The sequence below is a fragment of the Crinia signifera genome, chromosome 2, assembly GCF_055691185.1.
Source record: "Crinia signifera chromosome 2, ASM5569118v1, whole genome shotgun sequence".
Taxonomy (NCBI): Eukaryota; Metazoa; Chordata; class Amphibia; order Anura; family Myobatrachidae; genus Crinia; species Crinia signifera.
Window position 1 is genome coordinate 327,942,649 of NC_139218.1, and position 144,179 is coordinate 328,086,827.

The 144,179-nt window shown below is 47.4% G+C and overlaps 1 protein-coding gene across 11 annotated transcripts; it reads left to right on the forward strand.

Annotated features, from left to right (window-relative positions):
* The first annotated feature begins 11,731 nt into the window (after positions 1-11,731).
* LOC146057739 (inhibin beta C chain-like) lies at positions 11,732-82,206 on the forward strand. Of its 11 annotated transcripts, none has more exons than XM_083169370.1 (8): positions 11,732-11,750; positions 15,467-15,811; positions 52,061-52,105; positions 55,637-55,681; positions 64,484-64,528; positions 69,497-69,541; positions 73,262-73,590; positions 81,718-82,206. In XM_083169370.1, exons 2-8 carry the CDS (start codon positions 15,475-15,477, stop codon positions 82,036-82,038), a joined length of 1,167 nt encoding a protein of 388 aa, XP_083025496.1. In that variant the 5' UTR covers positions 11,732-11,750; positions 15,467-15,474; the 3' UTR covers positions 82,039-82,206. The 11 variants fall into 11 exon arrangements, with proteins under 11 accessions (XP_083025496.1, XP_083025497.1, XP_083025488.1 ...); XM_083169362.1 differs by lacking the exon at positions 11,732-11,750 and adding an exon at positions 15,146-15,263; XM_083169365.1 differs by lacking the exons at positions 11,732-11,750; positions 69,497-69,541 and adding an exon at positions 15,146-15,263.
* The last annotated feature ends 61,973 nt before the right edge of the window (positions 82,207-144,179 follow it).

The window sequence follows — 144,179 nt, forward strand, 5'->3', positions numbered from 1 at the left end:
CAGTAGCCACGGCAGATAAAGTCTCACGTAAAGGTTCGCCATCATGATGCCCTGTATCATCCTCCACTGGTTCACCAACAGCGATCAGCCCTCTGAGCCTCACCAGTTCCAACTGGTACTTACGCTCGGCTTGACGCTCTGCAGCCTCTCGTACGGCTTTGCGCTCCTCAGCCTCTCGTACGGCTTTGCGCGCCGCAGCCTCTCTGTCGACAATGGCTTTGCGCTCCGCAGCCTCTCTGTCGACAATGCCTTGGCAGAACTGCACCAGCTGCAAAGCGAATACGGGGTTCACATCCTTCAATTGCCTGCTAGCAGCTAGAAGGTCGCTCTGCAGTGTAGACTTGCTGGGTCCAGCAGAAGTGTTTGACCCTGGCGCGGAATCGTTTGTACTGTCCAGTGCTGACTGAGCCCCTGGGGTAGGATTGTCCATGGACTGGTTTCCTCCAGCAGCTAGAGTCCGATCGGCATCCACTAGTGCCTGAATCATACGTTTTCTACTCTGGCCAGACCAAGGGATATTCCTCTGCACACACACGACCGCCAGGTCATCTCTCCTCATCTGCTGGTAATCAGCCATCCTGAGTCTCACACTTGTCAAATAAAATGATAGGAAAGAAAAACAAGAGAAGGGAGGGAACAGAAATTGCATCCACTGTGTGACTTTTAAAACTATAGTAAAGCTCTGAGTTCTGATTCTGGTGATGTGGGTATTTCTCACAAAATTCTACCCACACTCACTTAAGTTCTTAAAGAGAAAAATGAATTCTCCACCCCACCGCTTGCCACCAAATGTCACGGACCCACCGGTCGCCTGCTCCGATACGTCAATCTGAGCAGCGCCGGCCGTGACTGGGGTTCACTCAGGACACTCGGGTCCTTTCCTTGAGGTACACTGCCACCAGCCAAAACCTGATTTTAGCGCCTGAAACTGCGCAAGGGGCGGCTTGGCTCGCCCCTGACCACACAATACAAGATAACAATGGTAACGTTTTCCAGCCTTTCTCTCCTGAGGCTAATGAGTCTTAAGAACACAGAACCAGAACTGGGAATATGTATTATTTATTCCTAGAAATACTACAGAGCTTTAGAAAATAGTTACAAGATTTTACAGTGATTTTAAAAGTACACACAAGTTTTAAAAATGCAATTTCAGAAATAAAATAAAAAGGTAAAAAAGACAGAACCGTATCTTACAATCCTGAAGTGGGGGGGTTCTCCACAAGAAATCTCTCGTCGCCTACAGCCTGATTGCTAGACCCCCAGGTAGTGACACTGACTATAGGGAGAAAGGTCTTAGTTATACCTTGCAGACTCCCTCATCCCTCCCACCCTTGGGATTCCACTCTTTCCATGCTGAAGGAGTGTGGAAGGTCCCTGGCAATATATCTTCACAGTCTGCTGTTTTCAAAGTGATTGATCCTCCTTCCTTGCATAGCAGACCCACTGATAAGAGATGTGAAGGAAGGGGACACTCTCTAACCTCTTCTTCTGGACCATGGTTTATGAGGGGCTCAGATCTTATCTTACATCCTAACTCCGGAGGAGTCCACAGGATGTCACACTGAGGGAATACAGGCCTCAAACTCAAACCAGGGTCACCTACAGTTTACATACAAGACATGTCCTGATTCCAATACTCACAGGAGACATAACTATTACACCAATATCAGACATACATTCACCGGACAGATAATCATAACAGGAGGCATACGTTAATTTGATCGATCACCTGATCTGATCGTTACACCGAGACTAAAGGGCATGAGAGGTCAGGACCCGATGAGGCCAACAGGAGTGGACAGGGAACTGACCAGAGTGGATAGGTCAGTGGGGAAAGGGAGAGTCTGTCTCAGCCGCTGACTCTGTTGCCGCCCTATAGGTCCACCGGAGGGTGCAGGAGCCCTAGATCTTCTCGCACGGCAGCCACGTTTGAAGCACGGGTTAAGCCTGTGCAACTCCGGTGCCCTCCAAAGCGTTTTAGGTGGTGGCGACAACCAACCGGTGGAGGTAACATAAGAAAAAAATGAGCGCTAATTGGAGAGGGTAGATTGTAAATAAGAAAAGAATATTTTGAGATAGGCAATGAAATTGTAAGAGTATGGTTATGAAATAAATGAAAAGCAGGAGATTTTGAGACAAGCGGTAATAAGTATTGTAACAAGCGGTAGTTAGGTAGAAAGAATAGGAGAAAGTAAAAATAAATGGAAAGGCACCTGTAAAGAAAAAGCGGTTAATAGATAATGTTTACACTCCTTTATGGAAGTGTTTTTAAGTCCGTGGTGAGACCTGTATCTTTCCCTACCTCTGACCAGACGCTCGCGTTCAAGCTGCAGCGTGTGTGGAGCGGGCGGCGGTGATGTGAAAAGCCGCGTCTGTCTGTGCTCCGTTACAGCGTGTCAGCCTGTCAGCGTGTCCGACTTTGCTGGATGTTGTTCTTCGCCGGACTTAGGCTGGGAGACGGGGTGAAGGCAGTCAGGTCTTCTCTTTTTCTTCACGGTGTTTTGCAGGGATCAACGCGTTTCATGCGCCAAGCGCACTTTTTCAAGAAAAAGTGCGCTTGCCGCATGAAACGCGTTGATCCCTGCAAAACACCGTGAAGAAAAAGAGAAGACCTGACTGCCTTCACCCCGTCTCCCAGCCTAAGTCCGGCGAAGTACAACATCCAGCAAAGTCGGACACGCTGACAGGCTGACACGCTGTAACGGAGCACAGACAGACGCGGCTTTTCACATCACCGCCGCCCGCTCCACACACGCTGCAGCTTGAACGCGAGCGTCTGGTCAGAGGTAGGGAAAGATACAGGTCTCACCACGGACTTAAAAACACTTCCATAAAGGAGTGTAAACATTATCTATTAACCGCTTTTTCTTTACAGGTGCCTTTCCATTTATTTTTACTTTCTCCTATTCTTTCTACCTAACTACCGCTTGTTACAATACTTATTACCGCTTGTCTCAAAATCTCCTGCTTTTCATTTATTTCATAACCATACTCTTACAATTTCATTGCCTATCTCAAAATATTCTTTTCTTATTTACAATCTACCCTCTCCAATTAGCGCTCATTTTTTTCTTATTTTACCAGTATTTCTATTGAGCAGCTTTTTTCCCATTAGCGCAGGTGAATTCCAAACTCTCCGGTGGAGGTAACAGGTGGACAAGAGGAGAACTAACTAATACCCCGGTAGCTGAGACAGGGGGCCCCGGGAAGGGGGAACCCTAAAGGGGAAGGTGACCAGAATAACCCTAAGATATACTGAGCTAAATGTACACAACAAAATAAACTGAGATACAGCAAAAATAGGCACAAGCGAGGTATGGAACGATACCACAGGATTCTGACAGGAACAGCTCCTAAGTAACCAGGAGTCGGATGATGCAGGGAGGAAACTGCCGCAGGAAACGCAGGTCAGGAGCCGGAGAGTTGCCAGAGTGAGAAAGCTGCAAGGCGCCCACAAAGGATTATAGCCAGCGTCTGAATGGAGAAAGACGCCGGTATTTGAAGAGGGAAAGCGCGCGCAAGGCGCGTTCCGGGTCGCGCCGTGATGACGGCGCCTGCAGAGAGACCCGGACGGCTGCAGCGTGCGCTGCTAGGCAACCCCCTGACGCCCGGACACCGGGCAGGAAGTAGCCAGCGTAGACGTTGCCTGGCAACGAGAGTCAGAGAGCTGACCGCCGTGCGCCCCGGAGGACGGGGAAGGCTGTGCACGGCGGTGACCTCTGACAGTAACTGGAGTTATAAAGTTGGAAACAAAACAGCTCTGTAAAGAAAATGTTCAAATTCACTTGTACACAATTACAGCAATTTTGTAACAAACAAGCATTTAAACAATTATTTCTTACTTTAAAAACCACAAATATATTTTGATCTCTCAATATTGCTCATGTAATGTTCATATAATTTTTGCACTTTATTCCTGTAAAATGCAACTTATGTAAAAGCAGCTTCTGCTGATTAAAATTATTTGAGGCATAAATATATTCTGTATGTAGTTGCGATTTTATCTGCATAGTAAATGTTATGCTTCAGTGTTTTCCAGTCAAACACTGACATAATTTGGTATGCAGAAATTTACAATTAAACACAGAATATAGGCATTCCGCATATCATTGTATGTAACTATTAAGGCCCCCATACCACTATGTGATTTGGCCCCGGTTTCACCTAATTCCAGCGGCTCAGGCCAAGAAATCGGCCCAGATAGCATGTGACTAATGTCCGATCCGCAGTCCTGTGCGCTTTGGATTCGACCTGAAGATCATATGAGCTGCATGTATGTTCTCTGAGTCGGACCCCCTCCCGGCAGCAGGTAGTAGGGATCAGGCCGCATGCATGTGATTCTGCTACCTGGGTGGCTGGAGGGGAATTGTTTGTGACTTCTCCGAGGGGAAGTGCAAACAATTTGTGTATGTGCAAGGGCAAAAATTTACAGTACATGAGCTATTTTGGGAGATCAAAGTATATTTTTTTATTTTGAAGGTTACTAATAAATATAAAAATTGTTATTTGTTGTAAATGTGCTGTAATTGTGGGGTAGATTTATTAAGCTTGGTGAAGTGATAAGCTGTGTGGTTTTATCACCGTCCAATCAGCTGCTACTTGTGAAGTTACAGGCTTGAAAAATGAGAGGTAGGAGCTGATTGGCCGGTGATAAAAAAAAGACACTTTATCACTTCACCGAGCTTAATAAATCTACCCCTGTGTACCTGTTATCAATTTACATAATTGCCAAATACAATTATCCAAAAAAACAGCTCTATTTATGGCCGACTGTTTGTTTGAGACTTTCTACCTCGGTTACCATTACATCCTCCTTGCTTGAAACTGTTATACTATACCATGCATTCATGTTGGTCTGAAGTCAGACATTTCCTGCTCTAAAAATACAGCAAGAAGTCAGATCCGGAGAATTAAAGCTCACGCCAATACATTGGCCGACTTTGTCCAGCTTTTTCCCGTCCACTAAAATCAGCTCCCATTACATCCTGGTTATAGAATGAATTGCCTCCTATGATTGTGCCTTTGTCAGGACCCGGGGCTCCGTGGACGCACCTACCGGCAGTGGTGCGGTGGCCACATGGACGCCCCAGACCTCCGCTACATACAGGAGCCGTGGGATGGGTCGGGGGAACAGCCGCACGGCAGAGACATCCTCCGCAGCTTCCGGACGCCGGGCGTCGGGGGTTGCTAGGCAACCAGCCCGACGCGCTGCTTCCGGCGGTAGTGACAGAGCTCCCGGCGCGTTGCCAGGCAACGGCAGACGCCGGGCGATTCAAACCTGAGTCCTGACTGTTTCTAAGCAGTCAGGACACCGGACGCTTGGCGCCCTTTCTCCGTGCGCCTATCACTTCTTGAGAGGCTTGGCTCAGGTGCCTCTCTTTCCTTGGTCCCGCTCCCTTTATCAGCGATCTGAGAATGTTCTCAGACGCCGGTGATAGATTCCTGTTGCTTGCGGGTCAGCTGTCTCTGTTTCAGGCAGCCATCTCTGGTGAACACTCGGCAGTACCCACTCGGTCCGGACACCCACATCCCTTACACCCTCCTGGGTGCCGTGAGTTATCCTGGGCTACCGCCGAGTAGCATTATTACTCTTTTGTGTGCCCTGTTGGAGGTGGGCCTTGTTCCTCCTTATTGGTTGTTTATGTATCCCTGTATGTTAGTTGTGGGGTCACAACTCTCATTAGTGGTATATTAGTCTCACAGGTATTTTGGGACTTGGATCACTTGCGTTTTGCGACGGTGTCGCAATATTACGTTGCCTGGTTATTTGTGATTGGTATCTTTGCTTTATATTGTGGCTGCCCCGGTGTTGCGTCACCCCAATCCTGAATTGCCTTTTTTGGTGGAAGTGGATGCCTCAGAGGTAGGGGTTGGGGCCGTCTTATCTCAACAGGATCCTGATTCAGGAGACGTACACCCATGTGCTTTTATGTCCAGAAAGTTCTCACAGGCGGAGGCTAATTATGACATCGGTAACCGAGAATTACTGGCAGTCAAATGTGCACTGGAGGAGTGGAGACATTGGCTCGAGGGAGCTAAGCATATGATCTCCATCCTTACTGATCACAAAAATCTTCAGTACATCGAGTCTGCCAAACGGTTAAATTCCCGGCAAGCCCGATGGGCGTTGTTTTTTGCCCGCTTTAACTTCCTTATCACATACAGGCCAGGCGCAAAAAATGTCAAGGCCGATGCCCTGTCCCGATCTTTCATGGCCGCACAAGAGACTCGGCCCCCAGTAGTCTCTATCATTCCTGCCAGATGCATTCATGCGGGCGTTTTGCAAGACTGGCAGACCCAGTTAACACAGGTTCAGGGGCAAGCTCCGGAAGGAGTTCCGGTCGGTCGTCTTTTTGTGCCTTCTTCTTTAAGAAAAAATATACTTCTTGAGTTCCATAATAGTAAACTGGCGGGACACCCCGGGATTTGGAAAACACACAAACTTCTCTCTCGCTCGGTGTGGTGGCCGCAGATGTTGAAAGATGTTAAAGATTTTGTTTTGTCATGTCCGGTGTGTGCTCAACATAAGTTGCCCAGGTCTCTGCCAGTGGGCAAATTACTACCGTTGGGAACTCCCTGGAGGCCATGATCCCATGTTTCCATGGATTTTTTGGTAGAATTACCTTTGTCTGCAGGCCATCAGGTAGTATGGGTGGTTATGGACCGCTTCAGTAAGATGGCACATTTTGTGGCACTCCATAGGTTACCGTCTGCCCAAGAGTTAGTCAATTTATTTATCCGTCAGGTCTTCCCACGGATGTTGTATCTGATCGGGGGCCACAATTTGTTGCTAAATTTTGGCGGCTGTTCTGTAAGGCTATGGGTATTAATCTCAGTCTCACGTCAGGTTATCACCCTCAGTCCAATGGACAGACGGAAAGACTCAACCAATCCCTCAAGCAATATTTGCGTTGCTATGCCTCTAAACTGCAAGACAATTGGGTGGAACATCTTCCGCTAGCAGAATTTGCCTACAATAACGCCTGTCATTCTGCATCTAAAGTCTCTCCTTTTTTCGCGGTGTTAGGTTGTCATCCCAGGTCAAATGCCTTGGATCCCAATTCTTCTTTTTCTCCTTTTTCTACGGCCACGCATCTCAAAAAGGTCTGGCGAGAGGTTCGTATTGTCCTGGAGAAGACCATGCTCAAAGAGAAAAGTAGAGTAGATCTCAATAGACGACATTGCCCCTTTAAAGTCGGGGATAAAGTGTGGTTGTCAACACGCAATATTAGATTGAAACAACCGTCGGCCAAATTAGGTCCCAGGTTTATAGGACCCTTTAGGATTTTAAAGAGAATTAATCCTGTTGCCTTTCGCCTGTTGTTACCACGGTCATTGAAAATCAATAATACGTTCCACTGCTCTCTCCTGAAACCGTTTGTTACTTCCAAAAAGTTTTCCCGCAAAATTAGTCAAGGTTCTTCTCCAGTCATAATTGAGGGACAACAGGAGTTCCGGGTGGAGAAAGTTTTGGATTCCAAGGTGTCCCGCGGTCGACTCCAATTCTTAGTTCATTGGAAGGGCTTTGGTCCGGAGGATAGGTCTTGGGTCACTGACGAGGACTTGCATGCCCCTAGGCTTAAAAAATTGTTTTTTCAACAATTTCCCCATAAGCCCGGATTTAGGGGTACTGGGACCCCTGGTCGAGGGGGGGGGTACTGTCAGGACCCGGGGCTCCGTGGACGCACCTACCGGCAGTGGTGCGGTGGCCACATGGACGCCCCAGACCTCCGCTACATACAGGAGCCGTGGGATGGGTCGGGGGAACAGCCGCACGGCAGAGACATCCTCCGCAGCTTCCGGACGCCGGGCGTCGGGGGTTGCTAGGCAACCAGCCCGACGCGCTGCTTCCGGCGGTAGTGACAGAGCTCCCGGCGCGTTGCCAGGCAACGGCAGACGCCGGGCGATTCAAACCTGAGTCCTGACTGTTTCTAAGCAGTCAGGACACCGGACGCTTGGCGGTCTTTCTCCGTGCGCCTATCACTTCATGAGAGGCTTGGCTCAGGTGCCTCTCTTTCATTGGTCCCGCTCCCTTTATCAGCGATCTGAGAATGTTCTCAGACGCCGGTGATAGATTCCTGTTGCTTGCGGGTCAGCTGTCTCTGTTACAGGCAGCCATCTCTGGTGAACACTCGGCAGTACCCACTCGGTCCGGACACCCACATCCCTTACACCCTCCTGGGTGCCGTGAGTTATCCTGGGCTACCGCCGAGTAGCATTATTACTCTTTTGTGTGCCCTGTTGGAGGTGGGCCTTGTTCCTCCTTATTGGTTGTTTATGTATCCCTGTATGTTAGTTGTGGGGTCACAACTCTCATTAGTGGTATATTAGTCTCACAGGTATTTTGGGACTTGGATCACTTGCGTTTTGCGATGGTGTCGCAATATTACGTTGCCTGGTTATTTGTGATTGGTATCTTTGCTTTATATTGTTTTAGGATACCCCGAGGGACCCGGCCTTAGTTCTCAGATTAGTGCATCATCTCAGGTTCCTGGGGGCCTCTGCCTTAGGGCAAGTTAGGGTATTATCCCCTTGTTCTCTTTTAGCTTTGGTAGTCGCGTTGTCTCCTCTCAAGACCAGGTGGCATCGGGGTTGGAGCCTCACTAACGGGCTCCTTCGAATGCGGCTATTATTGGCGAAGCCTAGTACCGCACGCGTCCGCCAAAGCTATTCAGAAACAACGGAGGTAGGGGTGGCAGGAGGGGTCCCAGGAACCTAACAGCCTTACAAACTATGAAAATACCTATAATTCTTATGTAATAGTCTGCGAGATGCAGTTTGTGTGGGAATTCTAGTAAGTATGCATCTAGTATGCTATTACAGTACATAATTCCCCAAAAGCCAGCAAAGTAATGACACAGCCGGGAGGCACTTTTTACACAATATATACAAGACCCCAGACACCCCTGGGTTTTTGGTGTAAATAAATAGCATTGGGTTTGGCTGTGGAACTAATATCCCAGCAATACTCCTGTTGGGACTTGTAGTCCCACTGCTAAGACAATACTAAAATAAATACAAACACAGTTTACAGTATAGTTTTTTTTTATCATACATTCATCTTGTCTAGTAGAATTCAATATGGATTTGTGTGTGTGTGTGTGTGTGGGGGTGATACCCACCTAATCCTGGTGTAAATCAGTCCTCTTAGGTCCAAAGTAGGTATCCACGGACATTATAGTTAGCACCTTGTTTCTCTCACTGGGGAGGAGCCATCAGTGCAGCCAGGCAATCCTCTGGGGACAGCCCACCATCTCTGGGAATGCTGGGCATAACCTTGGAGTGATGAAGACAGGCCCAAACTGTAGTGCCATTCCCCTGGACTCCATACCCTCCAACATCTCAAGGGCAAAAACTGATACACACCCAGAAAGGGGGCGTGGCCATGGGTAAAGTCACTTGTAAATGGGGCATGGCTAACCCCTTTCCGAATTTGTACTCGGCATTTACAGTAAAATAAAAAGTGAGCGCTAATACTATATATATATATATATATATATATATACTACTATACTATATAAATATATATATATATACTATATATAGGCTTGCCTGGCATCATCTGAAGCAAGTCATCTAAAGCAAGCAATGAGTTAGAACTGGAATGAAGTTTTAAAACCATCTCTCATCTCCTCTGTACAGGTACATGAATGCCATTTTCCAAAACCTGATGCTTTTCATTTAAAAGAACAGTCTGCAATGGGAATGTGTTTTGTTACTGGGAGCCTACAACATCCCCCCACCTTTAATCAGATAAGGTGAGCAATGTGTGCAAACACCAACCCCTCCCCCTGTACCAGCTGACCCAAACTTTCCTTTAAAATGGGACATTTGGAGAAGCGTGGCCAAGGCTTGCCTGGCATCATTTGAAGCAAGTCATCTAAAGCAAGCAATGAGTTAGAACTTGAATGAAGTTTTAAAACCATCTCTCATCTCCTCTGTACAGGTACATGAATGCCATTTTCCAAAACCTGATGCTTTTTATTTAAAAGAACAGTCTGCAATGGGAATGTGTTTTGTTACTAGGAGCCTACAACATCCCCCACCTTTAATCAGATAAGCTGAGCAATGTGTGCAAACACCAACCCCTCCCCCTGTACCAGCTGACCCAAACTTTCCTTTAAAATGGGACATTTGGAGAAGCCTGGCCAAGGCTTGCCTGGCATCATCTGAAGCAAGTCATCTAAAGCAAGCAATGAGTTAGAACTGGAATGAAGTTTTAAAACCATCTCTCATCTCCTCTGTACAGGTACATGAATGCCATTTTCCAAAACATGATGCTTTTCATTTAAAAGAACAGTCTGCAATGGGAATGTGTTTTGTTACTGGGAGCCTACAACATCCCCCACCTTTAATCAGATAAGGTGAGCAATGTGTGCAAACACCAACCCCTCCCCCTGTACCAGCTGACCCAAACTTTCCTTTAAAATGGGACATTTGGAGAAGCCTGGCCAAGGCTTGCCTGGCATCATCTGAAGCAAGTCATCTAAAGCAAGCAATGATTTAGAACTGGAATGAAGTTTTAAAACCATCTCCTCTGTACAGGTACATGAATGCCATTTTCCAAAACCTGATGCTTTTCATTTAAAAGAACAGTCTGCAATGGGAATGTGTTTTGTTACTGGGAGCCTACAACATCCCCCACCTTTAATCAGATAAGCTGAGCAATGTGTGCAAACACCAACCCCTCCCCCTGTACCAGCTGACCCAAACTTTACTTTAAAATGGGACATTTGGAGAAGCCTGGCCAAGGCTTGCCTGGCATCATCTGAATCAAGTCATCTAAAGCAAGCAATGAGTTAGAACTGGAATGAAGTTTTAAAACCATCTCTCATCTCCTCTGTACAGGTACATGAATGCCATTTTCCAAAACCTGATGCTTTTCATTTAAAAGAACAGTCTGCAATGGGAATGTGTTTTGTTACTGGGAGCCTACAACATCCCCCACCTTTAATCAGATAAGCTGAGCAATGTGTGCAAACACCAACCCCTCCCCCTGTACCAGCTGACCCAAACTTTCCTTTAAAATGGGACATTTGGAGAAGCCTGGCCAAGGCTTGCCTGGCATCATCTGAAGCAAGTCATCTAAAGCAAGCAATGAGTTAGAACTGGAATGAAGTTTTAAAACCATCTCTCATCTCCTCTGTACAGGTACATGAATGCCATTTTCCAAAACCTGATGCTTTTCATTTAAAAGAACAGTCTGCAATGGGAATGTGTTTTGTTACTGGGAGCCTACAACATCCCCCACCTTTAATCAGATAAGGTGAGCAATGTGTGCAAACACCAACCCCTCCCCCTGTACCAGCTGACCCAAACTTTCCTTTAAAATGGGACATTTGGAGAAGCCTGGCCAAGGCTTGCCTGGCATCATCTGAAGCAAGTCATCTAAAGCAAGCAATGATTTAGAACTGGAATGAAGTTTTAAAACCATCTCCTCTGTACAGGTACATGAATGCCATTTTCCAAAACCTGATGCTTTTCATTTAAAAGAACAGTCTGCAATGGGAATGTGTTTTGTTACTGGGAGCCTACAACATCCCCCACCTTTAATCAGATAAGCTGAGCAATGTGTGCAAACACCAACCCCTCCCCCTGTACCAGCTGACCCAAACTTTACTTTAAAATGGGACATTTGGAGAAGCCTGGCCAAGGCTTGCCTGGCATCATCTGAATCAAGTCATCTAAAGCAAGCAATGAGTTAGAACTGGAATGAAGTTTTAAAACCATCTCTCATCTCCTCTGTACAGGTACATGAATGCCATTTTCCAAAACCTGATGCTTTTCATTTAAAAGAACAGTCTGCAATGGGAATGTGTTTTGTTACTGGGAGCCTACAACATCCCCCACCTTTAATCAGATAAGCTGAGCAATGTGTGCAAACACCAACCCCTCCCCCTGTACCAGCTGACCCAAACTTTCCTTTAAAATGGGACATTTGGAGAAGCCTGGCCAAGGCTTGCCTGGCATCATCTAAAGCAAGCAATGAGTTAGAACTGGAGTTTGGACTGGATTTGGACATAAACAGATATGACTTCCGGTGGGGGCCGGGGATGGTCGCATGCACGTGGAGCTCCGGTCCCCCATCCACGGAGCTCCACCATCCCCGGCCTCCGGAGTGGCGGGCAGCGTGACGGCGGAGAGGGGAGGCAGCGCTGTGCACCCCCGGCGGCAAGCGCTGTGCACACCCGGCGGCAAGCGCTGTGCACACCCGGCGGCAAGCGCTGCAAACGGCACCCCCAGCGGGACGGCAGGCGCAGCACCATCGGCCTGCGGGCGGACGACTTCCCCCAGTTGGGGACGCACACTGTGGAGCTCCCGCTCCATCCACGGAGCTCCCGGCCCCCCCACTGCTGGAAATTAATCGCGCCGTGTGAAGCGAGAAGGTCACCAGGACTCGGAGAGAGGGATCCCCCAGGCAGCGGCGGTCCGGCCTAGCGGAGGCCCCACCTGGATGTATGGAGGAGGCCACAAGCGCAATGGCTGATGAGGACCCCCGTCCACCAGGCTCCCGGCGACCATCGGAGGGTGAGGTGAGGGGAAGCTGCGTGAGGACACCAGCGGTAGCCCCCCCCCAGCTTGCAGTTTCATCCCCAGACCACAGGAGAGGAAGCCTCTGCCCCCAGGAGACCAGCGGTGGCTCCCTTTCCTGCAGGCCCAGTCTCCAGCCCCAGGCCCCACTCGACTTGACTCTGCCCTGGCCCCCAGTGACTCTCTCTCCCCCACCAACTCCAGCCCCAGGCCTCACTGACTCTGCCCAGGCCTCAGTGACTCTCTCTCCAACCCCCCTCACCGCCACCACCCACGCTGCCCGCGGCTCTCCCTACAGGAAGATTCAAGAGGGCGCCACAAATGGCTGCCTAGGAACTGTGCACTCAGCCATATGTATCCCTTGTCCCTATGTGATAACTGTACTGTCTTGCCCACACTGTTACCTCATACTGTGCTCATAATGTTACCCACCTGGCTGCTGCAACGACCACTGGCGCCGCTGATGGCTGCCTAGGCGCTGTGCAGCTCGGCGGGCATGTGTCCCCTGTGTGATAACTGTACTGTCCCTGCTTATATTGTTACCCACCGGCTGCTGCAACGACCAGTGGCGCCGCGGATGGCTGCCTAGGCGCTGTGCGACTCGGTGGGTATGTGTCCCCGGCATGTGTTCCAAGTGTGATAACTGTACTGTCCCTGCTTATTTTGTCACCTGCCTGGATGCTACGGCGACCAGTGGCGCCGCTGATGGCTGCCTGGGCGCTGAGCAAATCGGCGGATATGTGTTCCCGTGTGATAACTGTACTGTCCCTGCTTATATGTTACTCACCTGGCTTCTGCAACGACCAGTGGCGCCGCTGATGGCTGCCTAGGTGCTGCGCAGCTCAGCGGGTATGTGCCCCCCGCATGTAATGTCCAATGTAATGTATGTAATGCCCCCCCCCCCCTTCATCCCTGCTGATGCTGCACTGTAATCCGCAAAAAATTCCTACTGTGCGCAAGCACACATGGCCAATAAAGTTGATAAAGTTGATTCTGAAACACTGCCATGTTTTATTTTTGCTTTTCCCAAGATACCATCTATCTCAGCCTCTGAGGAAAGCTATGTATTACTCTTTGTTTTACTGTTTCTTTACCATGATCTTCATCATATACCTCTGCCCCCACTGTATGCAAAGCCTGTATGCTGTACATTCGCTGGTTGCACACCCCGCCAGCAACAAGCTGGCAGGGTGTGCCAGCTTTGGAAGAAAAGTGCTACATAAATACAAATATTATTACTGCTGCCTCTGAGCAGCATGATCAAGATGGCGCCGCTGATGGCTGCCTAGGAGCTGTGCAGCTCAGCCAAATATGTTCCCTGTGTGATAACTGTACTGTCTCTGCTTGTATTGTTACCTACCTGGCTGTTTCGGCGACCAGTGGCGCCGCTGATGGCTGCCTAGGCACTGTTCAGCTCAGTGGGTATGTGTTCCCTGTGTGATAACTGTACTGTCTCTGCTTAATGTTACCTACCTGGCTGTAGCAGTCACCAGTGGCGCTGCTGATGGCTGCCTAGGCGCTGTGCAACTCGGTGGGCATGTGTTCCCCACATGTAATGTCTTAATGTAATGTATGTAATGCCTTATCCCCCCCCTTCATCCCTGCTTGATGCTGCACTGTAAATCCACAAAAAATTCCTAGTGTGCGCAAGCATACATGGCCAATAAAGTTGATTCTATTATATATATATATATATATATATATATATATAAAACAGTTCCAGTCCAAAAACCAGAAAGGGCACTCACAACCCACTGCAGGTAAAAGTTGCTTTTTAATCACAGAGAGGCATTATTCCATGTCGACGTTTCAACCCCATAGGGCCGTTATCAAGACAGACAAAGGTAGTTCAGTGTGACACCAAAACAAGCCAGGCCTATACTGCAGTCCATATATACCTTAGCCAATCAGTAATAATCACATACAATTAATCTAATAAAGAACAGCTGTGTAGGGGCGGACTACCCCCAGCAAGACCCATCACAATGTAAACCACTATGCAAACACTATCATGCAGTGACCACACACATGCAGGAACGTAATAAGCACATAGATAATGTTAGGGATGGGACAGAAGCATAGATTACCTTGCCGTGTATAGCACAGAGCCTAATGTAGGAGCCAGCGTGTCCATGTGTCCCAAGATCGCCATAGTTTCACAGCGATACCCGGAACCAGACAAATGCGGCTCAACTGCGTTCCACTATCTACGGATACCCGCAGGAATCATAGCTGGTCACATGATCGTCGCACTATCATGTGCAATGGGACCTTGTATTTCTATAGCCGGAACCTACAGTGCATGTCATGTGCGTTCCAGCAGTGTAAATTTAAGGATTTGGATAAATGAAATAATGCACTATAGTACCAGATCAAACCATTGGAAATGGCGGTGTCCGGTAGTTATATTGGCAGCTCTGAATCGGGCCCTTAGTACAGTGATTGGAATAACTAAAGCATTACACTGAATGTAAATGACAGAACAGTGGAAAGTATGCAAAAGGTTATTTCCTTCCAGTCAGCCAAGGTCACAGTAGTCTGTGTGTATTTGCTGTTCCTGTGGCTTCTGTTTATTTTTATGTGGTAGGAAAGAAAACTAAGCTAAAATAATAGAAAACTTTGCACTTTTGGATTTGGGTTTCTCCCAATGTCAAATAACAGCACTATCAGAGCACAGAGCAGAGTACAGCAGCCATCATCTCCGGGGCTACAGATCCCAGAGCGGAATACTTGTAACGTTAAATTGTTAATAACGGAACTTTAGCGTAAAATGATGTAGAAATAGAACTATGGGGATTTAGCATTACATTGGGACTTCATCTTCGGGCACAATAGGTGTCTTGTATCTTGTGAGGGAATCACAGTATTGAGCTATTTATCTGAATTTGGGTTTTATGTTTAGGGACATGTGCTGACTTGATTTCTCTCTCTACAGATAACATCATGACAGTCCAAATCGCTTTGCCTCTTCTGCTAGTTGTCATGCAGATCTCCTTGGCAGAATTATCCTGTTCATCCTGCAGAGCTTTCAGCCAACCCGTGCAAGCTCAGGTTGAGAAAGAAATAGCTCTGGAAGTGGCCAAGCAGAATATTCTCAGCAAACTTCACTTACAGCAGCGTCCAAATATCTCCCACACGGTGCCCAGAGAGAGCCTGGCACTGGCTTTGCTGCGTTTGAATATCACGTTAGACGAGGACCACTCAGCACAGCTGCCAGCACACAATGATGAAAACTTGGATAATGATCAAAACCATGAAATCATTAGCTTTGCTGAAATAGGTATGTGAGTTGACTTTTGGGAACGCCCCCAATGAAATGTACAAATGGTGTCATTACAGTAAAATGTTAAATTCTTTATAATATAGTACACTCAGGGCTAAATTTACACAAATGTCTAAAAATAAAAAGAGATGACTGCCCAAAGTAACCAATCAGATCATTTTTCACAATTCACAATGCCCTTGCATCCTAGAAAACGATAGACAGATTCTGATTGGTTGCTATGGCAACATCATTTTTAGAAGGTATCCCTCAGAAGATGATACTGAGTTGTGCACGCTGCCGATGTCAGGTGCAATGGACTGAATTTTCTTATCCTGCGCATGCATCTATGTTGCACTGAGGAGGCATCCAATTAGTGTGCTCACTAATTGCCATACGGTGCACAGCTGACTCACCGTCTTAAGCCCCATACACACTAGAAGAGAAAGTAAAAGATATCGTTCAGAAGGGCCCTTATGAGCAATATTTAAAATACAGAAGATTTGAAATACAGATTTGTTGTGAAGAGGAGGCCAACATGGAAACTGCATTGCTTGTGCTTGTAGGTAGTGTTTTTTAGATTGATAACAATGGAAATCATGGCATTCAATGGCTACAAGAGGTTATGAGGAATTTAAATACAACATTCATATCATAGCAGTGATTTGCCAATGGCTGTAAAATCATTGAATAAACCCCTCGTCTTGCAAAGACAATCCAGATGACTAATAGTAATGGGATTGTTCAAGCCCCTATACAGTACTGTATATATTTATTTATTTAGCTAGTTAATAGTTGTTGATAGATCATATTGATGAGCTCTGATCTCAGTCTATCTCATGCCGTGTACACACGGGCTGACCTAGCAGCCGCCGATACCAATTTAATATTGATGGCTGCCGATACCCGGCATCGGTCAGGAGAGATGGTGCCGATGGAGGGGGGATGCTGCATTGAGCAGCGTTGCACTGTCATCAATCTAACAAATTGAAGAGGAAATAGACTTTCCTGCCAAGTCTATTTCTGCTTTCAAACCAGGTCCCGCAGGGATGCGCATCAGGATCGAATCAGCATCGAATGCAGCTAACACTGTTCGATTCAGTGTCATTTTCGATTCGATGAAAATGACACTGAATGGAACCATGTGTACACAGCATCAGTCTTGTCTCTCATCTACCCTGTAGCTGACATAGTGAGTAATAGAGTATGGCAGCATTGTGTTTAGTATGGTAGTGAGATGCGTTCGATTTTTCTCCAGACAATGTTACAAAGTATAATATTTTGTATTTATTGTTAAAAACTATTTCCTGCAGGTAAGGTATATAGGTAACATATAAATGTAATTTCCAAATTTTCTTCTGAAATACTCTATCCCAAGTATCAATACATTTCCCCTGGTGACTTAAGGTCACATAGGGCCCCAGACAAAGCAAACATTACAAATACACATACTGACCTGTTGTGTGTGCTTGCGTCTCTCTCTGTATGATGCAGGTGAAATGTACACAAAGATAGTAGGGATATATAGGAAGCAAGCCTGTGGTGTAACTTTTTTACAGTAAGCAATGATTGGGGACGCAATCAGCATCCTGCCAGGATCCTGCCAGTTGGGATGCCGGCGTTTACAATGTCAAAGCAAGGGTTTAGGTGGCCATACATCAGAAAGATATTGTACCCAATCATACAATCTCAATTGATTGTAAGATGGATTGTATGCAGATTGTGTGCACATCTTGTGTACACAATCATACAATCCATCATCAGATGGATTGTATGACTGATTGTATGATGGATTGTATGCAGATTGTGTGCACATCTTGTATACACAATCATGCAGCAGATGGATTGTATGACTGATTGTATGATGGATTGTGTGTCCAAAAACCACCAAGGACTGCCGGGGATTTCAAGGGAAATTGTACACAATCATGAGTGCAATCGATCTTAAGATCGATCTTTCTGATGTATGGCCAGCTTTAGGCTTCGGGGAGGGTTAGGGCAAGGCACTTAGAAGGGGGGCTTAAGGTCAGGCTACTCGGGGGAAGTTTAGGGTTAAGCAGTGTGGAGAGATGAGGGGGCAGGTGGAAGAGAAGTATACTTACCTGACACCTGTTGAGATTCTCTCCATCGGGATGTTGGCATCCCATTCGCTGGTCATCTGCATGTTGGCATCCCAATGGCTGGTCATCTACCTGATTGTACCAATCACTGATATATTGATCATACCTTGCCAGTCTAAAGTTTAAAAACACCCCCATTTTCCCACTTCTTATTGACAATTATCCAATTTTAGTCCAGTGAATAACCTGAAAAGGTGCAAATGTAAGAAGTAAACTGCTAGAGGTTCAAAGAAAGTTTTGGCTAGCACAACAGGGTTTCTGCTCTGCAGCAATGAAAGTAGAGGCTTTCCTGAGACATGACTCACCACCAGGGTCTACTAAAGATTGGAAGAAGGCAGTGGCGTCACTAGCAAAGTACTGCCACGGAAGACATCTCTGGGGATGCTGGACTTGTCCCCGGAGTGACGAGATGAGGTCCTGCAAGGCCGCACACCCTCCAATTAGGCCCCACCCACTTTTTGAAGGTTTGGAAGGGGGCCTATTTGGAGTGTGGCCAGGTGTCAAACACCCATTGACGCCTCTCTAAGGTCTTATGGATCAATTAATCAACATTTTTAATCATTAATCACACAGGGTTCAATATGCTGTCTAGTACAGACAGGGCTGCCACAGCATTTCACAGCACTATGCAATACCCTATAGTCTTTACCTAGTTGGTAAAGGGTTAAGCACCTTGGGGGAAAATTTACTAGGATCAAATATGTACGCATTCTATCCTATTTGCGGCCGGGACCTTTGGCACTTTGTTACGCACTTTGTTCGGCATTACAAATGACTAGACCATCCATAGAACTCAGTCGCATATGGACTGTTACGCCTGCGGTCAGATCCTAGCTGGAAATAACCACAGCTTAGGGGCTGGCTGGTACTGGAACCGAGGAGCCAGAGACATCCCGGACAGTAGCTTATGACGTGACCACAGGAGTAAAACAAATAAGTCTTTATTGAGACCATAGGATGACAATAAGGGGGAAATTTACCAATATGAAAAACCTAGTTTTTCGTATTGGTTTTTTCCCTACGGTTGCATACGACTGTTTAAGTCGTATGCAAACTCGTGTTCCGGAGGGGGATTTACAAAGCAGTCAGATACGACTGCTTTGTAACCCTCCGATGGTGTAGCCATCCGTATTAGCAGCCGTATATACGGCTGCTAATACGAATTATTTGTAGGCAGTCTGCACGGATCAGTCAGATCCGTGCAGGCTGCAGTGTGTAAAAAAAAATAGAAAAATAAATAAATAAAAAAAAAAACGGCGTGGGGTCCCCCCCACAGCCGAAACCAGCACCAGGCTGAAGGAGCCGGGGCCGGTAATTAAAAATCAGGGAACCCGACAAATAGGGGCTCCCCGATTTTTAACAACCAGCCCCAGGCTCCAGGTCCGGGGCTGGTTCCCAAAATACGGGGGACAAAATGACTAGGGGTCCCCCGTATTTCAAGAACCAGTCCCAGGCACAACCAGCCGGCAGGGTAATGCCACAGCCGGGGGGAGACTTTTTATGCAAGTCCCCCCGGCCAAAGCATTAACCCTACCGACCAGTCAGCCTGGCCAGGGGCCCTGGGGGAGTGGGGACCCCCCAAACTAAGGGGTCCTCCCCCTCCAGGACTTACCTGACCAGGCTGAAGCCTGGTACTGTCCCCGATGCCCCTGGGCGGTGGGCATCGGGCTGATTATGGTGTAAAAATAAGGTTAAACTATTGTTTTTTACTGTGGCACTACAAGTGCCAGCAAGCCTCCCCAGCAAGCTGGGACTTGGAGAACCACAAGTCCCAGCCTGCTGGGCATTAAAGGGCCCGCTGGCACTTGTAGTTCTACAGTTAAAAAAATAGTGCACAAAACACACTGATACACTTTTAAAATAAAACTTTATTACATACAAAGCCCACACATACTAATACTTACCTATCTTCTTTCCGTAGGTAGCCCTGATGTCCTGTGTCGGCGTCTTCTGGTCCTGTGTCGTCTTCTTCCTCCATGTCGACCGTCGCTGTCGCCGTCCGGATCCGACGAAATCCATTTGGGAAGCTGTGGAAGGAAACCATACTCACCTGTCCCAGCGCGACGTAGTCCAGGTAAGGGTCTTGGCAAAAAAACAAACCGACACCCCGAAACCAAGCGGACACGGAGACGCACGGTGTTTGTTTACATCGTGCGGCTCCGCCTCCCGAATGCCGCTATTGGCCGCCTTGCGGCCTAGCGGCCAATCAGGAGCCGCTAGGCCGCAAGGCGGCCAATAGCGGCATTCGGGAGGCGGAGCCGCACGATGTACACACAGTACCGTGCGTCTCCGTGTCCGGTCTGGATTCGGGTGTCGGTTTGTTTTTTTGCCAAGACCCTTACCTGGACTACGTCGCGCTGGGACAGGTGAGTATGGTTTCCTTCCACAGCTTCCCAAATGGATTTCGTCGGATCCGGACGGCGACAGCGACGGTCGACATGGAGGAAGAAGACGACACAGGACCAGAAGACGCCGACACAGGACATCAGGGCTACCTACGGAAAGAAGATAGGTAAGTATTAGTATGTGTGGGCTTTGTATGTAATAAAGTTTTATTTTAAAAGTGTATCAGTGTGTTTTGTGCACTATTTTTTTAACTGTAGAACTACAAGTGCCAGCGGGCCCTTTAATGCCCAGCAGGCTGGGACTTGTGGTTCTCCAAGTCCCAGCTTGCTGGGGAAGCTTGCTGGCACTTGTAGTGCCACAGTAAAAAACAATAGTTTAACCTTATTTTTACACCATAATCAGCCCGATGCCCACCGCCCAGGGGCATCGGGGACAGTACCAGGCTTCAGCCTGGTCAGGTAAGTCCTGGAGGGGGGGGACCCCTTCATTGGGGGGGTCCCCACTCCCCCAGGGCCCCTGGCCAGGCTGACTGGTCGGTAGGGTTAATGCTTTGGCCGGGGGGACTTGCATAAAAAGTCTCCCCCCGGCTGTGGCATTACCCTGCCGGCTGATTGTGCCTGGGACTGGTTCTTGAAATACGGGGGACCCCTAGTCATTTTGTCCCCCGTATTTTGGGAACCAGCCCCGGACCTGGAGCCTGGGGCTGGTTGTTAAAAATCGGGGAGCCCCTATTTGTCGGGTTCCCTGATTTTTAATTACCGGCCCCGGCTCCTTCAGCCTGGTGCTGGTTTCGGCTGTGGGGGGGACCCCACGCCGTTTTTTTTTTAATTTATTTATTTTTCTATTTTTTTACACTGCAGCCTGCACGGATCTGACTGATCCGTGCAGGCTAAAACGCAAATAGAACAGGAAAATGGTGTTCTATTTTCCTGTCGTATTTGCGTGGGTGTTTTACACCACTAAGCAGCCGTATTATCAGTACGGCTGCTTAGTAAATCAGAAACCACCATTCTTTTGAATGGTGATTTCTGTCGTATCCTATCGATGGTGTAGGGCATTCGTATTTGTAACTACAAATACGAATGTTCCATCTTTAGGACTACGAATTGTTGTATTTTTGGGATTGTAAATCCCGAAAATACAAATTCGTAAAAAAAAGGTGTATTTCTCCCTACGAATACACCTTTTTTCTACTAATCCATTTTGGTAAATGTCCCCCTAAATGGTAAATTAAGACTTGAAAAATGGTATTGGTAAATAGCAGGTATCACAGGCAATGAATTAAAAGCATTACTGCCAACAAGATGATATATTAGCTGCAGTGTTGAGACACTGATGGAGTTCGTCAATATATAGCATAGGTGTTGGGAGAAAGGCTGGTGCAGTTTGATAACACTGAAGAAGTACAGAGCAATATATATATATATATATATATATATATATATATATATATATAGATATATATATAGAGAGAGAGAGAGAGAGAGAGAGAGAGAGAGAGAGAGAGAGAGAGAGAGAGAGAGAGAGAGAGAGAGAGAGAGAGAGAGAGAGAGAGAGAGAGAGAGAGAGAGAGAGAGAGAGAGAGAGAGAGATTCCAATCCCCCCAGGTTTGGGAGAAATAAACGGCACTCAGAGACGGTCACAAATATCAACAGGTGTATTGAGGAATTATAGTAAACGTTTTCGGGGTATCAGCCCCGTCCTCAGACAATTTCTACAGCAAAGGTGCACCCCACAACCCCACACATTTATACATACCTGACCTCGCCGGCTCCCCGGGTCCAGTCACGCCGTCACTCCGTTCCCGGAAGTCACCGCCGCGTACATCCTGTTCGGGACGCAGCCAGCGTTGCAAAGCAACGTCTAGATTGCGTTCCACCGGACAGGAAGCCTACAGTCGGTGACACCCATAGGGCGGAGGAGACTGATCCTAGTCCCAGAGAGCTCCGGCGGCCACAGTATAATAATCCTCCCAGTCCCAGCAAAGTGTATCCCCAATAAAACCAGCCCTCAGCGATGTTACAGGCGATGAACCTGTCTACATTCTAAGACATTTACGTCCCATATACAGACCATCATCGCTGCATCTCACCACCGCGGCTGTCATCGGGGGTCACCTAATGCAGACAGATAGAGGAAAGATACATATTAATTATATACATACAATAAATACAAGAGACATATTAAAAAGCACACTTACATGAAAATACACAAAGATGAGACACATGAAGACAGGATTACTCATGGACAAAAAATGCTAGAATTTATACCAAACTGTTCCAGTTTAATTTTTCATTTAGGCCTCCAGGCCATATTGTGCCAAGACGGAAAATCCATCTTGACTCCAATGTAAGGAGCCTCTTGGCCCTATTACCCCCACGCATGGATTCAGGTATGTGATCGATCATAAAATATTTCAAAGAGCTCAAAGAGTGGCCTTTCATTTTAAAGTGGCGAGCCACCGGTTGATCCACCTCTCTGCCACCCAAAGACAAATTGATGGCAGATCGGTGTAGGCCCATTCTCTCACGAAATGACCTGGTGGTCTGTCCCACGTAATATAGGCCACATGGGCACACTATAATATAGATGACGTGGGTAGACCTACAATTTAAAACGTGTCTAATGTCAAATTGTTTATCCGAATGCGGATGTTTGAAGGTGCGACAGGTAAGGATGTGGCTACATGTAGTGCAATTAAAACAGCTATAACACCCAGGTGGCTTAAAGGTGACATTACTAGGTCTAATAGCACCCCTCCCGGTGATATCGGGTTGCATAAGTCTATCCTTTAAATTAGAGCCTCTTTTGAAGGCAGCCAGAGGTCTAAGTGGTCGTAGGCCGGGCAAATCACGGTCTGTCTTTATGATAGGCCATAATGCATTTGTGGCATGTCGTGTAACTGGACTAGCAGTAGAGAAAGTGCTAGTCCATGGTAAGATGGTATCGACTTCCCTACTTTTTGCTTTAAGTAACTGAGCCCTGGGCAAACTAAGTACATGCTGTTTTTGGGTATTCAGGGTCTGAAGATCATACCCACGTACACTAAATTTGTCAATTAATTGATCTAAACGAGACTCCAATCCTTACAGCAAGTTGAGAAAAGATCCTACTAAACAGTACCAACTTGAACTCAAAAATCTGTTATCTGGAGCAGTTAAAGATGGGAAGATGACTCTGAAATTATCCCAAGCTCTTTATACTGAATGGCCTAAAGTCCCGCTTCTGTATTCACTCCCGAAGGTCCATAAAAACCAAGAGAGACCACCTGGGAGGCCAATAATTGCGGCCTGTGACAGACCGTGATTTGCCCGGCCTACGACCACTTAGACCTCTGGCTGCCTTCAAAAGAGGCTCTAATTTGAAGGATAGACTTATGCAACCCGATATCACTGGGAGGGGTGCTATTAGACCTAGTAATGTCACCTTTAAGCCACCTGGGTGTTATAGCTGTTTTAATTGCACTACATGTAGCCACATCCTTACCTGTCGCACCTTCAAACATCCGCATTCGGATAAACAATTTGACATTAGACACGTTTTAAATTGTAGGTCTACCCACGTAATCTATATTATAGTGTGCCCATGTGGCCTATATTACGTGGGACAGACCACCAGGTCATTTCGTGAGAGAATGGGCCTACACCGATCTGCCATCAATTTGTCTCTGGGTGGCAGAGAGGTGGATCAACCGGTGGCTCGCCACTTTAAAATGAAAGGCCACTCTTTGAGCTCTTTGAAATATTTTATGATCGATCACATACCTGAATCCATGCGTGGGGGTAATAGGGCCAAGAGGCTCCTTACATTGGAGTCAAGATGGATTTTCCGTCTTGGCACAATATGGCCTGGAGGCCTAAATGAAAAATTAAACTGGAACAGTTTGATGTAACTTTGGTATAAATTCTAGCATTTTTTGTCCATGAGTAATCCTGTCTTCATGTGTCTCATCTTTGTGTATTTTCATGTAAGTGTGCTTTTTAATATGTCTCTTGTATTTATTGTATGTATATAATTAATATGTATCTTTCCTCTATCTGTCTGCATTAGGTGACCCCCGATGACGGCCGCGGTGGTGAGATGCAGCGATGATGGTCTGTATATGGGACGTAAATGTCTTAGAATGTAGACAGGTTCATCGCCTGTAACATCGCTGAGGGCTGGTTTTATTGGGGATACACTTTGCTGGGACTGGGAGGATTATTATACTGTGGCCGCCGGAGCTCTCTGTGGGACTAGGATCAGTCTCCTCCGCCCTATGGGTGTCACCGACTGTAGGCTTCCTGTCCGGTGGAACGCAATCTAGACGTTGCTTTGCAACGCTGGCTGCGTCCCGAACAGGATGTACGCGGCGGTGACTTCCGGGAACGGAGTGACGGCGTGACTGGACCCGGGGAGCCGGCGAGGTCAGGTATGTATAAATGTGTGGGGTTGTGGGGTGCACCTTTGCTGTAGGAATTGTCTGAGGACGGGGCTGATACCCCGAAAACGTTTACTATAATTCCTCAATACACCTGTTGATATTTGTGACCGTCTCTGAGTGCCGTTTATTTCTCCCAAACCTGGGGGGATTGGAATCTGTCTATATTTATCCTGGCACCAGGGCAAGCTGCTATTTGAAACCGAGTGCCGGCAAATTTGGACTGCTGTTATATATATATATATATATGAGTAACTGGTGCAGTGTAAGAACACTGGTGCAGTCCAGAACAATAAGCCAATAATGCAAGCAAGATGACAATATCAGTGATGGAATACTGACCACTGCAGACCAGATAAATACCACGGAAGCTGGGTCACGATATGGGAGTACCGATAGTGAGGAACATCAACCATAGGATCACTGATGGTGATCTGCTGAGCATAACCAGCACTGGGCTTCATCAGCCATCAGGGTAATGCCACAGCTGGGGGTCAATTAACTTTGCGGTCAGTCCGATTTGATGATTCCCACCATAGACGCCCATGTTAAACTCTTAACATGGTCGTCTATGGTGGGAACTGCCAAATGAGCCCATGTTAAACTCTTAACATGGGCGTCTTTGGAGACGCAAACAGCCTATCAGGTGTGGAGCTCCTATGAAGCTCAACCCCGCTAGGCTGAGGGAGGAGCTTTACTTTCAGGGAGGAGCAGCATGTGTCAACATGCTGCTCCTCGGTCCGCTGGGTCCAGGGTTTTATTAGATTGCCTACATGGACCCAATGGACTGATCTACACTGGAGTACACATGTACGTAATGGAGTTCTACTAGACAGGGGGACTGAACTATGTGTAAACATAGGTGAGTTTACTGTATGGGGGAAATTTACTAAGATGAATTCGCTGCGCTTAGTAAATTAGGAATCACCATTCTTTTGAATGGTGATTCCTGTCGTATTCGTATTGATGGGACATTCGTATTTGTATTTACAAATACGAATGAATACACCATCAATAGAATACGACAGGAATCACCATTCAAAAGAATGGTGATTCCTAATTTACTAAGCGCAGGGCCGGTGCTAGGCACCGGAGCGCCCCAGACGGGAGGGGTGCCCTGGCGCTCAACTGCTGGCGTGTCCGGCCGCCGGGGGGTGTTTCGCGTGGTGTCTCTGCCCGGCTGTGGGGGGGGGCTGTGGTGGTGTCCGCAGTGTGGCTACCCGGCTGTGCCGGGGGGGGGGGGGGGCAGGTGGGGTGCGCGCAGTGTGTCTGGCGGGCCGTGGGGGGGGGGGGGTGGTGGTGTCTGCGGTATGGCTACCCGGCCGCTGGGGGGGGGAGAAGGGGTGCACGATGTGGCCGCTGAGCTGCTGGGGGGGGAGAGGGAGTGTTTACTTACCGAACACCTGCTCCTGCTCCTTCCTCCGGCTCTTTGTCCTGCTCCTCTGCTGATGCGGTGGTAGAGCTTTCCAGCTCACTACCGCCCTCCAGTGGCCGGCGCCCTAGGCAAATGCCTAGACCTGCCTAGTGGTGGCGCCGACCCTGACTAAGCGGCCGTATTAAAAATACGGCTGCTAATTGGCGTAAAACGAGCGCGAATTGCTGGGCAAATACACCAGGAAAATACACTTTATTTTCCTGTCGTATTTGGCAGAAGCCTGCATGGAACAGTCAGATCCGTGCAGGCTTAAGTGTAAAAAAAATAGTAAAATAAATAAATTTAAAACACGGCGTGGGGTCCCCCCACAGCCGTAACCAATACACCAGGCTGAAAGAGCCGGGGCTGGTAATAAAAAAATCAGGAAACCTGGTAAATAGGGTTTCCCCGATTTTTTAAAACCAGCCCCAGGCTCCTGGGCCAGGGCTGGTTCCCAAAATACGGGGGACAAAATAACTAGGGGTCCCTGTGCCCCCCCCTCCAGAACTCGGCAGCTATGTAAATTTGCCAGGTTCTCACACTGGAAATATGACCAATCGTGGCTGATTCTTTTCGTAGCTATTCGTATGGTGGCTCGCCTGTTGTGGCCGAGCTTCGTATATTTCCACTCTTGGGTCCTGTTGGAGAAAGAGTGCTGTATCAATAAAATTATTATTATTATTATTATTATTATTATTATTTATAATACAGCATTATCATATGATTATAGACTTTATTCAGAGCTGTACCTACAGATGATGGAACTAAGATCACAGAGTCTAAAATACCTACAAGGATGCAGACATTGTATCCGACATGCCTATAAAAATGGTCACATCATCAGGGCCATAACTAGGGGGGGGGGGGGGGGGCTGGGGGGTCATGTGCACCTGGCGCTGGGGGGGGGGGTGCAATACTGTCACTGACCGTGCAGGGTACAAAAACGGTCACAGATTTTTTCTCATCTCCGCCGGGTTCCTCCTCCTTGTGATGCCGTGCGAGTGACGTCATCACGCATGCGCCGCCCACACGTACATCATAATAGGAGGCCAAGCGCAGACTGTGTGGAGGAGCAGCGGCAGCCCCTGGGCAGAGAGACAGCAGTAACAGCAGCCGGGAATACAGCGCGCGCCGCAGGACTAGCCAGCACGCCATCAGGCCTCTCCCTGTCACCACTCCCCAGCCACATTCGAGCAGGGCGCATTGATTGACTGCGCAGAGACTGTCTGAAGGGGCAGCCCTGGCTGAGCCAGCAAGTGACAGCGGGTGCCAAAAGTTATTTCTCTAAAAACTAAGGTAATATACACAGACAGCTGCATAGTATTGGGGACCAGGGGGATAAATTGGGGGTCCAGGTTATATTCTGAAATGAAATATATATTTATAAATTATCCCTCTAATTTTGTCTCATCTCCTCTGCCTCCAGTGTTGGGAGGTATGTTTGTGACATATTGGACATTGCAGTATGGCATATTGTGTATCATTCAGGGACAGTGTTCTATACAGTGGCAGCAGCAATTACTATTGCTTATAATGTGTGCTGGGGGGGCATAACGGTGTGTGGTATAATGTGTACTGGGCATTACGGTTTGTGGTGTAATGTGCTCTGAGCATTACAGTGTGTGCTGGAATGTGTACTGGGCATAACGGTGTGTGCTGTAATGTGTACTGGGCATTACGGTGTGTGCTATAATGTGAATTGATACTACTATGTGACCACACCACTTCTCCCCCCCCCCCCCGTGGCGAGCGCAGCGGTACGCATCCTACGACCTTTTCATACCCCCACTATCCACGTCGGCGTGGAGTTGAGAATAGAAAGTGTGGCGAGCGCAGCGAGCCACCGAGCCCGAAGCGTGGCAAGCGCAGTGAGCCCCGCGTGGGGACGCGGACACCTTCACAGGTATACGCGTCCCCTCGCGGGCTTCACAGCTGTCCGCGTCCCCTCGCGGGGCTCGCTGCGCTCGCCACACTTTCTATTCTCAACTCCACGCCGACGTGGATAGTGGGGGTATGAAAAGGTCGTAGGACGCGTACCGCTGCGCTCGCCACGCTTCGGGTTGACGTTGATCGTGGGGTGGCGATAACAATTGGGGGGGGGCCATTTCACACTTCAGGGTGCCTATTTGGCCTCTGTGGGCCATTTAACATTGTTCCCAATGGAAAATCGGGTCAATTGGGCCATTTAACATTGTTCCCTATGGAAAATCGGGTCAATTGGGACATTTAACATTGTTCCCTATTAGAAATCGCGGTCATCGCGTCGGTCGCATCGCATGCGATTTTTTGGTCGCATGCGATGCGACCGACGCGATTTTTTTTCCCCTTACGATGCCCACGATCAAAATCGTGGCCGCCCTTCTAGGTAAAGAGTACCAAAGAACCTGCTTTGATTCAAGTTCATTATTAGTAAGCAGAATACCTATGGTACAGAGTCCCATTTGTTCATCTGTTTCTTCACTTTTTTGGTGTCTAGAAAGAGCCTACTACAGTATGGGGGGGATTCTGGTTTGCGAATTCTCTCGTACGTTTGTACGGGGAGTTCAATGTTGAAAATGTTATGTGCATGGCTTCAATGCAGGTGCCTTCGGAGACTTGCATAGTCTCCAAGGCGCTCACAATGAGGCGGACAGGGAGCATTTGGACGCCCGGTGAGCAACGTTACATGATGAACTAACGCTGCTTTGCTAGCCAACCAGAATCAGGGCCTATATGTATTGAGCAAGGTAGCATGAAGTAAGCCTAGTTCTTAAAGGGACAGTGTGCAGATTTATTAAGCTCAGTGAAATGTTAGTGTCTGGTTTTTATCACCGGCCAATCAGCTCTTAACTGTGACAGGCTTGGTTTGAAAAATGACAGGTAGGAGCTGATTGACCGGTGATAAAAACCAGACACTTTGGGGGAAATTTACCAATATGAAAAACCTAGTTTTTCGTATTGGTATTTTCCCTACGACTGCATACGACTGTTTAAGTCGTATGCAAAGTCGTGTTCCGGAGGATCAGTTACAAAGCAGTCATATACGACTGCTTTGTAACCCTCCGATGTCGTAGAAATTCGTATTAGCGGCCGTATATACGGCCGCTAATACGAATTATTTCTAGCAGTCTGCACGGATCAGTCAGATCCGTGCAGGCTGCAATGTGTAAAAAAAAATAGAAAAATAAATAAATAAAAAAAAAAAACGGCGTGGGGTCCCCCCCACAGCCGAAACCAGCACCAGGCTGACAGAGCCTGGAGCCGGTAATTAAAAATCAGGGAACCCGACAAATAGGGTTTCCCCGATTTTTAACAACCAGCCCCAGGCTCCTGCTCTGGGGCTGGTTCCCAAAATACGGGGGACAAAATGACTAGGGGTCCCCCGTATTTTAAGAACCAGCCCCAGGCAAAACCAGCCAGCAGGGTAATGCCACAGCCGGGGGGAGACTTTTTATGCAAGTCCCCCCGGCCAAAGCATTAACCCTACCGACCAGTCAGCCTGGCCAGGGGCCCTGGGGGAGTGGGGACCCCCCCAATAAAGGGGTCCCCCCCCTCCAGGACTTACCTGACCAGGCTGAAGCCTGGTGCTGTCCTCGATGCCCCTGGGCGGTGGGCATCGAGCTGATGGTTTGGTGTAAAAAATAGAATAAAAACCATTGTCTTTTACTGGTGAACTATGAGTCCCAGCAAGCCTCCCCCGCAAGCTGGGACTTGGAGAACCACAAGTCCCAGCCTGCGGGGCATTAAAGGGCCCGCTGGGTCTTGTAGTTCCACAGTAAAAGAAAGAGTTAAATAAACACACTGACACACGTGAAAAATAAAAGTTTAATACATAAATAACACATACATACTGATACTTACCTTTCTTGATCCCGTAGGTAGCCCTGGTCCTGATGTCCTGTGTCGTCCATGTCGGCTGTCTGCGTCGTCCTCCAGGTCCATGTCGACGGTCCGTGTCGTCCTCCAGGTCCATGGCGGTGTCCGGGTCCGAAGAAATCCATGTTGGAGCTGTGGAAGGAAATCCTACTCACCTGTTCCTGCGCTGAAGAAGTCTTCTCTTGATCCGACGTAGTCCAGGTAATCTTCACAGCTGTCGCCGGTCCCCGCTGTCTGCGCTGTCTCTGCATCGCGCTGAGGAGAGATGCTGAAGTTTCATATTCGGCGCCTCTCCTCAGACTAAATTCTATTGGCCGCCTAGCAGGCCAATCAGGAGCCGACTTTCTCGGCTTCTGATTGGCCTGCTAGGCGGCCAATAGAATTTAGTCTGAGGAGAGGCGCCGAATATGAAACTTCAGCATCTCTCCTCAGCGCGATGCAGAGACAGCGCAGACAGCGGGGACCGGCGACAGCTGTGAAGATTACCTGGACTACGTCGGATCAAGAGAAGACTTCTTCAGCGCAGGAACAGGTGAGTAGGATTTCCTTCCACAGCTCCAACATGGATTTCTTCGGACCTGGACACCGCCATGGACCTGGAGGACGACACGGACCGTCGACATGGACCTGGAGGACGACGCAGACAGCCGACATGGACGACACAGGACATCAGGACCAGGGCTACCTACGGGATCAAGAAAGGTAAGTATCAGTATGTATGTGTTATTTATGTATTAAACTTTTATTTTTCACGTGTGTCAGTGTGTTTATTTAACTCTTTCTTTTACTGTGGAACTACAAGACCCAGCGGGCCCTTTAATGCCCCGCAGGCTGGGACTTGTGGTTCTCCAAGTCCCAGCTTGCGGGGGAGGCTTGCTGGGACTCATAGTTCACCAGTAAAAGACAATGGTTTTTATTCTATTTTTTACACCAAACCATCAGCTCGATGCCCACCGCCCAGGGGCATCGAGGACAGCACCAGGCTTCAGCCTGGTCAGGTAAGTCCTGGAGGGGGGGGACCCCTTTATTGGGGGGGTCCCCACTCCCCCAGGGCCCCTGGCCAGGCTGACTGGTCGGTAGGGTTAATGCTTTGGCCGGGGGGACTTGCATAAAAAGTCTCCTCCCGGCTGTGGCATTACCCTGCTGGCTGGTTTTGCCTGGGGCTGGTTCTTAAAATACGGGGGACCCCTAGTCATTTTGTCCCCCGTATTTTGGGAACCAGCCCCAGAGCAGGAGCCTGGGGCTGGTTGTTAAAAATCGGGGAAACCCTATTTGTCGGGTTCCCTGATTTTTAATTACCGGCTCCAGCCTCTGTCAGCCTGGTGCTGGTTTCGGCTGTGGGGGGGACCCCACGCCGTTTTTTTTTTTATTTATTTAATTTTTCTATTTTTTTACACCGAAGCCTGCACGGATCTGACTGATCCGTGCAGGCAAAAACGCAAATACGACATGAAAATGGTGTTCTATTTTCCTGTCGTATTTGCGTGGGTGTTTTACACCACTAAGCAGCCGTATTATCCATACGGCTGCTTAGTAAATCAGAAACCACCATTCTTTTGAATGGTGATTTCTGTCGTATTCTATCGATGGTGTAGACATTCGTATTTGTAAATACAAATACGAATGTTCCATCTTTAGGACTACGAATTGTTGTATTTTTGGGATTGTAAATCCCGAAAATACAAATTCGTAAAAAAAAGGTGTATTTCTCCCTACGAATACACCTTTTTTCTACGAATCCATTTTGGTAAATGTCCCCCTTTATCAATTCACCGAGCTTAATAAATCTACCCCACAGTCACAAACATCACTCATCGTACATGGTACCCTTTCACCCTATTCAGAGCCGGCCCTAGCTTAAATGACGCCCTAGGCAAGATTTTGGCTGGTGCCCCCTAGCACCGCCACTAGTTCCGCCTCTGACCCTGCTCCCCTTTCCCATCACCATCAACCCTCATCATAGCAGTCATCATTTTGGTGCTCCTACCCGCAATATTTTAAATAGAAACAGTGCACACATTCGGTGCGCAGGCCCAAACAGGGGTGTGTTCTTGCTGGGAAGGGGCATGGCCACACAATAGTACCCCCAATTCAAATTATGCCACACAGTAGTGCAACTTTATTCACATTATATCATGCGATGGTGTCCCTTATTCACGTTACATCACACAGTAGTACCACTTTACCTTATGTACATTACTCCTCACATTATTCACATTATACCCTTAGAAAAAAATCCTGAGAAAATATTGTATTTTAGGCACCTCCATTGCCATACTGCAACCCAGCACAAAGCAGTGTGTGCCGGGCAGAGGAGAAGAGCTGCAGCTGCTGCTGTCATTTAAGGGGAGGGGGCACCCCTGATAATACCACACAGTAATGCCCCTTACACAAGACACACATTATAAATGTCCTTATAACCATAATGCCCCTTACACATTATGCCAACCTTTATTAATGCCCTTCATACACATAATGACACACATAATGCCCCTTACACATATGTTGCACATTATTAATGCCCTTATACATATGACACACATAATGCCCCTTACACATATGTTGCACATTATTAATGCCCTTATACACATGACACACATAATGCCTGTTACACATATGTCGCACATTAATAATGCATTTATACATGACACACATAATGCCCCTTACACATATGCCGAACACTATTGCACAACCAACCCACCCGCAGACAGCACTCGCACAGCCGCTAACACTGTGACCTCTGCCTCTGCTTGGATACAGATGTTTCCTCATACATCTTGCCTCAATAGGCCATGCAGCTCCTGGCCAGTTTTGCTAAAGTTGGGTGCCTTTTTTTGCTGAAGATTCGTCTTATTTGCATTATTATGTGACCAGGACACACAAGGAGCTTCCAATAATTAAAATGATATGTGGCATGAATATATTCTGTGTGCGACTGTGGCTGTACCCGCATATGGAATGCTATGTTACAGTGATTTCCAAGAATACACTATTTCATATGCAGATACAGCCTCACTCACACACAGAATATAGGCATGCTGCATATCATTTTAATCAGCAGAAGCTGCTGATGCCCCTAGGCATTCCAAATGCCCTAGGCAATTGCCTAGTTTGCCTATGCCTAAGGCCGGCTCTGACCTATTTTTCAGTGCACTCTAGGATTATTGTTAAATATGTAATTTTGTACTGCATTTATTATTCTTTTTCTATTTATGTGAGTTTTAGTATTTTGCCATCATCATCTAACGTGGAGAAAAAACTGATTATATTTCATCACTATACCATAGGATTTGGGGCATTATTTTCTAACCAATTTTGTCATCCAATTACTCTGGAACCCTACTGAGCACCTGTAGCTTGAGTTTGTTTGCATATTTGTATTCTTTTATGTTATATATTCAGTGGACCCCAGTTTATGCATGGGTTGCAGGCGCATAGCAGTCTTTATGCTCCTACAGTAACAGTGCACCCTGGACAATCCATACTGCTAGGGGTGCAAATACATATTTGTATGCATACAGGGTATACTGACACATAGGTGCATCTAGCCACTGTCTCCATTTGTTTCTTCAGTTGAGTGCAGCTATCTTTGCCATTGTATGTATAGATATATTGAAAAGTACACCAGCAGTGCTCTTCAGTATAAGGATAATAGCATTCAAAGTGAAACAGCCCCTTGAAATTATTACACATGTTCATCCTATTTGATATCCCAAACTCCTGTGAGAGACTGGGAATCTCAGTGAAGCGGTTAGCACAACCCAGTAGGATCACAATATTCGTGGCATATCATTTTTCTCTACCACGGCATGAGGACACAATTTAGTGTATCACCCTGGTGCTGTGGGAAGGCGTAATGAAGCAAGTCATGTGGTTATATAGAGAGAGAGGCGGCACTCGTAAGACTTAAGTAAACAGCCCTTTATTTCAACAGTTTTGGGGTCACCCCCTGTTGTCAGGGACAAACAGCACACACAATTGACAAATACACAAGGACTCCCATATATACCCACATATACAATATGCCCCTCCCCCCAATTAAAAGCCAATAATACTCACCTGCCACATATCCCCCCCCAAGTCCGGCAGCCAGGGAGCATAGACTCCAGTCCGCAACCAGTCACTGGCCGGGGGAGGGGGGGGTTGGTCTTAAGTCTGTCAAGTGCCGTCTCCTCTCTCTCTTCAATGTAAGCTCATTGAACCATCCAGGAAGGCACCCCGGCCCATTTTTTTTTTTTTTTTTATCAAGTAAGCCATTACCTTATTTGTTTGAGTGCCAGATTTTGCAACTTGATATATATAAATGTTAGTAAATATGTTTATCCTTTATGTGCAGATAACTCCCAGGGTGCTCTTCACTTCCATCTGTCTACTGAGAAAGAGAAGCGTGAGGAGATACACCAAGCACACGTGTGGATCTACCTAAAGACAACAACTCAGAGCAAAATAACCATGTCGGTGACCTGTAAATTCCTGCCCAAGGACCAGTCCATAAAAGGCACAGTGCAGGCAAAAACTTTGAGTGGTAGCTGGTATATTTTCCCTCTACCAATGCTCAGTGGAAAAGTTCTTGGCCAGGGTGAAGAATATATATACATAACATTCAGCTGTTTGGATTGCCAGAATCCACCTAAAATGGATAATATTAGTCAGGTTCATCGTCCATTCCTGGCATTGAAAGTGCGCAACAAGCAGGAGGACTCTCGAATTCGGAGGCACATCACAGAATGCACCGGTGACATGGATATTTGTTGTCTGAAGAAGTTTTACATTGATTTTAAAGATATTGGCTGGAGTGACTGGATAATTAGTCCAAAGGGCTATTACATGAATCTCTGTGAAGGAAGGTGTCCTGTACACCTGGCCAGAGCTCCAGGTATATCAGCATCGAGTTATACTGCAATCTTTAGCCTCATAAAGGCAAACAATGCATATTCTAATCTAAGCCTTTGTTGTGTGCCAACCAAGAGAAGGCCTCTCTCTTTTCTCTACTTCGATAGACACAATTCCATTGTGAAGACAGACATACCTGATATGATAGTGGAAAGCTGTGGATGTTCCTAATAAACTGTATATTCTCATACTTTCATGTTTCTTGCTTTAATTTGTCCCTCTTACTTTATTAATCAGGTTAAATACTCACTTAGGGCCAGATGCATGGAGCTTCAAAAGTGATAAAATGGAGAGTGATAAATAGTCAGCCAACCAGCTCCTACCTGCCATGTCACAGACTGTGTTTGAAATATGTCAAACAGGAGCTGATTGGCTGGCTGTTTATCACTGTTCATTTTATCACTTTTGAAGCTTAGTGCATCTGGCCCTTACTCTCGCTCCCCTTTTTGTTTTAAAGGAGGTCACATTCATTACAGGGGGTTACCAAAGAGAACAGGTGTAGGGATAAACAAAAAAGTCAACTGCTAAAATAATATTTACATATAATAAAACTGTAAGGTTGTATCTGTACATGGGCATTTTGTGGCACCTGATCAATAGGGTGATTGTATTTAATGGGAAAGGAATGTGTAAAATAGGATTAAGCAAAATTTTCTACAAATTTGAAGCAAATGTGTTACAAAGACTTCTATAAATATGGGGATTTCCTAGTAGTTTTCTATAATGTGTGCAGTGGCGTAACTTTAAATTTTGCTCCCCCCTGCCAAAAAATTGATTGCGCCCCCCCCCCAAGTAATTTTGTCAATATAAAACAATAAATTACATCCAAGTCTGTTTGTTACCCAGTTTGTGTACCTGTAACAGAATCTGCTGCGCTATATAAGACACTGTAACGGAATCTGCTGCGCTATATAAGACGCTGTAACGGAATCTGCTGCGCTATATAACACACTGTAACGGAATCTGCTGCGCTATATAAGACACTGTAACGGAATCTGCTGCTATATAAAGACACTGTAACGGAATCTGCTGCGCTATATAAGGCACTGTGACGGAATCTGCTGCTATATAAGACACTGTAATGGAATCTGCTGCGCTATATAAGACGCTGTAACGGAATCTGCTGTGCTATATAACACACTGTAACGGAATCTGCTGCGCTATATAAGACACTGTAACGGAATCTGCTGCTATATAAAGACACTGTAACGGAATCTGCTGCGCTATATAAGACACTGTGACGGAATCTGCAGCGCTATATAAGACGCTGTAACGGAATCTGCTGTGCTATATAACACACTGTAACGGAATCTGCTGCGCTATATAAGACACTGTAACGGAATCTGCTGCTATATAAAGACACTGTAACGGAATCTGCTGCGCTATATAAGACACTGTGACGGAATCTGCAGCGCTATATAAGACACTGTAACGGAATCTGCTGCGCTATATAAGACGCTGTAACGGAATCTGCTGTGCTATATAACACACTGTAACGGAATCTGCTGCGCTATATAAGACACTGTAACGGAATCTGCTGCTATATAAAGACACTGTAACGGAATCTGCTGCGCTATATAAGACACTGTGACGGAATCTGCAGCGCTATATAAGACACTGTAATGGAATCTGCTGCGCTATATAAGACGCTGTAACGGAATCTGCTGCGCTATATAACACACTGTAACGGAATCTGCTGCGCTATATAAGACACTGTAACGGAATCTGCTGCTATATAAAGACACTGTAACGGAATCTGCTGCGCTATATAAGACACTGTGACGGAATCTGCAGCGCTATATAAGACACTGTAATGGAATCTGCTGCGCTATATAAGACACTAACGGAATCTGCAGCGCTATATAAGACACTGTAACGGAATCTGCAGCGCTATATAAGACACTGTAATGGAATCTGCTGCGCTATATAAGACACTGTAACGGAATCTGCAGCGCTATATAAGACACTGTAATGGAATCTGCTGCACTATATGACACTGTAACGGATTCTGCTGCGCTATATAAGACACTGCAACGGAATCTGCTGCACTATAAAAGACACTATAACTGAATTTGCTGCTATATAAGACGCTGTAACGGAATCTGCTGCACTATGTAAGACACTAACGGAATCTGCTGCACTATATAAGATGCTATAACGGAATCTGCTGCGCTATATAAGACGCTGTAACGGAATCTGCTGCACTATGTAAGACACTAACGGAATCTGCTGCACTATATAAGATGCTATAACAGAATCTGCTGCGCTATATAATACACTGTAACGGAATCTGCTGCGCTATATAATACACTGTAACGGAATCTGCTGCGCTATATAAGACACTGTAACGGAATCTGCTGCGCTATATAAGATGCTGTAACGGAATCTGCTGCGCTATATAAGACGCTGTAACGGAATCTGCTGCGCTATATAAGACCCTGTAACAGAATCTGCTGCGCTGTATAAGAACCTGTAACAGAATCTGCGCAGAGACTGACCGGACGCCACAAGTCTAAGTCAGCAGAGACGACCAGAGATTATACCTTGTGGGGGCCACAGGGCAACTAAGTAGGGCCCCCACCAATAAAATGAATGCAGCCTCACTATGGGGTATATTCTAGTTCACTCTTTCTGCCAAAATCCTTCTTAGATGGACAAAACCATGTGCACTGCAGGGGGGCAGATGTAACATGTGCAGAGAGAATTAGATTTGGGTGAGTTATTTTGTTTCTGTGCAGGGAAAATACTGACTGCATGATTTTACACTTCAATATAGATCTCACTTTGAAGAAAAACCCCACCCAAATCTAATCCTCTCTGCACAAGTTACATCTGCCCCACCTGCAGTGCACATGGTTTTGTCCATCTAAGAAGGATTTTGTCAGAAAGAATGGATTAGAATAACCCCCTATGATAGAAATAATGATACAAAGACAAACATGACACACATCATTTATGGGGTACATTGGGGCAGTGGGACCAGGGATGGTAGTCTCTAAGCAGCTAGGTGCTATTGTGCAGTCAGGGTTCTGGATGAAGCTCCCCATTACAGCTGCTGTCATTGAAATGGGCAGGAGAGGGCAAAGTAACATACACAAGGTGACAAATAGTGCAAGACAAGTGTATTACCTGTCAGCTCAGTACCCATATGTACTATCATGCCCTCAGCCACCACCGTTATACAGTACTGGAGCTGCCTTCTGACTCACAGGAAGTTCAGCAGCATGCAGCAGCCTGGGCAGGGAGAGAGTGTAGAGTGGAGCCCCCAGGCATACAAATCAAGTGAGGAACACATCCATCCTGACCCTGCCTGCTCTGCTTGTCATCCGGCTCCTCTGGCATGCTGCTGATCCCCTGAGCCCGGCACTTGATGACCGCTGCTTCTGATCCCCAGCCTCACCATCGGGGCACTCAAGGCAGCAATGAAAGGATACACTGCTGTGGACATTACCATACCCTCCAACTGTACCGATTTTGCCGGTACAGTACCATTTTTTAACGGTCTGTACCGGCAAAAATCAAAGTGTACCGATGTACCAATTTCCAGCAATCGGCCCCGGCAGGTATTACCATCGGTGCAGCGCGTGCGTCGCGCTGACGTCAGGCGGCTTCGGCATGGACCAGTCCCAGTCCGCCCTCCTCCTTGTCTGCCCGGATCAAACTTCATGCCACCCCGTGCGGCACTGTGGGAAATGTAGTCTTTGGTCACTGATGTCACTGAGCAAGCGGCTGTGCTTGAGTGAGTGACGGGACTACATCTCCCAGGCACCAATGCAGTCACACTGTAAAACGCTCCTTCCTGTGTCTGTGGGGACTGGGGAGCGGGTAGACGGCGATGTTGTTGCTGTGTGACTGTGCTGGCTGTTAAGCAAGTGGCTCCCATACACTGCCCCATGCCTGTAACATGGCAGGACTTGGCTGGTACTTTATCTGCAGCTGGCGGGGAGCGCGGTTCAGTGGCACACAGTGAGTGGGCACACCACACACATATATATATATATCTCCACATGATCCGGCACTGCCCACCAGTGTACCATATATAACTTGCCCGGGTGCTCGTCCGGTAGTCAGGGGATCCCTGACCACATACAGCAATCCCAAAATAACACGTCACTCCAGGGGCGAAATGTAATAGGGTGCGATTTTTGGACGAGTTCCAAACTCGCCAGAAATCGCACCTTTAAAAATCGCATTTTTAGACGCTAATTCGCATATGTAATGAGATGCGAATTAGCGGCAAAAAATGCGATTTGCCGCGATTTAGGTCGATTTTTAGTCATGAAAATGTGCGCATTTTCAGTCCTGAAAATGTGCGCATTTTCATATATGCGATTTTGGTTGTAAAAAAAAAGAAGAAAAAAAACGGCGTGCGGTCCCCCCCCCTAAGCATAACCAGCCCCGGGCTCAAAAAGCCGGTGCTGGTATAATAAAATCAAAGGAACAATCAAGTTGGGGTTCCCTGGATTTTATAAAACCAGCACCAGGCTCAAGGTCCGGCGCTGGTTCCCAAAATACGGGGGACAAAATGACTAGGGGTCCCCCGTATTTTAAGAACCAGCACCGGACACAACCAGCCAGCAGGATAATGCCACAGCCGGGGGGAGACTTTTTATACAAGTCCCCCCGGCCAAAGCATTAACCCTCTGGCTGGTCAGCATGGGCAGGGGTCCTGGGGAAGTGGGGACCCCCCCAATGAAGGGGTCCCCCCCCTCCAGGACTTACCAGCCCATGCTGATAGTCCGGGGCTGTCCCCGATGCCCCTGGGCGGTGGGCATCGGGCTGATGACTTGTGTAAAAAAAAGGATAAAAACTATTGTTCTTTACTGGCGAACTATGAGTCCCAGCAAGCCTACCCTGCATGCTGGGACTTGGGGAACCACAAGTCCCAGCATGCGGGGCATTAAAGGGTCCGCTGGCACTTGTAGTTCTGCAGTGAAAAAAATAGTGCACAAAATCACACTGACACCCTGTAAAATAAAACTTTAATACACACAAAACACACACACACTGATACTTACCTACCTTGAGCCCGTAGGTCGGTCCCTGGATCCTGGGTCCGGGCTCCGGGGCTCCAGGGCAGAAGAGTCCGGTTCCGGGGCCTTGGTCCTGGTTCCGGGGCTGGTCCTGGGGTTCCGGGGCTCCTGGCGTGAAGAATCCGGGGTCCGGGATCCGTGGTAGTCCAGAGGGGTACCTAAGGAGGCAAATCCTACTCACCTGCTCCCCGGCGGTGACCTCCGGTGACAGCGCTGCTCCCGACTGGTACCCGGCTTCAAGGACTTTGCCCGGCGCTGAGATGTTTCCTCTTCGCCGTCTGTGAACAGAATGATTTCTCGGCCAATCAGGAGCCGAGAAACTCGGCTCCTGATTGGCCAGAAATCATTCTGAATATAGACGCCGACGGAGTAACATCTCTGCTCTGGATGCGCTGAGATGTTACTCCGTCGGCGTCTGTATTCAGAATGATTTCTGGCCAATCAGGAGCCGAGTTTCTCGGCTCCTGATTGGCCGAGAAATCATTCTGTTCACAGACGGCGAAGAGGAAACATCTCAGCGCCGGGCAAAGTCCTTGAAGCCGGGTACCAGTCGGGAGCAGCGCTGTCACCGGAGGTCGCCGCCGGGGAGCAGGTGAGTAGGATTTGCCTCCTTAGGTACCCCTCTGGACTACCACGGATCCCGGACCCCGGATTCTTCACGCCAGGAGCCCCGGAACCCCAGGACCAGCCCCGGAACCAGGACCAAGGCCCCGGAACCGGACTCTTCTGCCCTGGAGCCCCGGAGCCCGGACCCAGGATCCAGGGACCGACCTACGGGCTCAAGGTAGGTAAGTATCAGTGTGTGTGTGTTTTGTGTGTATTAAAGTTTTATTTTACAGGGTGTCAGTGTGATTTTGTGCACTATTTTTTTCACTGCAGAACTACAAGTGCCAGCGGGCCCTTTAATGCCCCGCATGCTGGGACTTGTGGTTCCCCAAGTCCCAGCATGCAGGGTAGGCTTGCTGGGACTCATAGTTCGCCAGTAAAGAACAATAGTTTTTATCCTTTTTTTTACACAAGTCATCAGCCCGATGCCCACCGCCCAGGGGCATCGGGGACAGCCCCGGACTATCAGCATGGGCTGGTAAGTCCTGGAGGGGGGGGACCCCTTCATTGGGGGGGTCCCCACTTCCCCAGGACCCCTGCCCATGCTGACCAGCCAGGGGGTTAATGCTTTGGCCGGGGGGACTTGTATAAAAAGTCTCCCCCCGGCTGTGGCATTACCCTGCTGGCTGGTTGTGTCCGGTGCTTGTTCTTAAAATACGTGGGACCCCTAGTCATTTTGTCCCCCGTATTTTGGGAACCAGCGCCGGACCTTGAGCCTGGTGCTGGTTTTATAAAATCCAGGGAACCCCAACTTGATTGTTCCTTTGATTTTATGATACCAGCACCGGCTTTTTGAGCCCGGGGCTGGTTATGTTTAGGGGGGGGACCGCACGCCGTTTTTTTTCTTTTTTTTGGTTTTAACTATTTTTTTACAACAGAACCATGCACAGATCTCAATGATCTGTGCATGTTTCTGATAAAAGCGCCAGGCAGAACCTGGTCTATTTTTTTTGCGATTTTTAGTAACCTTTACTAAAAATCGCAACCCATTAAATATGCGACTTCTATCCTTTTTAATGGGAAAACATCTGGATGCGATTTTTAGTCTAACTAAAAATCGCACCTTTAAAAAATGCGATTTTTCCCACAAATCGCACCCTATAAAATATGCGATTTTCGGAAAATGACCGAAAACGGCATATTTTGCGGGAAAAATCGCAAAAAAAAAAAAAACGCACCCTATTACATTTCGCCCCAGGTCTGGTAAACTCAAAACGTAGTTTTACTGGTGCCTACGGCGTTTCGGGCCAAGCCCGTCTTCAGGACATACTCAGGAAGTCTGGAAGTCACACACAAATGTATAAATGTCAGTCACTTATGTATGTTTAACTGAGTATGTCCTGAAGACGGGCTTGGCCCGAAACGCCGTAGGCACCAGTAAAACTACGTTTTGAGTTTACCAGACCTGGAGTGACGTGTTATTTTGGGATTGCTATATATATATATATATATATATATATATATATATGTGTTGATTGGCTACGTGTTTATTCAAAAATGCCCACACATTCGGAAAGGGAATGACCACGCCCCATTTACGGTAACCACGCCCACGTTGCCATTGGCCACGCCCCCTTTTTGGGTAGTGTACCGAATTCTACCTTTCAGAAGTTGGAGGGTATGCATTACTTAAGAATCCTGTCCGTGTGACAGACTCACTGATTGTCTGTCACACACTTACCCGGCGCCCACGCAGCCCCAGCTCCCCCAAGCAGCAGCGGGGGCTGCCTTACGGTATCTCCGCCACTGAATGTGTGGCTGTCTGTAGTTACAAACTTTCCTCCAAAAACATTGCTAGTAATATGTTATCTTTAAATTATTCAACAAGTCTTTACCTTTTTCTAAAGATCTTTCTTCTGTTAAACATATAAAATCATGTAACCATCACACTATTTCATTGTTTTGTTCCCTACAGTTCTGTAACAGAAAATATTATTATAAGGAGCATCAAATACACTAAGGCCAGCATTCAATGTTTTTTGTTAGCGATGTGCAGCGAATCCTGTTTAGGATTCGCTGCACAATCGCCGGGTTCCTCTCTCTCACCCTATTTAACACTGCAGGGGCTTGCTGCCTCTGACTGCGATTTTTAACCCCCCCCCCCCCGGGAAATGCCGCAGGGAGCCGGGGGGGGGGGGGCGGCGCAAGGTAGGGAGATGGAAGCCTCACTGCCTGCGCCAGGACACTGTGGGGGAGAAGGAGGGACACAGGCAGCAGAACCTTCTCTCCTGGGAGAGCTGGTAGGGGATGCAGTGGAGGGAGCCACTGCATTGGTCCCGCTCGTGCATATGTAATGAGCGGGACCAGTGTGCAGTGAATATGTAATGAGCAGCTCCCCGCCCTCTGCTGGCGTATTGTGTAAAAACAATTTTGGTACTTATGTATTATCTGGACTCCCATGTTAAATGCACCCCATTTTTTCATACCCCTACTATCCAACTACGCATGGAGTTGATTTTATATAGTGTGGCGAGCGCAGCGAGCCACCGTGCCCGAAGCGTGAATCCAATTAGCACATGAATCCAATTAGCATGCCCCTTCACATAATAAAATTACTGATTCTTTGACACCAAGGGAAAAAAAAAACTTTATTTTAAAAGAACACTTTCCAATTCACCTTAAAAAGATGTCAAATGCAAAATGGTGAATCATGGCAAAAATCAGGGAGAAAGCAGCTCTCCATCCTAGCATTGAATACACTCGAATCCCCATTGAAATACAGCAGCGAATTGCAGCGAGCATGAAACGGAGAACTGGCCGGCATTCACTACCCGCTTTCGGGGAACAGTGAACATTGAATAGGGTGGATCAGATTTTTAGTGAAAAAGATTCACCGCAGGTAGTGAAAACAGCCCGATTTGCTGGAAAAAAATGGTGAATTTGGAGCATTGAATACTGGCCTAAGAGGGTCATTCTGATTACTGCGAGTTTGGCCCCGACCTTATGTTCTGGGGACTGCGCATGCACATGGTCTATTATGCGCATGTGCAGCTCCCCTTTGCGAATGGCTTCAGCAACTTGCATAGTCACCGAGCCCTTCACAAGGATTGGGGCGGTCCAGAGGCAGACGGCGGTTGAGGATGGGCAACGCCCATAGGAACGCCCAGAATTTTATGGGCGTCCCCATGAAAACACTAGGTGTTCACATGGCTATGTGGGCATCACAGGACGTACACACGCAAATAAAAGTAAATTCAGACTGATTTATTTGAGAAGCCAGGAGACATCATTTGATGGTCGACAACCATCGAATGATTTCTCCTGCTGCGGAGACATGCAAGGAATGTGTCTTCCTTACACATCCCCTCACATGTTAACTAGGGGAATCAACAACGGCGGGAGAGGGCGCTCGGACGGGTAGTAGGCGGCGTCGCCGTTGCTCCGAGCAAACCAGTATGAGGGCCTGAATACAGAACTGTACAAACATGGCTAAAATAACAAACAGAATTGTGAATGGGATACATGTATTATTGTAATCATCATACACAATGTAGTAATCCTGCTCACTCACATATACAGTAAATAGTTGGCTGGGATGTAACGGGAGATGGTTATCTCAGCCGGGAAAAAGTTGAAGAGGTCAGACATTATAATGTTCAACTTCTGAGCTCGGCCAATGTAATGGCGTGCGTCTTTAACGCTATAAATGGAAATTGGATCTGACTTTATTACATCATCAAAAAGCCTCATGCATTGAAATAAAATAAAATCTCTCTCTGCTGAAAATTTTTTATTATTATGTACTTTACACTGCATAGCTTCTGCTTTTTTCATTTGCTAGCAAAACTAATCATACTTTTAGTGTCAGTGAACTCAAATGAAATCTTATAAAGTACTGTGTGGCCTGAATCTTTTCACAGTCCATACACAGTGAGCTTTGTAAACTAGGTCCTCTGGGGTTTATTTACTAATACCCCATACCTCCCAACTTTTGAAGTTGGGAGGTCGGGACGTTCGCGCGGCGAAGCCGCGTGTGCTCCCGAAAAGGGGGCGCGACCTCAAGAAAAGGGGCATGGCCCCGCGGGGTGACGCGACCTCCGACCATGCCCCCATTTTCGCCGCTCATTGGCGCTGAATAGACGCTGGCACAGCGTCTATTCTTGCATACCTCCCAACTGTCCCGCTTACCGCGGGAACGTCCCGATATTCGGGGACGTTCCCGCGTCCCGCCCGGGGCCGCCATTGTCCCGCGGTGGGGGGGGGGAACACAGTTGGGAGCCCCCCCAGCCTGCCAAGAATAGACACTGTGCGCATGCGCACAGCGTCTATTCAGCGCCGACGAGCGGCGAAAACGGGGCATGGCCGGAGTTCGCGTCACCCCGCGAGGCCACGCCCCCTTTTCTCGAGTCCGCGCCCCCTTTTCGGGAGGTATGTTCTTGGCAGGCTGGGGGGGCTCCCAACTGTCGTCTCCCCACCGCGGGACAATGGCGCCCCCGGGCGGGACGCGGGAACGTCCCCGAATATCGGGACGTTCCCGCAGTAAGCGGGACAGTTGGGATGTATGATACCCCTTTCACACCAGTTAAGGTTCCCCGGCCAAAACCTGACAGGATTTGCCAGGATTTCAACGTCCCGTGACCAGCACTGGTTGGTGTGAAAGCTACAGACCCAAGCAGCGGGATCCAGACTGCGGGGATCCGGGCAGTGGCGGCTGGGTACTATTTTTGCCGAGCAGTGTGAAGCGCTGCTGAATTTGAAAAAAATATTGAAAAGACTGGCCCGAAATTTTTCTTTTTTCAAATTTAGCAGCACTTTCTGCCCCGCTACCCAGCAAATAGCGCTACAAGCTCCCAGCTGCCACTGCCCCGATCTCCACAGTCTGGACCCCGCCACCCGCTGCTGCACATAGGCACACTCCCAGCACTGTTTTCCCCCTCACACCAGAAAATGCAGGGACTAGGCTGGTATTAAAGGGGCCAACCCGGGAATGTCCCTGCTTGACTCCTGGACTGAATTCCCGGGTAAGTCCCTGTATTTTCTAGTGTTAAAGGGGTATAAGATAAGGGTTCTATTGAAGATGTTCCTATGGGCAACCAATTAGCATTTACTTCTTATATATGTAGCACCAGGATGCGGTCATTTGGTCTACAGCATTATGGTAGACAGTCATTAGGTGAACACCATTAGGTCGACATGGGAAAAGGTCAACATGGGTCTAGGTTGACATAGGAAAAGGTTGACATGGGTCTAGGTCGACAGGTCATTAGTTCGACAGGTGGTTAGGCCGTGTCTGACGCATTGCGAGCACATGTGTCCATGTCGACTGTGTTGACAATCAGGTAAAAAACAGTGAAAAACTCCATGTCGACCTTTTCACTGTCGAACTAACGACCTGTCAAACTAATGACCTTTCGACCTAAAACCATGTCGACTGTTCCCCATGTCGACCTTTCCCCATGTCAACTGTTTTCCATGTCGACCCAATGGTGTCGACATAATGGCTGTCGACCATCATGCTGTAGGCCAAATGATCCCAACCCGTGCACCTTCTAGAACATGGGTCCTCGAACTGTGGCCCTCCATATGTGGTGAAACTAAAAATCCCAGCATGCCTTGCCACAGTTTTCCTATAAGGGAGTGTTAAAACTGTGGCAAGGCATGCCGGGAATTGTAGTTTCACAATCTGGAGGGCCGCAGTTTGAGGACCCATGTTCTAAAAGATGATAGATAGAATCTGATTGCTTGCCCATAGCGACATTGCATCTTCAATAGAACTCCCATCTTAGTAAATAAACCCCTCGGTTTGAAGAGTCTTAACAAATTGAAATGTGTTCAATAATGTAAACTGCTATAATATGTTCTAAGTTTTGTAAACAGCTTATTCACTGAGGTGCTATTCCTAAATTCAGAAATGAATATCCAAACAACATATTAATACTGTTAATATTTAATATTAACAGTATTATAATATTATTACACATGTAATATGTATTGTTTCTGTACAAATGTGTACAAAATTAGTAATTACTATCAATAAATTACAATATTCACAATAACAAATGAAGCTGTATAGATTTAATTACTAGGACATATACACTCATCAGTAATTATTGATTGGTGCCACCTGCCATCTATTGTGTAGGTCACCCCCTGTGCCACCAAACCAGCTCTGACTACTTGAAACACGGACTCCACGCAGGCTGTCCGGGGGTCTCTGGCACCAAGACATTAGCAGCAGATCCTTTAAGGCCTGTAAGTTGTGATGTGGGGGGCTCCATGGCTCAGCAAATCCCAGAGATGTTTAATTGGTTTGAGATTTGGAGAATTTGCAGGCCAAGTCAACACCCTCAACTCTATTTCATGTTACTCAAATCATTGCTCAACAATTATTGCAGTGTGACAAGGCACATTGGGGGTGATTCTGGTCGACAGGCAAACCTGCAAAATTCACAGCTTTTTCCGCCGTAACGCCGTTTCTGAAGTTCAGATAAAAAATGATGCCATCAAGAATGGGGGGGGGGGTTTGCTGCGCCCGATGTGAGGAAGGGGTACTGCGGCCGGGTGTGAGGAGGGGGGTACCCCTTGTGAGAAGCAGGGGAGGGGGTTGCCACAGGTTAGTATGGAAGGGGTGTGGCCGGATAAGAACCTGAGGGAGAGCCTTGCCGGGAGATGACAAGCGCTGGAGGGTATGGTTGCACGAGAAAATGGGGAGTGCCGCCGAGTTAAGAGAAGCGCGAGTGGGAGGGATGGTCGTGGATTTGAAGTGGGCCTGAGTACTGAAGGGTGTTGCTGGGTAAGAACCAGGGGGGTTGGGGTGGGTGTGCGCCGTGTGATGATAAGCTGAGAAGCGTGGGGGGGGGAGAGTTATAGTTGCGAGAGAAAAGGAATGGTTACAGGGGGTGTTGCAGGGTAAGAACAAGGGGTGTGCCCTGGGTGATGAAAAGTGGGGTGGGGGGGCGGTCACCAGGGGAATAAGAGGGGGGCGGGGTGTGTGCAGCAGGTGAGAAACAAGGAGGGTGGCCACTGGACGAGGTGGGGTGGGGGTGCTGCCTGGTGAAAAGTGTGGGGAAGGGGTCACAGGGTGATGAGAAGAGGGGCGGGTGTGTGCCATGTGTGAGAAGCAGGGGGGTGGCCGTCCGGTAAGGTGGGAATGCGGCCTGGTGAGAAGTGGGAGGGGGGGGGTGCCGCCAGTTGAAAGGGTGCGAACGGCGCCCCGCTGGGTAAGAAGGGTGCCACCAGGTGAGAAAAGTTGGAAGGGCGGTGTATGCCGCGGGTGCCTCCGGGTGAGGGTGGGAGAGTGCTGTGGGTGAGCAGTGGGGGGATGGTGAAATGGGGGGGCGAGTGTGTGATGCGGGTGAGAACCAGGACACTCCCAGTGAGAAGCAGAGGGGTAGGGATGCTGCCGGGCGAGTGCAGGGGGAGGGCTGCCAGTGGGTGAGGGCGGGGGATTTGCTGCAGGTGAGAAGCGGAGGGGGGGTGCAGGTGAGAATCGGGGGGGGGGGGGGGGGTAGGGGTCAGAGCGAGGGAGGGGTGCCGCGGGTGAGAGGCGGGGGGGGGGGGGGGTGGTGGTGGTGCTGCGGGTGAGAGGGGGGCAGCAGGTGAGAGGGGGGGCGGCGGGTAAGAACGGAGTACGGGTGCTGCAGGTGAGAAAGGGGTGCCACGAGTGAGAGGGGGGAAGGTGAGAACGAAGTAGGGGTGTCACGAGTGATAGTGAAGGGGAGGGGTGCCGCGGGTGAGAACCAGGGGCCCTGTGAATGTGTACGAGGGATGGCCCTAAACCAGCGATGATTAGAAATCATTAATGGTTTATGGCCAGTGTTAAATAGTTGTGACATCGACGAGGGAGAACCAGATGGTTTCCCAGGGGCCGGGACAAGGAGAGTAGCTCCACAGCCTGACACCTGTGAAGCCCTACCCCCATATTTTAATTGGCCCACAGGCCAATCAATCAAACAAAATGGACGACCATCGATATGTAAAAACATTGATGGCAAAGGCAACGATGGCCATCCCTATACCTGGTACAAATTCCACGCTGTTGCTGTGCAGTGTCCACAACGTGCTTCGAATTCTGACACAAATCTGCAGACTCTGAATCAGCCGGTCACATGGGAGTGACGTCATCTGAGGTCCTTTTTTAGCCCACTAGAAAATATGGATGGCCATCGGTACCCATTGATAGTGTAAAACTATGCAATGGGTGACCATCAATAGTTTTACATATCGATGGTCATCTATTATGTTTGAGTAATTACCTGTAGGCCAATCAAAACATGTGGGCGGGGCTTCGTGGGTGTCGGGGGGCGGAGCTATGCTCAGTATCACGGCACTTTAAAAAAAAAAAAAAAAACATCGGGTTTGCTTTGCCTTCGATGTAGGGAAACCATCTGGTTCTCCCCCATCGATGGCAAAAGTATTCGGCATCGGCCAAAAACCATCGATGATTTCGAATCATCGATGGTCGATGGCCATCCCTACTAGAAAATAGCATCTATACCCAGGCCCCTTTCTGCTAAGCTGCCGCGGCGCTGATCAGTTCTCAGATGGACAATACTGCAGGTGCATACTCGAGCCTTGAGCCACATATAAATGATCAGTTCAGCCCATCGTGGGGGTAGCGCAGCCAATGAAGGTTGCAGGAGGGGCGGGCCGCCGATAAACTGTCCCGCCCAAATCCGCCACTGCCTGGGACACCGCTGGGGCTGCTGCTTGGTCAGGTGCCCACGACGCCATTGCCTCTGTGCGGCAGGCATTATAGAAGACCAGCACGCAGCAGCAGGAGGCTAACAGAGCAGGTAGATCGCCTCTTCAGCCCAGCGCCTCAGTCCCTGCACTACTTACACTGCGTGCTAAGAGGCTAGCGCGCGCCTGTTCTGCTCAGCGGCACAGGGCGGCAGGCGGCGAGGAGCAGGTGGGCGGCGGGTGAGGCGCTGCGTCAGGTGTCAGCGGAGGAGCACGTGTCCGCCTGTAGTAACGGTACCTGTCAGTAGGGTGCCGCAGCAGAAGCGTTTTCTGTATCTTCCAACAAGAAACAGAAGCCATGGATTTAGACATGGAAAGCTGTGGTACAGCAATGAAAGCCGGCTTATCTACTCGAACTGACCAACTATTTGCTGAGTGCTTTGAGCTGCATAAGATGATCTCTCTGTTGCTGGAAAACCTGGCGCTACGCTCAGCTATCCAAGGTCTCGGAGTGTATAGCTTCCCCTTCAGAGGTGAGTGATCCTCTACAGCTCAGGAGAGAGTTAAAATGGTAGACATAACATGTCGGCCAACTAGCTTCCAACTGCCATTTTTCAGACCCAACCTGTAGCATGGCAGTGGTTGGTTGGTACTTTGGGGTAGATGAAGAAGCGTCATTATGGGGGAGAAGCAGTATCGGTGCCATTATGTGCGCGGATACAATGGCATATATTCAATGCCGTGGGCGAGCTGTGACTGCGAGCAGGACTTTTTGCTCGCAGTCACCGCTCACCCTGTCAGTATTCAACTGACCCCCCCTCATACGCAAATTCCCCCTCGCTCCGTTTTTTGAGCGAGGGGGAATTTGCGAATGTGCCTCCAAAAGCTGCGAGAATCGAGGCTAATTACAGCGAGTTTGCTGCACTAGCCGCGGCTCTCGCAGTTTAGGGGAATCCTTGCAGTTCTGTGACGGTGAGGATTCCCCGGAACGTTGCATAGTGCGAGCGGCCGGCGCGGGGGTTAAACTGCGAGGATCACTGGTTTTCTGTGATCCTCGCAGTTTAACCCCCTCGCCGGCCGCTCGCACCGGCATTGAATACATGTACAAGTCTAGCCCATGAAGGAGGAGAAGTGAGGGTACTTCCTCATCTTTAAGGCCACGGCTAACGCTACGGAACTTTCGTAGCGTAACCCGCACTACTCTGAGTCCACGCCACCATCTATTACATTTAGTAAAGTTGTGGCGAGCGAAGCTTTGGTGCTATTCTGAAAGCGGCTTACATAACTGGCATAAGCTGTGGCTGCAAAGATGAGGAAGTACCGAAGTGAGGGGTAGATCTATGAAGATGCGCTATGGGGTTTCTGCGCTATCCCCGTGCGCTAAAGCAGGGGATAGCGCTTCCCTTCAGTTATCATACCCGCTGTGCAGGTACAATATCGGCGGCGTTGCAGGGTCGGTAACATTGCGCATGTACTATGTTTAGTACAGGGCGCAGCATACTTACCTGATGTATGATCCGGCGATGTGGGGCTTCGTTCTTTATGGAGCCCCGTCCCGGATCGCCATCTTCTTCTGGCGCTGCGGGTCTCCTGCTTCATAGTCAGCGCCGCTGGCTGGTCTCCGGCGTCTTCAAATTCAAACTGCGCATGCGCCGGGATACACAACATCCCCGGCGAACATTACCCGGCACATGCGCAGTTTGAATTTGAAGACGCCGGAGACTAGCCAGTGGAAAACTGCGCATGCGCCGGGTACACATCGCGAGACAAAGGTATCCGGCGCATGCGCAGAAGACGCCGCCGGACAGCAACGCACCATTCGTTATGGGAGGAAGCGTATCCCCGGCAGGAGGGGATAACGCACTCCCATAACGTGCAGGCAAGTGTTCATACATTCGGGCGCAAAACAGGTTCACTTCACCACGATATAGTGGTGAAGCGAAACTGTGCCCATAACGAACCGCACGCCACTGATAATAAATCTACCCCTGAGTTACCAGTGGGTGTGGGTAAAAACTGGAACAGGACAGGACCCCGGTCCGGGGTTGTCCTGTCTGGGGGGCCTGCCTGTTACACCTGTCACCAGGGAGAGGAGCAGGGCGAGAATAAAGCCTCCCTGTATGGTCCGGGTCAAGTAGCAAATACCTGAACGTCCAGACCACATCGGGAGGCTGTAATCTCCGCTTCCCCGTGTTCCTAGTCAAAGCTATCACAGGCATCCCTCGGACAAGACACCCCCTGGACTCGACACTACAAGCTCGGATATGTCCACATTGTGCTTCCAATCGTTCCGTTTCTATGCTGACAGGGTGACCTCTACTATTTGTCTACCCTCTCCCACCCCTGTGCCATGTTATACCTTGTGCCCCCCTCCCCACTCTATGTAGGGCCAGTGCAATGTTTTCAGCACACTAGGGAATATTTCACTGCTCCTACCACCCACAGAACCTCAGAAAGTGTAGAGTTGGCATCTTAAAAGTTGGAATCTTCAAAGTTCAATACCTGCAAATGCATTACATCATTCAACAAGGATACCTCTCTGATTTATCCTTAGTTTTGTGATAGTCACATTCTGGAGCCAATAGGAGGCTGCGTAATAATAGAACTGGCCTTCTGTACTACCCTGTGCCATGTGTTACCCCACTGTGCCTCCTTTGCTATGTACTCGCGGTGAGTTGAGGGGGGGGGGGGGGGGACATTTGCCGGGGCAGCGTTACAATGACTCCTAAGCTGTGAGCTTTGCAGCCTGCTGAGTCAACCAGAATCAACCCCTATATTGCTTCCTTCTAAGCAGCATTGTTCGCTACTCCGTCCATATTGGAAATACCCTCATTAAGGGGAGTCTATTTGAAAGACTTCAAAAGTAACTATTTTATTTTAGTTTTTCAGCAATAAACAGTATTGGCTAACTAACACTAATGTGGTTTTCCTTTTTCTATTGCAATACCTGTACTGTAGCTCAAGATAGGGAACTTATAGAAAAAGCTTCAATTTTCAGTGAAGGTAAGAACACTCTTAATGTCAACGGCAAAAAGTGAGATTATGGGATAAGGAGTCAGAAACGCTGTGAAATATTTTTTGGAATTTTCAAGTTACACCTGCACTACTATAATGGGAATTCATAAGCAGACCTGGCCAAGAACTAGCTGTAGACTGCTAGATATCTAGTACAGTCATTACTGGTGTAATGGTTGTCTGTTGCTGTAGAATAAGCTCTCCAACTATTGTGAACTGCAAATCCCAACTAGCTGGATGCACTAACATTTGTCCCAAAAAGTCATTTTTATCACTATTTTTTTTGCATGAATACCGCACCATTAATTTTTTCTAATTTCTGTAATTTTCACCTTATGCTCCAAACTTTCTGTTTCCATAATGATATTGCAGTATAGGCACCATGTTGCGATGTCTGGCACCACACAACTCCGACCAAATATTGAATAACTTCAAACCTCCCCCTTAATAAGTTCTGCCTTAGTGGGGTATTCAATCTTGGGTCACATCTGTCGAGCTGGCCCGACAGCCATGACTCTGTCCCGTTCTCGGTCTGCTAGACCAAGAAATCGCAGGCGGGATTCAATGTCCCGCCTGCCGCGGGACGAGAAGGGTGCATGGCCGTCAGACGTGGCCAGGAATCCGAGAGCTGCGGCCGGGAGCTTGTCAATTCCCAACCATTCTCAGCAGATCCCCTGTTCAATGCTGTCGAGGAAGACAGCATTGAATACCCTCCTATGTGTCTCCTTTATAACTGACATCAGCAATTTAAATTGCAACCTTTAATGATCTCTTGATCTGAGGAGCGAGCTTAAAGTGTGTACACACGGTGCAATTTGGTTGCTCAGCAATTTTGGCTTAATATCTGTCAGCAATATATTGCTCAGCGACCATATTGCTCAGTGTACCATTTTCATCAGCGACCAGCGATTTCGGCTGAAAATGTGCAAGTTCTTCAATCTTTAAAAAAAAAATTTAACCTCTACTCTGTTTTGACTAAAAATCGCTGGTTCACAGTGCATTGTGCCCCAGTGACTAGTCATTTTTAGCCATAATTGATCAGTGACCATTAAGGGCTGGCTGCAGGAGGGTGCTCCTAACGATTTATTGCCCACTGCACACAAAATACACGGGCAATATGGTTACTCAGCCACCATTTAGCCAGCGATACTGCGATAAATGACCCAGTGTGTACAGAGCTTTCTAGCAACTTGTATGTATTTTTACATTTATTTCTTTAGAGCTTGTTTATTGACTGTGTTTTCATTTGCCACCATTTTTAGGAATACTGAAAGCTAGGACCCCTTTGACCAACGTCAAGGTGTTTGTTGGTTCACATATGTGATGGGGTGTGTGTTACTTACAGTAATGCATCCATGAAATGTGATATAACATAAAAAAAATAAGCAGTGTATGATTATATTAGAAATGAAAGCTTTTCAGGGTAAAACTATTAGAAAATTAGGACAAGAAGGAGGGAGATGGAGGAGGCAGAAGAAGGTTTGAAACTTAAGGCATTCTGAGATGTTTTGGATAACTGTTAAACTTACCACAACCAGACCTAGTCAAGGACTAGAAGATTTGTAGGAGATACCATCAGCATGCTGGCAGTTGTGATGTCACCCAGGGCATGACAGTAACTTGGCTACCCTCGCCCTCCCTCTGCATGTACATAATGGGTATCACATCCAGCACCTGGAGGATTCACGCCAACCCCCACCACCTATTTGCAGTCCTGGGGGTGGGTTAGGTTTAGGTACTGGGTAGGATAGGGTTGGGGTGCAGGTGTGGGTTGTGCTGCAGGGAAGGAGGGTTCGGTACTATATAGTGGGGTTAGGATTAGGTATCTGGTATGGAGAGTTAGGGTTTGTTTGGTAGGGGGAGATGGTAAGTAAAAGGCAAAGAAGGGTAGGAGGAGTCACACAATATTTCCAATTTCCGTTACTTTGCGAATGCGCAGGACCCGTTCTGCCCCTGTATGTGATAGATAGTCTGGTGCTGTTCATGCAAAAGAAGGCGTAACACTGTTGTTTAGAGGGGGGGGGGCAAAGGACCCCAATTGCTTTATGTAGATTTTCTGACCTCGGCAAAGGGAAGTTTGCACTTCCTCATGGTTACCATAAGCCACCCTATGGTGTGTGAGTGATCTGATGCCTGTGTCCCTAGGACTCAGGTCAGATCATTCATGCATCCGGGATGCGGTCATTTGGTCGAATGCATTATGGTCGAATGTCATTACATCGAATCCATTAGGTCGAATTGCTAAAAGGTCGACATGACTCTAGGTCGACATGGGAAAAGGTCGAAATGATTCTAGGTCGAAAGGTCATTAGTTTGACAGGTCATTAGGTCGACAAGGTCATTAGTTCGACATTGTCTAGGTCGACATTCACAAAGTCGACATGGGGTTTTTCACTGTTTTTTGAGCCGACATGTGCTGACAGGCGGTATTTCATGCCCTACCATCCACTAGGGCGTGGTGGGAGAATAAAATAGTGTGCCGAGCGTAGCGAGGCACCGTGCCCGACGCATCGCGAGCGCAGCGAGCGATGCGAGGGGATGCAGTGCACTTTAAACTGTGTCCATGTCGACTGTGTTGACATTCAGGTAAAAAAACAGTGAAAAACCCCATGTCGACTTTGTGAATGTCGACCTAGACAATGTCGAACTAATGACCTTGTCGACCTAATGACCTGTCGAACTAATGACCTTTCGACCTAGAATCATTTTGACCTTTTCCCATGTCGACCTTTTAGCAATTCGACCTAATGGATTCGATGTAATGACATTCGACCATAATGCATTCAACCAAACGATCCCAACCCATGCATCCATAGCGTAATAGACGCTTCATTACCATGCAGCGCTATGTTCTTACATCTGATTCATACATTTCATATGGTTGATGTTTGTGCCCTGCACATGCGCATAATCAGTTTTGCATACAGTATGTGCAGGGCTTCTGTGTGAGCGCCCTCGCCGACCTGCACTGTCAGCATGGTGCTCACACAGGGGGGTGTGGGGTGCACACAGGCCTTTACAGGGGCGAACGGGGGCTGTGATGGGAATGCCCAGCATTTCATTCGTGTTCCCATGTTATTGCCAGCTTGCCATGGGGTGCCGGAAGCCAGCAAATATACATCAGTCTCCACTGACTTATATTTGTAAGGCCCGGAGAAATCATTCGATGGTCCGCAATCATCGAATGATTTCTCCTGCTGCAGGCACATGCAAGGGGGTGTGTCTTTGTGAGGGGAAATTGCGGGGGGGGGGGGGTGCATTCGCCGGGGCAGCGTTACAATAACTCCTAAGCTGTGAGCTTTGCAGCCTACTGAGTGAACTAGCACCAACCCCTATATTGCTTCCTTCTAAGCAGCATCGTTCGCTACTCCGTCCATATCGGAAATACCCTCATTAAGGGGAGTCTATTTGAAAGACTTCAAAAGTAACTATTTTATTTTAGTTTTTCAGCAATAAACAGTATCGGCTAACTAACACTAATGTGGTTTTCCTTTTTCTATTGCAATACCTGTACTGTAGCTCAAGATACGGAACTTATAGAAAAAGCTTCAATTTTCAGTGAAGGTAAGAACACTCTTAATGTCAAGGGCAAAAAGAAGTGAGATTATGGGATAAGGAGTCAGAAACGCTGTGAAATATTTTTTTGGAATTTTCAAGTTACACCTGCACTACTATAATGGGAACTCATAAGCAGACCTGGCCAAGAACTAGCTGTAGACTGCTAGATATCTAGTACAGTCATTACTGGTGTAATGGTTGTCTGTTGCTGTAGAATAAGCTCTCCAACTATTGTGAACTGCAAATCCCAACTAGCTGGATGGGTATGTTGGTTTTTGTAGTTCAAAGGAACTGGGAGGAGATGCACTAACATTTGTCCCAAAAAGTCATTTTTATCACTATTTTCTCTTTCCTCCACTAGGTGACACTGGAGAGTTACAGTGGGGAATAGAAGGCGACCACAGGGAGCTTGGGCACTTTAGAATAAATTAACAGTGACTAACTCCTCCCCTTCTACTTCCTCTCCTAGGCAGTCTTAGCATGTGCCCTGCGGGAGCTGGAAGAAAGGAAAACAACACACTTCCGAGAGGAGGTCAAACATAACATAACAAGTCACACACACACTCACATAGAGTGAAAATATAGTTCAAAGAACAGCATTCATAACAGAATGAACTCATCCATGAAAACTTGGTAAAACTTAGAACTTAGACTAAGTATAACAGCGTTCAAGGCTCACTCCTGAGCTTTATAGATTTTTAATGTAAATTGATGCTACAATCAGCAAGAGGACAGGCAGGTAGCTCCCTGTCCCTACCTGCCTGCGACGAGGGCGCTGTCGGCGGGTCCGGTCGCAGCTGCATGCAGCTTGCCTCAGGTACCCGGCTGCAGGATCCACAGATCCTGAGGTCCCGTCGCCGCTGCTTGCAGCGCGCCTCGAGGACCAGTCAGCACGCCGCACCCGACAGCCAAGGCAGGGGTAAGTATAGCACTGATCCCCCGCTAGCGGGGGATTCAGTGTAAAAAGCCGCGGCAGCGCACTTTTTAAATACAGCGCCATTCTGAGGAGAGAGAGCGCGGCATGCTGGGCACTTCCGCTTCCTCCTTCTTTGTAGGAGCGGCAGCCATTGAAGCAGCAGCGTGATCCGCGGCTCCCTCGAGGCGTCTGTGAAGTGCCGGTGACCCTGGTTCAGTGAGTCACAGCGGGACATAGGAGGTCAGGGCGGCTTGGACTGTGTCCAAAAAGGTCCCTTAGCCGGCGCAAGTTATATTTATATACAGTGCGCGTATCGGGCTTGTGGCAGACTCTGCCTTTTTTCTATACCTCCTCTCCTGTCCGGTATTTCCATCTCTCTCTACCTTCTGTGTAAGATTGCTGAGTGTATGATGGCTGGTAAAAAGATTGCGTGCAAAAAGTGCAGCAATAAATTCGCGCCACAGACGGAGGGCGCCATTTTATGTCCCTCATGTGCTGCATCCCCAGCCCCCACTCCATCAACGTCGGGGCAGGATGTGCCTGTATGGGCTTCCCAGTTGTCTACAGTGATTTCTCAGCTAGCTTCTGAGTTATCTTCGGCCAGACAAGATAGGGATGCAGCCAGGGATCAGCAGGCAGAGTTAACCTCTGCTGTGGAGAGTCTGTCTAGAGCATTGCATGCAGACACCTCTACACCCCCTCCCCCTAGACTGGCTTCTGCTAATAGGATGTTTCCTCAGGTCCCTCTGTTAGATGATACAGATGATGACATGCCAGCTCTAGAGGAGGGTGAATTTCATGACCCTGATGCTCAGCCTGAGGATGAGCCTGATGCTCCGCTTATACAGGACACTGATGTCCCCTCTCAGGGTTTAGAGGACTTAATACAGGCAGTCAGGTTAACCCTCAATGTCACAGAGGAGGTGAGACCTGCTGCGCGTCCCTCAGTGTTTGCTAAAAAGCAAAAACAGTCTGCATATTTCCCAGCCTCAGAGGAGCTGGATGATCACTTGCAAAAGGCCTGGTTACATCCAGACAAAAAGTTTCAGGTGTCTCAGAGATATTTCACTGCCTATCCTTTTCCTAAGGATGCTAGGAAGTCCTGTGAGACGCCACCTGCTGTTGACTCCTCGGTATCACGCTTGTCCAAAAAGACAGTGTTGCCCATCCCAGGAGCCTCTACCCTTAAGGATGTGTCTGATAGGCGGTTAGAGAGTACGCTGAAGAATATTTATTCAGCCGCTGGTCTTTTACAACGTCCAGCACAAGTGGGATGTTGGGTCAATAGGGCCATGGAGGTATGGGCATCCCAGGTGGCCTCCTCGCTAGACCCAGGGGCAAGTGATATGTTGCTCTTAGTGGAACACATACGTGAGGCTGCAGGTTATTTGGTAGAAGCATCTTCAGATGTTTTTATGCTTGCGGCCCGTATCTCTGCCCTCTCAGTTTCTGCTCGCCGTACTCTTTGGTTGAGACAGTGGAATGCAGACGCCGACTCCAAAAAGGCGGTGGAAGCATTACCCTTTGCTGGCGAGGCCCTCTTTGGTCCAGAGCTGGACAAAATGATTTCTCAGGCCACAGGGGGTAAGTCTCAGTTCCTGCCCACTGCAGCCCCTCCCCCACGTAGGTCATTTCCTACTACTGGAGGGCAGTCCTTTCGGTCATTTAGACCCACCCCCAGATTCAGGGGTAGGTCTAGGGGAGCGGCTACTAGCTCCAGAGGCTTCCGAGGAAGAGGCAGAGGTTCAGCCAGCGCTCCAATCCTGGATGCAAAGGTTACCTCAAAGCCCTCGGCATGACTCCCCCAGCCCCTGTCCAGAACACAGGGTGGGAGGCCGGCTGCTATTTTACCATCAGGTATGGGCCGGGTCATGCCAGGACGCATGGGTAAAGGACCTGGTAGCAGTAGGCTACAAGATAGATTTCTTGTTGCCTCCTCCTCAACGGTTTTTTCCCACAGGTTTGCCAGCTTCACGGGAAAAAGGCAGGGCCTTGCAGGCCGCCATTCAAAAACTCAGGGACCTAGGGGTGGTAATACCGGTCCCGGAACCGGAAAAGGCAAAGGGATTCTATTCCAGCATTTTTCTGGTTCCCAAGCCGGACGGCTCAGTAAGACCCATCTTGAACTTAAAGCAGCTCAACCCCTTCTTGCGGTTCACTCGCTTCAAGATGGAGTCACTGCAGTCTGTCATTGCAAGCCTGGAACCAGGGGAGTTTCTTGTATCCATCGATATCAAAGATGCATACCTGCATATCCCCATCTGGCCTCCTCACCAGGCATACCTGCGGTTTGCTGTCCAGAACTGTCACCTGCAGTTCCGAGCCCTCCCGTTCGGCCTCTCCTCTGCGCCCCGGGTGTTTACCAAAGTGATGGCTGTCTTGATGGAGATACTCAGGGCTCAAGGAGTTACAATTGTCCCTTACTTGGACGACCTTCTGTTGAAGGCTCCGTCCAGGGAGGTCCTTTTGCACAACATCCACCTGACGCGTCGGATTCTGGAGTCCCATGGCTGGATGCTCAACATCCAGAAGTCACAGCTGACCCCATCGCAGAGGATCCTGTTCCTAGGGATGATTCTGGACACGGTCCAGAGAAGGGTGTTCCTTCCCATGGACAAGATCTTGTCCCTCCAGGAGGCGGTTCGACTGGTGCTGCAGCATCGAACGGTCACAGTTCTCCTTTGCACAAGGCTGCTGGGAAGAATGGTGGCCACGTTCGAGGCGGTGCAGTACGGGCGGTTTCGATCTCGCCCCTTCCATCCTGTGTCTGCTCCGCCAGTGGACAGGTTCACACCTGTTTCTACAGCAGCGGATCTCTCTCTCCCATCAGGCTCGGGCTTCACTGGCGTGGTGGCTCAACTCCAGCAACCTGCAGGAGGGGCGGAGGTTCACCATACACAATTGGACGCTTCTCACCACGGACGCCAGCCTCAGGGGCTGGGGAGCGGTCACGCTGGGCCTCCACTTCCAGGGACTGTGGTCCCCGGAGGAAGCACAGATGTCCATCAATGTGCTGGAACTGCGAGCAGTGTATTATGTCCTGCTCCAGGCGGAAGTGCTTCTCCGGAACAAGGACATCAGGGTGCAGTCGGACAATGCCACGGCTGTGGCTTACATAAACAAGCAGGGAGGCACCCGCAGCCGTGCAGCGATGAGAGAGGTGAAGAGGATTCTGTGCTTGGTGCAGGAGCACGCAGGGGCCGTGTCGGCCATTTTCATTCCAGGCGTGGAAAACTGGGAGGCAGACTACCTCAGCCGCCGGGACGTCCACCACGGAGAGTGGTGTCTGAACCCTCTGGTCTTCCAGACCTTGACCCGTCGGTGGGGTTGTCCGCAGATAGACATGATGGCCTCCAGACACAACCACCAGTTGCCCCGGTACTGCGCTCGGACAAGAGATCCACAGGCGGTGGCAGTGGACGCTCTCACGGCACCCTGGACGGATCAGTTTCTTTACATCTTTCCTCCAGTGCCTCTCATCCCTCGGGTTCTGCAGAGAATCCGACGGGAGTCGGTGACAGTGCTGTTCATCGCCCCAGACTGGCCTCGCCGGTCGTGGTACACGGTCCTAACAGGCCTGTTAGTAGACGAGCCATGGCCTCTGCCTCTCTGCGACGACCTGCTAACACAGGGTCCGTTCACCTGTCCCAACTTACAGCATCTTCATTTGACGGCATGGCTGTTGAGAGGTCCATCCTGAGGAAGGCAGGGATCCCGCAGGCGGTGATTCCAACCATGATAGGAGCCAGAAAGCAGGTTACCTCGGTGCATTACCACCGCATCTGGAGGGCCTGTGTGGCCTGGTGCGAATCCAGGAGGGTCTCTCCTGTGAACTTCAAATTGGCCAGATTGCTGCTGTTCTTGCAGAAGGGCCTGTCCTCAGGACTCCGGCTGGGGTCCTTGAAGGTTCAAGTATCCGCCCTCTCCATTTTTTTCCAGAGGAAGCTAGCTCTTCTTCCTCAGGTACAGACTTTCTTCCAGGGGGTGTTGCGGCTGCAACCTCCCTTCAGACCCCCTACTGCTCCATGGGACCTGGATGTGGTACTGGCCTTTCTCCAGTCCTCTGTATTTGAGCCTATGGAGGAGGTGGAACTGAAATATGTCACTTGGAAGACTGTCCTACTGTTGGCCTTGGCTTCGGCTAGAAGGGTGTCGGAGCTCAGTGCTCTCAGTGTAAGGCACCCTTCTTGCGCTTTCACGAGGATAGAGCGGAGCTGCGCACCTCTAGTGTTTTTCTCCCAAAGGTGGTCTCGGCATTCCACATTAACCAACCTATTGTGGTGCCGGCCTTTCGGGAGGACTCACAGGAGTCTAGGGCGTTGGACGTGGTCCGGGCCTTGCGTATTTACGTGACCAGAACAGAGTCTGTACGTAAGTCGGATGCCTTGTTTGTCCTCTATGACTCCTTGCGTCCTGGTTGGCCCGCCTCCAAGCAGGCCCTGGCCAGGTGGATCAGATTGACAATTCGTCAAGCTTATGTGGCCTCCTCTAGGGTGCCACCTTCTTCTATTTCCGCCCATTCCACAAGGTCGGTGGGTACCTCCTGGGCGGCTGCCCGTGGAGTTTCTATACAGGATCTATGTAGAGCGGCTACGTGGTCTGGTCAGAAGACCTTTGTCCGCTTTTACAAGTTTGACACTTTTGCGGCAGCTGCTTCGCGGTTTGGCCGTTCTGTGTTAAGGGGCTCTCAGCGTCATCCCACCCGTGTTGGGAGCTCTGGGACGTCCCCACTGTAACTCTCCAGTGTCACCTAGTGGAGGAAAGAGAAAAGGGGATTTTGTACTTAAAGTTAAATCCTTTTCTCAGACTCCATAGGTGACACTGGACGCCCACCCGACGCTGTCTCTCCTGGTTACTGTTTGCTTTCAGGTTGGGTTAATTACCTGCTGTTAAGAGACTGTTATACTTAGTCTAAGTTCTAAGTTTTACCAAGTTTTCATGGATGAGTTCATTCTGTTATGAATGCTGTTCTTTGAACTATATTTTCACTCTATGTGAGTGTGTGTGTGACTTGTTATGTTATGTTTGACCTCCTCTCGGAAGTGTGTTGTTTTCCTTTCTTCCAGCTCCCTCCGGGCACATACCTAGACTGCCTAGGAGAGGAAGTAGAAGGGGAGGAGTTAGTCACTGTTAATTTATTCTAAAGTGCCCAAGCTCCCTGTGGTCGCCTTCTATTCCCCACTGTAACTCTCCAGTGTCACCTATGGAGTCTGAGAAAAGGATTTAACGGTAAGTACAAAATCCCCTTTTCTTTGCATGAATACCGCACCATTAATTTTTTCTAATTTTTGTAATTTTCACCGTATGCTCCAAACGTTCTGTTTCCATAATGATATTGCAGTATAGGCACCATGTTGCGATGTCTGGCACCACACAACTCCATCGAAATATTGAATAACTTCAAACCTCCCCCTTAATAAGTTCTGCCTTAGTGGGGTATTCAATCTTGGGTCACAGCTGTCAAGCTGGCCCGACAGCCATGACTCTGTCCCGTTCTCGGTCTGCTAGACCAAGAAATCGCAGGCGGGATTCAATGTCCCGCCTGCCGCGGGACGAGATGGGTACATGGCCGTCAGACGTGGCCAGGAATCCGAGAGCTGCAGCCGGGAGCTTGTCAATTCCCAACCATTCTCAGCAGATAGAATGAGGGTATTCAATGCTGTCTTCCTCGACAGCATTGAACAGGGGCAATGCTGTCGAGGAAGACAGCATTGAATACCCTCCTATGTGTCTCCTTTATAACTGACATCAGCAATGTAAATTGCAAGCTTTAATGATCTCTTGATCTGAGGAGTGAGCTTAAAGTGTGTACACACGTTGCAATTTGGTTGCTCAGCAATTTTGGCTTAATATCTGTCAGCAATATATTGCTCAGCGACCATATTGCTCAGTGTACCATTTTCATCAGCGACCAGCGATTTCGGCTGAAAATTTGCAAGCTCTTCAGTCTTTAAAAAAATTTTTTAACCTCTACTCTGTTTTGACTAAAAATCGCTGGTTCACAGTGCATTGTGCCCCAGTGACCAGTCATTTTTAGCCATAATTGATCAGTGACCATTAAGGGCTGGCTGCAGGAGCGTGCTCCTAACGATTTATTGCCCACCGCACACAAAATACATGGGCAATATGGTTACTCAGCCACCATTTAGCCAGCGATACTGCGATAAATGACCCAGTGTGTACAGAGCTTTCTAGCAACTTGTATGTATTTTTACATTTATTTCTTTAGAGCTTGTTTATTGACTGTGTTTTCATTTGCCACCATTTTTAGGAATACTTAAAGATAGGACCCCTTTGACCAAGGTCAAGGTGTTTGTTGATTCACATATGTGATGGGGTGTGTGTTACTTACAGTAATGCATCCATGAAATGTGATATAACATAAAAAAAATAAGCAGTGTATGATTCAATTAGAAATGAAAGCTTCTCAACCCCTTTTCAGGGTAAAACTATTAGAAAACTAGGACAAGAAGGAGGGAGATGGAGGAGGCAGAAGAAGGTTTGAAACTTAAGGCAATCTGAGATGTTTTGGATAACTGTTAACAACTTACCACAACCAGACCTAGTCAAGGACTTGAAGATTTGTAGGAGATACCATCAGCATGCTGGCAGTTGTGATGTCACCCAGGGCATGACAGTAACTTGGCTACCCTCGCCCTCCCTCTGCATGTACATAATGGGTATCACATCCAGCACCTGGAGGATTCACGCCAACCCCCACCACCTATTTGCAGTCCTGGGGGTGGGTTAGGTTTAGGTACTGGGTAGGATAGGGTTGGGGTGCAGGTGTGGGTTATGCTGCAGGGAAGGAGGGGTTAGGATTAGGTATCTGGTATGGAGAGTTAGGGTTAGTTTGGTAGGGGGAGATGGTAAGTAAAAGGCAAAGAAGGGTAGGAGGAGTCACACAATATTTCCAATTTCCGTTACTTTGCGAATGCGCAGGACCCGTTCTGCCCCTGTATGTGATAGATAGTCTGGTGCTGTTCATGCAAAAGAAGGCGTAACACTGTTGTTTAGAGGGGGGGAGGCAAAGGACCCCAATTGCTTTATGTAGATTTTCTGACCTCTGCAAAGGGAAGTTTGCACTTCCTCATGGTTACCATAAGCCACCCTATGGTGTGTGAGTGATCTGATGCCTGTGTCCCTAGGACTCAGGTCAGATCATTCATGCATCCATAGTGTAATAGACGCTTCATTACCATGCAGCGCTATGTTCTTAAATCTGATTCATGCGATTCATATGGTTGATGTTTGTGCCCTGCGCATGCGCATAATCAGTTTTGCATACAGTATGTGCAGGGCTTCTGTGTGAGCGCCCTCGCCGACCTGCACTGTCAGCATGGTGCTCACACAGGGGGGTGTGGGGTGCACACAGGCCTTTACAGGGTGGCGAACGGGGGCTGTAATGGGAACGCCCAGCATTTCATGGGTGTTCCCATGTTATTGTCAGCTTGCCATGGGGTGCCGGAAGCCAGCAAATATACATCAGTCTCCACTGACTTATATTTGTAAGACCCGGAGAAGTCATTCGATGGTCCGCGATCATCGTATGATTTCTCCTGCTGCAGCCACATGCAAGGGGGTGTGTCTTTGTGAGGGGAAATTGCGTGGGGGGGGGGGAGGGGGCGTGCATTCGCCGGGGCAGCGTTACAATGACTCCTAAGCTGTGAGCTTTGCAGCCTACTGAGTGAACTAGCACCAACCCCTATATTGCTTCCTTCTAAGCAGCATCGTTCGCTACTCCGTCCATATCGGAAATACCCTCATTAAGGGGAGTCTATTTGAAAGACTTCAAAAGTAACTATTTTATTTTAGTTTTTCAGCAATAAACAGTATTGGCTAACTAACAATCATGTGGTTTTCCTTTTTCTATTGCAATACCTGTACTGTAGCTCAAGATGGGGAACTTATGGAAAAAGCTTCAATTTCCAGTGAAGGTAAGAACACTCTTAATGTCAACGGCAAAAAGAAGTGAGATTATGGGATAAGGAGTCAGAAACGCTGTGAAATATTTTTTGGAATTTTCAAGTTACACCTGCACTACTATAATGGGAACTCATAAGCAGACCTGGCCAAGAACTAGCTGTAGACTGCTAGATATCTAGTACAGTCATTACTGGTGTAATGGTTGTCTGTTGCTGTAGAATAAGCTCTCCAACTATTGTGAACTGCAAATCCCAACTAGCTGGATGGGTATGTTGGTTTTTGTAGTTTACAGGAACTGGGAGGAGATGCACTAACATTTGTCCCAAAAAGTCATTTTTATCACTATTTATTTTTGCATGAATACCGCACCATAAATTTTTTCTAATTTTTGTAATTTTCACCTTATGCTCCAAACTTTCTGTTTCCATAATGATATTGCAGTATAGGCACCATGTTGCGATGTCTGGCACCACACAACTCCGACCAAATATTGAATAACTTCAAACCTCCCCCTTAATAAGTTCTGCCTTAGTGGGGTATTCAATCTTGGGTCACATCTGTCGAGCTGGCCCGACAGCCATGACTCTGTCCCGTTCTCGGTCTGCTAGACCAAGAAATCGCAGGCGGGATTCAATGTCCCGCCTGCCGCGGGACGAGAAGGGTGCATGGCTGTCAGACATGGCCAGGAATCCGAGAGCTGCGGCCGGGAGCTTGTCAATTCCCAACCATTCTCAGCAGATCCCCTGTTCAATGCTGTCGAGGAAGACAGCATTGAATACCCTCCTATGTGTCTCCTTTATAACTGACATCAGCAATGTAAATTGCAAGCTTTAATGATCTCTTGATCTGAGGAGCGAGCTTAAAGTGTGTACACACGGTGCAATTTGGTTGCTCAGCAATTTTGGCTTAATATCTGTCAGCAATATATTGCTCAACGACCATATTGCTCAGTGTACCGTTTTCATCAGCGACCAGCGATTTCGGCTGAAAATTTGCAAGCTCTTCAGTCTTTAAAAAAATGTTTTAACCTCTACTCTGTTTTGACTAAAAATCGCTGGTTCACAGTGCATTGTGCCCCAGTGACCAGTCATTTTTAGCCATAATTGATCAGTGACCATTAAGGGCTGGCTGCAGGAGGGTGCTCCTAACGATTTATTGCCCACCTCACACAAAATACATGGGCAATATGGTTACTCCTCTCTCAGGACTGACATCACTGCTGCCATGACCTCACCCTCTCCCTCCTCCCCTCCTACATCTCCACTCCCCTCCTTCCAACCCCTGTCCTCATTTTACCCCACCACTGCTGCTGAAGTCCACTCTATCCTTCAATCCGCTTCTCCCTCCACCTGCCCGCTCGATCCTATCCCCTCCAATATTATCCGTCGTCTCAGTCCGTCAGTCTGCTCTCACCTGGCTCACCTCTTTAATCTTTCCCTATCCTCTGGGATCTTCCCTTCCTCCTTCAAACACGCTCTTGTCTCCCCAATTCTCAAAAAAACAAATCTAGACCCCAACTCTCCATCCAACTACAGGCCCATCTCCCTCCTCCCTTTTGCCTCCAAGCTCCTAGAACGTCTGACCTATAATCGTCGCCTAAGCCACCTTACTGCTAACTCCATTCTAGACCCCCTCCAATCCGGGTTTCACCCTTTACATTCCACTGAAACTGCCCTGACCAAAGTCACTAACGATTTACTATCGGCTAAATCCAAAGGCCTCTTCTCTATCCTCATCCAGCTTGATCTGTCGGCAGCCTTTGACACTGTTGACCACCCTCTCCTGCTCAACACCCTCCGCTCCTTTGGCATCACTGACACCGTCTTCTCCTGGTTCACCTCATACCTCTCCGATCGCTCCGTCTCCACTCCGAGCTCCTCCTCTCCTACTACCCCGCAGCCAGTCGGTGTTTCCCAAGGGTCAGTCCTTGGCCCTCTCTTTTCCCTCTGCACCACCTCTCTGGGCACCCTCATCAGCTCCTATGGTTTTCATTACCACCTTTATGCTGATGATACCCTAATCTATCTCTCCTCCCCTGACCTATACCCATCACTCCTGTCCAAGGTCTCAGAATGCCTCTTGGCCATCTCAGCCTGGATGACCCAACGCTTCCTGAAACTAAACATGGCTAAAACTGAACTTCTAATCTTCCATCCCCCGAACATCCCCTCTTCTCCCACTATCTCCATCAGCATTGGTGAAACCGAGATCACCTCCACCGACCAAACGCGCTGCCTCGGTGTCATCATTGACTCCTCCCTCTCTTTCACCCCCCACATTCGTGCTCTCTCACAGTCTTGCCGCTTTCACCTACGCAACATCTCACGCATCAGACCATTCCTCTCCACTGACGCGACCAAAATTCTCATTCACTCCCTTGTCATCTGCCGCCTTGACTACTGCAACATCCTTCTCTCTGGGCTACCTCTCACCCACCTCGCACCTCTCCAAACCATTCTTAACGCTGCTGCTAGGCTCATCTTCCTCTCCCGCCGCTCTACCTCCGCCTCCCCCCTCTGTCTATCTCTTCACTGGCTCCCCATTCCTTTCCGAGTTCTCTTTAAACTCCTCACCACCACCTACAAGGCTCTCTCCTCCTCCACCGCTCCTTACCTCTCTTCACTGATCTCTATCCACACTCCCTCCCGTCCTCTTCGCTCCATCGCTGACCGCCGACTGACCTCTCACCTAATCACCTCCTCCCACTCCCGTGTCCAAGACTTCTCTCGCGCTGCCCCCCTGCACTGGAACAACCTCCCGCCACCCATCAGGCTTTCTGATTCCCTTACCTCCTTCAAGCGCTCCCTCAAAACCCACTTTTTTCGACTAGCCTATCCCTCCTCCTAACCGCTTTTGATCCTCCTATCCTGCCTCCGTTCCCCTCCGTTCCTACTTATCCTGTTGTTTTTCGTTCGTCCACCCACCTATTTTTAGTATGTTAACTCTTATAAGTAGGGTCCTCCTGCCTCACGTACTCACCCTACCTCTTTACCTCACCTGTCCTCCTTTCCTGTTCTTCTCTTCCTCTGTTTCATCTTCAGTCTCCTCGACAATTTTGACACCTACTTCTGAACTGATGCTGATTTTATTTCTACCAGCTATACCCCTATTTATACTGTATTTTTCAACACACCCTGTACGTTACCTTGTAATTTGTTTTTTGTTTGCTATGTACGGCGCTGCGGACACTTTGCGGCGCCTTATAAATAAATGTACTACTACTACTACTACTACTCAGCCACCATTTAGCCAGCGATACTGCGATAAATGACCCAGTGTGTACAGAGCTTTCTAGCAACTTGTATGTATTTTTACATTTATTTCTTTAGAGCTTGTTTATTGACTGTGTTTTCATTTGCCACCATTTTTAGGAATACTTAAAGCTAGGACCCCTTTGAGCAAGGTCAAGGTGTTTGTTGATTCACATATGTGATGGGGTGTGTGTTACTTACAGTAATGCATCCATGAAATGTGATATAACATAAAAAAAATAAGCAGTGTATGATTAAATTAGAAATGAAAGCTTCTCAACCCCTTTTCAGGGTAAAACTATTAGAAAATTAGGACAAGAAGGAGGGAGATGGAGGAGGCAGAAGAAGGTTTGAAACTTAAGGCAATCTGAGATGTTTTGGATAACTGTTAACAACTTACCACAACCAGACCTAGTCAAGGACTTGAAGATTTGTAGGAGATACCATCAGCATGCTGGCAGTTGCGATGTCGCCCAGGGCATGACAGTAACTTGGCTACCCTCGCCCTCCCTCTGCATGTACATAATGGGTATCACATCCAGCACCTGGAGGATTCACGCCAACCCCCACCACCTATTTGCAGTCCTGGGGGTGGGTTAGGTTTAGGTACTGGGTAGGATAGGGTTGGGGTGCAGGTGTGGGTTATGCTGCAGGGAAGGAGGGGTTAGGATTAGGTATCTGGTATGGAGAGTTAGGGTTAGTTTGGTAGGGGGAGATGGTAAGTAAAAGGCAAAGAAGGGTAGGAGGAGTCACACAATATTTCCAATTTTCGTTACTTTGCGAATGCGCAGGACCCGTTCTGCCCCTGTATGTGATAGATAGTCTGGTGCTGTTCATGCAAAAGAAGGCGTAACACTGTTGTTTAGAGGGGGGGGGCAAAGGACCCCAATTGCTTTATGTAGATTTTCTGACCTCGGCAAAGGGAAGTTTGCACTTCCTCATGGTTACCATAAGCCACCCTATGGTGTGTGAGTGATCTGATGCCTGTGTCCCTAGGACTCAGGTCAGATCATTCATGCATCCATAGCGTAATAGACGCTTCATTACCATGCAGCGCTATGTTCTTACATCTGATTCATACATTTCATATGGTTGATGTTTGTGCCCTGCACATGCGCATAATCAGTTTTGCATACAGTATGTGCAGGGCTTCTGTGTGAGCGCCCTCGCCGACCTGCACTGTCAGCATGGTGCTCACACAGGGGGGTGTGGGGTGCACACAGGCCTTTACAGGGTGGCGAACGGGGGCTGTGATGGGAATGCCCAGCATTTCATTCGTGTTCCCATGTTATTGCCAGCTTGCCATGGGGTGCCGGAAGCCAGCAAATATACATCAGTCTCCACTGACTTATATTTGTAAGGCCCGGAGAAATCATTCGATGGTCCGCGATCATCGAATGATTTCTCCTGCTGCAGGCACATGCAAGGGGATGTGTCTTTGTGAGGGGAAATTGCGGGGGGGGGTGCATTCGCCGGGGCAGCGTTACAATGACTTCTAAGCTGTGAGCTTTGCAGCCTACTGAGTGAACTAGCACCAACCCCTATATTGCTTCCTTCTAAGCAGCATCGTTCGCTACTCCGTCCATATCGGAAATACCCTCATTAAGGGGAGTCTATTTGAAAGACTTCAAAAGTAACTATTTTATTTTAGTTTTTCAGCAATAAACAGTATTGGCTAACTAACAATCATGTGGTTTTCCTTTTTCTATTGCAATACCTGTACTGTAGCTCAAGATACGGAACTTATGGAAAAAGCTTCAATTTCCAGTGAAGGTAAGAACACTCTTAGGCCCTTATTCTGGTTCGTGCGGTACGGCCCGCGTGCGGCCGTACCGCCGATGTTTTCCGTCTGCACATGCGCAGAGGTCAATCTGCGCATGTGCAGGCGAATTCGCCGCACATAACGTTAGTACGCCGCAAAGGGGGCGTATAGGGGCGTGAGGGGCTTCATGCCCTCATTTCCCTATGTATACGCCCCGCGTTTCATGGGCGTTCCCATGCAAACGCGGGGCGTACGCATGGTAATGAGGCCATGACGCAACTCATGGGGGCGGAAAGCTGACGTCGCCGGATGTCAGCTTTCAGCCCCCATACAAGCTACCACACGGACGATTGTCCGTGTGGTCTCAGCTTGCGGGAGCTGCCGCGGCGTGCGGACCTGCCTTCGATGGTCGACGACCATCGAATGCAGGGGGCAGCTCCCACCATGGTGGAGGCGTACGCCTCCACCATTTTCATGCGGATCGGCAGCCGTCCGTGTACGGACGGCCGTGCCGATCCGTCTTGTAGGCGGGGATTCGTCTGGTGCGGTCGGAGCCGCATATGCGGCTCGACCGCACCAACCAGAATAAGGGCCTTAATGTCAACGGCAAAAAGTGAGATTACGGGATAATCAGTCAGAAACGCTGTGAGATATTTTATGGAGTTTGTAGCTCTCCCAACTATTGTGAACTGCAAATCCCAACTAGCTGGATGGGTATGTTGGTTTTTGTAGTTCACAGGAACTGGGAGGAGATGCACTAACATTTGTCCCAAAAAGTCATTTTTATAACTATATTTTTTTGCATGAATACCGCACCATTAATTTTTCTCTAGTTCACCTTATGCTCTAAACGTTCTGTTTCCGCAGTGATATTGCGGTATAGGCACCATGTTACAATGGCCCTTATTCTGGTTGGTGCGGCCAGAGCCGCACACGGTGCTCTGGCCGCACAAACCAATCCCCGCCCACGAGACGGATCGCCACGGCCGTCCGTACACGGACGGCTGGCGATCCGCATAAAAATGGTGGGGCGTCCGCCTCCACCATGGTGGGAGCTGCCCCCTGCATTCGATGGTCGTCGACCATCGAAGGCAGGGCCGCACGCCACAGCAGCTCCCGCAAGCTGAGACCACACGGACAATCGTCCGTGTGTTAGCTTGTATGGGGGCTGAGAGCTGACATCCGGCGACGTCAGCTTTCCGCCCCCATCAGTGGCGTCATACCCTCATTAGCATGCATACGCCCCGCGTTTGCATGGGAACGCCCATGAAACGCGGGGCGTATACATAGGGAAATGAGGGTATGAAGCCCCTCACGCCCCTATACGCCCCCTTTGCGGCGGACGAAATACGTCTGCGGCGAATGGGGCTGCACATGCGCAGATTGACCTCTGCGCATGTGCAGACTAAAAACATCGGCGGTACGGCCGCACGCGGGCCGTACCGCACGATGCAGAATAAGGGCCAATGTCTGGCACCAAACAACTCCAACCAAATATTGAATAACTGTGCTTCAAACCTCCCCCTTAATAATTTCCGCCTTAGGGGGGTATTCAATCTTGGGTCACGGATGTCGAGCTAGCCGGACAGCCGTGACCCTGTCCCGTTCTTGGTTCCTGTCCTGTTCTTGGCGGAACGAGAAGAGTGCGTGGCCGTGAGAAAAGGCCAGGAATTGGGAAGCTGCAGCCGGGAGCTTGTCAATTCCCAGCCGTTCTCAGCAGAACAAGCTTGGCTGCTTGTGAAGTTGGGCTAATTCTGCGAGATCCCCTCTTCAATGCTGTCGAGGAAGACAGCATTGAATAGGGCCCGCAGCCATCTCCCCTGTCAGGAGATGGCTGTGGGAGATTGAATATCCTCCTGTGTGTCTCCTTTATAACTGACATTGTGCACCAGTGACCAGTCATTTTTAGCCATAATCGATGAGCCTGCGACCAGTGACCATTAAGGGCTGGCTGTGGGAGCGCACTCCTAGCGATTTTTGCCCACAGCACACAATATGCACGGGCGATATGGTTACTCAGCCACAATTTAGCCAGCGATACTTGCTAAAATGGCTCACTGTGTACAGAGCTTTATAGCAACGTGTATGTATTTTTACATTTATTTATTTCTTTAGTTAGAACTTGTTTCTTGATTTTATTTATTTAGCTAGAGCTAATTTGCCACCATTTTTATGAATTCTTAAAGCTAGGACCCCTTTGACCAAGGTCAAGGTGTTTGTTGGTTCGCTTACAGTATGTGATGAGGTGTGTGTTACTAACAGTAATGCATCCATGAATGTGATTTAAGATACAAAGGTAAGCAGTGTATGATTAGGGTAGAAAGGAAAGCTTCTCAACCCCTATTCAAGGTAAAACTATTAGCAAGTTAGAACAAGATGAAGAGAGAAGAACAAGGAAGAAGAAGACATTCTGAGATGCTTTGGATAACTAGAGATGTGCAGGTTCCGATTTACTCGGATTTATCCAGATCTGAAAACAGGGTCTTATTGGCTATCCAGCTGTCACATGTTTTGGAGCAAAAACATGTGACAGCATATAACCAATAAGATCCCGTTTTGAGATCCGGGTAAATCTGAATCTCTATGGATAACTGTTAACAACTTACCACAATCGGACCTGGTCAATGACTAGGAGATTTGTAGGGGATACATTCAGCATTATTCAGCATGCTGGCATTTGCAAGTGTGTACACACGGTGCGTATCTGGCTCATGGCCGATCTTCACATACAATTTTACAAAATACAACTCTCAAATCTAACTCTCTCTGGACATGTTACATCTGCCCCACCTGCAGTGCACATGGTTTTGCCCTTTTTGAGAACTGACCCATCTGATCCCAAGTTAAAATTGAGCAGGAAAAAAATGCTACTGTCCTACAAGAGAGGACCCACTCCGATAAAGTTAATGAGATGTAATTTCATTTTCTAAAAGGAGTGCAGTGTCATGTTTGAGACAGTGGATATTGGGTTGTTACAGTTCCACAGGCTGCACAACATGTCAATCAATGAATTTGGAAATGTGCTTCTATCATCCACATACTGGGAAGAAATTTATCATCAGATAAAGACTCGCATAGTGTTCCTTCTAAGCTTCTTTTGCAGGGTGACGCACCCTGCTCATTTTTAAAATCTCAAAATGCACCTGCCCATTTTGTGTGTGGCACTGTGCGCCCTTACGCTGCCCCCCACCGTGATGATATGCCACTGAGAACATTCGGTGTGTGCCATCATGTGTAATGGGTATTGCGGTGTATGCCATCATGTGTAATGGGCATTATGGTATTTTCATTACACATCCCCTCGCATAGTTGCGGGGGGATACGGCAGCGGGGGAAGGGGGGTATTCGCCGGGGAAGTGAGGTGGGCACTTTGGGAATCGCTAAGCTGCAAGCTTACCGAGCAAACCAGAATGAGGGCCTTAGACAGTTGTCGCTGTGATGACTTATCCTGATGTGAAGATTATATGCATTGTACATGAATAATACTGATACCCTTTGTCCTTCTTTCCTTGTTGCACGCAAGGAATCCTTAATTTGCAGTTGGGGAGCCCAAAACATTTTGTTGCACCTGGGCCCAACACTCACTGCTAGTTCTGCCACTGTGCCCCATGTCCTACTTTGACACACTTTTCCAGTCAGAAATGTTATATAATACCTTCAAGGTTAATGTATATTTATTATCTCTTATCTACCTTTTCTTTATCTTTTCCTTTACTTTATTTCGTCTACAGATTCTAAACAGCTTCAATCCGACCAATCTTCATGTAAACAGCTTCAGTCCGACGAATCTTCATGTAAACAGCTTCAGTCCGACCAATCTTCACATAAACAGCTTCAGTCTGACCAGTCTTCACGTAAACAGCTTCAGTCCGACCAATCTTCACATAAACAGCTTCAGTTCGACCAATCTTCATGTAAACCGCTTCAGTCCGACCAATCTGCACGTATATTAGGAGAAATGGCTTTTCAGCTAGAGAGGAGGATTCTCACATCAATATTTCTGGATCAACAGTCATTTTATGGGTTTATGGTCTCTAATATAGAGGAAAAGATTTACCAGGTACAGAGCATTACTGATATTATTGTATTGGGTTTTCCTCTAGTTGCAACTGCCGTAATGTAAGACAGGCCTTTTTCTGGAACATGCTTGCAGTTAGCAACTCTGTAAATTATATAACAATGAATGTGAGGCAGGGGCTTAATTCATACTAGGAACACTGAGCCTCCAGAGTCGGGGCTGCAGAACATTCCAAATCTCAAATATGGAAGCCTTTATTTGAATTGTGCTGCAGCATAGCTTTGGAGCCACCACTACTACCAACACACCACTACCATCAGCACTTGACACACACACTTCTAACCCACATTCACTACCACCACCCACGCATACATCTCTCCGCACCATTGACACACCCAAGCAGCACCCAGACACACACTTTCCCTGTATTCACGCACACATTCCTACCCCTACATTCACTGTCAGTACTCCAGCAGCATGCAGACACACACACACACTCCTTCCCCTACATTCACTGCCAGCACGCAGACACACACACACCTTCCCCTACGTTCACTGCCAGCACTCCAGCAGCACCCAAACACACACACTCCTCCCCCTACATTCACTACCAGCAGCACGCAGACACACACACTCCTTCCCCTACATTCACTGCCAGCACTCCAGCAGCACGCAGACACACACACTCCTTCCCCTACATTCACTGCCAGCACTCTAGCAGCATGCAGACACACACACACACTCCTAACCCTATATTCACTGCCAGCACTCCAGCAGCATGCAGACACACACACACACTCCTTCCCCTACATTCACTGCCAACATGCAGGCACACACACACCTTCCCCTATGTTCACTGCCAGCACTCCAGCAGCACCCAAACACACACACTCCTCCCCCTACATTCACTACCAGCAGCACGCACACACACACACACACACTCCTTACCCTACATTCACTGCCAGCACTCCAGCAGCACGCAGACACACACACTCCTTCCCCTACATTCACTGCCAGCACTCCAGCAGCATGCAGACACACACACTTCACAGCATCCAGACCCCCTCCCAGGTATGACTCTCAAAACTTTAGCACACCAAGACAATCTTTTGTACTTGCTATTTACTGTTAGGGAGCATTCACTCCAGTCTCTTCCCCCTTTATGTACATAGGTACAGTATGGTTTCCTTGCTGGAGATTCATCCATGGGCTGTGGCGGGACTCTGTGTTAAGTACACTGTGAGTCTGTGGTAAATGCATCCCTAGTCTCCCTGCTTATTACTGAGCAAAGGAGAAAGTTAGGTTTCCACTTCACTGCTGGTGCACGTAGGTATCCGTGGTTTGGGGTGTTTCAGATGTTAAGACAGGCCACGCCTTGTTCTCTATGTAATCACAACTCTTGTCATATTTTCTATTAGACAACATCTATTAGAAAATCATCTGCAACACCACAATATTTTAAATAGAACACAAATTAAGTTAAGTTTCTTACTGGTGAGTGAAGGAGGCAACTGTGTTTAAGGTAGTTGATTCTAGGGTGGTTTATTTATGTGGGGAGGCTCAGATTCAGGCCTCTTGGAAATTGCCATCCACTTTCCTATTTTTATCTGCTTGGGTGGTCAAGCGCAACCATTGTAGACATGATTCAGAGTACCTATCTGGTCAGGGGGCAGGACTGGATGCAACCAGCAAGAGGATCCATCTCACTACCCTACAGGTGGTCCAAGATGAAGTAAAAGTGAAAGGGGCAGCAAATATTTAAGGTCAATTATCCAGAAAGTGTCTAATGCATCACACGCTCAAGAAATTGGTTATATGAAAATGTAATTGCCTTACACTATAAGACCCACTAAAATCGTGGTATTTTGGAAAAGTAGGTTGTATGACTTTGTGTAGTCTCGTGCATCACCAGAAGACTCACCTGCTAGTGTAGGTATAACATCTGCCCTAGTTGTGATTGAGTAGTGATGAGTCAGTGCGCTTCCTAGGTTAAAATTGTCAAAAGGTATACACACTGACACATTCACCACATTGGAGATGTGTGTTTGCCTTTATTTCCACCGCCGCTGAGTGCCGCTGCTTTGTACAATATATATATATATATATATATATATATACTTCCCAAATGGTGGTATAGCGCCTGAATTAAATGTCCATGTGTCACGGTAAAGTTCATAAAACCAAAAAGACGTTGGATTTCCAAGAGGTTTCTTTATTTGACTCTTATGTGGTTCAAACAATGTCCCAACGCGTTTCGTCTAATATAGACTTCATCAGGGGAAATAGTTCAAATTCTATAAATACAGACAATATTTTAATATACAAATGGTGAAAACATGGATTATCCTAATTTTTTTAAATTTTATTATAAAAAAGATATTAAAAATGAAAAGAACCGAAGAAAGGGAGTGGGCGGGGGTGAGAAAAAGGAAATTTGCACATTTATCTGAGAATAGGTATGTAAATTATGAACTCTAGAAGAATACCACTGGTACAGTTTCCAGGGATGGTAATAGTAGCCCTTTTTAATTATAGGCTAACATAATACTAACCTAATCCCCTTTGATGAAAACTATCGCGGGATCCCCTTAAAGAAATTAGGACGGCCTGCCGATCCAATTCCAGGTTGGTGCACTTTCACAAATCACCATATCACTAAATTTATTAAAGGTATAATACCACGAGATTAATTCTATAATTGGATTTTATAGGAAACTCACTGTAACCTTTTAAGGACAAAGTATAAACCGTTTGAATATCTATTGGAAGGTAATAGTCCTGTACTACTACACTATAATTCACAGAAATCACTCTATCACTGAAATGATAATATGGAATTAAAATGCACTTTAATGTACTTTCAATCAAATCCACTAATAAACAAATAATGTCAATAATAATTAAAATTAAAATAATTTATTCCTCCACCATTCTCACCCCCGCCCACTCCCTTTCTTCGGTTCTTTTCATTTTTAATATCTTTTTTATAATAAAATTTAAAAAAATTAGGATAATCCATGTTTTCACCATTTGTATATTAAAATATTGTCTGTATTTATAGAATTTGAACTATTTCCCCTGATGAAGTCTATATTAGACGAAACGCGTTGGGACATTGTTTGAACCACATAAGAGTCAAATAAAGAAACCTCTTGGAAATCCAACGTCTTTTTGGTTTTATGAACTTTACCGTGACACATGGACATTTAATTCAGGCGCTATACCACCATTTGGGAAGTATATTGTGGGTATTGTTTCCTAGCCCTCAGGAAACCTGGTGGTTAAGCAGCCGCAATTGAAGTTTAAGTTGTTTCTAATATTATTGTGCATATAAGCGCGTGAGGAGTATTGGGGATAATATATATATATATATATATATATATATATATATATATATATTATACATGTCGAGAGAACCCGCACCTATAACATCCAAGTCATCACGGTGGTGCTCAACACCAAGGAACCAGGTCCAATAGATACATAGAATAATTGAGGGCACTCACCAATCCGATGAAAAAAGTTTTAATCGCGTACAATTGCTTACATCAAAGATTGTTAAAGTTTCTGTCCCCTTTGGGGGCCTTTGTCAAAACAGCAGCAACAATGAAGTTTACCCCTTCCACACCAAGCAGGTGCGGTATGTGGTCATTTGGTCTACAGCAAGATGGTCGACAGTCATTAGGTCGACATGGGTCCAGGTCTACATGGGAAAAGGTCGACATGGTTCTAGGGCGAAAGGTCATTAGTTCCACAGTGTCTAGGTCGACAGTCAAAAGGTCGACATGGGTTTTTTCACTGTTTTTTTCAGCCAACAGGTGGTATTTCATGCCCTACCATCCACTAGGGCAGGGCTGGGCAACACCGGCCCTCCAGATGTTAATGAACTAAACATCCCAGGATGCTTTGCATTAGTTTTGCTATGTGGCCATGCTGAAACTGATGCAAGGCATGCTGGGATGTGTAGTTCATCAACATCTGGAGGGCCGGTGTTGCCCAGCCCTGCACTAGGGCATGGTGGGAGAATAAAATAGTGTGGCCGAAGCATCGCGAGCGATGCGGTGCAATTTAAACTGTCCATGTCGGCTGTGTTGACATTCGGGTCAAAAAAATAGTGAAAAACCCCATGTTGACCTTTTGACTGTCGACCTAGACACTGTCGAACTAATGACCTGTCCAACTAATGACCTTTCGATCTAGACCCATGTCTACCTAATGGTGTCAACCTAATGACTGTCGACCATCATGCTGTAGACCAAATGATCCCAACCCGCAGGTGCTTGGAGTGGAAGGAGTACATTTCATTGTTGCAGTTAGAGTTTCAAAAATGTTGATCCTGCCAACAGTGTGGGTTTCTACAGAGGTGAAACTACAAATTGTGGTCCCTATAGCGAACTTTTTTATATCCTTACTGAAAGTTCATCTACTGATATGAGCAACAGAATGCAGCCTATTCTAATACCAATCTAACAGCTCACTTTTTGTTACCTGTTGCTGCATCCTTGCCAGAAGAGCTTTCCTATCTATGACAGTTCCCCCCACTGGCTGTACATATAAAGTATACAGTAATAAGCATTAGTATTGATCTCTTTATGCATATAGCCACCTGCATCCAAGTTGCCCACCCTCCCACATCCTGCACAAGGCTTCCTTTTCAGTCAAAAATCTCCTGCTACCCTTTGTACTACTGATCTTCCAGATTCTTTAGATTCTGCCAGGGGTACCATTAAGGAGTTTCTTTGTAAGTACAGTGATTTGCTATAATCACTGTGATATATTTGTAGCTGATACGGCTTGTGTGAACCCCTGACAGGAGAGAAAGAGAGCACATGATCAGACATCTGTGCTGATATATATATAATATTATGCTTAGGGATACATTTATACAAGGTCAAATTGCATTTGGAATTTATTGCATAAGCATCACATTAATCATGTATATTGGCCCATATTCATATCTGATTGCAGTACAAATTTGTTCTAAAAATGGGCAAAATCATGTGCACTGCAGGGGGGGGGCGGCAGATGGAACATGTATAGAGAGAGTTAGATTTGGGTGAGTTATTTTGTTTCTGTGCAAATTAAATACTGACTGCATTATTTTTACACTGCAACTTAGATTTCAGTTTCAACACACCCCAAATCTAACTCTCTCTGTACATGTTACATCTGCCCCACCTGTAGTGCACATGGTTTTGCACATTTTGAGAACACATTTGTACTGCGATCAGATCTGAATAAGGGCCATTGTGCAGAGTGAGAAGAAAATAAATATCATAGTGAATATATTGTTGCAAGCAGAATAATATTGCAGACAGCAATGCTAGTATCAATACTTGCAAAGCTTTCCAAAATATATTAGGAGAGATGCACTAAAGGGAAACCTTTCCCCATGCACTAAAACCCAATTGTCGGGTTTTCACAATGTAGCGTAAGGCCAGCAAAAGCTGGCGTTACCCTATAGAAGCCTATGGGTTTCTATTTGCGGTGCTGGTTGAGGGATCCACCTCTGATCCTTCCCAGCATGCCCCGCAGCCACCGCCATTACTCTGTGCATGTGTAGCGGGACTCCCAGGTCACATAACCAGAAGTCCAGCGACGGTGCAGCATTGCAAAGGACAGCTCTTATAGTAACAGCTGTCCTTTGCGTTAATAATCATTAGTTTATATGCGATTATTAAAAATGCAAATGCCGGCGATGTGTGGCGGAGGACGTTATTCCATCCCACCCGTTGTCACTATGTTATATAGAAATAGGCATACTGTCTGATTTTAGTGTTGAAAAGTAAGTAAGTATGACCTTGGACCTGTTCGCTAGGCTGTTTTTGTTCGCAGCCTAGCGAACAGGTAAACTCTAGACTGACTTTTATTATGGCCACAGATCACTGAATTCGGGGCAGGCCATGACATCATTTGACATCAGCCGCTCACCCTAAGCAGGTATAGACACGCCTGCATCTGCACGCCCATAAAACGCCCGCCCCCCCTTCCCTTCCACTATGGAGCGAGTATGATACTCACTGAAGCCATTTCATATGTGGAAACCTTGACCATCGAGTAAGGGGCCGAATTTGGCCCGTAACGAAAGGGTCTGAATCGACCCCATTGTTCTAGCTTTAGCCAATAGGGATGTAAGATTCTGGCTCTCAGAATGGATGTGAGGAGCTTTTTTTTTTGTATTTATTTATTTATTTATGCATAGTACATCCCGGATGCCCACTATCTCTTTACATGGACTTGTCATCAGTTTTGGACTTTTACTTTTTTAACACAAGTACTGTATGTACTTTAATGTATGATCTAGCAGTAAAGGGGTGTACACACGGAGAACTTTTAACAGGAGATTTTGACAAGGCAATTTTGACTAGATCATAGACTATCATTGCTGAGACAAAATCGCTTAGTCAAAATCTCCAGTGCATCTAGACAAAATCTCTCCCAAAATTGCTTAGTCAAAATTGTCCATTAGTCAAAATCTCCACTTGTGTACACCTATGAATCTAGATACCAATGGCATAAGAGAGTCTTCCTTCATGCACAACCAGCCTTTTGTTATTCTTAAGGGCCCTACATACTGTACGCAGAGATTTGTGCCAGAGATTCATAATGGGAGATTCAGCACGGGAGATTTAAAAATCTGTCACACAAAGTGGTGTAAAAAACTGCACTTCATCACAAAAATAATGTTATATGGTATAGACATCCACCACATGAATAATGTTATTTCCCCTCCCCCTAGTACCCCCCCCCCCATAAAAAAACAAACAAGTTTAATCATTGGTGGCTAGTGGACCCCTCCCAAAAAAAAGTCTAATCGGTACTTGTTTCCTAGAAGGGCGCCCAGATTTCCTACGTATGCTAACGTAGTGAAATCGCATCGCACATCGCATGACCCTTTTTTATGGCGTGAGATGTGATCTCAGTAGTTAATATGGTAAAACCTAAAACACCACCACTCTCCACGTCACCCCAAAGTGTGGCGAGCGGCGGCGGAACGCGTCCTCCGACCTTTTCATACCCCCACTATCCACGTCGGCGTGGAGTTCATTTTATATAGTGTGGTGAGCGCAGTAAGCCACCGAGCCCGAAGCGTGGCGAGGAATACATGTAAAGTACATGTAAAGTAATCTGCGTACCCTTTCGGGGCTCGCTACACTCGCCAGGTTTCGGGCTCGCCACACTATTTAAAGTCAACTCCACACCGACGTAGATAGTGGGGGTATGAAAAGGTCAGAGGACGCGTTCCGCCGCCGCTCGCCACACTTCGGGGTGACGTGGAGAGTGGTGGTGTTTTAGGTGTTTTACCATATGAACTACTGAGATCGCATCTCACATCTCACACCACAAAAAAGGGCCATGTGATGTGCGATGCGATTTCACTCAGGGTGCAGTGAATAAATTAACTAAATTAAAAACTACTGAGATCGCATCGCACGCATCATAGGCACAAAAAGCCATGTGATGCGATGTGTGATGCGATTTCACAACGCAGAATAGCTTAGTGGACGCCCTGTTAGGAAACAAGTACCATCTAATCATTGGTGGCTAGTGCCCCCCACCCCCATGCAAACTTTTAAACGTTGGTGGCACAGTGGGGATCAACAGAAAAGATACTTACCAAGTCCGAGGTCCAGCGTCGCATACTCTCAGTCCTGCAGCGGGCACGGCGCAGCTGGTCTTCTCAGCGACGTCATCAGCGGAGTTTTTCAGCAGCGACGGCAACGGGGACTCTCGGTGGTGGCAGCGGGGACTCTCGGTGGTGGCAGCGGGGACTCTCTGCTGCGGCAGCAGGTCTTCTCAGCGGCGTTCTCCAGAGTCTTCAGTGACTGTCGCTCAGAGGGCCCTGCTCATCCCGCACCACACATGCGGGAGATGAGCAGGAGCTTCTGAGCGACTGCACTGCATTATCCGGGGTGGCCGTTCTGAATCTTGGTCAGATTCACAATGGCGGGGCTGCGCATTTAAATCGCTGTGTGGTCTACACGCACAGCGATTTACATGCGTTTTCAGGGATTTTCTGAGTGATTTGTTAAAATCGCTCAGAAAATGCCTGAAAATTGTGCTGTGTGTGGGGCCCATTACACATGTTGCATTGGACTCCAGTAAAGCTGCTGTAAAAGTAAATATGTACAATGTAAATTTGTCACTATTCTACTCTCTCCCTTACAGGTCACTACTTGCCCCGTGAATAAATATGAGGACGAGGCCAAAAGATTTGGGTTATACCATCGTTATCATGAAACCTTCGAAAAGCTAAAAAAACTTGGCTATGATAAAAACGTACACCCTATCTTATCGGAATCCCTGATTAACACTCATGGAGTAGTGAAGGTCCAAGCACCCTTTGAGTCTTATTTGCAGCACCCCGAAGAACTGAGGAAAATCATAACTGCGGTAACACCTAGTGAGAACCTAAAGGATGTCTACATTCTGCTCGACTGCTTGATTCATCTGGCAGAGGATGATGGGAAGTCTCTTTGTATCTGGTAGAGACTTCCATTCCCTCTAAACCCAAGCGTACCGTACAACTAAATAATTCCAACAAAATTGCAAGTCATATATTTAAATATCACATGAGATGCATTCCCTTAACATCCAGTATTTGTGCATTTGTTCATCATTATGCATATAGAAAATAAAGTGTCAGCATCTGTCTTGCATCGGCTAGGTCTTCATTTTTGATATTGATGCAGTTCTGCAAAAATAAGCACTACATCATTTACCAATGCAATTATATATAAGAATAAGCTATTTGTACTTTGAAAGAAAATTTTTATTCGATCATATCCAACAGACCTAGCGGTAGATTTAGACCCGTTCGGTTGGGTCCGAATTCAGCCGCGGTTTCGATGGTGGGGGGTCTGCGCATTCACATGCGTGATTATTTGCATGTGCAAACCCCCTGTGCAAGCGCCTTCAGAGAGTATCACACTCACCGAGGCTTTAGCACTGTGAGAGGGTGGCAGCAGGGGAATGCCCAGCATTTAATGGGCATCCCCATAAAAACGTTGGGCGTTCTCCTGGGATCGCAGGTGTGGTTACATTCGTCCATCTCCGGCCAATATAAAAGGTCAGCTTTATCTGCGAACGGAGGGGAAAAAAATAATTCAATGGTGAGTGACCATCGAATAATATTTCCCCTGGGTGGCCACATGCGAGGGTTTGTGTTAGTGTATCCCCTCGCATTCTAGCTAGCATTCGGCCGGAGAAAGCAGGTGTCCGGCGGGGTAGTGGGCGGTGCTTACCTTTTCGCTAGGCTGCGAGTATATGCAGCCTAGTGAACAGGTCTGAATCAGGCCCTTAGTTGTAAAGGCTTATAAAGAAGTAGAGGATACTGATCGGAGAACCCTTATAAGATTAAACACAAGCAAAGAAAAGGAAATACATTCATTTCCCAAACACGATCTTCATTAATATCTAAATGTAATGCTTCCTTGCTTACATTAAATACAATTATTTAAAAGAAGATTCAATATTACAATAACACCAGACCCTCTGGGGTAAATTTAGTAAATTCTATTGACGATGGGACATTGCCCAAAACAACCAATCCAATTATACTACTCATTAATTTAGCACTTTCCACCAGATAATATAATCTGATTGGCTGTTATGGGCAACATCCCATCTTCAATAGAACGCCCATCTTATTAAATGTACCTCTTAGGATCCTGTCCCACCTCAACCTACAGTTATGTACAAGAAATACATTTTGGGAATCCCATTGCCCCTAGTTAGTGATGGAGTTTCAGATTCAGTCCTCAGTGTGAATACACACATACACAGATGGATACCCATGAAACCAATTGCAGGTTACAAGTGTGGCAAAACATCCTGCATAACATGTTCACACGTGTCACATAACGCAACAGAATAATGTTCAACAAACGCCAGATTAACATAAAACTTCAGTTCTGTTTGCTACTTACTTACAGTAGTGTAGTTTGACAGAGTATGTGGGCTGCACTGCAATGCAGTTGAATAACCAATTCAGACATCATAAAAACATTGAGTTGGTTCAGACCTGATCGAGTGCTGTGCAGATTTGCACAGGGACCGAGTATTGATAAACTGCACATGTGTACACGCTGTCCTGCGATGAAAGCCTGCTTATCTTTTATTTTTATGGTCTTGCCTGGCGTGCCCGGGAAGGGAGAGTGTGAGATGTCAGCACCGACTCCGATCAGGCTGCTTTCATTGCAGCTGCCGAGTAATTCCAGGGCTATGCACAGGCTGCGCACAGTGGGGATATTATTGGATGGTGTGCTGTGAATGGATATGCAGCTTTTCTTTGGGCTGCAACGTTTTTGCTAACCATTAACAGGCTTGCAAAGGACGGGATTACACTAGGCATACCTCCCAACTGTTCCGATTTTTGCGGGAACATCCTGTTTTTTGGGGATGTTCCCGCAACCAGCCTGGGGATAGCGGCGACCCCCCTGTCACCTGAGAATAGACACCAAGTCTATTCCCACAGCCAGAGGGGTTGGCGCCTGACTAGCAGCTCACAGGCCAGCTGGCCATTCCCCCACAGCAGCAAATCAGAGGTGTGGCCTCAGGATTGACATGATTTGTAAGCCATGCCCTTTGCCATCAGGCCACACCCCCAAATTTTGGGCACGCACCTTTGGCACACAAAAGGGTCCCGCTGTCAACTATTCAAGAGTTGGGAGGTATGCAGTAGGTTCCTGCAGTAGGTTTCACACTTATTCCTCTGGACCGCGAACAGTACATGTTTTAAAGGTCTCACAGAATGGCAAGTGAATTTATATGCTCCACTTGTATGGATCATTTAAAATGTGTCAGTGAGTAATGAATACAGCTGTGCACTTGCTAAGTGACCTGGAAATCATTGGGGGTTGTGAGGACCGGGTTGAAGATCCACTGGATTAAACAATAGATTTTTAATGTGCGCTATAAATGCATATTAGTAAACCTGCTATTAAGACAACTCAATATATTTAAATCAAATACACTAAACAATAGGCTATACAATTAAATAGTACAACCTGACCAGCTCTACTTCATACTTTTCATCATAAGAAATTTGTACATTGTTTTAAAATAAACATTTTGAAAAAAGTGATAGAATTTCATTTAAGACTCACTAACTTTTATTTTTGCTTTTTAGATGTTTTCTATCACTAAGAAATAGATCAATAGATACTGCATACTCACATATTCCACATGAGGGAGACAAAGCCCACATTTATCTATTCTGCAATTATCAATACAATAAAATTTACTTGTATTTGTGTTTTTACCTGTGTGAACAGAAACAACTTGAGTCAAGGGCCCTTATTCCGGTTAACTTGCAAGGCTGGGAATTCGCAGCTTTGCGAGTCCCCCAGATAGCACCCGACGGTATGCCTGCCCCCTCGCATGCCGCGTTCGGTCGTACTGGCTGCGAATGGATGTTTAATATAAACATCCATTCGCAGGCCATGTGGTAACCCCCACACCTCTCAGGTCACTTAGATATGCGTGCACACTCATCCGGTGATGTCAGCTTCCCCCCCTCCCCACGTCATGGGCCGATTACCATGAGAACGCCAAGTACTTTCATGGGAACGCCACCGCCGCAGTCTTAGGTGCGAGTGCCCAGCGAACAGTCTGTTCGCCGTGCACATGCGCAGAAATGTGCATACGCACAACATGCAAATAAATTAGAATAACCCCCAATGTCTCAGGTCCAAAACCCTGATCTGTACTAGGTTTGCTTCTAGGGTAAATGTAGCCATCCTGGGTTTTAAGACTTGGAAGAAAAGTGTCTGATTGGCACTGTGGCTAATAGCTATAACATAACCAAACTAAGTTTAGACCATTACGCAGCAGGCTATACAAATGTATATTTACAGAAGTTCACACATGAGGAGGGCAGATCTGAAATTGAGGAATGGTATTACTAATACCCCTTTCACACAGAAAGGGTGAAGCAGTTCAACCTGGAAATTTCATGAAATACAGTACATGGGTCCTTTTTCTGTGTGAAAGGGTCAATCCGGGTCTTAAACTCCGGCCATGCAAATGACCAGGGTCGGGGACCTGGAGTTGGGGATCCGGGTTGACCGTTTCACACTGGCGAAAACCCTGTGTAATTGAGCAAATTACTTGGTCTAAATTTAAGACCTGGAGATTTGGTCTCCTGTGTAAAGGGGGTCTGACAGCAGCGGCTGAATAACCCGGCGCTTCATTTGCTGGGTAACTGCCATTTTTTTCGGCCGCGGCTGTCTGAAATCGATATAACTAATAGCTGGTAGTGGAAGGAGGAATTTGAGTGGTCCTTTCAGCTCCCCAGAACGGCTCTGTTTTGAGGAATTGCTGAGGCCAGAAAGCTGTGGAGGCCAGTCTGTGTAACCTCATGGTTATTCTAAGTGCCATTGGTCTTGCGGATGATCCATTGGTGCATCCTTGGTATGCAGCAGAGGAATTCTCATTTATGTAGGAGGCATCTAATTCTGACAGACGCCTCCTGCTGCATTACCATATTTAAGAATTACAGCTGCTTCCAAGTGAGCAGGAGTGAAGCTCATTCTAACCAAGCCTGAAATACCCCCACTGCGCTTATAAGTGTTGGAGCTCTTCCAAACAACTTGGGTTGCTGGAGCTTGGGAGAAGATTAAGGAGGGGAGGTCCCTCTATGCATGTGCAAAGAAGGTGGTGGCTGTGGGGCATGCTGGGAGGGATCTGTGTTGACTCCCTGGCACAGCAGCGCTGGGAAGAGCAGCCAATAAGCTTCTATGTAGTTACACTAGCGACAGCAAGTGTAACCCTCTCAGGGAAGCCCCGCTAGGAGGGGCATTAGTGCATTTGAAAATGGGGTAAAAACTCCATCACGTCCCTATATTTTGTCAGTACACAGTCAGTAAATAGTGTGCTGTGTGTGACGTTTCATATACAGCGAGAAGAGCCAAAGCGGGATTAAATACAACCAGTGGATTGAAAACTAGCATGTGATGTGAGGCAGGTGGAGCGGTTCCAGAGGAGGTGGTTGTCAGTCGGAGGGGTTTGATGTTGGTGTAGTGGCGGTAGAACGACCTGGGTGGGGGGAGGTGATTTCCTACTGTGTGTGTGTGTGTTGTGATATCAGCAGGAAATGTTCATGGAGTTTAGTTGGTTGGTTGTGGTGGATGATGGTCCGAGTCATTGCAGGATGGTGATTCAGGTGGGTGCGGGGTGTGATATCAGCTGATGTCCCCGACAGGGGGGGGAGGGTGGGGGTTAAGGTGTTCATTCTACCCCAGAGCACACTACTCTAGTTTGGAAAGCTATATATATGGATATTATCAGCTTTGTGATATGAGATATCAGTCCATGTATATTAAAAACGGGATGCGGTTAATTTCCCGGCGGTCGGGATCCCGGCGGTCGGAATCCCGACACTGGAATCCCGACCGCCGAAATCCCGAAACTTTCTCCCTCCGTGGGTGTCCACGACACCCATAGAGGGAGAATATAATAGCGTGCCGAGCGTAGCGAGGCACCGGGCCTGCTGCGTGGCGAGCGCAGCGAGCCCGCAAGGGGGGGCGTTCCATGTCCCCCCCTTGTCGGGATTTCGGCGGTCGGGATTCCAGTGTCGGGATTCCGACCGCCGGGATCCCGACCGCCGGGATATCATATCGGATCCATTAAAAACATACTGTACATCGCCTTTTCTGTCATTTTTCTGTAACCACCTGTTTTTCTGTCATTTTTTTTATTACCACTATTTATCATGCTTTTTGAGCATGTGCCTGGATTAACAGCAATACTAATTGCTCTATGTAAATGACCATGTACACAGGTTGAATATTAACTCTGGGCAATTCAGTACATACAGTATATCAATCTATAGATAACATACCTGGTCATTTCCTATTTAATGACGATTTACATTTCTGTCATATAACCCATTCAACACTTTTTTTTAAATGTTCCAATGTCACTTACTTGTAACAATTGTTTATGAGTAACAGAATTTATATTATCTCTATTTACATTGACCTTGGGCCATTATTTGTTTTGGAGCCTAGTTTGCAAAGTGAAGGAATATTGGCACTGACAAATAATTATGGGCAACTTCTCACTATGGAGCTTATTCTGATCGTAGCGGCCAAACGTGCGTACGTTCCAAAACAACGTATGCTCTCCGTACGCGGCCGTTGGGGTTAAGTCCACCCACAAGTCAGCCGCATACGTACGGCCAGAAACAACGTCAAAGGGGAATGGCGTACAATTGAGCGTACGCCAACGTACACGGACGGACCAGCCCTTACACTCCGACAACTGGCGTACAACAGAGCGTACGCCACCGTTTACGGACGTCTCTCGTCCGTCTTCCCACCGACTTCTTGCGGAGATCTGAGCGTACGCCAGCTTGCACGGACGGGTCCCTATTGTTTTCAATGGAAAACTCAGCTTATGTCACCGCTCGTGAGAGTGAGCGTACGTCCGTGCACGCTGGCATACCCTTCACATATATGGACCTGCAAATCTTGCCTTTCAACTACAAATCAGACAATTAATTAATTATTCTAATTGTTATTCAATTATTGTTTTCTATTAACTCAATTGTCTACCTTAATAAAGACCCTAATAAAACAACATTTTAACCCTCATTACATGTATATTTGTTATGTTCTAATGTGGCATTTTAATCACTATCTATGTGTCCCCACATTGCTTTTACTTGTAAATAAATTTATGTAGGTGTTTGTGTGTATGTACTAAATTATGTCCCTAATTAGTTTGATCTGATTTTTTTAACATGTATACCTACCCTGATGTTATGTGTGATGTTTTCATCTAACAACAATACAAAATCATGCATTATCACTATGTGTTATTTCACCCCAAAACACACACATTCACACATCATTCATTACCCCTCACCTCAAATTACCAATATAACTTACATGACACATCTGTATGTACCTGCCCTTACAAACCCTCTCACATATTTATGATTAAAAACACAGGCAACTTCTAACTGAATATAAACTTGTATTTTTTACAAACATAAAAACAAACATAATCAAAAAATTAAAGGAGGCCCTCCAGGCGCAAAAAAAGAATGTGCAAATAAAGCAGTGTTAAAAATATTTCCTGCAAAATGCGGGCCACATCTTCCTGGTGCTGTTCAGTGTCTGTAGTGAAGGAAAAAAAAACATTATATTGAATATATAATATACACAAATGTTTGTTGTATTTGTACATAATAAGAAGTTGTGAGTTAAGTGTGAAGGCCACATACATTTTTAAACTACATTGAAGATGGGTCTGCTGTAAACACAGTACTAAAAAATAATATGTTAACACACACATACTGTACATAGTAAATAACATTAATTAAATTACTCCTTCTTGGATGAATGTATGCTGTATCCCAATTGGTAGTTTGGTTTTGGGGGACTCTCCTCTAACCTCACAATTAGGCTGTGCTATTTAAGGGTTATGACATTGTTGCGGCTTAAGCACTCCTTACTATTTGAAATTTAGGACATTGCTGTACAAATTATAGGCCTAAAGCTATGTTTGTAAAGCATGCATCCGCATGGCCTCACACACTATTAACAAAACAATCTATAAATTTATGTTGCACATCATGCTGGGAAGTGGATTTACCCAACACCTGGAGCCACATAACTACAACACCACTAATGTCGGATATCTCATTGGATGTACTGTTATGTCAATTATTCAAGGGGTGAGGCATGGCCACACTCCAAAAAACCACCAAGGGGACCCTTGTTCCTGGAGAAGGACAGGCCACACCTCATGGTCGCCCTGCAGTGATATGTTGCAACTAATGTTGATGTTGGATACACATATGTGGTTGTTGTGATTGTTTATGTGTAGAAATGTGTAGGTAAACATTAGACACATTATTTACTTACGGCTAGTTGAGCCATCCTGCTCGCCGCTGTTTGGGTGTGCGGTGGTTGGGGGGGTCAGGAGCAAGGGGGATGGGATAGGACTTGGGATACTGGTAGTGGGTGTGAGTGGGGATTGGAGAGGTTTGGGGGTGGGTGGTGGAGAGGTGTAGGGGGGTTGGAAATGGGGTGGGGAGGGGGTGGGGGTTGAGGAGGGGGTGGGGGTTGGGGAGGGGGTGGGGGGAGGGGGTGGGGGTTGGGGAGGGGGTGGGGGTAGGGGTGGGGGTTGGGGAGGGGGAGGGGGTGGGGGAAGGGGATGGGGAAATTTGGTGGGCCCCAGCTTGACCCATTGTCTCCTCCTCTTCCTCCTCCTCTTCCTCCTCCTCTTCCGGCTGCTCCTGGGCTGCCTGGTCCCGGGCTGCCTGCTCCCGGGCTTCTATGCGGGCTCTTGCCCGTGCTGAAATGTTCATGTTGATGGCATAGAAATCGAAGATTGGGTTTCATAAAAAAGGGGGAAAGAAAAATTCACATTAGTCATGCTCATAACCTTCCAAATTATCATTGCTGTTATATTTCAGACATTTATCATGCAAACTAATTGATATGCTACACCCAAAAACTGAGCAACTACTTAAACCCCCCCTATACACCCCATATACACCCCCTATACACCCCCTATACACCCCCTATACACCCCCTATACACCCCATATACACCCCCTATACACCCCATATACACCCCCTATACACCCCATATACACCCCATATACACCCCCTATACACCCCATATACACCCCCATACTCAGGCACATATTTATAAAAAGTACAGAAAACATTGCAAAAAAACGCAGTCATACTAGTAAATAAAAACTTACATCGGGCAATATGGCGGCGAAGTGAGGATAGCAACACTGGCTGCCGCCGGCGCAGGTCAGACCAGCGCCGCTCAAGTTGGCCCAGGTTTCTGTCGACGCCGGTCCGGGCGAAGATTAGCCGGCGGGCAGCATTATATGCCCGCCGCTTGTCAATATTGGACACATAAGGGCCCCTGGGCCCCAGGCGCCAGTCCATGACCTCAACCAAGGCCAATAGCTCCTGGGTAGAAAACGCCCTAGCCCTGGTTGAAGTCATAGTGGCAATGGCGCAGTTATTAATTGCAGGTACATATATCACTTTTGGTGCATGCTGATTGGTGTAAAAAATTGTTTGTTTAGTATTAACTTTATTAATCCTTCTTACATGAACAAACTGGATGCGAATAGAAACTTACGCGGACCGTTCCGATATACACACACCATAACCAACAGCATGCATTCAATGTATAGAGAGGAACTGTATATACAGTGTGCGTAAAAGAATACACGCAAGCGTCTACTAATAAATACGCTGCTAAAAGGGGCACAATGCAACATGTTGGTGTATGACAATTTCAGACTCATTACATATGTAAGGAAAGCATTATAACGTGATGTTTTGAAATGTGACTCACAAAGCATACACGAACTCCAACAGATACCAGCTGACAACACTCATCATTGGAATGACAGGTGCACACATTTCACGATGTAGCACACAATGCTCCACAACCTGTGTATGTGCATATACAGGTGATTGATCAGGTGCGTGGAGACCTGCGTAATTTAAGCGGCAATTATCGGCGGGAAATATCGGCGTAAATTAGCAAGTACATTGCGGGGAAAAATATACGCCCCCTTGTTCATGGCGGGAGATTAACATATAAATATTCAGTCAGATGCAGGCCAGAATTGCTGCAAACATGTCTAACTCAGACGATTCCGCAGCTGAGGACGCTCTGCAGAGAGCACAAGCAGAATCCCTGCTTGAAGCATTACAGAAGAGGGAACAGGAGCGGAGAAGGAGGGCTCAAGAGAGAAGTAGCCTGCAAGACCAAGCGGGCCCCTCACTAACAGGCCCTGTTCAACCTCCACCAGCTCCACAAGGGCCAAGCAACCAGCCAGAACAAGAGGTTGCATCTCTCCAAACAGGTGTGACCCAGCAGGTGCATGGTGAGAGAACTGGGGCCACCAGAAAACGAGCTGCAACATCTAGGGTGAGGACTGAGCAGGATACCACCACCAAAAAGAGAAACCCTGCATTTGTAGAGGCAGAATTAAGAATTTTAGTGCCCAGAGCACGTGAATGGATAGAATTGCCAACCAGGAAGCCGGGTGCCAGTGCAAGGAGAAACCTTTGGGACAAGATAACAGAGGAAGTGAACCAGGTGTCACCAGTGGTCAGAGATTGGCTATCGGTGAAGAAAAGGCAAGTGTGTTTGTCCCCCTGATAATGTCATATGTGTGTACATATGTTACATGTATGTTTTGAGAATAATAGAAAGGTGTGTTTGTAGATAGTGCTACACTTCAATGTCACATGTGAACACAACCATGTCTAATAACCCACATTGATATATGAAACATGCACCATTGGTGTGATGTGAGGTTATGGGCACAGTTCTGCTCATGTGAAGTATGTGAAGTATGTGATGGGACAAGAGAAAGTGTGTTTTGGAAAGAGTTGTTGTAAAGGTGCCCATACACGTTACAATTATTGTATACAATATTGTATACAATATCGCATCTCATAGCATATCTGTTTAGCGATGAGTACAAAAAGTATGTGCAGCACATACTTTTTGTACTAGATCTCATCTAATCTGATCTCATCGCAAAACCGATATGCTATGAGATGCAATATTGTATACAATAATTGTAACGTGTATGGCCACCTTTACATGTTCCATATGATGCAACTGAAACAAGAATGAGCAAACTGTGCACATGTAGCTGGTGAGAAACTACACATCCCAGTATGCCATCCCATAGTTAAATGACTCCATAATAACCACACTGTCAAGCTATGGTGGAATGTGTAGTTTCACAACAGGTGGAGGTGCCTAATTTGGCCATGGATGATGTCATTTCTGCATAGTGATCTATGTATGTGCATTTAGTGGCCTAATGAATGAGATGAGACACTGAAATGCCTCCTAATGGAGACATTAATGTGTGTGTGGGACACATATGGCTAAAAAACATAAGATCACCCACACTAGGAAATGTCACGTAGTCATGATGTTCACTAGCACAGTGGTGCACATATCTCATGGTGATATTTGTATTTTTAAACTTGTAGGTGGACCGACTTCAAAAGTACACTGAAGAGGAAGATGACTGACCGGTACAACCACAGCATGTCCACCGGGAGAGGTCCTATGCCCGATACTTTGGAGTATACCCCCCTGGAGCAGGACGCCTTGGACGTCATTGATGTGGCCGAGGTCAGGGGGATCTCCAATATGGACAGTGAGCTCCCGGCGGAGGTCTTTGATGCTGCTTTTGATGGTAAGTCACAGTAATGCATTGTATTTTGAAAGAGATTTTTTAGTGCGTATGTGATGGTGACATTGTTTTCAATTATTATCCTAGCAGAAGCAGAAACCCAGGATGTACCGGCAGCATCTTCCTCTGCAGAGCCACAGGTGGAGCAAGTGGTCCAGCCTCCACCAAGAAGACACCCCCAGCCCCAGCCACAGGAGACATGGGATGAGAGCATGATGGTGATGCTGGAGAGGATCGAGCAGCAAGGGGTGGATGCTGCGCTCCGTCAGCAGCAGATTGGGGAATTTTTGGAGGATTGGAAGGCCACAAACAGGCAGCAGTGTGAGGCCTTCAACCGCATGAATGACACTCTGGCGGCTGGCATGCAAAGCATTGGCCAACACCTCAGCCGCCTGAATGACATTCTTGCGGAGCTGCTGACCACCGCCAGGTCCCTAAGGGACAATCCCCCATCTGCTGGCCCACCCCAAGCTGCTCCCCAACCTTCCACCTCTGCTGACCCTCCTGTGTCCACTAGGGGAAGACGCCGCAAGCCATCTGACCCAAAGGCCCCTGTCCCCAAGGCCCCATCTAAAAGGGGGAAAAAAGGGCCCAAATAATGAGACCTGGTTCACTTCCTCTGTGGTTGGACCCCAAATGTTTAAATTGCACTGGACATCCACTTCCTGAGTTGGCCATCGATCCATTTTCGTGCCATGGGCATTAAAGTTCTTATTTTGACCTCTACAAATGCAGGATAAATTTTTGGTGGTGTGTATCTTGCTTAGTATTCACCCTGGTTGTTGCAGTACGTATTCTGGTGTCCCCATTTCTTTTACCATTGCATTTGCAGGGTAACACATGTTTGGAGATATGCAACCTCTTGTTCTGGCTGTTTTTTTTATTTTTGTGTCTATTTTATTTGTTTATTTGATTTATGACATGAAAGTGTCAAATAAGCTGTGATGCTGAACAGCAAATAAATTTATTTTACCAATTAAAACAAAATTGTTGTATGTGTAATTTCTTGTGTGAAACAAATACTAGATTTATGTGTACTTACTGACCAGGGTATTTTTGAACATTTGTTGAAGTGTGGTCGAAGTTTCCCATGTGTAACCCTCTCCATGGTCATTCCCATGTTCCTATCCAACTTTTCCCTGCTAATTAGTTTGTGTCAGCAAATGTGCAGAGCAACTTAATAGGTGAGAAAGCAGTTTGTGTGCAGGTGAGGTAGCTCCTACAGTAGTAGGTAAAAGCAGGTCCAGAACAATGCTTTCCTCATGGAGTGGGTGAGGCAGACAAACAAGGGTCAAAAGGTACATTTGTGTAGGAATGCATATGTGTCCTCCCTAAAAAAAGATGTGTGAATCGGCCAAACATGATAAAATTGCTTGTGAACAAACATGTATAAGTTTTTAAATATATATGATTTTACAGTGTCATAAGCAGATGTAGGAATCCTTTGTTAGAGAGATGTGAGTGCAATAATGTGATTGGTGGCATCTTACATCCAGAGTGTAGTCAAATCCAATTCATAGCAGATCAGATAGTGGTACAGTTCTGTATTTTGGGTACTATACAAAGATTGTGTGCAAAATAGTGGGCATGGGCTTAAAACATTGCTGAAACATCCTTTGTAGGTGTTAGATGTGGTTTATGTTATTGTATCATAAATACAAAACCTATGTTTGTATTAGAGTGAACACGTTGACACATGTCGACTTGTGTAGCTTGAGTGTGCTACTGTGTAAAGTCTATGAAAGCACGTAGTGAATGTGTCTAACTGTTTAGCAAATAGCTACCTTAGCATATATAAGCAGGTCTTAAAAAGATTCTTACCTTAAATTAAACAAACCTTTAAATGTCGAGAAGTATAGAAAGATAAGCTTCCAATGTGTTTGAGTGCTGTGTGTGGCTTGCAGGTAGTGAAATCATGGTTTGGACTTAATAGACTGCAGCATTGCTTATTACATTCAGGTGTATGTGTTTGAGTAGTAATCAGCGTTAATTAGCAAACCCAGGCGCACGCTGGTATGCGGTATCTGTAGGGGTGGTTTGAGATGGCGGTTGGCGGCCGCCTGTTTTGTGTCCGAAATGAACGGTGCCTTAGTCGATCGTGCGGTAGTAGCACCGCTCATTTTTGGTGCACACCCCCGTGTACGCCCATATTTACGCCCATTTTCCCTCATTATTTCGGCCGCTCCCCTCATCACGCCCCTATGCCGCCCCCAATGCCCGTACACTCGCGTATAGGTTTTTTCGCACGTAGAGACCCGTCCGTAAGCGTTGTGGAGTGTTCGCGCCTGCGCATTAGCGAATGTACGCATGCGCAGATCATAAAAAACCCCGGGACGTACGCGTACGGCCCGGCCGCACCAACCAGAATAAGGCCCATTGTCCCCTTTCATTAAACTTTTTTTTTCATATATTTTTGCTTAGTGTTGTGTGTAAGGAGGGGTAACCAGGATACACTGAAAATATTGTCATATGAGATCACATTGGGCCTCATTCAGCAACACAGATTACGGAAATCCCTATTTGCCGATTTCCAGGAATCTGCACATGCATTCAAAAAATACAACCACAGTCTAACAACCCATCACAGCTGAGGGTGTGGAGACACAACATTGCGGGCGTGGTCTTGATAATGAAGACATTTGCGGGGTGGAACACAGTCGCTGTGCCCCAAAACATGTCAGCCCTGTATCTGGCTTCGCAGTTCTGCGCATCCAGGGGGCTTCCGTTTACATGCTAGCACTTTGCTATATAGCGAAGCGTTCACATAATAGCAGTGGCCTTGTCCTGTGTCGGGGGGCCTCCACAGGCTGTCGATAACAGTTGTAGTTTTTCAAAAATACAAATGATGCTGAATCAGGCCCATTGTCCATAGTAGCAGATGAAGATATGTCAAGTAGTATTCAAGCTTTGGATTTAGGAATCAGACAGCCCGTAGACAGATGGTTGGCTGCTCCCCTATCGTGTTACTGCTCACTTCATTTGGGGGCTACTCTATAGCCTCTACAATGATTTAAAAGCAGAATGCTCTCCAATGCTGTATGTCACCAAAGTTCCTTGTGGTCATAGCTATCGGTTAAGCTACCGATTCCACCTTCAGGTCTTCCAGACCTTTCTTGGAAAAGTCTCTTCAGGAGGGTGTCCACCTCCTGCAGAAACTGGTGTTATGGACTACATAAACCTCTACACCATGTAGGGGTGTAACTAGATCTTTATGGGCCCCATAGCAAAATTTTGAAAGGCCTTCCGCCAGATTTTATTACTACAATGCCCGGTACTTATGTATTATCTGGACTCCCATGTTAAATGCACCCCATTTTTTCATACCCCTACTATCCAACTATGCATGGAGTTTATTTTATATAGTGTGGCGAGCGCAGCGAGCCACCGTGCCCGAAGCGTGGTGAGCGCAGCGAGCCCCGCGAGGGGACGCGGTCTCATAAGAAAAACGGGAGTCCAGATATTACATAAGTAACCAATGCCCCTTTGGGGCAGGAGAGGGGAGTGAGAGAGAAAGAGAGTGTCAGGGTGAGAGAAAGAGAAAAATAAGTTAGAGAGGGAGGAAAAGAGAGAGAGAAAGGGAGTGTCAGGACAGAGAGGAAGTGAGGAGCAAGAGAGTGGAGAGTGTTATGGACCGAGAGAGAGAAGGAATGAGCAGAAAAGACACTACTTGATTGCAGCACAGGACGGGGGTGTAGGCATGGATGGACAGACAGACAGGTGGTCTTGGATGATGGATGGGTGCATGGGCAGGTGGATGGATGGACAGAGTACCATATGGGGGCATAGACGGATGTTGATGGCAATGACTGATAGATGGACAGACAGTGCACCATATGGGGGCATAGATGGACGCTGGTGGCACTGATGGACAGATGGATAGACAGAGCACCATATGGGAGTATAGACAGACAGATGGTTGAGGGCATAACGGGACAGATAGACAGGCAGAAGGGTGCATAAATGGACAGATGGATAGATGGGAGGGGGCATTGACAGGAGGGGTATAGATGGACAGACAGGAGGGTCATAGATGGATAGATAGAGAGGATGTGCATAAAAGGATGGATTGACAGGTAAGGCACAGTTGGTCAGACGGATGTGAGGGAGTAGGCATAGATCAGGGCTGGGCAATTGCGGCCCTCCAGATGTTGATAAACTACACATCCCAGCATGCCTTTCATCAGTTTCAGCATGGCCACATAGCAAAACTAATGCAAAGAATCCTGGGATGTGTAGTTCATCAACATGTGGAGGGCCGCAATTGCCCAGCCCTGGCATAGATGGACAAATGGAAGGATGGGAGGGGGCATACGCAAACAGAAATGTAAACCTGTCAACTAATAATTAATATGTATTGTGTATTGTACTTTTAGCGTATGTGATCTCTCTTAGCCGCACACAGCTGAAACTATTATTTAGCATTATGTGTGTGAGTGGTGCTGTTATTGCGGGAACTATGTGTGTGAGTGGTGCTGTTATTGCGGGAACTATGTGTGTGAGCCGCGCTTCTACTGCAGGCATTTTGTGTGTAAGCGGCACTTATGCATAGTAACATAGTAGTTGAGTTTAAAAAAAGGCATACATCCATCAAGTTAAACCTTTTATACAGGTCTCACTAAAGTGTAAGGTCTAGCTGTGGTAACCCCTGTGAAATAATGTACTTGTTATAGCCTTGGGCTAAATAATGATTATGGGTTGTATCCCTGGATGTTTTTATCCAATAAATATTTGTACAACCTTATTTTAAATGTATTTAATGTGTCTGCTCACAGTACGTCCTCAAGAAGGGAGTTCCATACCCTTATTGCCCTAACCGTAAAGAAGCCTTCCTCCTAATGGTACTGAATCTTCTTACCTCCAGTCTAAGCACATGCCCACGTGTCCTAGTCTCCGCGCTCAAAGCTAAGAGGGTGCCTTGTTGTTCATTATATTGTCCCCTGATATATTTGTACCCGGGCTACCCGGGTCGAGGGCTTCAGTTTGATTACATTGCCAGCAGCAGCGCTGTTCTCCTCTTGCAGCCTGGTGGCAGAGTTATACCAGAGTTGAGGCACTGCTCTAGGCACCCTTCCAGGGCTGCCATCAGAAATCACCAGGTCACAGGGGGAAATGTATTAATGCAAATGTAATAAGCGTTAAATAAACCTTTAAAACATCTGTTAAAGGAAGCAACAAGAGGTCAGCCACCCGCCCCATCAGTTCCCACTGACTTCTATTTGGAAAGATTGTCGCCAACCATCAAATGATTTTTCCTACAGCAGAAACATGTGAGGGGATGTGTCTTCGTTATGAGGGGATTCGGCAGCATTCGGTTGGGTGGCGTCTCTGGTGCTCGGTAAGCTACGATCTTTGCAGCTTACCGAGCCAACCAGAATCACACCCATAATTTCAGGTAGCCTGGGATTGGCATATGGCATTTAAGGGCATTCAATTTAACTGGAATAAGATAGGGAATAAGACCAATTTGTTGGTGCTTGCTCCTCAAGCTTAGAGGTCATAGAAACACAATATAACGTGATAACAAGATGGTACCATTGTCCAGCTATTATACAGAAGTATAGTATATGACTTTGTAGGAGATGTGAGAAGGATAAAGGAACGCTGTTCCATATATGGTGGAAATGCCTGTTGATTATAAAATTTTGGACTGCAATCATAGCATTGTCATTAGAAATCTGTTTCTATGGGACCTGATTTCTGGTTGCTATCTCATAAAACAATCCTTCTATCCCAGTACAAAAAGTAGGTCGTGCCTGAGAGCTTTGTATAACCTGTTTGGGTGTCTTGCTCTTGCCCTGGAGAGTACTGGAAGCATGGAGGCTTGATGTGGTTTATCCACATAGATGAGATGACCACGGATTGGGAGGTGGTCTCCCAGGCCTGAAGGTGTGGTCAGAAAGCGGATAGTTAGGAGAAGGTAGAGTACAATGGTCCACAGGGACCGGGGCTGAGTCTGTGAATTGACTGGAACCTAAGAGGACTGGAACTGGACTGGAACCAAAGGAGCACTGGAATCAGCTGGAACCGGAGGAGACTGTGACCGGAGTGAAATCTGAGTAGTACTGGAACCAAAAGGGACTGTGACTGGACTGGAAATTAAGAGATGCAGGAATCGTATCAAACCAAAGGAGGTATGTTGCAACGGTCTGACCGATGTTGACCATCGATGGTAAAGCTGGAGTAGATGAAGCGGTACTGTGCACTGCAGGTGAGTAGATTGAGCTCTGGACATATACCCATAACTTACGCACAAGGAGTTTTATTCTGCTACTATGCAATTTCACTTAAGCAATTTTTCTAATGTTGTAGTGACAATAAATTATTTGACTTGACTTGGTTTGATATCACCGATGATGACAGTTACTGATGAATGACACAGATGGTGGCTGATATCAATAGTGACTCTGATGGTGGATGGTAATAGGAGATGGTACACTGGGGATAAGCAGAGAGGCACCTGATCAGTGATAGATGATAACTGATAGTGGCTTATGTTAGATGTTCTTAGGTACACATGGAATCAGCTGGAACCAAAGGAGTGGGAATCAGTAATAAAACTGAAGGAAGCCAAGTGGTGCAACAGGATGTAAACTTGCACTTAAGGCCCCCTAGGTGCCCATACATTAGTAAAATTTATCTTCAGATCTGGCTGGTTGGAACAAAAACATGGTTATGGGTGAGTGACAGTTTATCAGTTTTCCAGCATTCCCAAGCAAATGGTCAACTGTCATTTGCTTTCATCCATAGCCATGTTTTTGTTCCAACCAGCCAGATCTTAAGATAAATCTGCGTGTGTATGGACACCTTTACACTTGTCCAACTTGTTGTCCAACAAGTTGGACTTGATTGACTTGAGATCTATCCTATGTGCAGGAGGATCAATCTCTTGGTTAGACCCAATGCGCACGGGATTGTGCATTGGGTCCTACACATCAGGCACATCAGATTTTATCAGACAGGCACATCAGATTTTGTCAGATAAATTGGCCCAATCCGTCTGAATTGGGTCAAATCTGACAAAATCTCAATAGTGTAAGGGGCCTTTTAGAACAGAGAGATTTCCACAGGAGCTAAATCACAGGATTCAGATATGCTGAGGATACCATTGCACTGGCCATATGGGGGTGTACTCTCAGGATACTTATAGTGGCCAGTGTGAGCTGATTGGCTGCAGTGAACAAATGACAGAAACTGGTTTCACAGGATTTTCTGTGGTGAATCATGTGACTGCGACCAGCAAGGCTGCACCTATGTTTGGTGCTTGGAGCCAAGCCTGACATGGTACTGACAGGCCTGTGGCCTGTAGAGATGAATTAAATGTACATCACTGCTGTGGCTGCAACTTTGATTTTAGGGTTTATTGATTTTAGCCCCAAAGCTCTGCCACTAATCTCATTAGTATCATATATCAGGTGGAATGTAATGTTGAGTTCGGCGGCAGTGCCGGATGCCGGCTGAACTCTGACTTTTTTAAAGGGGCAATCACTGTAATGAACTACACATCCCAGGATGCTTTGCATTAGTTTTGCTATGTGGCCATGCTGAAACTGATGCAAGGCATGCTGGGATGTGTAGTTCATCAACATCTGTTGCCCAGCCCTGGTATAAATGGTAGATAATGGTCGACAGTGACTAGATTGACACCTTGAAAAGGTCGACATTGACAAAAGGTCGACAAAAGCTTATGGTCGACATAGACATTGTCGAAATGAGTTTTTCACGTTTTTGTTGTCTATGTCGACATACGTCGCATGGACATGGTATAAGTGTACCGCGTCCCCTCGCTTGGCTCGCTGCACTCCCCTTGTTTCAGGCACAGTGTCTCGCTCACTCTATGCCCACTTGGATAGTTAAGTATGAAGAAACCACCTCTTTTTGAAAAAAAAAAAAAGTGAAAAACTCACGTCGACCTTATTCACGTTGACAATGCCTATGCCGACCACAAGCTTGTGTCGACCATTTGTTAATGTCAACCTTGGGTATGTTGACGTTTCCAAGGTGTCGACCTAGTCACCTAGTGGTCGACTTAGTGACTGTTGACCTAGACATTGTCTACCAGTGACCGCATACCCTTCTTTTCCTATATTTCTGGTAAGCTTGCAGCAGGGTCCTCCTACCTCCAAGTCTGTCTGTTGTTACCCAGTTTGTTCTCTCACTGTCTACTATTGTAAAGCGCAACGGAATCTGCTGCGCTATATACAGTATAAGAAACTGTAAATAAATAATAAATAAATATATTTACTTTGCGATTACAAAATCTATGATGTAAATGTTGACGTTGCTCTGTTATGAAAATCTTAAAAAAATTCTAAAGCAAAAATCTGGGTAGGCAGTAATTGAGCTACAGCTGTTTTTTTTTATTTTTATTTTTTAAAGATTCCATTTTTATTTGAGTTTTCAAATATAAAAAAAGGGGGGGGGGTTACAGAATATGAAAAAGGGAGGGGGGTGGGAATGGGGGAAACACTTATACATCTTACAACAGAACAAATCACATGGAGGTTACATCATACACTTATGGATATTCAGGGATTATTGGTATGATTCACAAACCTAGCGGTAATAAGTAAAATATATATAAATATTGGAAATATTGAAAATCAAAGGGGTATGAAGTATGGCTTTAAATGATATGGTCAAAAAGAGAGGTGTTATTATATACATTTCCATACTCCACCCATTTGAGCTGTGGCTTAATAAAAATCATGCGGGCACTTGTCCTCTATACAGCGGTCCCCCAACCTCTCCTTTAAGTTATGCGTTTCTTGAGCTATAGCAATTTTTTACAAACACAATTTCATAACACAATGGCCTTTATTCAGATCTGATCACAGTACAAATTTGTTTGGAAAATGGGCAAAACCATGTGCACTGCAGGTGGGGCAGATGTAACATGTGCAGAGAGAGTTAGATTTGTGTGAGTTATTTTGTTTCTGTGCAGGGTAAACACTGGCTGGATTATTTTTACACTGCAATTTAGATTTCAGTTTCCACATGCCCCACCCAAATTTAACTCTAACATGTTACATCTGCCCCACCTCTTGATGTTCCACCCTGCCTAGCGAGTATACAGACGTTCATCATATTCATGTAAAAAACTATTCAAATTGGGAAGCAACACCAACTGGAGTCCTGGCTGGCCATGTTTGGCAGCAGTTGATTTTCCCCCAAAGTGCTCAGAGCTGGCATAGGGCCTACTTCAGACCTGTCTGCTAATTAGAATTAGTAAATTGAGTGATTATTTAATGACTGCACATGGGTACTGTACAGGGCCGGACTGGCCATCTGGCACTTCTGGGTAATGCAGAGGGGCCGATGGCTAAGTGGGACGGTTTCTTCTTGCAATTAATTTATTGCCTGGACTTTTAAATGGGAATGTATTGGGTGGAGTTGCAATCATTGCATTCACATGGGAAACTTTCCTATTTAAAGTTTAGTATAGGCTGTAAGCAATAGGCTGTTAGTGCTTCCATAGAAGTGTTGACATAAAAGTGCTATTATATTAATAATTTTAGCTTTATACCTGCGTTAAACCCAGGGGCTGGCTGGCAAACTTTAGCCTGGGGGGCAAGACCAGAGCACTGGCCCTGTATAATAATAATAATAACAACAACAACAACAACAACAGCAGGACCCCAAAGACTGCTCCTCTACTATAATAATAATAATAAACCAGGATATCACAGGCTGCTCCCCTGCATAAAAATAATAGGACACCAAAGGCTGCTCCTCCTGCATAAAAAAATAATAGAACACCACAGGCTGCTCAGAGCATTTTCTCCATGAAGGAGTAGGCAACCATGATTTAGCCATTAATGTTCAGGTGTAGCCTGACTTGAACAGACTCACTATATTTTTAGATTTAGTGAAGTGCAGCTGTGTTGTAACTAGTAATTTCAACTTTTGACTTGAATTTTTGTACTGTCTGAACATGGCTCGGAATAACATATGCACAGGCAACATTTTTAAAGCTATGTGTGCAAACACTAAGGGCGGTATTCAATGAGCCTGATTCGCCAGGTTTTTATGGTGAATTTGTGCTGTTTGGCGAATTTCTGACTAAAACGGTGAATCACCCTATTCAATGACCAGTTGGCGAATACATTTGAAGGTTTTGGTCACCATGATTCACCGAGCAGCAATCGCTATCTTTTTATGGTGAAGTGGAATGTGAACTTTTAAAATAAAGTGTTCTGTTTTTTACATTTGGTGTCAAAAAATCAGGAATTTTCTTCTGAGGAGGGGCATGCTATTTTTATTCATGTGCTGTAAGCACATGAATATATATTTAATTTTAAAAATAATATTTTTTTTTTTTTTTTTACACAGCAGCCAGCAGGTGGCGCCAGAGCGGAGCCGCTCATTACATATTCATATATTCACTGCACGATCATTACGATCCTGTGTAGTGAATATACGCTTGCCTGCTGGGACCCCCGGGGGGGCAGCCTGTGCTGCCTGGCACCCGGGGAGCACACCTAACCCCCCACAAAGGTCTGGGCTAGGCAGAGAGACTACCATCTCTCTGCCTGGCACCGTCCTGAGGCTCCCTGCGGCAATCGCCGCAGGAGCTCATATTCGCCTGTCAGGGGCAGCGAGCCCCTGACACGTTGAATACCGGAGCCCGCTGGCTCCGGAACGTGGCGAATGTGCAGCGAATCCTAAAAAGGATTCGCTGCACCTCGCAGGGTATTCACATTGAATACCGCCCTAAGAGCCTAGGAGATGAAATTCCTGAGCTAAGCGCAATACTGACAAGGGATGACCTAGACATTGTGGCTATTATGGAGTCATGGTGTAATGAGAATCATGACTGGGACATAGCTATACCAGGATACAATTTATTTAGGAAGGACAGAATGGGAAGAATCGGAGGAGGTGTAGCAATGTATGTAAAGAAAAGCATAAATGCTACTTTAATACAAAACATTGAAGAAAAAACTGAGGCCCTTTGGGTGACCATAGAAATGGGGGAGAAGGACACTATTTGCACTGGGGTAATCTATAGGCCACCAGGCCAGGGGCAGGATTTGGACAGGAGCCTATTGCTTGATGTCACTAAAATGGCTTTAAAGGGAGAGGTCATAACCATGGGAGACTTTAATCTACCTGATGTGAATTGGGAGGAGTCTTTTGCAAGATCAACTACAAGTGGCAAATTTCTAAATTTCCTACAGGGAGCATCTCTCATGCAATTGGTGAGGAAGCCTACTAGTAAAGACTCAATATTAGATTTAATACTCACAAATGGTGACAGGATATCAGACATATATGTGGGTGAGAACCTGGGATCCAGTGATCATTAAGCAGTATGGTTTAGTATCAAGGCAGGGTCCAACTCCAGTCACACAAAAACTAAGGTGTTGGATTTTAGGAAGGCTGACTTTGCAAAAATGGGGAGATGTTTAAGCGATTCATTAGCGGATTGGAGGAACTTGAAAGGAGTGCAGGAGATGTGGAAAAAATTAAAAAGTGCAATACTAAAGACAACGGACCTTTGTATCAAAAGGGTTAAGAAAAGCACCAGGAAAAGGAAGCCAGCGTGGTTTACAAAAGAGGTATCAACTAGTGTAAAAGCAAAAAAGATGGCCTTTAGGACATACAAGCAGACAAGCAGACAAAGAGGTGTATCTTGACAGATGCAAGGAGGCTAAGAAAGTGATCAGGCGTGCCAAGGCACAAGCTGTGGAGAAAAAGGCTCAGTCAGTAGCTAAAGGAAGCAAAACTTTTTTTAAGTATATAAGTGAAAGGAGAAAATAAAATGGAGGAATAATAAGACTTCGGACAGACACTGAGAATTTGGTGGAGGGAGACGAGGCAATTGCAGATCATCTAAATAATTATTGTTGCTCCATATTCCCTATATAAGGAGAAGGGAAGGGACCACAGTTAAGTTGCAAGGACATTCATAAAAATAAGGTATATTAGTACATTTACTAAGGAGAAAGTCCTAACAGAACTCTCAAGACAGAAAGTGGATAAATCAATGGTGCAAGACGGAATACATCCAAGGATACTAAAATAATTAAAAGATGTGCTGGTAGCACCATTAACAGATTTATTCAACTAGTCACTAGATACAGGTGCAGTTCCAGAGGACTGGAAAAGAGCAAATGTAGTTCCACTGCACAAAAGCGGAAGCAAAGAACAAGCAAGTAAGTACAGACCAGTGAGCCTTACATCAGTAGTAGGGAAATTAATGGAAACACTATTAAAATAAAGAATAGTGGAATATCTTAAATTAAACAATTTACAGGATCCAAAAGAGCATGGCTTTACTGCAGGGAGATCATGCCAAAATAATGTTATTGACTTTTTTGACTCTGTGACCAAAATAATAGATGAAGGGGGAGCCGTAGATGTAGCATATCTAGACTTTAGTAAGGCATTTGACACTGTCCCACATCACAAACTGCTAAATAAACTTGAAAGTGTGGGATTGGATTATAAAACAATTAAATGGATAAGCACCTGGTTGCAGGATAGGAAACAGTTGTAGTAAATGGAGTGCATTCTATGGAGGGACATGTTACCAGTGGAGTACCCCAGGGATCTGTACTTGGGCCAGTGCTCTTTAATATCTTTGTTAGTGACATTGCAAATGGTATTGAAGGGAAAGTATGCCTTTTTTCAGATGACACAAAGATATGCAACAGAGTAGACACACCAGGAGGGGTAAATCAAATGACTGATGATCTAGGTAAACTTGAGAATTGGTCAAGAGCATGGCAACTACAGTTTAATGCTAAAAAATGCAAAATTATGCACTTGGGACTCAAAAACCCATAGGCTCAATATAGTATCAAGGGTACTATAATGGAACCTACTGAGGAGGAAAGAGATCTAGGAGTCACTATTTCAAGTGACTTAAAGGCAGGGAGGCAATGTAACAAAGCAATGAGTATGGCTAGTCAGATGCTTGGTTGCATAGGGAGAGGAATCAGTAGCAGAAAAAAATAAGTAATAATGTCACTTTATAGGTCATTGGTACGGCCTTATCTGGAATACTGTGTCCAGTTCTGGAGACCATATCTTCAGAAGGATATAACTACATTAGAGACTGTACAAAGAAGGGCAACTAAAATGGTGCATGGCCTACATCACAAAACTTACTTGGAAAGACTAAAAGATCTTAACATGTATAGTTTGGAGCAGAGAAGGGAAAGGGGGGACATGATAGAAATATTCAAATATATCAAGCAGTGGCGTAACTATAGAGGGTGCAGGGGATGCAGCTGCTATGGGGCCCGGCAGGTTGGGGGGCCCGAGGCAATCCCCTGCACCCTCTACATTTTTTCCCTTCATTTCATTTTTAAAAATCCTCTCAGCGGCGCTGGTCATACACAAACACAGCGTTTCTTGGCTTTTGCTAGCTGCGCACAGCCTGCGCTACTGCAGGTGCTGGATAGCATGAACCAGCAAGACGGCGACTGCTGTATGTCTGTGCAAGGGCATCACGTGGAGGTTGGAGGCTGCTGCTGCGGGAGCCAGTCCAGCGGGGTCGGAGGCTTCGGCAGGAGATGGAGAAAGGAAAGGCTGCAGCTAGAGTCTGACCTGGGGGCTTGGAGGCTTCTGCAAGTGCCGGGGGAGGACACTTAGTGGGAGACACGCAGGAGGATCCGGTATGTAGGAGGGCTGCTGCTGTGCACACCACGCGCATCATGGCATCTGCTGCCGAGGAAGGGTCTGAAATACTGTATCATTCAGGTGAGAGTGGAAGTGAGGGGCTGTGTAAACTGCAGTAACTGAGCATGAAAAAGTTAAAACCCCAGGGCCTTTCTCTCTCTCTCTCTCTGTGCCCCTTCTGTCCATCCCTCTCACTTTGTTCCCCCATCTGTCCATCCCTCTCTGTGTGCCCTCTTCTGTCCATCCCTCTCTCTTTGTGCCCCCATCCATCCCTCTCTGTGCCCCCTCCTGTCCATCCCTCTCTTTGTGCCCCTTCCTGTCCATCCCTCTCTCTCTCTCTCTCTGTGCCACCTCCCGTACGTCCTTATCTATGTGCCCATCCCTCTCTCTTTGTTGCCCCATCTGTCCATTGCTCTCTCTGTACTCCCTTCTGTCCATCCCGCTCTCTTTGTGCCCCCATCTGTCCATCCCTCTCTCTTTGTGCCTCCTCCTGTCCGTCCCTATCTCTTTGCCCCATTGTGCCCATCCCTCTCTCTGTGCCCCCTCTTGGCCATCCCTTTCTCTGTGCCCCCTCCATCCATTCCTCTCTCATGGACACCTCCCATCTGTCTCTCTCTCTCTCTCTATGTCTCCTCCTTTCTGTCTGTCCATTTTAGTCCTCTCCATCTGTTTATGTCCCCTCCTGTCTGCTCTTTTCCCTCTCTCGTACTCCTCTATTTCTCTCGCTGTATCCCTCATTTCCTCCTTTTCTATGAAAGCCCCATTCTCTCTATCTTGCTCCTTACTCTCCTACTAAGGGAGATTTCAGTGACTTGGGGTTGGGGGGGGCCTTTTCAAGATTTTGCTATGGGGCCCCCAAAGTTCTAGTTACGCCCCTGATATCAAGGGTTTTAACATAGTACAGGAGGGAAATTTTCTTCAAAGGAAAAGAAGTAATATAACACAAGGACATGCACTGAAACTGGAGGGAGGTAGGTTCAGGGCAAATGTTAAAAAAAATTACTTCACAGAAAGAGTAGTAGATAAGTGGAATAGCCTCCCATCAGAGGTGGTAGAGGCTAAGACAGTAGAACAATTTAAACATGCTTGGGATAGGCATATGAATATCCTTACAAAGAAATGAGGATCAAAAAGGGTTGAGATTACCTGAATGATAAAAAAAAGGGGGCAGACTAGATTCTATGTTTCTATGTAAGGTGGTTCTCTACCTCCTGATCAGCGCACAGAAAAAGCCACTGTACTTGCAGTGTGTCTGTGGGCTCTCTCTGTACGCTGCTGTGGTCCAGGAGAGGGGGGGGGGGGCATCACACGCTGCTATTCCCTTCTCTCCTGTAAGCCGGGAGAGGCAGCGCACGTATGCACAGTGCATGTGAGCGGGCGCATGCGCATGCCTGGTGTGTGCAAAGGTCGTGTGCATGCACAAATGCCAGGACCGATTCAGTTGGTACTGTACCTATAGCGCATATGCAAGGAGACTCAGCAACTGAAATGCATATGGTTCGTAAACGCAAAGGAGCTTAATTGACAGAAAGCTGGTGTTTGGGGGTAGAAACCTGCCATTTTTTGGGTGTGGCTGAAACACGCAGACGTGCCCAAGCGTTTTTGAGTGTCTGTGATGTCAGCGATGAACACTTCCACCCTGTCTCAGTCAGATTAGTGGAAGCCTCAGAACTTGTGCTCACATTTGCCAAGATGGCAAAAACTGTTTGATCGTTTAGGAATTACGTATAGTTTTGTGAGTGGATGGCGATGAGCGATCAATACTGTATGTAATTCTTTTGCAAATAAGTGAGGACCGTTTTCTATCTCTGTCTGCGGCTTTCTTCTCCCAGTCCACTGCTAATTCTCACAGTACCGATCAGCACGCTCTCCGCCACTGGAGAAGTTGCAGGGTGACTGCTGGGGACATAGTGTGCCCCCCCCCCCCTTTCCTTACGGAAGGAAGAAGAGACAGCAGAGGCATCAGAGGCATAGGTGCCGATTCTGTGGGTGCTCAAGGGCCCGAGCACCCACGGAAATTGTTGAGCACCCATGGGCCTGAGTCCCGCTGCTGGGCCGTTATATTAACTTGCTAATTTGCAGGTGCAGCACTCACATTGCCGGACCCAACACCTGGGAAGCAGTATGTCGGGAAGAGTGTATCATGTCCGCGGAGTACCTGCACTGTTGGGGAAATGTATGTACCTGCACTGTGGGGGCATTTATGTACCTGCACTGTGGGTGCATTTATGTACCTGCACTGTGGGGGGCATTTATGTATGTGGAACTCTGTTGCCGTAATTTGAATTTTGGAGACAGCTGTGCTCCATGATATAAATTGGTATTATTTTGTGGCCACACCCCTTCCCCATGAAGCCACTCCTCTATATTTTTGGCTTGAGCACCCACCAGCAAAAACATAAAGTTGCACCTATGGTCAGAAGGTACCCGGCTGGTGTGCGGCCAGGGACTGGAGGCAGTGTCCCGGTGTCCACACGCAGGAAGAGGGATGGTTCCCGTGTCTGGAGGCATTGCCCTGGTGTCTACACACAGGAGGAGGGAATCTGCCTTCAGGTGATGGAGGGGGCGAGGTTTTTCTCCCTCCTCACCCCAAAAAATGCAGGGACTAGGCTGGTGTGAAAGGGGAATGTCCCTGCATGATCCCGGGACTGTATTCCCGGGTAAGTCCCTGCATTTTCTGGTGTGAAAGAGAGATTGCAGGTGTGCCTGTATTCAGCAGGAATGTCTCATTTTTTGGGGATGTTACCACATCCCGCCCAAGGCTGGCATGCGCACAGCGTCTATTCCCTGGCCATGTCCACACAGGGGTAAAACGGGAGTGTCACCTCGAGGGAGTGACGCGATTTGCAGGCCATGTCCCTTGTCGCCAGGCCACACCCCTCCGATGCGCACCAGCGTCCCTCCTCCCATGGATCTAAAGTTGGGAGGAATGCTATATGCAGCTTGGGGCTGGTCATTTCTACTGCAATTCAGGTATATGTGCATACACATCACGAGTAAGCTGATAATGGCCACATCTGTATGGCCACAGTACGCCTGCACCTTAGTACATGACCCTTGCCTTTCTCTCTCAGTTTCCCCAGGATTGTTGCTTTGGTGTGCCCTGACCTTCTGTCTGCTCAGACTACATTTCCATCCCTATTGATTCTGAACTTTACTTTGTACCTGTTGTTATAGTTCCTTTTCATATATTTGTCTGAAAACTGCTGGAATAACCTCTAGGAAAACAGAGCTATATGTACTAGAGCACACATTGGGCCTGATTCAGACCTGATCGCTAGACTGCGTATGTTCACAATGCAAAAAAAAAAAGTTTTTTCTTTTTTTAAATCCGAGTTCTGAACATGAGGGAAGACCCAAATAGTGACTTAACCACTCCATTTCCCAAAATTGTTCCGATCCAGGAACAATCCCCAAAGCTCAGAGCTCATCTCCAGAAATAAATGTGTTGATCACAAAAAACTTTTATATTGGATTCTAAGAAAATAAATTCCACTGGAGAACATATGATGGAATGACTCGCTGATTGTGTGAAACTGGAGGAGGAGGGAAATGTGTTTGTGATCTTTAAGCAAATAGCACATTTTCAGAAATGGGACAACAGGTGGCATTATAGTCAGGGTCTCCCGAAATCGGGACCCCCTCCCGGCCCCCCGTAAGGGTGGGCAACCCTCCCGGATTCAGAGGGGACCCCTCCTGCGCCCCGGATCGCGTCATTTTAGCCCCGCCCCCTCCACGGAGATCCGTGAATTCGACAGTTTGCCATCATGTGGGCGGGGCTTAGTGAAGTCACACTTAAGCCCCACCCCCTGAGCGGCTGCTGGAACTCTCCTCTCCGGGCTTCTCCCGGAGAGGAGAATTATAAAGTCGGCAACCCTGATTATAGTGATCATATGGCACATTCCTAACCTCTAGCTCTTCCCCTTGTTGTCCCATGTCTGAGTAGGGTATGGATTAAAATACTGTATATACAGTGTCTAGATTGACAGGTAACACCATAAGGTCACCATAAGGTCAACAGTCAATAGATTGACAAAGTCAGAAGGTCAACAGTTAAACGGTCGACATGGCTTTAGGTTGACAAAGTGACAGTGACAGTCCTAATCAATTAACCTGCCACCAAGTGCCAAAAGGTTGATACAAGCAAAAGTTCAACATAGAAAAGGTCAACATGGGTTTTTCACAGGTCTATGTTGACTTATGTAGACACGGACACCACATCAGTCTTTTGCATGGCTCACTTCGGGCCAGGTGCCACGCTACGCTCGGCACACTATTTAATTCACTCTCTATGTCCACGTGGATAATTTAGTATGAAAAAACAACTGTTCTGGAAAAACCTCATGTCCACTTTTTGTCCATGTCGACCAATAAGTGGTTGACCTATTGACTGTCGACCTAATTAGTGTCGACCCATTGACCGCATACCCTGCAGGCTAACCCTCCACCAAGTGCCTAAAGGTGCATTTTTCAGGTGCAATGCGATGCAGGCTCCCGCACGCAGCACATTGCACAGAACAGAAAGTCTGTGCTGCCCGTGCATTTAGTACTAGATTGCCTCATATCTAGTACAAAAAGCACCCTGCTGTAGCACATTGTATGCTTTTTTACTAGATACAATGCAATCTAGTGCTAAAAGCACAGAGTTCATCGCACCATGTATGGGCACCTTTACCCTCCCAAAAGTACTTATCTGTCCTCTCCCACAGGCTAACACTCCACCACGTACCTAACCTTAATCGCCCCCTTCCATAGGTGGTTATGGGTCTTACAGTCAACCCAATAAAAGGACAAAAGGTTGACACAAACAATAGGTCAACTTAGAAAAGGTTGACATGAAAAAGGTTGTCACAAGTTTTTTCAGGTGTCTATGTTGACCTATGTCGACATGGTCAAGTCACCATATCAGTGTACCACATCCCTTGTACGGTGCCATAGTAATCAACGCTTTGACAGTGTCTTCTTCGCTGTCATTGTTCTTATTACTATGGTGCCTTTTTGTGTGCTGACGCTCATGGTAACAGCTGGGCAGAAAGCTGTGATGGCCGGGCAGAGAGTGGCAGGCAACCCAGCTGAATTCAGATCAGGTCCGTGTATATTATAAATCTGTTCTGAATACAGGCAGTATGGCCACGGCTCCCACCCAGCTATACTCTCACAATAATTCAACTCTACCTTGACAACGAGCATTTCACTCCCCTGTGGCAAAAAGCAAGTAATCTCCCTTGGCAACAAGCATTTCAATCCCCCGTGTCAACGAGCAAGTAATTTCCAGTGGTATCGAGCATGAAGCAACCTTTGCAACGAGCATGAAACCCCCTTGGCATCAAGCATGAATCCCCTTTAGCAATGAGCATGAAGGTAGGAGAGTCCTGCTGCACGCTTAAAATATATATACATAGGAGGGAAACACAAGGACAGGCACCAGTAATAGCATAGCTTTTAGGTCCAGAAGGGAAGCTATATGATACATAAGTGCCTCAGAGGGTTATGCATATGGAACTTGAATATGATAGGCTTGCCTGAAGAGGTGAGTTTTCAGGGAACGATGGAAAGTTTGGAGGCTAGCGGAGAGTCTTATTGTGCATGGAAGGACATTCCATAGGATGGGAGCAGCCCGATGAAAGTCCTGTAATAGTGAATGGAAGCTAGTGATCCGTGCAGAAGAGAGACGCAGATCTTGTGCAGAGCGGAGTGGTCGAGATGGGAGATATTGGGGGAAATTTACTATCAATACGAATTGCTATCAATACGAATTGCCGAATTTTCGGGATTGTAAATGTCAAAAATAAGTATTTCTGGATACAAATACAACTATTTTTTTTACAAATTTCCTTTAGTAAATTTCCCCCATTGTGTGATAAGTAAAGAGATATATGCTGGTGCAGTATGGTTAATAGCTTTATATGCTAGCAGAAGGGTTTTATATTGAATACGGTAAGATACAGGTAACCAATGGAGGGACTGGCAAAGTGGATCAGCAGACGATGAGCGCAGGGGCGTAACTATAGCACTGCAGCCCCCGCCACCGCGGGGGGGCGCTGTGCATGTGGGGGCGCCGGGGGCTGCGGTGCTATAGTTTATCCCCCCCCAATCCCCCGCAGACTTAAGTATCTTGCTGGTCCCGGCGGCTCCGTTCTTCTGATGAGGACCACAACAAAATGGCCGCCCCCATATAGCAAACATTTCTCTGAAACTGTCTGCTGTACGGGGGTGGCCATTTTGTGGTGGTCCTCAGCAGATGAACGGACGGAGCCGCCGGGACCAGCGCGATAGGTAAGATGGAGGGGGAGGGGGTTAGCATAGGCGGCGGGGGGGTGCTCGACGGGGCGGCGGCGGGGGGTGGGTATGGGCGCCCCCCCCTAAAGGCGGGGGTGGGGGCGCCCAAAACGTAGCTACGCCACTGGATGAGCGTCTTGCTAGGAAGATCAGCCTAGCAGCAGCATTTAAAATGGATTGCAGCACATTGTGGCTCCACACACATATATACGATTGCAGCAGCAGGGTCAGGACGCCAAACACATCTGACTGTGGCGGCCGGCACCTCCTCACTGCAGCAGACAGCAAGGTAAAGGCGCGCTCGCCGGGGCCCTACCTTTAGTGTCCTGTGTTGTGCTTCCCACATCTGATGCTCTGCCCGCTTTCAGATGGAGTCTGCGGGCCGCTCGAAATGACAGCACGGGCCGCAATTGGCCCCAGGGCCAGACTTTGGACATGCCTGTCCTAATGTTTTATACACTGAGTGGCCAAATCCTATGACGATCGGGTTTGTTGTACACTGTTGGGCCACCTTTTTCCCTTGATACAACATGAATTCTCCTAGTCATGGATTCTAACTGTTGGTATGTTTTTTGGAGAAATATTAGCCCCAATACATGCATTTTTATTACATTGCCTCCTGGTATGGGTCATAGGTCGACAAGAGGAAGGTCGACATGCATTTCGTCAACCAACGAAGGTCGACATATCTGAATGTCCACATGGGGTTAGGTCGACAGGGTCAATAGGTCATCACAAGCATTAGGTCAACATGGGCAATGTCGACAGTCAAAAGGTCGACATGGGGTTTTGCACTTCTTGCCGACACAGTTGACATGGACACTATAAAAGTGCACCGTGTCCCCTCACATGGCTCGCTCCACTTGCCATGTTTCGGGCACGGTGCCTCGTTATGCTCGGCGCACTATATTATTATCCCACCACGCACTAGTGATTGGTAGGGCATGAAATGTCAGTTCAAAAAATGTGAAAACCCCATGTTGCTGCAGATCTGCTTCTGTAATCCAAACAATGGCCCTTATTCAGATCTCGGCGGTACGGCCTGCGTGCGGCCGTACCGCCGATGTTTTCACTCTGCACATGCGCAGAGGTCACTCTGCGCATGTGCAGGCGAAATCGCCGCACACAAATTTTATACGCCGCAAAGGGGGCGTATAGGGGCGTGAGGGGCTTAATACCCTCATTTCCCTATGCATACGCCCCGCGTTTCATGGGCGTTCCCATGCAAACGCGGGGCGTATGCATGGTAATGAGGCTATGACGCCAGTGATGGGGGCGGAAACCTGACATCGCCGGATGTCAGCTCTCCACCCCCATACAAGCTTTCACACGGACGATTGTCCGTGTGGTCTAAGCTTGCGTGAGCGGGGGGAGCGTGCGGCCCTGCCTTCGATGGTCGTCGACCATCGAATGCAGGGGGCAGCTCCCACCATGGTGGAGGCGTACGCCCCACCATTTTCATGCGGACGGCCGTGGCGATCCGTCTTGTAGGCGGGGATTGGTTTGTGCGGCCGGAGCAACGTATGCGGCTCCGGCCGCACAGATCAGAATAAGGGCCAATGTTATGTGCTATGTCTTGTTTATTGGGAGCCCATCTGCACCATACTTACCTACTTTTGAAAACTAGTTTCAGGGAGATTATAGTTGGTAGTATAATTTTGCACAGCGCCCCATTGAGGGTGTGTGTCATGCTCCACCCAAAGGGCGTGTCTAGTTCCATATATGGAGAGATTGTGAACGTGGCACCTAGAAGCGTGGGTGTGTACTGCTACATCTGAGAGGAATCTAGTAAAATGACTTATGACACCTAATTTTGAACTGATGCTGATTTTAGTTCTACCAGCTATACCCCTATTTATACTGTATTTTTCAACACACCCTGTACGTTACCTTGTAACTTGTTTTTTGTTTGCTATGTACGGTTCTGCGGACACCTTGTGGCGCCTTATAAATAAACGTACTACTACTACTACTATATCCAAATGTAGATGAGCCCCAAAGCAGTTAGTAGGAGATACTATACCTGCTAAAGTGCTGGGAAATTGTGCTGATGATTCCATGTAAATGTATCTATCTCTCATTCCTTTTTTCCCCCCAAAATGTAATAGTGTAATGTGGGCTAGACAGGGCCGGCAACAGAAATCTTGGGGCCCTGTACAATGATATTTCTGGGGCCCCCCCACCTAATCCCAAATCCACACAACGCTCTTCTGCATGAGCCTTAACCTTTCGCTGCTCCAGATCCTGCTTTCAGGTGTGTACTTCTCTCATTCTCAGTCCTGCTGGCTTGGCTCCTGCTGCTGCTTCTTGCTGGCTCCGGCTGTCACTTTCACAAAGAATGCTGAGCACTACGAGCAGGCAGGGCAGGTCTTTCGCAGAGTGCGGAACAGACGACCAGCGCAGTAAAAGTACAGGAGACAGAGACTGAGGCCACAGCACCAGCGCGGGTAAGGCTGTGCGCCTGCGGCACCAGGCCGTGCGCACACACAGAGTGGATGGCTCTAAGCGCCAAGTGGCAGGGCGCACACACAGTAGACGGCAGTGGCACACAGTGAGTCAGTCAGACTCAGCCAAAAACAGATGGTGCACAGTAGACGGCCGGCCCACAAGGGTCACTGACAGGCCAGCTAGTACAGGCAGTGGCCATGCCCAGGGATGGAAGATCTGGGGCCCTTCATATCTCTGGGGCCCATCACACTTGTCCCCCTTGACCCCCCCTGTCGCTTGCCCTGGGGCTAGATGAAATGAGGGAGATTGCTAGACTTATGAGGGAGAGAGGGAGATTGCTGCTATTTTAGGGAGTCTCCTGCAGAATGCAGGAGGGTAGGCAAATATGATCTGCACTGACCTGATAAATCAGAGCAGATGGTCTCTCAATATGGCCTGTCTGTGGAACTGAATAAGTCCACCCACTCTATGTAACACTGTAGCATCCCATCCCTTTTAAGACCAAAGGCCTTGCTCTCTCACCCACTTTTCTTGACTGCTGGTCCACTCTTTGTACACTGTAACAACAACTTCTCATGGACAATCCACCAAAGCAGCATCTTTCCTAATGTCATTCCTCATTCAAAGTCCATCAGATCATATCAGTGAGCACTTCAGGCGTCTCTCCTTTCCATCCCTTGTCAGCATTATCTGCAGAATAGATATTGTACTATATCTTGCATAAACCGGCCTGGTGGTCACAATAATGTAGTCCCTCAGTGTGTAACTAGAATTTTAGAAAGATAAAATAATCACACACCAAAAATTGTGAACCATGTGGAAAACTAGTGCCTGGGAAAAGGTAATAAACAACGTTATAAAACCAGAGTCTGTTGTTGAGCTTGTACCAACCAAATGTGTACATGTAATTTATAAAATAAATATTTTATTCACAACATAATTTTAACCGTTATCATTACTGCATTAAAGCTCAGTTTTCTGTGTTCTGAGAACTCATTGACAGGAAAATCTGCTTGTTAAACAAATACAGACAGTGAAAGAATCAACTTCAGCATTGAGCAAACGTGACCTTTGCCTGATAGACAGTATTGATTTGCTGTTGGGAATGGCACCAAACCATATACTTTTTAGGGCCTTGTTACGCAGGTAAATTAGAAGCACTAACATACTAACACTTACTTAGCTAAAATGCAAAATAAATGTATGTTCTTCTATGGTACAAAAACCCATCTCAGCAGACCTTGACTTCTGGAACCTGGTAAATTGCCTGTCCTTCCGCTAAATACAATATTTTCCTGTCTAGTGGTTCGCACATTAAGCAGAACTAACTTTAGTGCCAATTATGCAGAACTGAATAAATTGTATTAACTATTAACACAGATGAGTCCATTGTGGTGAACGGTATACAAAGTACAGGATTCTGTTCTGGTGAACAGTATAAGTAGGTGCGACCACTCAGATGAATAGTATAGTATACAAAGACTAGGGTACTTGTTTCCTAGAACGGCCACAATCGTGAGTGATCGTGGCTCTTAATTAAGGGACACGATCCTCACGATGTGGACGATTTTTTACAATTTTTTCACTTTGATTGACAGAAATCGGGTCAATCGGTCGGTCGCGACCAATTAAAATCGGCCGCGATGCGACCGACCGATTGACCCGATTTTTCCATAGACTTCAATGTTAAAAAATCTTTTAACATTGAAATCGGGAGGATCGCGTCGGTCTTGTGCCATTATAATGGCACAAGATGAGATGGACTTGATTAAGTCCATCTCACATAGGGTAAAATGATAAAAAAGGTGAAATGGCCCAATATGACCCATTTCACATTTTTTATGTGCCCGCCATGACCCCACGATAGACGTCAACCCGAAGCGTGGCGAGCGCAGCGAGCCCGCGAGGGGCGGCGGTGCGCGTCCTCCGACCTTTTCATTCCCCTACTATCCACTAGGGCGTGGAGTGAGAATAGAATAGTGTGGCGAGCGCAGCGAGCCACCGAGCCCGAAGCGTGGCGAGCGCAGCGAGCCCCGCGAGGGGACGCGTATACCTGTGAAGTTAGACGCGTCCCCTCGCGGGGCTCGCTGCGCTCGCCACGCTTCGGGCTCGGTGGCTCGCTGCGCTCGCCACACTATTCTATTCTCACTCCACGCCCTAGTGGATAGTAGGGGAATGAAAAGGTCGGAGGACGCGCACCGCCGCCCCTCGCGGGCTCGCTGCGCTCGCCACGCTTCGGGTTGACGTCTATCGTGGGGTCTAGCCCACTTAGTAACATTTGGGGGGGCAATTGAAAATAATCAGGTGAAAAAAAAAAAAAATCGGGCGAAAAATCGGTCGATCGGATCGGTCGCATCGTATGCGACCAAATCGCATGCGATGCGATCGATCCGATTTTTTATCTTACGACCACAACGATCTAAATCGTTGTGGCCGTTCTAGGAAACAAGTACCAAGACTAGTTCTGGTAAATAATATATACCGTCAATTGGGCCGGATGTTATGGGGCCATGTAAGACTATTAAATTCACCACTATTTGGGGACCAGTTGCTGGCCCCAGCATTGGTTTCCTTTCTCATAGGTGGTCCTGTTCCTTTCTTCTTGTCTGTCTGTTGCAAATCCTCATATTAAACATTTATATGCTTACACCTTTTATCTTGGAACGCTTTGTAATGCTTCCTACACACGGCGAAAGTGAACCTCTGTGCTGAGTGATTCAGTATCGCTCAGCACGGATTGCTCAGCACACAGCGATGTGTTATGGCTAGTCTACTCTGCATGCAGTATAAATCTAGTCAGGAGATAGTGATGCAACGCCATCACCACAGACCATACAAGGAGCATTCCGTACTTCATTTCTACATGTGTTCCCCACTCACTGAGCAGCATCACATCCTAGATTATCCTGGCAAAGGAAGCCCCTCTGTAACTAAAGGCCTTATTCTAGTTCACTCTTTCTGACAAAATCCTTCTTAGATGGACAAAACCATGTGCACTGCAGGGGGGGGGGGGGGGGAGGCAGATGTAAAATGTGCAGAGAGAATTAGATTTGAGTGAGTTATTTTGTTTCTGTGCAGGGTAAATTGCTAGTCTTGGGGATGGATTTGGGGCGCGGCTCCCCTCGGGTTGGTGTAACCGAGTTGCTTTCGGGGTGGCACACCCTAACATTTATTTAGCACTATTTAATTTTCACTAATATTATACTTTCTCTAGCACTACACATTTTAACCTCTAGCTTCTGCTACTTTCTTATTAACACACTTCTAGCTTAGTTTTTTCACTTGTGTGCTGCCCTGGGGTGACTTGCTTATGCTGGCCTTTTTGGGGTTCCGCGCCCCAGATCCAAACTTAGTATTAGGGACCCACCAGAAATGAGGTTACCGTGAAGCTGGTTGGTGGGCAAATATTTCTTGGTCAATTGATATACCAAGAACCTCTGTTATTGATTGATTAATAATATGGAGTGTGCATCTGCACCACATGTTTTTCTTTGCAGAACTACAAGTCCCAGCATGATAGCACCTCATGTATATTGGGTGTGCATTCTAAGATCCCCCCCACAGGGTAAATACTGTCTGCTTTATTTTTAAACTGCAATATAGATCTTTGAAGTAAAATTCTCTCTAATCAAATCTAATGCACAAGTTACATCTGCCCCACCCGCAATGCACATGGTTTTCTCCATCTAAGAAGGATTTTGTCAGAAAGAGTGAACTAGAATAAGACCCTAAGCTCTAGTTTTAAGAAGACAGTTACAAACTACTTGCAATATTGATTTCATGGGCTAAAATGCTAGAGGCTCCCATCACTACTGGCTAAACCACTGATGGCTCATGTGGAGCCCTCTCCCAGGTCAATGGTAACGCCCATTTTATCAACTATTGATTCTATTAATACTCTAAGGAGTCTATTTACTAAGCCTTGGTGAGAGATAAATTACACCGATTATGGGCCAGATGTATCAAGCTTCAAAAAGTGATAAAATGGAGAGTGATAAATAACAAGCCAGTCAGCCCCTAACTGTATTTTTTCCAACCCAGCCTGTAACATGGTAGTTGGGAGCTAATTGGCTGGTAGTTTATCACTCTCTCCATTTTATCACTTTCTGAAGCTTAATACATCTAGACCAAAGTACAAGCAATTAATCTACTAACCTAATCTACTAATCTCCTGTTTTATGGGCATCCCCATGAAAATGTAGGACGTTCCCCTCGGAACGCAAGCGGGCCGATGCCTGTGGGGGCGGGTGCTGACATCACATGATGTCAGCACCCGCCCCCTCTTTGGCAGACTGACTTTTATTTCCGAAGAGGAGAGAAATCATTCAATGGTCGGTGACTATCAAATGATTTCTCTCCCCTTCGGCCGCATGCAAAGGGATATTACTGAGGGATACGGTGGTGAGGGGGGGGGGGTGGCTGGCTTTCGGCCAGGCTCCTGGGAGCGTTAAGCCACTCGCTAAGCAGCGAATGACCGCTGCTTTGTGATCGGTCCTGAATCACCCCATATGATGTAATACACACATACTGTACACATGACCAAAGTATACGCACAAATAAAAAACAGACATATAATGGAACGTATAATACTTTGTACTGTGGGTGTTTTATATTATGCTAGGCTGTATTATTAAACATCTATATATTAATGAGAATGTATAATATCTTAAATGTTGGTACAAGAAAGAAGTGGTATCAAAGCACGTCATGTGCGCTGGTACCCCTTCTCATCCATGTGTGAATGCCGGGATGTGTGTTCATATGCACCCCTGTCTATATTGACATTACTACAGTATTTACAATATAGTATGCCAAATTGGCACCGACTGTTCCGACACCTGCAGCTATGGATTTTTGCAGAACTGGGAAAACCACTGTCGCACCACTTTGCCAGTAGGCCATTGTTATCTCTGGAAATTGTGATAGTCGTATGGAAATCAAGGCTATGATGCTATATATTATATTCATACTTGCCTTCCCTCCCGGAATGGCTGGGTGGATCCCTAAAATTGGGTCCGACTTCCAGCCCCCCGGAAAGGTAGGCAAGTGCCCAGCATTTTTACTGTGTCCCTGGACCTTCCGCCTGCCGTCCTGCATTGCCCAGGGGAAGTGAGTTTAAAGCCGACATTCATGGCACTTCTGGAGGGGGCGGGGTTAAAATGATGCAAATTTTAATAGTTTTGTGTAAATTTTAGCCCCACCCTCTCAGTGAACTGCCATGAATCACAGCATTTGGCTGCAGTGGGGGCGGCGCTCAATGACGTCGGCCCCCGGATTGCAGGTCAGTGTCTCCTCTCTGGGCTTCTGGAGAGGAGGACAGTAAAGTAGGCAAGCACGCTATATTCCATTAAACTGCTATAAAATAAAAGTGGTACTGACCATGTACACAGTATAAGAACTTTCCCTTAGAATTACATGCACCAAATGAAGCCCTACAGTGCAGTTATACTTATATAGAGAATAGGAACAAATCATAAAAAATTAATTGGGACATACTGTACAGTTCAAGGAAAGTGATACTGTAAAGTTAAATATTACCAGGGAGCAAAATTTACTTTGAAAAAGTTCATAGAGTAGGTTAGGACCATAACCTGAAATCCTGTACAATTGTCAGATACTGTATGCTTCTGCCGCCCTGCTGCTTTAGAATAAACAACTGCACCTGCCTTAGTTTCAATGACCCAGATTCCCTTACCTGAACTCCTAATACAAACAAGACATGCTTAGTATTATGAGCCATTTCTTCCTTATATTTTACCGTAAAATCACAACTTGCATTATTTTCTTACAGTACAGAATCACTAGATCTCATACTCACTGGTTCTCCCTAATATCAGGGAGATCCCTCAAAATATTGGTGATCTCCCTGATTACCTGGAGAGTAACAATACACAATAAAATGCATTCATCACTCACAATCACCTAAAGTTTAAAGGCAGGGGTGCTCCTGTTACACCTGGATAGGACCAGTCCCGTCCTTAGCTTGAAAACATATACAGTATCAGAAAAACAGGGTACTGTGCAAGAAGATCTTAATCAAAGTAACTGATTCACAAAGACCAACTCAATATGGGCCCGATTCAGACTTCATTGCGCGACTGCACATTTTCACGGTGGCTTATTACCGATGAACTGCACATATGTATATAGGCCGCAATGTACATGCGCGCCGCCCGCCAGTGATCAACTCCTGAAACTTTTTCTGATCGTTGGGCGTTTGCACGGGTGTGGTTAGAGCACACCGACAGTCGGGATTCCGACGGTCAATAGCCCAACGTCTGAATCCCGACTGCCCGGACTCAGACAGCAGGGGGCACAGTGGCTCGGTACACTTGCCACCTATTCTATTCTCCCTCTATGGGAGCCGGTGTCCATCAGGATCTCGAGTGTCGGGGTTACAGTCGGGATTCCGACGTCGGTGTAATGACTGTCGGAATCCCGACTGTCTGTCAGTCATCCGGCACCCGTTTGCACAGTGAGTGACAGGAAGTAGGTGGATAGGAGGTGGAAACTGGTTAATTTAGTGGAAGATGCAGGCATGTCAGAAAACACAGGAGGGCCTAGGAAAATGGTAGGCGTGCCAAAGCCTTTTAGCGGAGTGTTTACGACATTACAGAGGCGTAGGGAGGGCGGATCTGGCGGAGCACAAGCTCCGAGCGCCGACATATCACAGGGCGCCAATGCTGCCGGCTCCCCTGCCCTACTTGCCCGCTCTCCTGCTTCCCCACTCCCTGCTGCACTATATTCCTGCTCCCCCACTCCCCGCTGCGGGAAGCAGGCTGACAGAGCTCTGGCGCTCCAGTCAGTCCGCACCGCATCTCTGGTTGCCGGGCAACCAGAGACGCTAGTTCTCCTTCCACCCCCCACCCGCCTGCTGCGGTTCCTGGGACAGCGGTTTTTTGGTGTATGAGAGGAAGTCAGAGCCGCTGCCCGGAAGGCACTATTGCAGGGACGGATAGGGATGGAGAAGAGGACCCGCTGCTGCTGCACTTAGCTGCTCTGTGGCGGCAGTTGTGGCGTTGAGGAGCAGACCTGCTGCTGTTGCCTCCTAAAACCACTCCCTGGCGGAGAAGAGATCCTGCTGCTGCTCAAAGCTGCACTGTTTATAGGGGCAAAGGAGTGATGACCCGCAGCTGCCTCCCATGCCACTCCATATAGGAGGGGGAGAGAGATAGGACCCGCTGCTGCTGCCCAATGTTTTGAGGTGGTGGGGGAATAGGGAAGATGACCCACTGCAAGGAGCCGCTTACTGGAGGGAGGAGGAGTCACTGCTGCTGCCGCTGACCCAAGACACACCATGGAGTAAAGGAAGTGGTGAGAACAATCTTCCCCCTGTCTTTCTTTCAGTCTGACCCAACATGGTGCTATGTTTGTCTACCCCCCCCCCCCCTTCCTGTCTGTCAGTTTATGCTCTCTAAAAATCTCCTCATGTTAAAAATGTCCACACAGTTTCAGGCAGTTTCCTCAGTGCAGGGCAGCAGCAGAGATGCTGCAGTCAAAACTGCAGTGCAGGGGTATGGGGTTGCTAAATTAAAGGGTAGGGGTAATTTCACTGCACCAATCTCACTGTCAGGGCCGGTGCAAGGCACCGGAGCGCCCCAGGCGAGTCGGGGTGGGGGCGCCCCGGTGCCGGGGGAGGGGGGGGAGGGTACCTGTCCTGCGGCGCTGTGTATTTAAAGCTGGCGGCGGTGGCAGAGAGGGTCCCTGCAGTCCACGAGCGCTATCCGCCGGGCTATGCGGAAGCGCTTCTGTTGTGAAAACACTGGCCGCACGGCGCACGCTGATTGGCTGAATCTCAGCCAATCAGCGTGCGGACAGTGTTTTCACAACAGAAGCGCTTCCGCATAGCCCAGGGAATAGCGCTCGTTATTTCTTATTGACTGCAGGGACCCCCCGCTGCCACCGCCGCCAGCTTTAAATACACAGCGCCGCAGGACAGGTACCCCCGCGGCACGGGGGACAAAATGCCGCCCTCCAGTGGCCGGTGCCCTAGGCAAATGCCTAGATTTGCCTAGTGGTGGCGCCGGCCCTGCTCACTGTTCTTCTCCCCTGCCTAGACACCCCCCCCCCCAGTACAGCCACAGTGATCCCCTCCCCCTATGACCCCCATCTCCCTACTTCCTTCCCATGCTGCACTGTGGCCCCATTCACAAAGTATCCCCTTCCATCTCACTCACCTTCCCTTTCCCAACCAGCCAACTGCCACTTATCTAGAACCCCTCCCCCAGCCAGTCCAGTCAAAGTGTTTCCCCCATTCAACACAGTGTTGCCTCCTTCTCCAGCCTAGTGTCCCCCCTCCATGTTACTGTACCCTTCCCATCCAGCCTATTGCTCCTATATATTACCCACTCCATCTCCCCTTCACCCTCTCCCTACCATTTCCCACTACCTCTCCTTATGACCCTCTCCCAGTTACTTTCTGCCTTTCCCATCACCTTCTTTCTGTCATCCTCTGCCTCTCCTGTCACCCCCTGCCTCTCCATATCTCATCTCTTACTCAGTACCCCGCCTGCCTTTCCCCTGTCTCACTATCTCCCCAACACCCTAACTCCTATCACACCAAACTTCCCAAGAGATCACCGTCTCCCCATCTCTCTCAGCCTCTACTTTTTACACTTTCCATTCTCATTAGATGACATGCTCTGAATATATGCTCATTTTGAATAAGAGATTGTACCTGAGCACCTTCTTTAAAACCGTGAATATATGCTTATATGAGTGGCACCGTATTAATGATTGAGTGCCATCAGACGTGGATATTTATATATCTCTCTATATATTAAAGTGGGGGGTTAGGGGGCACCAACATTCATCTTGCCTCCGGGCTCCTAGGATGAACTTATGCCACTGGTGGGTATCCTTTTATAACCTGCCCCTGTCCCTGTGGTTCCACATGGGACAGGGGCAGTGCAAGAGTGGCGGTGGTTAGGACACGTTCTGTCCTCTGATCCTGTTAGGACTGCTCCACTGTGGAGTTTGTCGATGGCCCTCAATGATGTGGGGCTGCCCGAAAGGCAGCAATGGGCTGCGTCATATAAGGGTGCAATCCAGTCACAACTGTATTCCTGTACTCTTTGGCAGAGATCAGAGCATCAGCACAGTGTGAGTGAAGTAATTGTTTTATTTGTATGCTGAGCCAATTATTTGTATTACTTATTCATTAGGGGTGGGGCGAAACATGCCCTTGCTCCGGGCACCGTGGAACCTAGCTACACCACTGTGACATCATCTTCATCCAGGATATGCCGCTTTTCCATGGCTCCGCTGAGTAACCAGTGTAGAAATGACTCGATGGTGAGAGGCTTACGACGGGATTTGAACTCATTTGCACGGGTGCGAATGGATGTGCATACGTACACATCTATTCACACAGGAAGCACATTACTTTCCAAGGATTACACCTTAAATGAATGCTGGCCACGTCACCTAATTTGGCAAGTGAAAAGGTGTGAAAAAGTAACATCTCTAAAATGCTTCCCTGGGTTTGGGAATCAGAAACCGGAAGTGTCATTATATTCTCTCTATAGTAAATACATTTATCACAATATCATAAAAGTGTAATTTATAATTCAACTCACCAGCTTAGCAAACTGTACTGCCAATATGGTCTCTATTTAAAGGTAAGACCTAGATACATATATATAATGTGTTAGTATTAGAAATGTTAGGGACCCATCTAATGAAGTTCACTTGGGCGCGGTGGATGGACCCACATATTTGCGCAAATGTGTGCTAAGAACTTCAATTCCATGTTAATTGTAAGAGTTTATCAAAATAATTTTTACTATCAGTTTTCTTAGCACCTAGAGTGTGCATCAGTATCGTTCTTTTTTCCTGTATGGTACTAGAAGCCTTAACTTGGTAGCACCTCTCATTATGTTATTATGTTTAAAAATATGGTGTGCAGTCCAGTCCCCCCCCTCTTAGCCTGCATCAGGAGCCTGTGCAGATTATTTGATATATAACACTTGCAGGGCTGCCACTAGGAATTTATGCAGTGTCTGGGCTGCAGAAATTAATGTGTACCCTCTACTATTTAGCCACAGGCTCCACTCAGTCTGTGACCTCATGGTCCTTTGGGGTATCACAGGCCACTTTCTCTAAGCATTTTACTCAAGTGTTACTTGCTTTAAAGAAGTTGTGGCGGACATACATCAGATTCCCACGTTCTGAGTTGGAGTGGCAGGACCACAAGGTGGCTTTCTATAGACTCTCAGCATTCCCTCACGTGCTGGGAGCTATAGACTGCACACACATTGAGATTAGGGCACCGCACGTGCGGGGCCACGTCTATGTCAATAGGCGTGGGCGGCACTCCCTGAACGTGCAGGTTGTATGTGATGCTTATCTGAAAATCCTAAGTGTTGTCGCAGGCTTTCCTGGGAACTGCCATGACGCCTATATTCTGAGACATTCAGCCCTCTGGAACCGATTTACCCAACAACAAATGCCAGAGGGCTGGCTACTTGGTAAGTACATTTTTACATATTACCCTCTCTGTCCTTATTTGTACCTGCTCAAATGTGTGTGTTTCCAGTTTCACAAGCATATTGCTGTTGTCCCAGTGTCTCCTGTTTGCACAATGCACATACCTTACCATATAAGGCAATAACTTCCTATCTGTGTTTTAGGTGACTCAGGATATGGGTGTGTTTCCTGGCTCATGACACCTTTGCGCTCCCCAGAGGGCCCTGCACAGCACCGGTATAATGAAGCCCATATTGCAACCCGCAATGTGGTGGAGCGTACATTTGGCGTATTGAAAAGTAGATTCCGGTGTTTGGACCGGTCATCGGGTATGCTGCTTTACACCCTGCAAAAGTAGCGATGATCGTCCAGGCTTGCTGCATGTTACACAACATAGCCCTGTCCCAACCTGCCTATGTGGAGGAGGAACATGCAGCAGTCGTGCAGGAAGCCCAACCTACCACACCTCGGGTAGTGAGGGGTACGCAGAGGGGGAATCTGGTGCGTTCACAAATCATCAGGCGTTACTTTTCTGGTAAGCACATGTGCCCTGTATTCCAACATGTACCTTTGCTGTAAGTGTACTTATAAACAAATTATTTAGCAATACCATCTGTTTCCACCCAAATTTAGCCTAATACACAGAGCCCAACGGATGCAGCTGGTGGTGCTGACCTATCCCTTGCTGTAATCAACCTTGTAAGTACATTTGTAACATGTATGAATTAAGTTTGCTCTAAAACATGGCTCACCTGGTGTTGTGGAACTACACGTGCCAGCATGCCCTGACACACAATAACCATTACAGTCCAAACAATGAGTGCCAGAGCTTGCTGGAATATGTAGTTCCACAACCTTTGACGGGCTAGAAGTTACCCAACACTACTTTTCAGCAATCCCATTGTCATATACCATTACACTATGTCATATTTCACACAACAATTTCTTTAAAAATAATACACAGACAAAATGGTATGCGTTTAGACATTTTTACTGCAGTATAGTATGTCATAAACAACCTGCATTATTGTCACTCAAACATTCAAACTGTCGGGGGATGTAACAAGATGTATTGCATATTCGATGCAAATTAAAAATGAATAAAAAATATGACCTATTTTCTCCCACCATCAGGCCACCCTAAACCACTTCTTGAAGCTGCACCCAGGCCACCGCGGGTCCTAATACTCCGACGGGGTGGGGAAGTGGGGGAGCCACTTACTGGGGTGCTAGATACACTACTCAGTGTAGATGCTGCTGCACCTATGACATTGCCTTCCATCTGCTGAAGTTGTGCCTGCATACCTATTAAGGCATTGGTCTGCGTTGTGCATGATTGGCTAAGTGCAGCTATACTTTGCGCAAGGCTGCCAATATGGTTATTCTTACAGCAGAAGTAAGATCTGCAAAACGGGTGTCAATGCTATTAGCAATGCGCACATGAGTACCTACACCAACCCGTACACTCCTTGAAATTTTTCTTAATTGAAGAAAAGTGTGACGCATGTACCCCTGGATGTTCCCTATTTGCAGGCTTTGGGAGGCCATAAATTCAATTTGTTTCTCCTTGAAATTTGCCAAGGAGTTAGCTACTTGTGCAGCAGAAGCTGCTGTATGGGGTGTGTTTGTGGGTGGGGGTGGGTTGGGAGTCACCCCACTTGGGGGAAGATCACTTTGTGATGACGTCTGTATTTCCTCCTCAGCCACAAAGGTCTCCACGGGTTTGAGAATGATGTCCATTTCGTCCAACATCATCATAGAGGATTCTGTTGGTTGTGTTCCTAGTTGTACAGTACCTGTGGATACAGATGAAGAGGTAAGTACTGATGCATATATAGGCCAGTCTTTCTTCAGTACTGTTTTTGAAAGGGCTTGAGATGCTGAACGCACATACCTAGGGGTATTATGTACTTACACATGTACCCCGATACTGCATGTAACATTGACATTAATAATAAGTAAGATGGCTAGGTCAGATTACATTCATTTTGGTTGCAATGTAGCAGCAGGAGATGAATGTAATGTGAGATATTGTTGATGTGAAATGGGTGTGTGTACTGTATGTGTAATGGCCTGTTTTTTGTTCATTTACCTGCTTCCACAGATTCTGCACCAACGGGCCTTCTTTTCTTTGATGCGTGAGCACTTCGGGACGGACAATCTGTGAAAGGAAAGATGGGCAGCCATTATGTACCTTGCAATGGATAAGCATTTATGGCAAAAATGCATTGAAATGACATTACTGGACAATACTTCCTTTGGTAAGGACTACATTATTTAGTCCCCACATTATTTGACATATGTTTTCCACCTGAATTTTTAGTTAGATTATTATTAAACTATTGGACACATTACAACTGGTGGATAATCTGTGGTATGTAGGCATGGCAGCTAAACTACCAGTACACCAATGTTTTTTGGGCCACATACATGTTAAGCTGCTAGATAGAATGTTAAAGTGTTGATCAATATCAGCAGTTGTGGAACTACAAGGCCCAGCATTATGACCAATTTGAAAGTAGGAGCAGGCAATTTTTTGTGCTTGACCTTGCTGGGCTATGTAGTTCCACAGCAGCACTTTACTTAGCATAACAATACAAGTGAACATTACAGTTTGAAAACATTGCCATGTATGTTTAAGATTGCATGTGGTCACACTTACCAGCTCTGGATGGCGTTGGCGGCCTATCGGTATCCGCGACGTGCATGCCAGGCAGGACCTCAGGGGGTATGATTCTTTTGAGCTTGACCTCATAGGACGTGTAGCAGACAGTGGTGGGGCTTCCTCCGCCAGTCTTGGTGGCCTCCTCCAACTCCATGGCCATTTTACTTTTGAGCTGTCTCTTGATGTCGTTGAACCTCTTCTTGACATTTCTGACCAGGCGCTTGTGCTGACTTACAGTGTTCACCGCCTGGGTGATGTCCTTCCACATAGCCCTTTTCCGCTGTGCAGTGCTCTTGTGGTGACTTTTCCCCAGTAACCGGTCAAACACAGATATGATAGCCCGGACAAGCGCAACATTTTCCTCGTAGGAGAATCTGACCTTTCGGACACTTTTTTTGCGGCCAGCTTCTACCTCCTCCTCCTCCTCCTCCTCCTCATTTTCTACTCCAGCCATGTACCCCTCCTCCTCTATGCCAGTGTCTTCCTCCTCCTCACCTCCATCTTCCTCCACCTCTGACATGTGGCCCTCCTGCAGCTGCTCTGGGGTATGGAATAGGTCCTGGGTATAGGATGGGGATGCCAGCGGATCCTCCACCTCCTCCTGCTGGGGCTGGTCCGCCAGGGCCTGGTCTGGGGCTGGCCTTGCTGTGGCCATGCTGCCTGCCACACTGCTGCCACTTCCTGTAATGGAGGACGACCTCAGCAGTCCTCTGCTGCCTCTCCCACTTGGCTGGCTGCTGCCACTGCTCCCTCTGCCACTTCTCCCCATGCCACTGCTCACTCTGCCACTCCTCACTCTGCCACTCCTCACTCTGCCACTCTTCACTCTGCCACCAACACCTCTTCCTCTGCTCACACTGCCACTGCTCCTCTCCATGCTCCTTACTTCCTATCAAAGAGTGAAATGGCGCCAGTGCCCCTTTATATAGGGGGTGTGATGCATAATGGAGGGGACAGAGGTGGGCAAATAGGTTAGGGGGTTCTTAGTCATGCGGAGACAGTTTTGTAAATCGCACTCCGGTTGGTCCAAAACTCGCACATGACCGGCGGAAGAAATCACACTTTTTTGTGTCATAAATACGCACCACTTCGCCGCAAATCGCACTACATCGCACTTTTCAGCCTCCAAATCGCATTCCATTAAATATGCGAATTATTACCAAAAAATGCGAATAAAAAAATTGCGAATAGCGGCGATGTGGTGCGAGATAAAAAAATGCGCATTTATCTCATCCCATAGAATGTCACCCTTTATCTCCTAACCCTACATTACCTAGTTTTATTAACCTTTTATGAGGTCGCGTCAAAAGCTTTAGCGAAATCAAGCAGTATTACATCAACAGATTTCCCTAAGTCCAGCCCCCTACTGACTTCCTCATAGAAGCTAATTAAATTAGTCTGACATGATCTATTTTTGACAAACCCATGCTGAGCCTTACTTATCACTTTTGTCAGGGTCCGCCGCGGCTGCAGAGCATTGCGCCGCGTCTCATACTCACCGAGGCGGGCGCTCTCCTCATGGCTCTGCTGCCGGGTCCCCCCGCAGGCTCCTGGTGTCCCCGCTGTCGGCGTCGCTCCTGGGTTGGCGGCTGTCTCCCCGGGGGTCCGGCGTTCCCCGTGACCGGCTCCCGAGATGGGCGCCGCCATCTTGGATGTGGCACCTCGGGCTGCAAAGGCGGGGCTTTATATAACCTCTGTTGGAGGTTGGGCCCTGTGACATCATGGCCTGGGGGAATAAAGGCAGGTCTGCCTGTCATTCTGTGCTGATTCCTCTGCTGACTTAGGTCAGTGTTCAGCTGATCCTCCGTGACTCCAGTCTGCTAGTAGCTTGCTGTGCTCCAGTAAAGCCTGTACCTTCAGAGCCTGGACCTTTCCTGAGTTCCGTTATATTGCCAAGAAGTGCTTTCCTGAGTTCCGTTATATTGCCAAGAAGTGCTTTCCTGAGTTCCGTTATATTGCCAAGAAGTGCTTTCCTGAGTTCCGTTATATTCCTGAGTTCCGTTATATTGCCAAGAAGTGCTTTCCTGAGTTCCGTTATATTCCTTGTGTTCAAGTCCCACCTAACTTCCGTCTGCAGCTCCGTCGCAGCCGTGGGTACCCAGTGCCCAGCTCCTGTACCTACTATCCTCGTCTTACAGTGCCTATACCATCCGCCTCCAGCCAGCGCTCCAGCTCCCCTAGGAGGTTTCCATTAGAGGGCCGCGACCTGCTGGGTGGACGCAGCAAAGCCCAAATTCCCTTGCAGGGATCCCTGGTGAAGACCGCCACTCAGTTAGACTCCGCGCCTCTGATTGGGAGTTTCCGTCAAACTCCTAGGGGACTTCGCGCATGCGAAGACAGTATATCAAGCCGGCGATCCTTTCTCCGCCTCACCCATCTAAATCAGAGCCACCGCCTTCCGTGGATCCACAACAACCCGTTGTGACAGTAGGAATCAGCCAAATGGATTCCACAACCGGGGTGGACTTCAATACTGAACTGCTGCAAAGGATCGTGGCTCGCCTTGAAGGGCTAGAGGTCTCCCAGGGGCAGCTCACCCAGGGCCTCCAGGATATCGCCCGTTGTCAGGAGGTGTTGCAGGCTTCGGTCTCCCGTGAGGGTCCAGTTCCGCCCGCTCCCGAACCGGTACGAGTGGTAGCTCTACCGACACCACCATCTGGACATTTACATTTGTCGACACCCAGTAAATTTGATGGAACCCCAAAACTATGCAGGGGTTTCCTTAATCAGTGCGATGTACAATTTTCACTGCTAGCCACCAGTTTTCCAACTGACAAGTCTCGAGTCGCCTACATCATCTCCCTCCTGTCAGGAGCGGCCCTGGACTGGGTATCCCCCCTCTGGGAGAGGAACGACCCACTCCTCTCAAGGTACGACGATTTCATCGCACAATTTCGAAGAATCTTCGATGAACCAGGACGCTCTTCCTCAGCGGCTCAGGAGATCATGCGCCTGAGACAAGGGAACCGCTCAGTAGCCCAGTATGTGGTCCAGTTCCAGACCTTGGCTTCGGAAGTCTCCTGGAATGAAGAAGCATTGGTTTCCGCTTTCTGGAGTGGCCTGTCCAACAGGCTAAAAGACGATCTAGTGTCCCGTGATTTACCCTCCAAACTAGAGGACCTCATCTCCCTTTGTAACAAGATTGATATGAGATTTCGAGAACGCCAAGCGGAGAGGTCTAGGGGTGATCGTTTCAGGGGTTCTCTTCCACCTGTTCTTCAGACACCGTCCTCTTCTACACAAGATGAACCCATGCAGATTAATCGAGCCCGGCTCACTCCCCAGGAGCGACAGCGTCGTTTTCAGGAGAGACTATGCATTTATTGTGGAGAGGCCGGTCACCAAGTTGCTCTATGTCCTCATCGCTACAATCGACCAGCCCAGAATAAAGACAGGGAGGTAAGATTGGGACAACTTTCCTCCTCTCCCGTATTGCCTGATTCCATTATTCAAGTCCAACTCTTTTTCGCAGGTCAGACGCTGAAGACAGAAGCCCTCCTTGACTCCGGAGCAGCGGGAAACTTTATTTCGTCTAGTTTTGTTGAATTATATTCATTACCCATTAAAGCTATTGAAAATCCCATACGTCTGACTGCTGTTGATGGGAGTCACATCCCGAATGGGTTAATTTCCTCTTGCACGATACCGCTATCTCTGGGCATTGGCGCTCTGCATCAAGAGTCAATAGAATTTCTAGTAATTCCCCGAACTGCATTTTCAATGGTTCTGGGGCTCCCCTGGCTCCAAAAACATAATCCCCGAATCGATTGGCCCACTATGCAGATAGTGGCATGGGGATCATTGTGTACCCAAGAATGTTTGTCCCGTGTAACACCCCTCCGGTCTACAGGTACGGGTACTAAACTCCAGATCCCGCCTCCGTATTTATCATTTTAAGACGTCTTTAACAAGCAGGCGGCCAACATTCTCCCTCCACATCGTGAATGGGATTGCCCCATCGACCTGGTCCCTGGTAAGGTGCCTCCACGGGGTCGGATCTACCCCCTGTCGTTACCCGAGACACAAGCGATGAGCGATTACATCTCGGAAAATCTACAGAAAGGGTTTATTCGGCCTTCCTCTTCCTGGTGTCCCCGCTGTCGGCGTCGCTCCTGGGTTGGCGGCTGTCTCCCCGGGGGTCCGGCGTTCCCCGTGACCGGCTCCCGAGATGGGCGCCGCCATCTTGGATGTGGCACCTCGGGCTGCAAAGGCGGGGCTTTATATAACCTCTGTTGGAGGTTGGGCCCTGTGACATCATGGCCTGGGGGAATAAAGGCAGGTCTGCCTGTCATTCTGTGCTGATTCCTCTGCTGACTTAGGTCAGTGTTCAGCTGATCCTCCGTGACTCCAGTCTGCTAGTAGCTTGCTGTGCTCCAGTAAAGCCTGTACCTTCAGAGCCTGGACCTTTCCTGAGTTCCGTTATATTGCCAAGAAGTGCTTTCCTGAGTTCCGTTATATTGCCAAGAAGTGCTTTCCTGAGTTCCGTTATATTGCCAAGAAGTGCTTTCCTGAGTTCCGTTATATTCCTGAGTTCCGTTATATTGCCAAGAAGTGCTTTCCTGAGTTCCGTTATATTCCTTGTGTTCAAGTCCCACCTAACTTCCGTCTGCAGCTCCGTCGCAGCCGTGGGTACCCAGTGCCCAGCTCCTGTACCTACTATCCTCGTCTTACAGTGCCTATACCATCCGCCTCCAGCCAGCGCTCCAGCTCCCCTAGGAGGTTTCCATTAGAGGGCCGCGACCTGCTGGGTGGACGCAGCAAAGCCCAAATTCCCTTGCAGGGATCCCTGGTGAAGACCGCCACTCAGTTAGACTCCGCGCCTCTGATTGGGAGTTTCCGTCAAACTCCTAGGGGACTTCGCGCATGCGAAGACAGTATATCAAGCCGGCGATCCTTTCTCCGCCTCACCCATCTAAATCAGAGCCACCGCCTTCCGTGGATCCACAACAACCCGTTGTGACAGTAGGAATCAGCCAAATGGATTCCACAACCGGGGTGGACTTCAATACTGAACTGCTGCAAAGGATCGTGGCTCGCCTTGAAGGGCTAGAGGTCTCCCAGGGGCAGCTCACCCAGGGCCTCCAGGATATCGCCCGTTGTCAGGAGGTGTTGCAGGCTTCGGTCTCCCGTGAGGGTCCAGTTCCGCCCGCTCCCGAACCGGTACGAGTGGTAGCTCTACCGACACCACCATCTGGACATTTACATTTGTCGACACCCAGTAAATTTGATGGAACCCCAAAACTATGCAGGGGTTTCCTTAATCAGTGCGATGTACAATTTTCACTGCTAGCCACCAGTTTTCCAACTGACAAGTCTCGAGTCGCCTACATCATCTCCCTCCTGTCAGGAGCGGCCCTGGACTGGGTATCCCCCCTCTGGGAGAGGAACGACCCACTCCTCTCAAGGTACGACGATTTCATCGCACAATTTCGAAGAATCTTCGATGAACCAGGACGCTCTTCCTCAGCGGCTCAGGAGATCATGCGCCTGAGACAAGGGAACCGCTCAGTAGCCCAGTATGTGGTCCAGTTCCAGACCTTGGCTTCGGAAGTCTCCTGGAATGAAGAAGCATTGGTTTCCGCTTTCTGGAGTGGCCTGTCCAACAGGCTAAAAGACGATCTAGTGTCCCGTGATTTACCCTCCAAACTAGAGGACCTCATCTCCCTTTGTAACAAGATTGATATGAGATTTCGAGAACGCCAAGCGGAGAGGTCTAGGGGTGATCGTTTCAGGGGTTCTCTTCCACCTGTTCTTCAGACACCGTCCTCTTCTACACAAGATGAACCCATGCAGATTAATCGAGCCCGGCTCACTCCCCAGGAGCGACAGCGTCGTTTTCAGGAGAGACTATGCATTTATTGTGGAGAGGCCGGTCACCAAGTTGCTCTATGTCCTCATCGCTACAATCGACCAGCCCAGAATAAAGACAGGGAGGTAAGATTGGGACAACTTTCCTCCTCTCCCGTATTGCCTGATTCCATTATTCAAGTCCAACTCTTTTTCGCAGGTCAGACGCTGAAGACAGAAGCCCTCCTTGACTCCGGAGCAGCGGGAAACTTTATTTCGTCTAGTTTTGTTGAATTATATTCATTACCCATTAAAGCTATTGAAAATCCCATACGTCTGACTGCTGTTGATGGGAGTCACATCCCGAATGGGTTAATTTCCTCTTGCACGATACCGCTATCTCTGGGCATTGGCGCTCTGCATCAAGAGTCAATAGAATTTCTAGTAATTCCCCGAACTGCATTTTCAATGGTTCTGGGGCTCCCCTGGCTCCAAAAACATAATCCCCGAATCGATTGGCCCACTATGCAGATAGTGGCATGGGGATCATTGTGTACCCAAGAATGTTTGTCCCGTGTAACACCCCTCCGGTCTACAGGTACGGGTACTAAACTCCAGATCCCGCCTCCGTATTTATCATTTTAAGACGTCTTTAACAAGCAGGCGGCCAACATTCTCCCTCCACATCGTGAATGGGATTGCCCCATCGACCTGGTCCCTGGTAAGGTGCCTCCACGGGGTCGGATCTACCCCCTGTCGTTACCCGAGACACAAGCGATGAGCGATTACATCTCGGAAAATCTACAGAAAGGGTTTATTCGGCCTTCCTCTTCCCCAGCCGGCGCAGGGGTTTTTTTTGTTAAAAAAAAAAGATGGAACTCTACGGCCCTGCATCGATTATCGGGGTTTGAACGAGATCACAATAAAGAACAGGTATCCTCTACCTCTGATTCCGGAACTTTTTGACCACATAAAGGGAGCCACAGTTTTCTCCAAACTGGACTTAAGGGGAGCCTATAACCTTATCCGTATAAGGAAAGGAGACGAGTGGAAGACCGCCTTTAATACCAGAGACGGGCATTATGAATATCTGGTAATGCCGTTCGGCCTGAGCAATGCCCCAGCAGTCTTCCAAAACTTTGTGAACGAAATCTTTAGAGACTTATTGTACCAGTCAGTCGTAGTATATCTGGACGATATCTTGATTTTTTCCAGAGATTTGGTAACCCACCGGATACAAGTAAAAGAGGTTCTCCAGAGACTTCGTAACAACCAGTTATACTGCAAACTCGAAAAATGTACCTTTGAGCAGTCCTCCGTCCCTTTCTTGGGGTACATCATTTCGGGACAAGGTCTACAAATAGATCCGGAGAAGGTCCAAGCCATCCTGAACTGGACTCAACCCACTACTCTCCGGGCAGTGCAGAGATTCCTAGGCTTCGCCAATTATTATAGAAAGTTTATTCGGGGGTTCTCCACCATTGTGGCACCTATCACAGCCTTAACCAAGAAGTCAGCTACCCCTGCGGTTTGGTCCCCTGAAGCCATATCTGCCTTTCAGCAATTGAAGCAAGCATTCATTTCAGCTCCCGTTCTTCATCAACCTGACCTTTGGAGGCCATTCATTTTAGAGGTAGACGCCTCTTCTGAAGCTGTGGGGGCAATTCTGTCTCAAAGATATGAGGACGATGCAACTCATCCTTGTGGCTTCTTCTCCCGAAAATTTTTACCTGCCGAGAGGAACTATGCTATAGGGGAGCAAGAACTTCTAGCCATTAAGTTAGCATTAGAAGAATGGCGATACCTCTTGGAGGGGGCTCAGTTTCCAATTCAAATCTATACGGACCACAAAAATTTACTTTATCTCAGAAACGCTCAATGCTTAAATCCCAGACTGGCAAGATGGGCAATGTTCTTCACCCGCTTTCAGTTCAAGCTATCCTTCCATCCGGGCCCTCAAAATGTTAAAGCAGACGCCTTGTCACGATCCTGTTCTCCGGAAACTGAAGAGAAACAACCCTATCCTGTTCTGGACTCTTCCGTTTTTGCCGCCACAAAAATAGTTCAGATTCCCCGAGGCAAGACTTACGTAACTCCTAAGCTTCGTAATAAACTACTCCATTGGGCTCATTACTCCAAGTTTTCTGGGCATCCTGGAACCAAAAAAACCTTGGAGTTCCTTCAAAGAAAATACTGGTGGTCAACAATGGGGTTCGACGTCCATCGTTTTGTGTCTTCCTGTCCAGTATGTGCTCGACACAAATCCTCCTGTCAGCCTCCCGTGGGAAAACTTCTACCTCTCTCAATACCCTCGAGACCCTGGACTCACCTCTCGATGGACTTCATCACAGATCTGCCATCCTCAAATGGGTATAACACTATATGGGTAGTGGTTGACCGTTTTTCGAAAATGGCCCACTTCATCCCCCTGAAGGGTCTACCCAGTGCCCCAACCCTGGCCCATCTTTTCATCACCCAGATATTTCGATTGCATGGTCTGCCATCAGAGATCGTATCGGATCGGGGTGTTCAATTCGTGGCTCGTTTTTGGCGAGCTCTCTGTACAGCCTTTCAAATTGATCTAAAGTTTTCAACAGCCTATCATCCGCAAAGCAATGGTCAAACCGAAAGGGTTAACCAGGATCTGGAGTGTTTTATCCGGCTTTACCTGTCATCGTCTCAAGACAACTGGCTCGAGCTTCTACCGTGGGCAGAATTTGCCCATAATAACACCTATCACACCTCCAGTCAAACCACGCCATTCTTTACTGTCTATGGAGTACATCCCCGTGTCCCAGACTTCTCAAAGCTTCCAGGTAGTGAGTTACCCGCAGTTCAGTCTTCTGTGCAATTCTTTTCTAGCATATGGAAGAATGTACAAAAGGCGCTACAAAAATCTTCCAGTAGATATAAGACCTTTGCCGATCGCCGAAGAAGCGCTGCTCCAGCCTATAAAGTAGGGGATCGAGTATGGTTGTCAACTCGATATATCCGTCTCAAAGTTCCGTCTATGAAACTGGCACCAAGGTACATTGATCCCTATTCGATTCTGAAGATCATTAGTCCAGTAGCAGTGCGCTTAAAATTGCCACCTTCTTTACGAATCTCCAACACTTTCCATGTCTCTCTTTTGAAACCCCTGGTCCTCAATCAGTTTCATAAGGCATCGCCAAGGACTTCTAAGGTTCAAGTAAATCGGAACATGGAATTTGAAGTAAAACAACTCCTTGATGTTCGACGACGACAGGGGAAGTTACAATTTCTAGTGGACTGGAAAGGATATGGTCCCGAGGAGAGAATGTGGGTTGACGCCTCTAATATACATGCGCCTCGGCTGGTGGAGAGGTTCTGGAGAAGTAATCCGGATAAGTGTCCAGGGTCCACTCTTAAAGGAGGGGGTACTGTCAGTGTCTGCCGCGGCTGCAGAGCATTGCGCCGCACCTCATACTCACCGAGACGGGCGCTCTCCTCATGGCTCTGCTGCCGGGTCCCCCCGCAGGCTCCTGGTGTCCCCGCTGTCGGCGTCGCTCCTGGGTTGGCGGCTGTCTCCCCGGGGGTCCGGCGTTCCCCGTGACCGGCTCCCGAGATGGGCGCCGCCATCTTGGATGTGGCACCTCGGGCTGCAAAGGCGGGGCTTTATATAACCTCTGTTGGAGGTTGGGCCCTGTGACATCATGGCCTGGGGGAATAAAGGCAGGTCTGCCTGTCATTCTGTGCTGATTCCTCTGCTGACTTAGGTCAGTGTTCAGCTGATCCTCCGTGACTCCAGTCTGCTAGTAGCTTGCTGTGCTCCAGTAAAGCCTGTACCTTCAGAGCCTGGACCTTTCCTGAGTTCCGTTATATTGCCAAGAAGTGCTTTCCTAAGTTCCGTTATATTGCCAAGAAGTGCTTTCCTGAGTTCCGTTATATTGCCAAGAAGTGCTTTCCTGAGTTCCGTTATATTCCTGAGTTCCGTTATATTGCCAAGAAGTGCTTTCCTGAGTTCCGTTATATTCCTTGTGTTCAAGTCCCACCTAACTTCCGTCTGCAGCTCCGTCGCAGCCGTGGGTACCCAGTGCCCAGCTCCTGTACCTACTATCCTCGTCTTACAGTGCCTATACCATCCGCCTCCAGCCAGCGCTCCAGCTCCCCTAGGAGGCTTCCATTAGAGGGCCGCGACCTGCTGGGTGGACGCAGCGAAGCCCAAATTCCCTTGTGGGGATCCCTGGTGAAGACCGCCACTCAGTTAGACTCCGCGCCTCTGATTGGGAGTTTCCGTCAAACTCCTAGGGGACTTCGCGCATGCGAAGACAGTATATCAAGCCGGCGATCCTTTCTCCGCCTCACCCATCTAAATCAGAGCCACCGCCTTCCGTGGATCCACAACAACCCGTTGTGACAACTTTCTTCTGTTCTAAGAAATTTTGGATACTATCTCTTATTATTCCTTCTAATATTTTCCCCACAATGTATGTAAGGCTGACTGGTCTATAATTTTCAGGATAAGTTTTGCTTTAGAACCCCTTAGACCAGGTAGAGCCCCTTAGCCCCTTAGGCACATTGTGCCTGGTAGATCCCCTTAGACACACTGTGTCAGGTAGAGCTCCTTATTTACACTGCACCAGGTAGAGCTCCTAGGACACACTGTTTCAGGTAGAACCCTTTAGACACACTGGGCCAGGTAGAGCTTCTTCGAAAGACTGCACCAGATAGAGCCCCTTAGACACACTGGGCCAGGTAGAGCTCCTTCGAAATACTATGCCAAGTTGATCCCCTTAGACACACTGCACCAGGTAGATCCCCTTGGACACACTGCACCAGGATTACACACAATGTAATGCCCATTACACATTGTCATACACCTTATGCCACACACCATAATGCCCATTACACCTTATGCCACTCACTGTAATACTCATTACACATTATGATACGCCGTAATACTTATTACACATTATGACACACACCATAGTGCCCATTATATATTATGCCACACACCATAATGTCCATTACACAATATGCCACACACCAAAATGCTCATTATACATTATGCTGCACACTGTATTGCCCCTTATACAAAATTCTTCACCAGTGCCCTTTAAAATTAATGCCCCTACCAGTGCCCCTTACAATTAATGCCCCCAGTGAACTCACAACTCTGGGCTGACCTCCACCACTGCTGCTGGGCACTGGCTGTCCATGAGGCATTGACTGGCAGGGTGCTGCCCTCCCACGAGTGTCACCCTTCAGAGTGGAGACACCATGTCTGTTCCCCCTGTCGCTATAGCACTTCAGCTACAGGGCCTCCGGTGGCCCACAGCCATTTAAAATGCGGCACCAGCTCGTAAGCCAATCAGAGCTCATGGCTCGGCATCCGCTCTAATTGACTGCCAGGACACAAGCTCTTTTTTGCTCATGAGCTAGCACCACATTTAAAATGGCCAAGGGGTGCCAGAGGCGCTGTAGCCGAAGCACCATAATGGCAGGAAGTACAGCCATGGTGTCTCCCCTCTGAAAGGTTACACCTGGGTGTCGGTAGCACCACTCGCACCCTGGTAGTCGGTGCCTCACAGATGGTACCATTAATTTGAAAAAAAAAAAAAAAGATTGTGTGAGCCAGAACCTGTTGCAGCTGGGGGACAGTTGTTAGGACCCACTGGGGCATTAGCTGGGACCCTGCACTCTCAGGAGAGATGTTTTGGTACTCAGTCAAACAGATTAAAATAAGTGAGGCTGGGCTGACTGACCTGTTAATAAAATACTGTGGCACTGTGGGAGCCACAGCCTGGCAACAGCGTTTGGCTTCCTTCAATGCCAGTCTTTAAAAATATGGAGTTCGGGAGGTGTGCTGCCATCTAGCCCCTGAAACTGTCCCCTCAGTGACCGCAACTGAGGGACGGCCTGGGGACGAAGCAGAAATCTGGTGCCGTGGGCACAGGTGTGAGCATTAGGGTGTGCACAGCATTAGGGTGTGCCTTTGCTCACCTGGTACACTCTGTGCACACACCTATGATTCTAATGCTCTTCAAGAATGCTGAGGAATTAGCGTTTTACTTGTTTGTAGCAACCATCTAATCTAAGGTATTAACCTTCAGTAAAGAGTTAATATTAGTGTGCTTATCTTTTGCCTTACACAGGCACTTTTACATGACAAATGATGAGTACTCTGTCTCAGCAAATCTCTCTACCATTTCAGTAGAGCTGGGTGCAAGATCGAGCAATAAGAAGATCGACACCAGCATTCCATTGGCCATGATCCCGACAATTCTAGGGAAGATATTCTAACCTTCTTCCCTCCCTCCCTCTTACCCTCCTGTCCCATAGCCTACCCCTACTCCCGCAGCCTAAACCTAACCCTTGAAAAAAAGGACAACACATATTGGCCCTAATTCAAGTTGGCTCGGTAAGCAGGGAACATCATTCTTACCGGTGCCCTGTGTGGTACCATGTGAGGGGATGTGTATGAGAACACATCTCCTCACATGCCTCCACTAGCAGAAGAAATCATTCGAGGGTCACGACCATCAAATGAGTTCTCTTGCCTTTTCAAATAAAAGTATTTTATTTACAAGCGCTATGATGAAGACTGGGCGAACGGCTGACGTCCTGTGACAAAAAAACACACGCCTGTTACTAAAAAAATTGCACTGGTTTGGTCTAAAAATTCACTTTATATGTAATAGGGTGTAAATTTTTAGACCAAACCAGTGCAATTTATTTTAGTAACAGGAGTGTGCGTTTTTTTGTTAAAATTAAGGAAAAAAACAAGGCGTGGGGTCCTCCCTCCACTGAGCATAACCAGCCCATTCATATTCAGTCAAAAATCGCACATGTGACACGTGTGATAAGGTGTGCTTTGTTAGCAGTCTAAATAATTGCACCCTATTACATCTCACCCATGGTGCAGTTGTCCAACAGCAGAGGGTGCTATTGGATGGGGGGGGGGGGGGATAATAGACATATAATGGGACACATTGGACACTGTTGTAAGTTTCTTTAATGGAACAGTAGTTCCAACCCCGCCAACATCACAAAACATCATAACAGTAATGTCCGCCCCCTGTGACTGTGTGCGCCTGAACAGAACAACACTTAAATTGCTCCATTGGACACCATCTAGTGGCCACCGACATAGTAGTAGTAGTAGTAGTTTGTTTATTTATAAGGTGCCACAAAGTGTCCGCAGCGCCGTATTTAGCAAACAAAAAACAAATTGCAAGGTAACGTACAGGGTGTGTTGATAAAATACAGCATACATAGGGGTATAGCTGGTAGAACTAAAATCAGCATCAGTTCTGAAGTAGGTGTGGAAATTGTCGAGGAGACTGAAGATGAAGTAGAGGAAGGGAAGAACAGGACAGGGGCACAGGTGAGGTAAAGAGGTAGGGTGAGTACGTGAGGAAGGAGGGCCCTACTCATAACAGTTAACAGACTAAAAGGAGGTGGGTGGACGAACGAAAAACATTAGGATGAGTAGGAATGGATGGGAACAGATGGAGGGGTAGGGTAGGCAGGTTAGGAGGAGAGAAAGAGGTTAGGAGGAGGAGGGATAGGCTAGTCGGAAGAAGTGGGTTTTGAGGGAGCACTTGAAGGAGGTAAGGGAATCAGAAAGCCTGATAGGTGGCGGGAGGTTGTTCCAGTGCAGGGGGGCAGCGTGAGAGAATTCTTGGACACGGTAGTGGGAGGAGGTGATTAGGTGAGAGGTAAGGCGGTGGTCGGCGGTGAAGCGATGAGGATGGGATGGAGTGTGGATATAGATCAGTGAAGAGAGGTAAGGAGCTGTGGAGGAGGAGAGAACCTTGTAGGTGGTGGTGAGGAGTTTAAAGAGAACTCGGAAAGGAATGGGGAGCCAGTGAAGAGATAGACTGAGGGGGCAGGCAGAGGTAGAGCGGCGGGAGAGGAAGATGAGCCTAGCAAAACACTGACGTGCAAAACCCTTTATTTCCCTCATTAGAGGTGAGGAGCAGGTCTAGGAAAATAAAATATGCGTGGAGTTCATATTATGGTGTTGAGTGTGTATGTATATTGTTGATAGTATATACACAACACATCACACTTTGGGCATACTTCCCAACATGACCCATGCCAGGAGGGACACAATGCTCTGCTCCTGGACTTTCCGCTTAATGTATGATTGCCATCACCTGTTTTTTGAACTGGTTAAGTAATAAGAAAGGTGTTTCTCCACAGGTGATGGCAATCAAAATTAAGAGGGAAGTCCAGGTAGCTCTGCCCTCTCAGCAGCGGGTAGCCATTCCCCCTCAGCTGTGGGTAGCTCCACCCCATTTTAGGAGACCTGTCTGATGGACACAGCAGCAGCCGTCAGCCACACAGTGCACATGAGCAGGGATTGCAGAGCAGAGAGAGTGCCTCTCCTACCCGGCACCTCCCTGCTTTGCATCCTCTGACTGTGCATGCGTACGGATCATAGCGCGCATGCATGAGGCCATCCTGCGATAAAATCCTGCTCATTTTTGATCTCTGGACGCATGCAAGTTGATTGACAGGAAGCCAGTATTTATGGGTGGTAACTTGCCAGGGAAAATGCAGGCACGCCCAGGCGTTTGGAGGGAAGGCGTGTCAAGTCAGCTCCGGCCCGATCAACTGTTTTCTATTGTAGCCACTGAGTACGTCCTGGACTACGTATACATTTTAGGAATGGATCTGAAGCTAATCTCTGATCCAGCTAATTTTTGCAAGCAGTGCTAAGCAATTTGCAGCCTTGCATGGGGCGGGATTTTATGTTGGCTGGGTGGCATATATCTGATCGCAGGCGAGCACCCAGGGGGGTTTCCAAGTACCTAGAAATCCCCCTGACCTCCTACATATCGTTTGACATTTCTGATGTTTATTTTTAGCTGTGAGGTGGGTCAGCTGCTGAGCGCTCCCTCTGGCTCCCTCCTCCCTACTGCAGCTGCCATCTCTATGATGTGTAGATGCAGCCGCTGGCATGCAGGGGGAGCAGCTCCTCTCAGGCTGATAACTTACAGCCTGAGGGGAGAGACTGAGGAGCACATTAGCGGTGCCGCAGCTGTCTGCGAGGTAAGTGGGGTCCGGGGTGACCATCAGTTACCTCTGTGTTCACTGATCAACAAAAGGAGCAGCTGGCATTATTGTATGCTCACACTAGGGAGGGGGGCTGGCTTTGGGCAGTCAGCGGGCAGACGGGCTGGCTGTTTGCAAACCGTAATGTTTGCATTATGTCAGACAGTGACAACTGTGTGTGGGGAAGAGGGAATGAAGTTGACTGACATGTCTGCCTAGGCTGTGCTGGAGGGGATCTCTGAATATGTGACATGTCTGCCTATGGGTGGTTGCGGTGGTTGGGGGGGGAGTCTCAAATCCCCCTCCAGCACAGCCCACCCCCCTCCCCCCCCATCGGCAGACGTCATACTGTATATTCAGATCCCCCTCCAGCATCTATGGGGCTGTGCTATGTGGGGCTGTGCTTTCTATCGGGGCTATGCTGGCTATCTATGGGGGGGTTGGTTCTGTAACCACTTATTTGGGACCCCCCTTTCTGCGTTTGCCACTGACCCCCATGGTTTTGTCCATTAGAGAAATATTTTGCTTTTTAGATCCTTACTGAATAACCCCCTTTTCATATTTCAGATTTTTCACCATTCTTGGATCTGATGTATAAGAAATAAAAGAAGGAAATTATTGTAGATGCTTCCATATATTTAAATTGTGTGTCTGGACAAGCAGCATTACATAATGCATAGAAAGGGCAGGTCCAGATTTTGGGCTTTACATAAGACAGTACCAGTGGACTTTACATAAGAGGCCACCAGTGCATGTTGTCTTTTCACTTGGCAAGGCTGTGGGAAAACAAATGAAGCAAGCAGTTAACCTTGTTTCCAAGTGTACCATGACACAAAGCATTTATTTTTGATAAATATGCAAAATATTGATCAAGTTGATTTTGGCAAGTTGCACACTTGAGCCAAATGAGGTGGGAAATATTAAGCTTGCGTAAATCAGAAGCGGCATTATCAGCCAAAATATTGAAAACTGGTAGTTACCAGCTGATTGGTTGATAGTTTATCTCTTTCCACTTTATCTCTCTCAAAGTATTGCTGCCTATGCTCCAAATTCTCCCAGTTTACCCTTCCATTCTGCACAAGATCTCTCTCTCTCATATGCATGCATTACCTGCTCGCCCTTC

What these genes read in the sequence shown, in the direction of transcription:
- LOC146057739 (XM_083169362.1), top strand. Translation starts at nt 15,179, where the DNA reads ATGTCAAATAACAGCACTATCAGAGCACAGAGCAGAGTACAGCAGCCA. An exon ending in AGCTTCAATTTTCAGTGAAG is followed by an intron (nt 55,682 to 64,483) that starts GTAAGAACACTC and finishes CCTGTACTGTAG; the next exon opens with CTCAAGATGGGGAACTTATG. An exon ending in AGCTTCAATTTCCAGTGAAG is followed by an intron (nt 69,542 to 73,261) that starts GTAAGAACACTC and finishes TTTCGTCTACAG; the next exon opens with ATTCTAAACAGCTTCAATCC.